The 107,564-nt window shown below is 39.3% G+C and overlaps 2 protein-coding genes and 2 pseudogenes across 3 annotated transcripts in view; 3 read left to right on the top strand and 1 right to left on the bottom strand.

The window, feature by feature from the left end:
* Positions 1-211: 211 nt before the first annotated feature.
* TMEM45A (transmembrane protein 45A) lies at positions 212-69,343 on the top strand. Of its 2 annotated transcripts, XM_035015240.1 has the most exons (7): positions 212-631; positions 46,621-46,687; positions 52,244-52,435; positions 53,695-53,907; positions 55,692-55,876; positions 64,057-64,202; positions 68,830-69,343. In XM_035015240.1, exons 3-7 carry the CDS (start codon positions 52,246-52,248, stop codon positions 68,921-68,923), a joined length of 828 nt encoding a protein of 275 aa, XP_034871131.1. In that variant the 5' UTR covers positions 212-631; positions 46,621-46,687; positions 52,244-52,245; the 3' UTR covers positions 68,924-69,343. The 2 variants fall into 2 exon arrangements, with proteins under 2 accessions (XP_034871131.1, XP_034871130.1); XM_035015239.1 differs by lacking the exon at positions 46,621-46,687 and having other exon boundaries at positions 213-631.
* A 5,902-nt stretch (positions 69,344-75,245) lies between these two features.
* Positions 75,246-76,436, bottom strand: LOC118017317 (annotated as a pseudogene).
* Positions 76,437-86,125: 9,689 nt separating this feature from the next.
* ADGRG7 (adhesion G protein-coupled receptor G7) overlaps positions 86,126-107,564 on the top strand; it is a 69,025-nt gene continuing 47,586 nt past the window's right edge. The window contains exon 1 of the mRNA XM_035015324.1: positions 86,126-86,240. Coding sequence (XP_034871215.1) covers positions 86,126-86,240 — 115 coding nt within the window. The remainder of the gene's footprint in view (positions 86,241-107,564) is intronic.
* On the top strand, positions 93,092-94,755 carry LOC118017284 (annotated as a pseudogene).

The raw sequence follows: 107,564 nt of genomic DNA on the forward strand, positions 1-107,564 counted from the left end.
CCTAAAAGCATGGGCATAACGGGGGCCAGGGCAGGGGTAAATCCTGGGTACGCAGGACCCCCTCTCGATCCCGGGCCCCTCCCGGGCCCGCTGCCGCTGCCGCTGCTGAGTGCCACATCAGCGCCCGCGCTGCACTTCCAGGTTCCTCTCGAGGATGGAGCGAGCTAGCCCGGCGGGCGGGGGCGGGCCGAAACCCTCGAGAGTGGCGGGCTGGCTGGCCAATAGGAGGCAAGCGAGGAGTCGCGGCCACCAATGAGCTGGAGCTCCGGGTAGTCGGCCCGCCGAGGTTCGTGCCCTGCGGGGGAACCAGATGAAGCACATCTGGACAGCTGCGCCGAGGAACTGTGTGGCCCCTTCGCGGGCCCGACGTCAGCTGGGCACGTCTCCCACGTTCTCTCCTGCTAGCCACTTATTATTCATATTCCCAAAGAAGCAACCGAGGATCCAAGCTTAAAACTTCCCCCCCTCCCCGCTAATTGAGACGGGGCCAGATCCCATCCAGCACACAGTTTAATTTTCATGGGGCTCTGGGATCAAAAGAACAGAAACAGCAACAACAAAAGCCCAGCCGCTGTCTGATTTAAAACTGGCAAAGTGAGAAAAATAGTGTTGAGTAAACAGACCAAGTTGGGTAAGTTTTGGAGACGTGCTGGATATCTTATTTCTCCCGCTGTGATCTCTCTCCTGCGTCTTTTTGCTGTTCTCATTATCTGCTCTTCATCAGAGAGATGAAAATATCGCTTGCTGCCACAAACTGCACAGACCCCCGGCTTCCTTTCCTTCTGCTTTGCTAACAATTTAGTTTTTTGGTTACGTGTGTGTTATTTTAAAATTTCCTGGGAACAGAAATTTAACTGGCATCCCGTTGTAAGCCTCTCCAAACCTAAGAGTTGAATCTACTGATGAATTTATTTTCCTATTTTCTTTCTGTGGGAACAGAGTGTACATTTGTAAAGCTGAAATCTTTATCCATCCCCCCTTCCCTGAATGTTTGGATAGAATATTGAGAAAGTTATCAGACTTATTCTAAATTAATAGAACTTCTGCTTCTGTTAATAGGATGCTTAATATTAACTTACATTCTGAATTCTATAGGTAACTGCTGTTTCACTTAACATGTATTCACATGTTTGTAACCCAAATATATCTTCTCTATGTTCTCCTGTCCATAGTGGGAGATCAAATTCCTTTATGATTGTTAAAAAGCTCATTAAATATGTGACAGACAATTGTATGCATCGATGACCTTATAATTGTATGTTAATCCCATAATTCTATCAAAATAATATTTAGAGTGATAGTAGATGTGTATACTTGCAGATAATTGTGTCACATATTTCAGGACTTAGAAAGGGAAATGATGGCAAATACTGAGCTAGGTGAATGGCCTAAGGCCCATTCCATTCAAAATATCTATAATTTTGTTTAAGCAATGTTTTGGATTTGAGACTTTGTCATATATTATTTACTGTCATAGCAGATCTGGCCAGAATTGATGTGTAATTTCTGGCTCAGAAAGGAATAGGTGGGGGTTTGGTGCCATAATTGCAAGTTGCAGAGTGTTTTTGAATCAGAATGGTAGTGCGAACAGTGGATGGAACAGCTGAAGTGGTTTTCAGGGATGCAGGGTTAGAAGAACAGTGCTGCAGAGAAATAATAGAAAGAGCCCGTGGGATGGTTCAACTCACAACCCCACTGTTTGAACCTTGGATCAGTTAGTCAGACCATCTGTGCCTGATGGAGATTTTTTTTTTTTTAAGATTTTATTTATTTATTTGACAGAGAGAGACACAGCGAGAGAGGGAACACAAGCAGGGGGAGTGGGAGAGGAGAAGCAGGCTTCCCATGGAGCAGAGAGCCCGATGCGGGGCTCGATCCCAGGACCCTGGGATCATGACCTGAGCCGAAGGCAGACGCTTAACCATCTGAGCCACCCAGGCGCCCTGTAATGTGGAGATATTAATAGTACCTACCTCATGGGTTGTCTTGAGGACTAAGTGAGTTAACATAGGTTAAACAATAGTTCTGGCACATAGTACGTCTTTGCTGTTGTCCTCACTCTTTATTTCCTCCCTTCTCAGCTTCCTCCACTGCATGTCAGTTTCCCAGCCACCATTCGGACCTCTGAATTAGCAACTAGCATTTACTGAATGCTGACCTCTTGTTAATGATGCACTATATAAGTCTGTAAAGGAGAGAGAGTCTTGAGAGGAGAGTAGAATTTATCAGGTGCCAGAGAAAGAGCTAAAAGTTTCTGGGAGTGCAGAGAATGGAAGGAGGACTTCTTGTTGTAGGATGGATTCATAGAAGGGTTGGTTTTCTGGGAAAGGACTTTGCCGAACAGGTCAGGTTGAGAGGAAAGGGATCATGGAAGAGCGGGTGGCAGGGATTCTAGGAGAAAGGGAAAACATGGGCAAAGCACTGAGGCTGGAAAATGTGGATCTATCTTTGGGGACAATGGGTTGTGATGCAGGATAATCTGTGGGAGGTGCATGGGTGGAAGGGTTGAACAGGTAGGAGAGGTAGGAGAGAGGATGGTATGGAAAGCCTGGTGGGGAAGGGGAGGCTTGGGACATAGATGGGTGGGAGATGGTGGGCTGAAATGGCAGCAGTTATATGGTGGAGGTGTTTCTGGAACAATCTCTTTCTGGGGTCCAGGCTCCACCTCTTGCCCAGCATACGCTCCCTGGCTCTCCATCCACTCCACTACTTCTGTGACCTCCCTTCAGGGCCTGCAGGCTGTGTGGGTAGGACTGAGCGGTGAGCCTGGGCCATACCTTTTAGACTGCGTGATGTCTGTCTGGGAGCTCTGCTGAAGTGGTCTGGCATTCTGAGCTATTATCCCTCATACTTTTTAGAAATAGGCCTTCCCCTAAAGTCTTTGACATGGATGTGATTGTTCCAACTCTCCCTTCCTCCCATACACACAGTGTCTGCAGAGTAGCTCTTTCTCCCCATGCTGAGAGAATCATCTCTTCACACGTTAATACTTGTAACTTTGTAGTTCACAATTATGGAAGTAGATGAGACCTGTAATGTATATATAAGTGGAGAGTCAGGTTGGAGCTCTCCTGCTTTCTCTTCCTTGAGGGCATTGTGCTGGGGCAGAGAGAACCTGAATTCTGGCCCTGGCACTGCTGCTGACCACCTGTGTGACCGTGGGCAAGACAGGGAGCCATTATGCCCTTCTTTGTGCTGTCATCTGTAAAATTATCTCTAAGTTTCCTTGGATGATCTTTTTTTCTTCTGTCCTCATCTCTGGGACAGTCTGTTGCTTGCAGATGACTCTTTGAGACACTATGGCTAACATTTCCTGACCACTTAATACATGGCAAACATTATTCTGAGTGTTTAGCATATTTTAGCTCATGTAATCCTCTTACCAACCTAGGTTTGGTACCTATTGCCGGAGGAGACAGAGACACAGGCATATTAAGAGACTGGCCCAAGGTCACACAGTGAACAAATGGCAGATGCACACCCAGTCTAACCCTAGAGCCCAAGCCTTAACCACTAGGCTACACTCTGCTCCTGCTTTTCATGATGATAGTCAAGAAGTCCATGGGAGCAGGATCATTGGAGGGGGAGGGCCCATTTGAAGAATCGAGATGGTAAAATTTTCCTGGAGGGTCCAGAATATTGACATGAGTCATGTCTATGGCATGTGCTGTGCGTGGAGGCAGAAGACATTTTATGTGTTTATTAGATGGGGCTCATTGCAGGCAAACACTCTGTCATTTCATCTTGTTTGAACAAAACCCACCATAATACCTGGATATATAGTAGACATTCAGTAAATATTAGCTGAATTATTATCCTTTTTGAACAACTGAAAGTGTTTAAGAGTTAGGAGCAATGGTTTCCCCTTTATTTACCTGCTTTCTTCTCATTCTACTACTCTGCCCAGAGGGAGCCTTTGTTACTGGTTTGGTCTATATCCTTTCAGTCCTTCTGTAAGGATCTACTCACAGGTATAGATCTAAATATAATGTGAAAATATAAATGGGACCACAATTTTTTAAATTGAAATATAATTCACACACAGTATTATATTAGTTTCAGTTGTAAAATAATTCAACAATTCTATACATTACTCAGTGCTAATCACAGTCAGTGTACTCTTAGTTCTCTTTATCTATTTCACCCCTCCCCCATTCACATCCCTTCAGGCAACCACCAATTTGTTTTCTGTATTTAAGAGTCTATTCTTGGGCGCCTGGGTGGCTCAGTCGGTTGAGTGACTGCCTTCGGCTCAGGTCATGATCCCGGAGTCCCGGGATCGAGTCCCGCATCGGGCTCCCTGCTTGGCGGGGAGTCTGCTTCTTCCTCTGACCCTCCCCCCTCTCATATGCTCTCTCTCTCTCATTCTCTCTGTCAAATAATAAATAAAATCTTTAAAAAAAAAAAAAGAGTCTATTCTTTGTTGAAGATTATTTAACCATAGAGTTGAGGGTCCATATCTGGGCTCTTTATTCTGTTCCATTGGTCTATATGTCTGTTTTTGTGCCAGTACCATTCTGTCTTGGTGATCACTGCTTTGTAATATAGCTTGAAATCAAGCAATGTGATGCCCCCGGCTTTGTTTTTCTTTTTCAACATTTCCTTGCCATCCGGGGTCTTTTCTGATTCCATACAAATTTTAGGTTTGTTTGTTCCAGCACTTTGAAAAATGTCATTGGAATTTTTATCAGGATGGCGTTGAAGGTAGAGATTGCTCTGTGCAGCACAATGTTTATTATTCCGATCCATGAGCATGGAATGTTTTTTCATCTTTTTGTGTCTTCTTCAATTCTTTCATGAGTGTTCTGTAGTTCCTGGAGTATAGATCCTTTACCTCTTTGGTTAGGTTTATTCTGAGGTATCTTACGGTTTTTGGTGCTATTGTAAATGGAATCGATTCTCTAATTTCTCTTTTTACAGTTGCATTGTTAGTGTATAAGAAAGCAACTGATTTCTCTCATTATTTTGTATTCTGCCACATTACTGTATGAGTTCTAGTAATTTGGGGGTGGGGTCTTTTGGATTTTCCACATAAATTATCATGTCATCTGCAAAGAGAGAGAGTTTGACTTCTTCTTTGCCAGTTTGAATACCTTTTATTTCTTTTTGTTGTCTGATTGCTGTTGCTAGGACTTCTAGTACTATGTTGAACAATAGTGGTGAGAGTGGGCATCCTTGTAGTGTTCCTGATCTTAAGGGAAAGGCTCTCATCTTTTCCCCATTGAGGATGATATTCAACAAAGCAGGAAAAAATACACAATGGAAAAAAGACAGTCTCTTCAATAAATGGTGCTGGGAAAATTGGACAGCTATATACAGAAGAATAAAATTTGACCATTCTCTAACACCATACACAAATATAAACTCAAAATGGATGAAAGACCTCAGTGTCAGACAGGAATCCATCAAAATCCTAGAGGAGTACATAGGCAATAAACTCTTCAACATTGGCCACAGCAACTTCTTTCAAGATACATCTCCAAAGGCAAGTGAAACAAAAGTGAAAATGAACTTTTGGGACTTCATCAAGATAAAGAGTTTCTGCACAGCAAAGGACACAGCCAACAAAACAAAGAGGCAACCCGCAGAATAGGAGAAGATATTTGCAAATGACACTACAAAGGGCTGATATCCAAGATCTATAAAGAACTTCTCAAACTCAACACCCAAAAAACAAATAATCAAGTCAAAAAATGGGCAGAAGACATGAACAGACACTTCTTAAAAGAAGACATTCAAATGGCTAATAGACACATGAAAAAATGTTCATCATCATTAGCCATCAGAGAAATTCAAGTCAAAATCACACTGAGATACCACCTTAGACCAGTTAGAATGGCAACAATTGACAAGGCAAGAAACAACAAATGTTGGAGAGGTTGTGGAGAAAGGGAAACCCTTTTCACTGTTGGTGGGAATGCAAGTTGGTACAGCCACTTTGGAAAACAGTGTGGAGGTTCCTCAAAAAATTAAAAATAGAGCTATTCTGTGTCCCAGCAATTGCACTACTGGGTAATTACCCCAAAGACACAGATGTAGAGAAAAGAAGAGCCATATGCACCCCAATGTTCATAGCAGCAATGTCCACAATAGCCAAACTGTGGAAAGAGCCGAGATGCCCTTCAACAGATGAATGGATAAAGAAGATGTGGTCCATATATACAATGAAATATTACTCAGCCATCAGAAAGGATGAATACCCAACTTTACATCAACCTGGATGGGACTGGAAGAGATTATGCTAAGTGAAATAAGTCAAGCAGAGAAAGTCAATTATCATATGTTCCACTTATTTGAAGAACATAAGGAATAGCATGGAAGACATTAGGAGAAGGAAGGGAAAAATGAAGGGGAGGAAATCGGAGGGGGAGACGAACCATGAGAAACTATGAAAACAAACTGAGGGTTTTAGAGGGGAGGGGGTGGGGGGATGGGTTAACCCAGTGATGGGTATTAAGGAGGGCACATATTGCATGGAGAACTGGGTGTTATACGCAAACAATGAATCATGGAACACTACATCAAAACTAATGATGTACTATATGGTGACTAACATAACATAATAAAATAAAATAAAATAAAACATAAATAAAAGTTCACTAACCTCAGGGGAAAAAAAAGAGTCTATTCTTTTGTTTGACTTTTTATTTTGTTCATTTGTTTTGTTTTTTAAATTCCAGTATGAGGGGTGCCTGGGTGTCTCAGTCATTAAGCATCTACCTTCGGCTTAGGTCATGATCCCAGGGTCCTGGGATTGAGCCCTGCATGGGGCTCCCTGCTCTGTGGGAAATCTGCTTCTCCCTCTCCCACTCCCCCTGCTTGTGTTCCCTCTCTTGCTGTGTCTCTGTCAAATAAATGAATAAAATCTTTAAAAAAATTCCACATATGAGTGAAATTATATGGTATTTGTCTTTCTTAGTTTGACTTATTTCACTTAGCATTATACCCTTTGGGTCCATCCATGTTGGTGCAAATGGCAAGATTTCATTCTTTCTTTTTTATGGTTGAGTAATCTTCCATTGTGTATATATAGAACATCTTTATTTATTCATCTGTCAAAGAACACTTGGGTTGCTTCCATAATTTGGCTATTGTAAATAATGCTGCAATAACATAGGGATATATATATATATATATATTTGTGTTAGTATTTTCATTTGTTTTGTGTAAATACCCAGTAGTGAAATTACTGAATCATGTGATAATTTTATTTTTAATTTTTTGTGGAACCTCCATACTGTTTTCCACAGTGGCTGCACCAGTTTGCATTCCCACCGATACTGCAGAGGGTTCCTTTTTCTCCAAATCCCTGCCATCAGTTGTTGTTTCTTGCCTTTTTTATTCTAGCCTTTCTGACAGGTGGAAGTGATATCTTATTGTGGTTTCAGTTGTCATTTCCCTGATGATTAGTGATGTTGAGCATCTGTCTTCTTTAGAAAAAAAATGTCTCTTCAGGTCCTCTGCCTATTTTTAAATTGGATTATTTCTTTGTTTTTTTTTTTGAGGGGGTTGAGTTGTATAAACTCTTCATATACTTTGGATATTAACCCCTTATTGGATATATCATTTGCAAATATATTCTCCCATTCAGTAGGTTACCTTTTTGTTTTGTTCATAGTTTCCTTCGCTGTGCAAAATCTTTTTATTTTGATGTAGTCCCAATAGTTTAATTTTGCTTTTGTTTCCCTTGCCTTAGGAGACAGATCCAGAAAAATGTTTCTATGGCCGATGTCAAAGAAATTACTGCCTATGTTTTCTTCTGAGAGTTTTATGGTTTCAGGTCCCACATTTAGGTCTTTAATCTGTTTTTAATTTTGAGTATGGTGTATGAAAGTTGTCCAGTTTCATTCTTTGCATGTAACTGTCGAGTTTTCCCAGCATTATTTATTTATTTATTTATTTATTTATTTATTTATTTATTTATATTTTAATTTTTTTTTAAAGATTTTATTTATTTATTTATTTGAGAGAGAGAGAGAAACAGCATGAGAGGGGATAGGGTCAGAGGGAGAAGCAGGCTCCCCGCCGAGCCGGGAGCCCGATGCGGGACTCAATCCCAGGACTCCAGGATCATGACCTGAGCCGAAGGCAGTCGCTTAACCAACTGAGCCACCCAGGCGCCCCCCAGCATCATTTATTGAAGACCGTCTTTCCCTATTGTATATTCTTGCCTCATTTGTCATAGATTAATTGACCATAAAAGTGTGGATTTATTTTTGGGCTCTCTATTCTCTTCTATTGATCTGTGTATCTGTTTTTGTGCCAGTACCATACTGTTTTGATTACTACAGCTTTGTCATATAATTTGAAATCTGGGATTGTGATAACTCCACCTTTGTTCTTCTTTTTCAAGATTTCTTTGGCTATTCCAAGTCCCATACAAATTTTAGGGTTATTTGTTCTAGTTCTGTGAAAAATATTATTGGTGTTTTTTTTAAAAGATTTTATTTATTTATTTATTTATTTATTTATTTATTTATTTATTTATTTGACAGAGAGAGAGAGAGAGCACAAGCAGGGGGGATGGCAGGCAGAGGGAGAAGCAAGCTCTCTGCTGAGGAAGGAGCCCAATGTGGGGCTCTATCGCAGGACCCTGGGATCATGACCTGAGCCGAAGGCAGACGCTTAACCGACTAAGCCACACAGGCGCCCCTGCCGTTGGTATTTTGATAGAGATTGCATTAAATACGTAGATTGTTTTGGGTAGAATGGACATTGTAACAGTTTGGTTCTTCCAATCCATGAGCATGGAATATTTTTCTATTTGTTTGTGTCTTCTTCAATTTCTTTCAGCAGTGTTTGATATTTTGGAGTATAGATCTTTCACCTCTTTGGTTAAGTTTATTCCTTTTTATTTTATTTTATTCTATTATATTTATTTTATTCTTTTTAATGCAATTATAAATGGAATTGTTTTCTTAATTTCTCTTTCTGCTGCTTCATTATTAGTATATAGAAATGCAACAGGTTTCTGTATATTAATTTTATATCATGCAACTTTACTGAATTCCTTTATAAATTCTAGTATTTTTTTGGTGGAGTCTTCAGGGTTTTCTCTATATAGTATCATGTCATCTGTAAATAGTGAAAGTTTTACTTCTTCCTTACCAATTTGGATGCCTTTTATTTCTTTCTCTTGTCTGATTGCTGTGGCTAGGACTTCTGGTTGAATAAAAGTAGCAAGAGTGGACAACCTTATCTTATTCATGAAAATGGTGGAAAAGCTCTGTTTTTCATATTGAAAATATTGTGGTTTGGAACCACAACATATTTATTTAAAAAAAATAGAGAAACTGAAATGTTCCAAGGCTTGTGGAAAAATGGGGCCGGTGTCAGGTAAATATTCTACTTCTATTTCTTGGGCATTAAAGTTTCTTGTCTTATTCCTGGAGATGGTATGGTTTTGGGATAAGAACTTCTTATGATGAAGGTCGATGCAGGGTTATTTTAGGTGCCCCATTATTATTTATACCTAGTCTGGATTTTACATCTTTTTGGTACTTCATTCTTCAAGTCTTTTATATTCTTTAAGTCTTGTATCAACTCTAAAATAGTATTTGAAAAATATTTTAATCTGCTTTTTACTTCATTATGTTAATGTACTCAGTCTTTTCAGTATAGCACTCTGACTGAGCACGTAGACTTTGGAGTCAGACTGTGAGGGTTTCAATCCCAGATCTGCTTCTTACTAGTATACCTTGAATAAGTCACTTTCTCTAGGAGGCTTTATTATATTGTATTTATTATTATAAAGTAGGGGATAGCAATAGTCATAAAATGAGAAAAATCCATATAAAGAATTTAGCATAGTATCTGGCTCATAGTAAAGCCTATACATATAAGCAATTCATTGTTTATTGTGGTAAAAAGCTTAACATAAAATTTGCCATTCTAACCATGTGTAAGTGTGTAGTTCAGTGGCATTAAATACATTCACACTGTTGTGCAGCAATCACAACTAACTATCTCCAGAACTTTTTCACCAAAATGAAGCTCCATGGTCATTAAACAATAACTGTTACCCTCCCTGACTGGCAACCACCATTGTACTGTCTCTAGGAATTTGATTACTCTATGTACCTCATATAAGTGGAATTATACAATATTTGTCCTTTGATGACTGGCTTATTTCACAGCATAATGTCTCCAAGGTTCATCTATGTTATAGCATGTATTTTTAAGGTTGAATAATACTCCGTTGTATGTGTATATCACATTTAGTTTATCCATTCGTTTGTTGAAGACATTTGGGTTGTTCCCATCTGTGATGGCTAATTTTTTGTGCCAACTTGGCTAGGCCACACTAACCAAATAAGGAAAAGCTTATTCTTGATGTTTCCGAGAAGGTATTTTTTAGACGAGATTAACATTTAAATCAGTAGACTTGAGTAAGGCAAATAGGTCTCCATTATGTGGATGGGCCTTGTCTAATCAGTTGAAGGCCTTTATAGAAAAAGACGGACCTCCCTTTGACAAGAGAGAATTTTGCCGGCAGACTGACTGCCTTTGGACTTAAATTGCAGCATCATCTCTTTCCTGAATCTCTAACCTGCTGGCTTATCCTGAAGGTTTTGGACTTGCCAGCCTCTATAATCATGTTAGCCAATTCCTAAAATAAGTCTCTTTCTCTATATAATATATAGCTATAGATTTAGCTATATATAGATAGTAGATACAGACATATAGATGTGTAAATATAGATAGATACCATATTCATTCTATTTCTTTGGAGAATCTTAACTAATACACCATCTTTTAATTATTGTGAATAGTGCTGCTATGAACATTGGTGTACAATTATCTGTTGGAATTTCTGCTTTCAGTTCTTTTGGGTATAAACCTAGAAGTGGAATTGAAGGATTGAAAAAAGTAATTCTTATAGGAATAAAAAAATGCCCAGTGCCCAGCAAGGTAAAATTCACAATATTGGCACCCTAAAATAGTGAAGCAGTTATGTTTAAAATGGAAATAAATACACTCTCCCTGACTGTCCTGGAGGTGTACTTACATGCACATATTTGTATTATTAAAAAGTCAAACAGTTGAGGTGTTCTCTATGGTAACATTTTGTACATAATAAGCCAGAGTTTACCAAACCGTGGTCTGTGTTGATTTTACCTTGGCTTCTGAGATAGAAGTTTTTCTTCAATGACTATTACGGTTTTTTAAAATTCTTTTTCTGTGTTTGATAACTCCAACCTCCCCATTGGATTATGGTGAGGTAAACTCAGCTAAGAGTAATACTGGCTAAACGCATCATGCATCCTAGGGTTGGAGTTAGGAGTAGGGGGCACTGGGTGGGGGGTGAGGTGAAGCTAATTTGTTGAGGCTAATGGATGACTCAGAATCAAAGGCCTTATGGAGAGCAGCAAGGGCCAAAGCAGGGCTGCCAAGATCTGCTGACAGGTCTAAGGGGCTTGACTAAGCCAGAGTCTAGAACCAGAAGCCTTTGAAACCCAAGAGAAGCAGATGGAGGGAATTCAGCCAAGTCCAGTTGGGACTGTGACTGAAGTTGAAGAGTCAGGGCTTGATTTCACTACTAGAGGTATGAGGCTGGGTCAGAGAAGGATGCCCTAGAGTCAGGCTTGGGGTTAAAGCTCTGGAGGTTCATACCTTAGTCCCAGGCTTTGAGCCTGGGCTGTCTCTTCTCCCTCTGAGAATTGGACATTTTCTCTGTTTCTCTGCTCCACTGCTTCCTAGAAGTCCAGTCTGACACCCTATCTTCTGATATCTCTGCATAGATACTTTGCAGCTAGAACAAACAAGTTTTCCTTTTTTAAAAAATTTGACTATAGTTGACACGGAATGTTACATTAGTTTCAGGTGTACAACTTAGTGACTTGACAAGTTTATAGACTAAATGAGTTTTCTTCAGTTTGGCTGTTGCTTAGCATCTTGTCATTCCTTCCCACTTTGTGCAGATATATTGCTGTTCCTCATACAACTTATACATTTCTCAGGTGCTGGAAAACTCTGTTTTTTTAAACATGTTGTAGCCCAGATCAATTATTGGGAAAACTCCTACTTAAGATGACAACAAGATATTATTACTATCATTTGATAGAGATTTTACTTTCTTTGAAGGTAAGGACTAAATGCTCAGTCTTTGGGAAAATTGGAAGTCAGTTTGTCTTTTAAAGGAGAAGTACTAAGTCACTTTTTCATCTAGAAAGGAAGCTTTCAGTCAGAAGTCTTAAAAAAACTTTACTTTTATTTCAGCGATGACCATACTATGGATTGGGATGTAGGGATGGATGCTGGTCAGTATTCCCCTGTCACTGTAATGGTTCTGAGAGCAGAAATGATTCATTTGCAGTATTTAATAATAATAACAGCAGTAAGAACAGCCACACTAGATGACAGATGGAGTCCATTTATCACTTTAATTTCCTCTAAATCAGCATTGTTTGAAGGGGGTTCTGTTCCTCTCATGTTTTCCACTGAGAGAGAGAGAGATGCAGGAAATATTAAGAGAGCATGGGTAAGAGCCTTCTGCTTCTATCTGATGAGCTCAGGACTGCCTTCTGTACTCCTTTGCATATCAGGGGCCATTAGTCTACCAGGAAGATGCAATTCAGGACAAAGATTATGGTTTCTGGAGAGAAATGTGTAAAAAACTTGGTTATATCTAATTGTTGTCTTATTAATTGTGATAAGGATTGTTGGTTTTGCTCTTGGCATTATTTTTAATTGTTTATGTTTCATGGTGGTAATGAGTAAGAGAGGGTAGGGTGAGTGGATGAAACTGGTTCTGCACCCTGACAGGTGGTGACATTATGATTGTTTCTCGGATGGGAGTTGAGTTTTTTACAAGACAATAAACAAACAAAAAGCATAGTCAGACCTGTAAATACAGAGAACAAACTGATGGTTGCCTAAGGGGTGGGGGTGGGGGAGTGGGCAAAATGGGTGAAAGGGAGTGGGTGATACAGGGTTCCAGTTATGGAATGAATAAATCATGGGAGTAAAAGGCACAGAATTAGGAATATAGTGAATGATACTGTAATAGTATTGTCTGGTGACAGATGGTGACTACACTTGTGGTGAGCATCGCGTAACGTATAAACTTGTCAAATAACTGTGTTGTACACCTGAAGCTAATGTAACACTGTGTGTTAACTACACTCAAATAAAAATAATTTTAAAAAAAGATTGGGGCTATCACTCCTACCTTCAGAGAGCACAGTCCTACATTTTATGGAAAACAGCTTTGACTCTTACTGAGCCCACTTACGCTTCTGAATTTTCCTTTTGGTATATTATCTATCACTGCTTGTGCTGAATCAAAAGCATATTGCCAGATTTGGAAATGGACTGTTGTTAATGAGGAACTTGGTAAGGCCTGAAGATTTCTTACTGGGTCCACTCCTGCAAGATTTATCTTTTCGGATCAATCCAGTTGGTTAGGTTAATTGGGCCCAGTCAATCTTTAAAAAAAAAAAAAATGTACCAGTTACGGGGTAGAAAGCTTGTGAATCTCCCAAGGAAACAGACATATTTGCACAAGTCCAGTTCAGGATTACATCTTACAGGAGAAATTGCTCTTTTCCTCTCTAAGCAATACCAGAATAGAATAACACTTTGTGGGATCTTGGAGCTTTCTAGGACACTCTGCCCAGGAGGAATGATGCCTGAGAGCATGTAATTCAGCCACAGTTTCTCTCAGGTCTCTTTCCATTACTCAGAGGACAAGTTCTCTGTCTGCAGGACCCACTTTGTGGGTGTGCAACCTTGTAGTTGTACAGGGTTACAGTTTTAGAAGGGCCCATGCTTGTTTTAATGTTCTGTTGTCACTATTTTGAAGTTTTCAGCAATTTATAAATAAGGGACTCTGCATTTTCCTTTTGCTCTGGGCCCTACAAATCATATAGCTGGTTCTCCCTCTAAGCTTTCAGGGTCACTCAGGTGTAACAAGAGTGACAACGTAAAATCAAGGGCTTGTTTCATCACTTTCCTCCAAGTTTATGTATCCAGATGAGCACTTAATGAAACTGTTGCTCATTCTCTTGTCTTTGTTGATTTAATGTTTAATCTCCTTTAACAGGAGGTTTTCAGAGGATCTTTTCCCTTTCTGGAATACTTTCTGTACTAATTTAGAGCCTGAAGTTAAAAGGGTGAGTCAGGTCTTGGCAACATGTGGTACTTCCATCCTTTGAAAAGAAGTTTTCTAAATCTCCTTGTGCTACTTTGTTTTATGGGCTCTTGATAGCACAACTTCAATTTCACAGGTGCATTGTACACACACTCCAGTAGGTCTTATTTTTAGAGCAAGAACCAGGAAATATTCTTGTTGGTAGGTGGGTCCAAATGCTGAAACCAGCAGCAACGATTGTGAATATTCATACCTGAGTTTTCTTAGTCTTCATAAATACCCTTGGGTAGGAGTGGGTGTGAGCTAGTTGGCTTGGTAAGTTGGCCCAAGTAAGGGAAACAAAGCCATGGGTGGACCTAATTCCTGTAGGAACCTTCTACTTTTGCTGTGCTTACACACTGAACACCTAAGCTGGCTGGTTGAACAATTTCATAGAAATGATTAATCTAGAAGTAGACTCGGTGAGAGTGGGAATAAATGAAGGTAAATACCTCACGGGTTTTGGAGAAATACTTTCTGACAGTGAGTCAGTAGTGCCTCCCTGACTGCGAAGGACAAGTGTCTTCTGGTAAGTGAGAACATGCCCAGTAGGTTGACAATCAGACTTGCATGTCTGATGATATTAATTGCAGGGTGTAATGGGCCAGGTTTCTGTCAGTAGGATGGAGGTGGAGGCCACTGGCAGGGAGAAACGTGAGTGGGAGGAAGAAAAGAGATTTCTCTGGGGCTGTTGCAAGGCTGATGCTGTGAAATATGCTTGTCTTTCTTGAGTATTAAGCAGCATCTGGCAGGATTGTTAGCTACTAAGCGGCACATCTTTGGTACTTACAACCCATGAGAGATTTGGGTGAAGATAGTGTGGTAAGTTTAAATATTGTGTTTTCTTATTAGTTGTCTTTGGTGTGCATATGGGTGTTTGAAAGTGTGTAAAACTGACTGAAAGGTGTCTGGTTTCAGCCTACTGATTTTTTTATTCTGTTGGAAAATTTTCAGCATTAATTAAGAAACAAAGACTTAGTTTTAACTTCTTTCTGCTCCAATTCTAAGATGTTTGCTATACTGAGACTAAGTATGATGAAGGACTAGGAAGGGAGAATTGATCTGAAACAGTCAAAGGTTAGTTCACCATTTCTAGAGTAACCTTTAGTATGTAAATAATAAGAACTTTTGGTGCATATAGATCTTGTTTGAATCCCGACTTTCCGTGTGTATTTGGGAGATTGTGAAAATAACTTAACCTCTCTGAACTTCAGTTTCCTGATTTGTAAAATGGGGGTAATAATACCTTCTTCCCAGCGTGGCAAGGAGCTAATGAGATAATGATGGCCAAGAGCCTTGTGTTGTATCTGTCAATAGAACCTGGTACCTTTAGTGTATCAACTCCTCCTCTAGCCACCTTCCCTATCATTGGAGCCATGGCTTGCCATTCTCAACTCCTGTACTTATGAGTGTTTTCCCAGCCAGCTTATTGTGGGCTATGGCTGATTGAGACAAAGCTAAGCCTAGCCTAATTCTGATGATTCCATCGACATTTCATTTCATTTTATGTTAAGATCTAGCATTGCAGTTACATAGGCAGAGTAGATGTGGGGAGATCTGTGTCTTAAATGCTGAATTCTACTTGATTTGTAATATTTACCCCCTCTTGGATATTCAGGAATCTGCCAGCTGAAATACAAGTCCTGCCATCCACTCTTTCCATCCACCAATCCATCCATCCATCCACCCATTCATTTATTCATCAATTTATGCCTCTGTTCATCCATCCAACACTTACATACTGAGCCACTTACTATATGCCAGGAACCGTTCTAAGCAGCAAAGAAAAATAGAAAAGAATCCTATATTCATGGAGCTTTCATTCTAATTGCAATAAACAAAGTAAGTCAGTAAATTATGCAGTATGTTAGAAAGGGATGTGTGATGGGGAAAATAAAGCAGGAAAAGGGGATGGGGAAGTTGTAAATAGAGTCATCAGGGAAGGCCTCATTGAGAAGGTATTTGAGCAAAGGCTTAGATGAGATGAGGGGGAAGGGTATTTCAAGCAGGAGGAACAGCCAATACAAAGACCTGAAGGTAAAGGAGAGCCTGGTGTGTTCAAGGAGAAGCAGGGAGGCCAGGGTGGCTGGTAGGGAATAGAGGAGAGGAGAGGAGCCTGGAGAAGTGTTGGGGGGCTAAATCATATGGAACCATTTAGGCCATTGTGAGGACTTGGGCATAACTTACATCTCAACAAGATAACACTGACTTCTGTGTTAAGAATAGTCTGAAAGGGGTAAAGGTGGAAGCAGAATCCAGTTAGGAGACCATTTTAATAACCCAGGCCTGTACCCGAGTGGTCTCAGGGGAGGTGGTGAGAAGTGGTCAGATCCCGGGCATATTTTGGAGATAGAGCCAACAGGCTTTTCCAGCAGATTGGATGTGAGAAATGAGAGAAAGAGAGGAGTCAAGGATGACTGTAAAAATTTGGTGACACTGGGAGAATGAAGTTGTCACTGAGTGAGGAAAACTGTAGGTAGGCAGATCTGGTTGGGGTGTCAGGAGATCTGCTTTGGACAGTTTTGAGTTTGAGATGTATTCTGGACAGCCGAGTGGGTAGGTGGATATAAGGAGTCTAGGGTTCTGGGGAGATGTCCCGGCTACAAATAAAAATCTGGGAGTTGTGAGCATGTGGCATACTGTTGAATGCTGTGAAAAGAGATGAGATTCCCCAATACTGAGGAGATAGAACAGAATTCTAAAAACTGAGCCCTAGGACATTCTAATTTTAAGAAGGTAGGGATTAGGAGAAACCAGAAAAGAAGGAGGAGCTAGTAAAGAAGAAAAATATGGGAAGAATATTTTCCAAGGAGCAGGCAGTGATCAGCTCTGTGAAATTCTGCTAGTGGCTCAGGTAAGTTGAGAATTGGCCGTTGAATTTAGCAATGTGGGGGTCTTTGGTGATCTTGATAAGAAAGCTAGAATCATGCAGGACCGGTAAAGAAGGGACAGAATGAGGTGGGGAACTGTGAAGTTAGAGATCATTCAATTGTAGCCTATTTATTCTCACTCCCAATCCAGAGATTCCAAGCCCCTCAACTTCCCATTTTTCTCATTCCTCTTTATTATATGTTGCCAATCTTCGTAAGCAAACTTAAATTCTTTTGGAATGGGCTGGCAAACAAGCATGGTGGGATACTCCCCCAGGTAGGTTCTCTTCGGCTTCTGTTGGGGTACCATTATACCAACAGGGCCCATTATTACTTCCCTTCACATCTGGTGGTAGAGATGTGGATACATCCTGAGCTGAGGTGCTCCCAGCACAGCTGTGCACATTGCGTTCACATGGAAACACAGGCCCTTCTAGGAGGATGCATTTGGGGTATGATCATGGGGAGATGGTTGATGCTTGTTATTTTCTCCTCTTGGTGAGGTCCAAGCAATAACTGTGTTTTAGCACTTGTCTTGTTATAGGTATAGAGCAGGAAAAATAGAACTTTTGAAATTGGGTTAAACTAAAGGGATTTCAGAGGAAGGCAACAGAGTGAGCAACATGGTAGTGAAAGAGGAAAAAACTGAGGACACATGAAGAAGCTTCTCCAGCTGTGACTGTGGCCCTTTAGGGCTCTGATCATACCTATAGGCCTGCAGAAGCTGAAAGTGACTGTGGAATCTGGCAGTTATTTCGGGGAGGCTCTTTCCTGGGTCAAGGCCAGAGGATGACTCGGCTGGCTGGGACATAGCTGGTTTCTGTTGAGGTCCCAAGAGAGCTCCCCTGCAGTGTACTAGACACAATTTCCAGTCATTAGGAGTGCTTGCTGACTCCTCCACTCCCTCCTGTTGATTCAAGGAGACCTCACCAGCTTTGGGTCATGAAAACAAAAATTTTTTGGAAGCACAGAATATGACTTTTGGCTTTTCCTTAGGGGCTGTGTTAAGTTGCTGGTTAGATGCCAGATACAGAATATATTAGTGGGCTCTCCCTTTTTTGCTGTCCCTGCTGGGTTCTGAAAAGTGATAGTTTGTTTCACTGTTCACATGACTTTATACATTGGGCATCTACCTGCAGTGCCTTTTTTTGGAAAATAGGCTTTATTTTTTAGAAGAGTTTTGCATTCACAGCAAGATTCAGCAGAAGTATAGAGTTCCCATATATCCCCTACCCCACGAGTACACAGACTTCCCCACAATCTGCATCTCTCAGTGGAGAGATACGTTTTGATGAACCTTTACTGACATATTATTATCACTCAAAGTTAGTTTACATTATGGTTTACTTTTAGTGTTGCACATTCTATGGGTTGACAAATGTATAATGACATGTATCCACCATTATAGTACCATATAGAATAGTTTCATGGCCTTAAAAATCCTTGATGCTTTGCCCATTCATCTCTCCCTCCCTGCTAACCTCTGGCAACCACTGATATTTTTACTGTCCCCATGGTTATTGCCTTTTCTAGAATGTCATGTAATTGGAATCATATAGTATTGTAGATTTTTCAGAGTGGCTTCTTTCACTTAGTCATATGCATTTAAGTTTCTTCCAGTCTTTTTGTAGCTTGATAGCTCATTTCCTTTTACCACTGAATAATATCCCATTTTAAGGATGTATTACATTTTATATATCCATCCATCTACTGAAGGACATCTTGGTTGCTTCCAAGTTTTGGCAATTGTAAATAAAGCTGGTATGGATATCCATATGCAGGTCTTTGAGTGTGTATGCATTTCAACTTTGGCTAAATATCAAAGTTTGATTGCTGGGTCATATGGTAAGAATAGTAGTTTTGTGAGAAGCTGCCAAACTGTCTTCCAAAGTTGCTGTCCAATTTTACATTCCCATCAACAATGAATGAGAGTTCCTGTTGCTCCACATTGTCACCAACATTTGGTACTGTCAGTGTTCTGGATTTTATCCATTTTAATATGTGTGTAGTGGTATCTCACTGTTGTTTTAATTTATAATTCCCTAATGACATACTATACTGAGCATCTTTTCATATGCTTATTTGCAATCTGTATATCTTCTTTGGGGAGGTGTCTGTTCAGGTCTTTGAACCACTTTTTAATTGGGGCAATTGATTGTTTTCTTTTCTATTGAAATATAATTGACAGATAACATTGTATTAATTTTAGGTATACAACATAATGATTTCATATGTGTATATATTGCATAATGATTACCATAGTAAGTCTGGGTAACATCCATCACCACACACAGTTACAATTTTTTGTGTGTGTGAGGAGAAACTTTAAGATCTACTTTCTTAGCAACTTTCAAATATATAGTACAGTATTACTAATTATAGTTCCATGTTGAACATTTTATCCCCAGGTCTTATTTATCTTATAACTGGAAGTTTGTACCTTTTGACCACTTGTACCCATTTTATACCCTCTTCCTTGCCCACCTCTGGCAACCACTAATCTATTCCTTATATCTACAAGTTTGGTTGTTGTTTTTTATTTGTTTTTGTTTTTTGTTTTATTTTTAGATTCCATACATAAGTGAGATCATACAGTACTTGTCTTTCTCTGACTTATTTTGCTTAGCATAATGCTCTCAAATTCCATCCATGTTGTCCCAAGTGGCAGGATTTCTTTCATACACACACACATATATATATATACACACACACACATATATATACACACACACACTACATTTTTTACACTACTATATATACACTACATTTTCTTTATCCATTCATCTCTTGATGGACACTTAAGTTGTTACCATGTTTTGGCTTGTAAATAATGCTGCAATAAACATGGGGATGCAGATATCTTTTTGAGAGAATGATTTTGTTATTTTTAGAAAAATGCCAAGTAGTATAATTGTTGGATCATACGGTATTTCTATTTTCAATTTCTTGAGGAAACTTCATACTGTTTTTCATAGTGGCTGCACCAATTCCATTTCCACCAACAGTGGTTCCCTTTTCTCTACATCCTTCACAGACTTATTATTTCTTGTCTTTTTGACAATAGCCATTCTAACAGGTGTGAGGTGATATCTTATTGTGGTTTTGATTTGCACTTCCCTGATGATAGTGATGTTGAACATCTTTTTACATACCCACTGACCATTTGTATGTCTTTCTTGGAAAAATATTTATTCAATTTCTTTGCCTATTTTTAAATTGGATTAATTTTTTTGTTATTGAGTTGTATGAGTTTTTTATATATTTTGGATATTAACTCTATATTGGATATATGATTTGCTGATATTTTTCTCCCATTCTATAGGTTGCCTTTTCATTCTGCTGATGGTTTCCTTTGCCTTAGAGAGGCAGTCCCACTTACTTTTGTATATTAACTTTGTATCTCAATTTTGTTACAGTTGCTTATTCTAGTTTCTTGTCAATTCTTTTGGATTTTCTACATAGATTGTCAGGTCATCTGTGAACAAAGACAGTTTTATTTCTTCCTTCCCAATGAATACCTCTTATTTCCCTTTCTTCTCTTATTGCATTAGCTAAGACTTCTAGTACAATGGTGTCTATTCCTGGTTTTAGCAAGAAAACTTCTAGTTTCTCACCATCAAGTATGATGTTAGCTGTAGATTTTTGTAGATATTCTTTATTAAGTTAAAGAAGTTCCCCTTTACTTCAGATTGTTGAGAGGTTTTTTAAAGAAATTAATTAATTAATTAATTATGAATTGGTGTAGGATTTTGTCAAATGCTTTTTCTGCATCTATTGGTATGATTATGTGATTTTTCTTCTTTAGCCTATTGTTGTGATATATTAATTTAGTTAATTTTTACCAACATTCAAAAATGTTGACAACATTCAAAAACCATGCTGGGATATGTTTCACTTGGTTGTAATGTGTAATGATTTTTATACATTGTTGTGATTTGTTTTGCTAATGTTTTGCTGAAGAGTTTTACATCTATGTTCATGAGATATATGGTCTGTAGTTTTGTTTTCCTGTAATGTTTTGTCTGGTTTTAGTGATAAGGTAATGTTGGCCTCATAGAATAAGTTAAGAAGTATTCATTCCCTTTACTTCTATCTTCTGAAAGAGATTATGCAGAATCGATATAATTTTTTCCTTAAATTTTTGGTAGAATTCACCAGTGAACCCATCTGGGCCTGGTTCTTTCTATTTTGGAAGGTCATTAATTACTTATTCAGTTTCTTTAATAGATATAGGCCAATCAGATTATCTATATCTTTTCTTACGTGAGTTTGGTAAATTGTATCTTTCAAGGAATTGGTCCATTTCATCTAGGTTATCCAATTTGTGGGTATAGAGTTGTTTATAGTGTTCCTTTATTATCCTTATTATGTTCATGATGCCCCCTCTTTCATTTCTGGTGTTAGTAATGTGTGTCTTTCTTTTTCTTTTTTATCTTAGCCTGGCTAGAGGCCTATTAATTTTATTGATCTTCTCAAAGAACCAGCTTTTGTTTTTTTGCTATTCTCTATTGATTTCCTGTTTTCAATGTCATTAATTTCTGTCTGATTCTTATTTTTTTCTTCTGCTTATTTTGATCTTAATTTGTTCTTCTTATAGTTTTCTAAGGTAGGAGCTTGGATTATTCATTTTAGATATTTTTTTCTTTTTTAATATGCATTTGATGCTATAAGTTTCCCACTAAGCACTACTTTTGCTGCATCCCATAAATTTTGATAAGTTGGTTTTTCCATTTTCATTTACCCAAAATATTTAAAAATTTCTCTTGAGATTTTTTTCTTTTCTCATGTGTTATTGAGAAATGTGTTGTTTAATCTCCATGCATTTTGGGATTTTCTAGCTATCTTTCTGTTATTGATTTGTAATTAAATTTCATTATGGTCTAAGAGGATATATTGTATTATTTCTATTCTTTTAAATATGTTAAGGTGTGTTTTATGGCCCAGAATGTGATCTACCTTAGTGACTGTTTCATTTGAGCTTGAGAATTGTTGTTGGATGAAGTAGCTTATTGATGTCAGTTATATCCATTTGATTAATGGTGCTTTTGAGTTCAGTTATATCCCTACTGATTTTCTGCCTGTTGGATCTGTCCATTTCTTTTTCCTTTAAAAAAAAAAAGATTTTATTTATTTATTTGTTAGAGAGAGGCACAGCGAGAGAGGGAACACAAGCAGGGGGAGTGGGAGAGGGAGAAGCAGGCTTCCCGTGGAGCAGGAAGCCTGATGTGGGGCTCGATCCCAGGACCCTGGGATCACGACCTGAGCCGAAGGCAGATGCTTAACCAACTGAGCCACCCAGGTACCCTGGTCTTTTTTTTTTTTTTTTGGATCCACTCTGACAATCTTGTTTTTTAATTGGTACACTTAGACCATTGATGTTTAATTATTAGTATAGTTTAATATCTACCATATTTGTTCCTGTTTTCTATTCATTGTCCTTGTTCTTTGTTCCTATTTTGTCTTCTGCTCTTTTCTGTTTGTGTGTGTGTGTGATTTTAACCTGCAATGCCTTTTTATATAATCCTGTTCCCTCCCTACCCTGCCCCAAAAAACACTCACTTCACAAGAACCTCCAACTCTGTGTAGCTTAAAGTGAACCATGGTAGGGCTGGGCTTCTGGTTCTAGTGTTTCTTCTTACCTCCCTTGGAGAAGCAAGCAGACACAGGTTGCCAGCCTGGCTTCAACACTTTGGACAACAGCAGCCTCTGCCTTCATCATTTCCTTTCCCTAGGACAATGAGAGCAAGAGTATCTCATCACTAAGAAAGACCTGTCACTTTTTCTGTCTTGCTCTAGGAACTGGGGGAGTAAGCCGAAGTAAAAAAGTTGAGATTATCATGGTATTATTGCTAGGCTGGGACCTGGATGCTACTTTGAAGTGACAAAGTGGGATTCACATCAAGGAGACTCTAATTGTTCTTTGGCCCATGGTAGATGATAAGTGAGTGAACATTTTATTAGCCTTCAAGAAGGAAGATATTTGCTTTCTAGTCATTTCTAATTGTTGAAGAACCTCTTTAGAAGCTGGGAGCAAAATTTAGAGAGTGGAGCTCTGTAAATGCCTTGGATACTTTTAGTTTGCTGTTTAGTAGAGCTTAAATTCCTCTGGCATGTGCTCAGCTCCCCACTGACAGAGTTGAACAGATGGAGTCTAGGTGACATTTGCATCTCTGGTGGAGGTTGGGTGTGGTGGAGATTAAATTTAGTTTCCTCTTTGGTGTCTGCCCTACCTTGGCAGGGCTGATTTAAATCTCAGATGTTAACTTTTCCTTGGCTCAGGCTCTTGAAGTGCCACGGTAGCTTCAGCACGTACACACACACACGCACACACCCTTGGGGCCATTTACTCCATATGACTTGGTGCCAGATGGGTCTGGCCTTCTGCTGCCCACTCAGATCCATGGGCGTGTGATGCCAACCAGAGTCATGCTGAGAAGTGGGACTGGTCTGCCACCTGCTCAGAGTGAAGAGGGCCTCCTTGCCACATTCAGCTCTTGCCTTTCTCCTGTACCCTGGTCCTATTACAGCTCTAGGCCCATTTGCTGTGACTGTGAAGTATATTTCTGACGAGCTTAGTAGTGTGGGGAGAGGTGTTTTCTGGTTAAGGAAGAGTTCAATAGAAGCCATGCTTTCCTGATATCTTTAATTGTCTTTTAGGTATTATTGGTGTTCTCTGGTTATGTGCCTTCCCAGCTCTAGCCCACCTTGAGTTCAGATCTATGCTTGAAAGGACAAGCAAACAGAGGCAGGAGAATAAATTTGGGGGATGGGGGTAATGAGCCCAGCTTCACTAATAATGACATCCTCTTTCTCCTCATTTTCCAGCTTGTTTATGAGGCTTTAATGATAGTATGCATGAGAAATTCCTTGAGTGTTTCTAATTTCTAAGGACTAATTTTTCCGTGGGCCATACCCTGCTAGGAGGAGAGGTGGGGAGGTGCCAGGCAGGGGTTGTAGGGCTGACTCTGGCCCCTGACCTGCCTCTTTCAATTAGGAAATATGGGCTATTAGGGGATGAAGTGTCACTCACCTTGATATGTTTGTTTCTCAGGAGTGTGCCTTTGTTGAGGACCTGTGCCTTATTCTTGTGGGTTATTATTATTAATTTACTTTCAATGGTGCCATGTGCTAGTGTCCCATCTTCCACCTGAATTCTCAAAAACACCCACACAAATAGGCTGGTCTTGGTTTGTACCTACATTTGAGAACTCATAATCTTGCAAAGCTATTGGGCCAGATCCTGGCCACTATCATATCTACTATCCTCTACCCACTTGGCCCTGTCAAAATGAAATACTTTCTAAAAGTCCTGAGTCTCTGAAGCTTGCTCATTCATCTCATATAGTCTAACTCAATGCTTTCCAACATTTTTCATGGCAGAGTTTACATAGAACATGAAATCATGTAGATGAGAAGGCTCATTTCTAGGCAATAGGCCAGGGTTGGGGGGTAGGTTTTGGCTTCCACAAGTGTTGCCCTCCCTTACACTCACCTGGCTGTTCTTAGGACTGAAGGAATTTGTATTTTCCTCTAACACAACTATACCCACCAGGAGCATACCAATGTGGTGCATCAAAGGTTAGAAGCTTTGACCCAACACTTAGTACAGACCACAATCTCAGGTGCAGCCAAGAGTTCCAAACTATAAACATCTTGCAAGATATTCCCAGAAAATACTTGTCCAGGGTGTTGTGAGTTAGGGAGAACTGAGTTCCTGAGGTTTGGCCCTTTGCTCAGTGCAGTCTGCTACCATCTGTCCTTCTGATGGGTATATGGATACCAACACTGCATGTCCCCTCTCCCCTCCAGGTCAGCATGCCTAGGGTCTTTGGCTCTGTGGCCCACATTCTGATGCTTAGAATGCTTCTTCCTACCCACCATATTCCTATTTGATGACTTCCATATATCCCTAACTTCTCAGGAGCTATCAGTGGAACAAGTCCCAATTTTGTTACATCTTCTTCACAGCTTAAAACAATGCTTCTTATGACTTGGTTGGAAGCATCACAGGGTGCTCTGCTGATGTCATCTGCTCATGTCACTGTGACCCACACCTTGACAACTAGCTTGAGTGTGATGCAGATATTGCAAGAGTACTTTCATCCTCTTTTAACTCTTTGGACTCTGTGGTACCAGGTATTGCTTCTTATACTTAAACAGGGTTATGAGTGTGCTCATTGATACATCCATTCCTTTATCAACTTGTTTAACAACCCATTCAATAAATGCTGTCCAATGGGTATATAAAGATAAAAGATATGGTTCTTGCTTTCCAGAAGCTCACAGTCTGGTGAGGGAGACTGTAAGTGTATAATGATGGTTTGCATGAAAAATTCCATAAGAGTATCTTAGGAACACAGTAAAGGGGGCCCTCACACTTGGAGAGCAGGTTAGGGAGATTCCTTAGCTGAGATGAGATGACTGATGAGTTGCATTTTTTTTCCATTTCTTTGTTCCTTCTTTTTTTCTTCAACTGAGTCATGTAGGATGCATGTTAATCAGGTGAAGGAGGGAAGCGTTCTAGGTAGCAGGAAAACTATATAGAGCTAGGAGGCATGTTATCGAGCTTGGCATATTTGAGGTACTTCAGATGCCTCCATTTTGTTTGGCCATAGTGGTGTCCTAATGGACAGCAGCAAATGCGATAAGGATCCCTCTAAAACATTTCTGGAGGAGGAAGGGGAGACTCCCATGTTAGCCTGCAATAATCAGATCATACTTTTGAAATGAGTGTATGTGGGATTCAAAACAGTATATTATAGGAGCCCTGGGATGTTTTATCTGGATGAGAGAGATTTAGATGGCAGTCTGGGCCTGACTAGACTTGTTATGTATGGCTTCCGTGAGTGTAGACAGTAAGGGAAATTGCATTCTGAATCTTGGTTCTTTCACTCATAAGACAATGTGATGCTGGGCAAGTTACATGACATCTCCAAACCAGTGTCCCATTTATAAAGATGGTTCTCGTTATGCCTACCTCACCAGGGTTGATGTTAGAATTAAATCACATAATTTATTGAAATATGAAAGAATTTAACATAAAATAGCCAACAAATATTAGTTTCTCTCTCTTTTTCTCTCTCTGTCTTTTCTTCTTGTTTCCCTTCCCACCTTCCCTTTCTCATGAATCAACTTTTTATCAAGTAAGTTAAACATGGCAAGCATCTTGCAAGGATCTGTGTTATCCATTATGATAGCCACTAGCCACATGTGACTTGATGTGTGGCTAGTCCCAACTGAGATGTGCTATGAGTGTAAAATACAGAAGATAAAGACTTAGTACAAAAAAAAAAAAAAAAGGAATGTGAACTATCTCATCAATTTTTTCAATAGATCGCACATTTAAATGATAACATTTTGGATCTATTTGGTTAAATAAAATCAAATATATCCTTAAAATTAATTTCACCTGCTTCTTCTTACTTTAAAAAATATGACTGCTGGAAATGTAAAATTGCACTTTATCTCTGTGGGACACCACTGTGCTGGCTGTTGGGGACTCAATGGTGATAAGAAATACCGATTTTGCAGAGCTTGCAGTGTGCTGGGGGAAGGTGGAAAACCACCACCAAGAACAAAAGGAAATACAAAAATAAAATCTAAAACAAGTATAAAATTCTGCATTGTAACAAGTACTGTGAAGAAAAGTTTCTGTGGGGAGGAAAACTGGAGGACCTAATTGAGATGAACTTGTCATGGAGGCCTCTCTGAGGAAGACATGTTTTTGCTGGTCCTTCAGGGAGGCCTTCCCACATGGAGTTGCCAGGCAGAAGCGGGAACAGAATTCCAGGCAGAGGAAACAGACTGCCAGTCAATATTTATGAAGTCTACCCAACGCCTGGCCTCTGGTAGGCAACAGGGACAAGCTGTGGGGCTGCCAGGCACAGGAAGTGTCCCTGTGTTCTCGGAACTTGTGGTCTGGTGTGGAGACAGAAGAGGCGGGTTCCTGAGTGTGCAGGGGTGAAGCTATGGCCAGCTCTGGTAGTGTCTTTCCTCCTCTTTTCCGGCTGCCTCAGATCTTCAGGGACCACAGCTTTGGCTCTGCAGCTCCCGTGCAGCCCTTCCTTCACCGCAGGTAATTCTCACATTTGTCCCTTTCCCCTGTTCTCACTGCCCTGTTCTGACTCAGACTCATCATCTCAGAAACGAGTGCCAGCAACAACCTCTTAACCAGTTTCCTCGCCTCCAGCCTCTTGCTCCCTTTAATATCCCCTGTGCATGGCTGGCAGATGAATCTTCCTGAAATATCATTTACAGCACCTTACCGCTTTTCTTCAAAGCTTTTACAAGCTTGCTGATACTGGCAGAGAAACACTGGGCCAGGTGCCCTGCCCTTCTCTCACTTTGCACCCTTAACCTTTTCCTTCCCTGGATAATGACAGCTGGGAGGAAGCGCGGCTTACAGCAGGGAGGGCCACCTCTTCAGCTGGCGTTGAGCAGCCTTTGAAGCCTCACCTCTAGCCACCTTCCTGTATTTCCACTTCTGCCGTACATTGCTCTCTGGGCCAGGCACGCTGGAGCCCTAATTGTCCCCAAAGCACTCAGTTGCTCTGTGTCTCAGGGAGGGGCAGGAACGTATTAGTAAGAGCATGGGGTCTAGAGTCAGTCACACCAGGTTCCAATCCCAGCTCTGCCCCTGAACTAGCTGTGAGAACGCTTTCAATAAGTTACTTATCTTTTTTAAGCCTTAGTTTGCTCCTCTGTTAATACCAGGAGGCTAACAGTAATTTGTAGCCCTTGGAGAGACATGGGCGGATAAGATAAGACACTGTAGGTGGAGTATTCTGCAGGTGCCTACTCAATCTAAAGCCCTTAATCCATGCATTGTTTAAAGCAATGATAAGCCATATACGTGCTGATTAACAGGGATGCCTTCAGAAATCTCTGGCCTTGCTTTCTTTTTGCATCCCTAATGCCAGTTAGCAGCCTCCTTGTATCGGGTGATGGGCTGTGGTCAGACTTCTGTGTAGCTGTGATGCTGGCCGGACATTGAGTAGCGGTGTCTAGGAGCTAGATGGGACCTCAAGAGACCATCCCATGTAAAAGCCTGAGGCCCCTCACTGTGTCCAAGTAGATTCTAAGGAGTTACTAAAAAAAATCCCGTCAGCACTCCTGGGGCTTCTTACTTTTCTTGCACAGCAGTCTCTAGTTGGCTTTCCCTCCCCAAAGTCCTGTTATTGCTGGTTTACATTTGCTTTTGGCCACTTTTAATTAGATGTCTTTTTTGACTTCTGTCACTGAGAAACAGTGAAAAAAAGGCTCAAAGCTGGGAATATAAGAGACTTGTGGTTTAGTTACACCTCAGCTATGAACCTTCAGGCCAGCCTCTCTTCTTCCTGTGTTCCTGATCATATTTCGTAAGGTCCTTCACAGAATTAACCAGATCATGGACTTGGAAGTGTTAAAAGTTTCACAAAATTTAAGGTGCTATCATTAGCCAGTCTTTCCTCATTTGTTTTGTTATTTCTGGACTTGGTATAAGACTCATTGTTAAAACGAGGCAACGAGGAGTCTCATAGACTCATTTGTCTCATTGTCTTCAGTTTAGACAATATTGCAGGTAGACTTAAGGGAAACTAGCCATTAAGAGTTCTTCTCATTTTATTTTATTTTATTTTTTTCTATATCTTCAAAGATTTTATTTACTTATTTGAGAGAGAGAGAGAAAGAGCACAGAGGGAGAGGGATAGGGACAAACAGACTCCCTGCCGAGCGCAGAGCCTGATGTGAGGCTTGATCCCAGGACCCTTGGATCATGACCTGAGCCGAAGGCAAACGCTTAACCGACTGAGCCACCCAGGCATCCTAGCACAGGATGTTTAAATATAGATTTGGAAATATTCAAAAGTCACAGCCTGTGACCCTGTGGTTTGATGGTAGTACATCTGACTCTAGAAGTCACAGCCAAATCAACTTGAGATTTCTTACTCAGAGAAACATGCTAGTCTCTTCTAATAGATTTCATGCTTGGGGAAACAGAAATATTCTTGGGTTCTTTCCTCTTATTTTCATGGGGCACTTCAGTGTCAGTTTCTTCCCCAGCTTCAAGGGTATTGCCTGAGAAACCTCTACCCCAAGCTGTTGCAGTATTCTTTACCCAATGGAAATCCTTTCATGGGTTGCCAGATAAAACACAGGGTGTCCAGTGAAATTTGAATGTCAAATAACACATGAAATATATGGGACATACTTAGCCCCCCCAAATTTTTTGTTGCTTCTCTGGGATTCCAATGTCACTAGGTATTCTGTACTTTTGCTGTTGCTGCTGAATGTGGCATATCTACCTCCACATGTCCAAAGGGGTACCAAGTGTTGAAGGGTGGGAACTGAAAATGTGGGTGATGTTCCTGCACAGCTGTCAACACTGCCAACAATTACTGACATGTTTTCTGAGGACCTTTCAGATCTCTGTCAAAGGCTATGAGGCTTGTGTATAGTTTTCTCCGGAAGCCTTGATGTTCTTCATGGACATGAAACCCAACTGTGATGCTGGCAGCCCAGGCAGCATTTACTCATTCCTCTCTATTCTCTTTGTTCATTCTAATTTACCTTCAGGTTTTGTCATGAACTTGGGCCCCGCCCCTCTGTAAAGTGAGCACAAAAGCAAAGGTGGCTATTTCTTTGGGTTAAAGTAAGCATCAAATCAAGGGACAGAGAAAGGGGCAGGAGGGAAGGAGACCTCAACCCACTTGACCCCTCATATTCCTGTACAGGAGTCAGAGCATTTTCCATGGAGCATGGTGAGCTATAAAACTCTCCACTTTTTGTTGTCTGAATGTGAATTTAGAGGAGCCTGGAGTTTAGATGCCTATGTGGAATTTAAGAAACAAGGCAGAGGATCATAGGGGAAGAGAGGAAAAAATGAAACAAGATGAAACCAGAGAGGGACACAAACCATAAGAGACTCTTAATCTTAGGAAACAAACTGAGGGTTGCTGGAGGGGAGGGAGGTGGCAGGGACGGGGAGGCTGGGTGATGGACATTGGGGAGAGTATGTGTTGTAATGAGCACTGGGTATTATATAAGACTGATGAATCACTGACCTCTACCTCTGAAACCAATAATACATTATATGTTACTTAAAAAAAAAAAAGAAATGTATTAACTTTTTGATCATTTTAACCTATTACCAAATGTGTTGGCAAATTGAATTTTTAGAAATGTTAAAAACATTCTAATCAAATTTTCAAATTAAAATATTCATTTCACTGAAGGAAAAGAGAAATGCCTATTTCTGTCTCTTTTTTTCTTAGTTTCTCTCTCCTATACACTAGATTCAAAATAAAACCTGGCATTGGGCCAATTGTTTTCACTTCTTTAATTTGTAAAATGGGATATCCTGGGATTTGTCTTCACTCCAATTGTAGAATCAATTATTGTATTCCCAAACCTTGCAGAATACAATGACAAAACCAAAGAAACAGCCCATTTGAATGAATATCCACATTGAAATTCTGCCACCTCACGGCAGACCTGTGTAAAAGAATGACTTTCATAGCAGGTCCTAAGAGTCAGAGAATTTTTCTCTTCTTTTCTTTTCTTTTTTAAAAGATTTTTTAAACTTATTTGACAGAGAGAGAGACAGCGAGAGAGGGAACACAAGCAGGGGGAGTGGGAGAGGGAGAAGTAGGCTTCCTGCCAAGCAGGGAGCCAGAGGCGGGACTCGATCCCAGGACCCTGGGATTATGACCTGAGCCTAAAGCAGATGCTTAACGACTGAGCCAAACTGGGATTTTGAAGGTTCATTTTACAAAATTCTCTGATGGTGAATGCCAAAGCCCACTGCCCCACCACCACCTCAAAGTGAGACCTCAAATGTTTGTTTGTAAGGGAGGAATATTAAGAATCAGAACATATGCAGAAATTAAAAATGGAGCACTTAGTGGTAGGCTCTAACAATTAGAAGAAAATACGAACTAGAAAGGAGTAGCATGAGTTGACTTAAGAGTAGGCACTGCTTTTCATTCATTCATCCAACGTTGCTGAATGCAAGCTTGGTGCTTGGATGAGTAAGGAGCTCTTGGTTAGTGAGAAGAGACTGAGAGTAGAAGTGTGAGAAAATGCTGTAGTAAAGGGATGAGCAGGTGCAGAGAGGGTGCAGTGTAAATTAGACTAGAAGTTCAAGATCAAGAGAAGAGTCACCTCCAAGGCCAGGCCCTTCCAGCTTTAATTTCTCCTTTGTGAGTATTGGAGTCATAGCCATGGATTTCTCAGGACAGCCTTGATTTCTAATACTCTGTTCTGTTGTCAGGTCCAGTGACAAAAAAACTGGGTCTCTGTTTGACTCTTCCATTTATTTTCATCCTTCCCAAGTTTTTAAATGGAAAATTTCAAGAAGATCCAAAAATAGAGAGAAGAGTATAATGTACTTGTTAGCCAGTTTCAGCAATTACTAATTTATGGCCAATTTTTTTTTTTATCTATTTCCTCATCTGCATTTTCTTCCCCCAGATCATTTTTTGTGCTAGAATTCTCCAGAGAGACAGAACCAGAAGGATGTGTGTGTACGTGTATATAAATATATGGGGAGGGGGCGGGGAGAGAGAGGAAGAGATTGAGAGGAGATTTAAGGAATTGACTCTTGCAATTATGGGGGCCACCTAGTGTGAGATCTCTAACGCAAGCTAGCAGGGTGGAGACCCAGGGAAGAGTTGATGTTGCATTTTCTATTGGGAAGACAATCTGGAGGCAGAATTACTTCTTCCCTCTTAAGGCCTTCAGATGATTAAATGAGCTCTCCCTCCCCTTCCCCCACCAGTGTACAGGGTAATCTACTTTTCTCAATGTCTATGATTTAAATGTTGAACGTTGATTGTATTTAAAAAATACCTTCACAGTAACATCTAGAGGGTGTTTGACCAGAAACTGGGTACCATGGGCTTAGCCAGTTTGACATAAAATCAACCATCACGATTTTGAAGCGAATCCAAGTCATATTATTTGGTCCATAATATTTCAGTATATATCTCTAAAAATTAAAGATTCTTTTAAAAAAAACTTAGACACAATGCTATTACCACCCCTACAAAATTTAAAATCCTGAATTATTATTGTTTGAATTAAGATCCAAATAAAGTCCATACATCACAGTTGTAGATACTGTTCAGAAGTCTCTATTGGTATACAGGTTCTCCCTTTATCTCTGTTTTTCTTAAATTTATCTGTTGAAGAAACTAGCTTGTCCTGTAGAATTTTGCATCATCTGGATTTTACTTGTATTCGCATGTCATTTAACTATGCTCTTCTGCCTCTGAATTTCCTATCGGTTGGTAATTATATAGAGAGGTTGAACCACACCCGAGTTGAATTTTTTTTTTTTTTTTCAAGAATACTTCAGGCACATCTTGTTGGGTTATTGCTTCTGGGTGTCAGCCATCTTTGTTTATTATTGGCTGAATTTATTAATTCACTAGGGTTTATGAAATTCTAAATTCTATCATTTCTTCTGCATTTTCTAGCTGAAATATTTATATAAAGAGTTTCCCCTCATTAACTATTGAGGTATAGTTCTTCCTAATTCTTTATCTCAGCATTTCCCAAATTGAAGTTGATAATTCCTAGACCTCAGCTGACATGTTCTTCTGAGCAGGGAAAGAGGTCTGTAAACTTTGTATTATAATAATCTAACGCTGCACTTTCATCTCAACAAGAACTGAGTAATATAAGCATATTCTAGATCACCTGGATGAGCCTCTTGTATTGGAGTTCAACCTATGATATCTGTACTGGGGCTCACATTTATATTCAGGATTGTGACAGGCAGGAAGCACTGCTTTAATTTTCAAGGGTTGATGTGTAGAGAACATGGACTTAAAATGCTGAACAACATTTTGCTGGAATTTATTTGAATAGAAATTGAGTCAATTTGGGGACAAAATAATATACATATTCTGGACCAAAAACAGTAGGCACTGTAGTTGTCAATGTAATAGTCATACTGTGAAAGGCCGTTTATTTTAGCAGAAGTAATTGTTATATTCAATTTGCATTAGTTTATTTGACTTTTGTTGGTTTTGTAGTTTTGCTTATATTTAATTTGTAAATTGGTTTTATTTTTATAGTTGTCCAAATATATCTTTTTACTGTTTAAGAAAGTTCACAATAAAAACAACTTAACTCAGGGCACCTGGGTGGCTCGGTATGTTGAGCATGGGACTCTTGATTTCAGCTCAGGCTGAATGCCCTCAGGGGCGTGAGGTTGAGCTACCCATGTCAGGCTCCACACTCGGAATGGAGTCTGCTTGAGATCCTCTCCCTTGGCCCCCGCCCGCTCCGTGCACACATGCGCACTCTCTCTCAAACAAACAACCCAATTTAAGTCAATGTAACGGTTTTGAGGTAAATTTTTTCCTTTTAAAATGTCTGCATATTACTCAAGTTTGAGAAACACTGCTTTATCCCATTCTGGTTTTCAGAGGCTATTAGCAAATCTCACTTTCAGCGTAACTTGTCTTGTTGAGGAGTGACGCTGCTGCTGAGGGTATTTGCAGTCCACGGTGTGTATCTGGAGACCAACAGTCTGGCACACTCAAAAAGAGGTGCACTGGGGAGAGGGTGCTTTGGGGCTTCTGCCCTCCCTGACAGCATTTTAAAGCACAGAGCAGCAGCACCAGCTTCCTTGTACATTGTTCGCTGGAGCCTTGTGAGGTCTGGTAAATGGAGAATCTTAGGCTGAGCCTGCACATTACCAAAACAACTCTCTGGAAAGATAAAAAGTAGAACCCAAACCATCTAAAGCAGTCTTCTCCAACTTGACTGTGCTGATGAATTACCTGGGGATTTTGTTAAAATGCAGATTCTGACTCAGCAGGTCAGGGGTGGGGCTGGAGAAGCTACAGTTAAACCCTCCCAGGTGGTAACTGCTAGCCTTTATCCAGTACAGTAACTGTTTTGCTTCTATGTCATGGCCATTTAACTTGATTTTTCCATGAGGGAGTGCATATGAGGTTCTCAGTACAGTATTTGAGATAGAGCCCAGCATTCAGTAAATGATTCTTGTTATGGTTGGTACCATTAGCTTTTGAGGCCTGGAGGGCAGAAATAATGGGAAAGAGGATGGGGATTAGAGGTGGACAGGCTTGAGTCAAGATTCCAGTTCTTCTGTTGACAAGCTTTTTGACTTGGGCAGGTTAGCTTTTCAAGTCTCTGTCCCATTAAACGTGAAATGGGGAGGAAAAGGCTACCTCATGGAATTGAGAGGACTTTAAATGGCTCTGAAAGGGGTGGATGCTCTAAATGGTCATTTTTCTTCCTTTGTCCCTTTTGGACATAAACTTGGGGTTGAGTCTTGGGTCCGGTCATGACATTGTTGTGAGTCTCATTACAATTCTTGTGAAATGCACCGCTTTATTATTATCTCTAACATGAGGATAATAATTATGGGGGTTAAATTAATTGGTGCGTGTCAGGAGTGTTGGCACATAATAGGAACCCAGTCACTGTGAGCCCTTCCCTCCCCTCCCTTCACGTTGCAGTTGGTGAGACTGACTAACCTAGGACAGTCAGCGTAAGAGAAGGAAGGGCCCGGTGCTTTCAACTCTGGCAACTAGAATCATCTGGAGAGTTTACAAAAGAAAAAAAAAAAGAAAAGAAGGAAGGAAAGAAAGAAAGATTCTCAGGCCTCGCTCCCAGAGATTCTGATTTAATTGGTCTGGTTGGGGGCAGGGAACCAGACACTCTAAGTGTTCTTATGGCTCCCAGATATTTTGCAATGTTAGCCATACGGAGAACCACTGCCCTAGTAGACAGTGAAACCTTGATCACTATCACACAGCCCTTAGCATTCCTCCTATTTATCAAGGCCTGCCACACCTCAGACACCCCCCCCCCCCTCCAGCTTTTCTGGTTGTTTCTTCTTATTCACTTGTCTAATTTGCATGCATTCCTGCAACTCAACTCCTCACTCCCACTTGATCTTTCAGCTCAGCTCAGCCCAGCCTAGCTTAGAACTTCAGCAGTGGAACCCCTGTCCCCACTGTCCCAAGCTGAGCCTGAGCACTCTCTCATTGCTCTGTGTTATTTTATCAGTAGCTGATTCTTTCTTAATTTTTTTTTTAATGTATTTAATTGACAGAGAGAGAGAGAGAGACACCAAGAGAGGGAACACAAGCAGGGGAAGTGGGAGAGGAAGAAGCAGCCTTCTCCCTTGGCACACTGGGGTTAGCACTTCCAGAGCCCATTACAATCAGGCAGGGCAGGGGAGATTGGGCCCGCAGTGCCTCCCAATTCCACTCTTCACATCCTAGGCACACACACAAGTCACACCGGTGCTAGCCTGAGGAGTTCCCAGAGGGCCCTCTGGAGAGCTTTGAGATATTTATGCAATGCCTACTATGTGGCAGGAATTTTACTAGTACAATGTCAGTTTATCCTCAGCTTTATAAGGTGGTTCTATGAATAACATCATTCCCATTTTATAGAAACTGAGGCAAAGTTAAATAATATGCTTCAGGTCAAGCACACAGTTGTGGATCTGGCCTTTGGATGCAAGCAGTCTGATTCTAGAATTTGGGTTCTTAATCCGTTAGGGGGAATTTTATTTTTATTTATTTATTTTTTAAAGATCTTTTTATTTATTTTAGGAATAGGGGGAGGGACAGAGGGAGAAGGAGAGAGAAACCCAAGCAGACTGCGTGGAGCCTCATGATGCCAAGATCAGAGTCCGACCCTCAACGCACTATGCCAGCCAGGTGCTCTGCCCTACGGGGAATTTTAAGATGTTGATGCCTGTGTTTACCCAGACTAACTGAAGCAGAATCTCTAGGGGTTGTAGCCCAGGCACTGGTTGTTTTTTCAAGGGATTCTATGTATAGCCAGGATCAGAAGTAGACAGCACTACGCTCTTGAGCCTCCCTCAATGACATGGAACCTGAGAGTCTGTTGAAGGCTCCTTCTATTCCTGTTCTCTTCTTCCCCACTGTCAGTGATTTTTAAAAATTTTTATTTTTATGATTGTCAGAGGCCCTTCTTGTGACTGGCATTCCTAAGGGGGTGTGGTAAGCTTTGGCCTCCCAGAGAGGTCCACGCCCTAATCTCCAGAAACCTGGAAGATATTACCTTACGTGTGTCAGGATCAGCAAAAGTTGACCTCTACCCATGTTAGGTTTTCAGCTGGGACTCTTTAACAGAAAGATAACAAGAGAAAAAACAGTTTTTTTAACATGTGCAGTGCACATCACTCAGGAGAAACCTTAATGAAAAGTAACTCCAAGCAGCAGCTTAAGAATTCTGGCTTCTAGAGCATTTTTAGCAAAGAACGAGAAATTTGTAGAGAAAGGACAGGACAAAGTCCAGCAGTTTTAAGCTTCCAAGGACAGCAAACTGTAGGAAGATAAATATATGGGAGGGAGCTAATGGAGTAAGGTTTTTTTTTTTTTTTAAAGATTTTATTTATTTATTTGAGACAGAGAGGAATGAGAGAGAGAGAGCACATGAGAGGGGGGAGGGTCAGAGGGAGAAGCAGGCTCCCCGCCAAGCAGGGAGCCCAATGCGGGACTCGATCCAGGGACTCCAGGATCATGACCTGAGCTGAAGGCAGTTGCTTAACCAACTGAGCCACCCAGGCGCCCTGGAGTAAGGTTTGTTTGCAGATTTCTCTGGTGCCATCTCTGGGCTGATAAGGATCTGCCTCCATTGAAAGGGGAATTTATTTCCTGTGTTTAGTCAGTAAAAGGGAGGTTAAAGAGAGCTTTTCCTGCATTCCTAATTGCCTTCAGCTCAAACTAATTTTTATGTCAAAGATACATATTTTGAGGTGACATATTCTGGTTTCCTTCCCATGGTAAAAGATGCTTAGAGGATTTGATTAAGTTAAAGATTTGGGAATGAGGAGACAACTATGGATTATCCAGGCCAGCCCAATGTAATCACAAGGGTCCTTGTAACGGTGAGGCAGGGGAAGCTGAGTCAGAAGGATGAGTGGCAACAGAAGAATGGGGTCCTCGTCAGCAAGAGAGAATGAGATCTGAGTGACACCCATTTCAGACTTCAGATCTCTAGGACTCTAAGATGTTAAATTTGATTGTAGCTTGCAGTAATTTGTTAAAGCAACAACAGGAAGTGAAAACAGGGGTATTTAGTGTTTAAGAAAGACAATTGCCAACCTGTATCCCAGAGATCTGGGTTCCTTTTTTGCCTTCTACCACTTACTGGCGGTAGACGTTCAGTCAAGCTGCCGAATATCTAATGCCTCTTCTGTGAAATGGAACCAGTAAAAATGGATGTGTTTGAGGGCAGGCCTGGGCCAATGGCCTCATCCACTTCACATGCGTTCCTGCTGTAGCCTTGCTCTTTCAGCTCAGCTCAGCCCAGCCTAGCTCAGAACTTCAGCAGTGGAACCCCTGTCCCCACCGTCCCAAGCTGAGCCTGAGCACTCTCTCATTGCTCTGTGTTATTTTATCAGTAGCTGAAATGATCTTGTTCCTTTTATTTATTTATTTATTTATTTATTTATTTATTTATTTATTTATTTATTTATTTAATTGACAGAGAGAGAGAGAGAGACACCCAGAGAGGGAACACAAGCAGGGGAAGTGGGAGAGGGAGAAGCAGGCTTCCTGCCGAGCAGGGAGCCCGATGCGGGGCTCGATCCCAGGACCCTGGGATCATGACCTGAGCTGAAGGCAGTCGCTTAACCAACTGAGCTACCCAGGTGCCCCTTGTTTCTTTCTTTACTTGTCAGAGGCACTTGCCAAAATCAGGAGTCATTATTTCCTAGATTGGGCCTATTTAAACAAAAAAAAAATTAAACAGTGAGGCATAAATTTCCTGACACCAAGAGATGGAAAGACCAGAGTGATTCTGCTGACATTTCCTCCCCTAGGCCAACTAAAATTGTACAACATTCAGATAGCGCCATACTGGTTTCAGCTTCGGCTTATTTTATTCATTTATTTTTCCTTAAACTGGATTTGAACATAACTTCTCCTCCCTTGCCACCATTTCCGTTATTTGAGGGTGGACACAGAGCATTATGACCACAATAACTGTTTTTTTCAAGATGGGAAGGTGTTCTATATAGACCTTTATTTGTTTGTACCTGATCCACATATAATTGGCAGTGATGACATCCAATGCCAAGTCCTTGACCTCATAGATATCATATTTAATGTCAGGCTCCTCTTTCTGCTTAATAGTAATATTAAACAGCAAACTTGAAAGATTTTTGTCTAAAAAGTCATGGGAATCTTGCAAACATTATTTTTTCCAAATGATGGTTTTTTGTTTTATTAGTTACAATAAAGTGCACTTTATCTTTCTGAAAAAGGTATACATAATCTTGGTTGGACTTATTTTGGTACAATAATTAACAGTTAAATTTGTTATTTAATCTTAATTTAAAATTTAAATTTAAAAATTTCTCTTTTTCCTAAGAGAGAAGGAAAAAAATACTTTTTATGTTTAAGGGGATTTGACCCAGGGTCTTCTAAACCAGTACTTCTTAATTGGGGAAGGGGATATGATTTTGCCCCTCAGGGGACCTTTATTAAAACCTGTAGATATTTTTGACTATCACAACTGGGGGAAAAGTACCGCCAGGATCTAGTAGGCAGAGGCCAGGAATGTTGCTAAATAAACATCCTACACAGCACAAGATGGTTCCACACACAAAGAATTATCTGGCCTGGGATGTCAGTTAGTGCTGTTGTTGAGAAACACTGCCCTAGACCAGTGATTCTCAAACTTTAATGTGCATGTGAATCACCCGGGGATCTGATTAACATGAGGGTTCTGATTCCATCACATGTCCCCAGTAGATAGAGCTGGACCTGGCACACTGTAGTTGTTCAATAAATATTTGTTTAAAGGATGAATGAAAAGATGGAGAACTAAGGGAATGAATGGATAAGCAGGCAGCCAAGAGCACTAGTGATCATTCTCATACATATGTCTGAGCATCCTTAGAGGCACTTATTCCAAAGAAAACTGAATTTCTTTTTTTCACAAAGCCAGCAATTTATCAAAAGCTCAGGGCATGACAGATTTCCTCAGATTAAAAACTTCTTTTCTCCGGTGTCTCACACTGTCCCTTCTGACACACAGTGAAGGTTACTTGGGTGGTTGCCAAGGCTGAATGGGTGTTGGCTACAGTGGAAAAAAACTGGAGGCCCCAGCCCTGGCCCCACACCTGAACTTGCCCCAAGGGAAAAGGATCCAGATCAAATCATATTTATGTGTGTGTTCGCAGCAGGGAGAAAGGAGGAAGTGGATAACTAAAATAAGTCTTTAGAGGAAAATCAGGTTAGAATGAATTTCATAGAATTGCCTGGTGAGGAATGGACATCCACCAGGGGGCAACTCATGGTTGAGGTGTGGAGAATGGGATGATTGTGTAGTTTGTAAGCCTGTGAACTTCAAGAACTCAGAGATTCATTAGCCCGAACTGGCAAATCATTTCGTTTTTACATATTCTTGGCTCTCTGGGCTCCTATTGATTACCTTCTGTCTGCTACCCCTCCACACACAGAAATCCAAACCAAGCCAAAATTTGGAATCTGATCCTGGAGTGCCTCTCCTTCTCAAGATGGTTCCCATGCCCTGGAAGGCAATTTGCTTAGAATCCAGACACATCTCTGCTGCCCTTCTGAGAATTGGTTGTGATAGGCAGAAGGGAGAAAAGGGGGTGTGGGGGGCGGGATGCAGGAAGGTGGGTAAAGAAGAAGTGAGGCAGCCAAGGCCATGAGAATTGGGCAACAAAGATGTTCTCTGTAGATAGGCCAAAGATTCATCCAGATGTCGTTATCAATAGAGCCCCTGACAACAGTGACTCCCCTGGTAGAAAGTGTGATGCAAAGGAATATGTCAACATTGTTGATTCAGGTGTGGTCATTACATTTTGTCCATACATGCTTGATACTGAGTCTGGGCCACTGGGTGCCTCTGCCTCTACCCTGAACCACAGTGTCATGGCTTTCTTTTGTGGGTGGGGGGTGGGTGGCCGAATACTGGGGTTGGGAGTCATGTCTTTGCTGAAACAGTTCATCAAGATTGATAAATGTTCTGCATCCTCCTTGGACTCCAAGAGATTCAAGTTTGTTATGTAGCAGATTTGTACTGAGATTGTATTTCACCAGAATGGGTTAGAGAAAGAGTTGGAGGAGTCACCTTTTCTGGACATCTTTAAATAAAACTAGAACATCTTTAAATAAAACCTCTAAACCGTTTAATAGTTTTAAGTTCTGATGCTCAAAACATATAAAAGTTTAAAAGCTCTGATGCTCAAAACATTCAGTTGCTTCTTATTGCCCATAGAATAAAGTTTAAACTTTTTAACCTGGCATTTAAAGTCTTCTTTATCTGGCTCTAAACCACCTTCTCAGGTTTTTTGTTGTTATTGTTTTTTTTAAGGAAAAAAAATTAAATATGGAAAGCAGCAAAGTAGGAATAGAGGGGAGCATCCACAATTTGATACAGAATACCTACATAAAACTTACAGTTAACATCATGCTTAATGGTGAGACCTTGGGTAGGATGGTGAGTTTTTAAATGCGATATCAAGTACACAATTATTCTTTTTTTTATTATTTTTTAAAAAGATTTTTATTTATTTATTTGACATAGAGAGATACAGCAAGAGAGGAAACACAAGCAGGGGGAGTGGGAGAGGGAGAAGCAGGCTTCCCGCAGAGCAGGGAGCCCGATGCAGGGCTCGATCCCAGGACCCTGGGATCATGACCTGAGCTGAAGGCAGACGCTTAACAACTGAGCCACCCAGGCATCCACACAATTATTCTTGAAAGAAATTATGTGTTAGGTCACATGAAAATTAAAAATTTCCACTCTGTGAAAGGCACTTAAAAAAAATTTATTTATTTATTTTAGAGAGAGAGAGAGAGGCATAAGCATAAGGGGCAGAGGTAGAAGGAGAGAGAATCTCAAGCAGACTCTGTGCTGACCACAGAGCCTAACACGGGACTGGATCTCATGACCCTGAGATCAAGACCTGAGCTGAGATTAAGAGTTCAGTGCTTCACTGACTAAGCCACCCAGGCACCCCTGAAAGGCACTTTTAAAAGAAGAAAAAGGCAAGTGACAGACTGGGAGAAAATATTTGCAAACCATACATCTGGCATCTGGTGAAGAACTAATACCTGAAGTATATAAAGAACCCTTAAAAGTCAACAATGAATAAATGAACAACTCGATTAAAAAGTGAGCAAAAGATCTGAACGGATTACTCATCAAATAAGATATCCAGATGGCACATTATCATATGAAAATCTCCTCAATATCATATATCATTAGGGAACTGCAAATTAAAACAACAATAACACTACACACCTATTGGAATGGTCAGAATCCAGAACACTGACAATAGCAAATGCTAGAGGCAATATGGAAAAATAAGAACTCTGTCATTCATTGCTGGTGTCTCTCTTGCTGTGTCTCTCTCTGTCAAATAAATAAATAAAAATCTTTAAAAAAATAATAGAAAAAGAATAATTGTGTACTTGATTTTGCATTTAGAAGACAATTTGGCAGGGGTGCCTGGGTGACTCAGTCGGTTAAGCATCTGACTCTTGATTTTGGGTCAGGTCAAAAAAAAGACAATTTGGCGGTTTCTTACAAAGCTAAACATAGTCTTACCATATAATCCAGGATTATGGTCCTAGATATTTACTCAAATGAATTGTGACTACTCAGTGTTTATCAGTTATCTTTATTACAAATAGCTTCTATGTCTGCCATGTGTAGTTTAACTTTATTTATGGTACATTGTGGTAGAGGCACTATAGACCCAGGGCTGAATATCGATCCCAGCTCCATTACTTATCATCTCCATGACCTTGGACATTTTAGTTCATCTCTAACTTTGTCGCAGTTTCTTCCTCTGTAAAATTTAGAGGTGAATTTTACTGCATTTAATCATACTTCAATAAAACTCATTGAAAAGCAGACACAGAGACTCCTTCTGCCCTTTCTTCTCTCCTGCAGCCTGGAACATGATTGTGATGGCTGGAACTTTGGCAGCTATCTTAGATTATTAGGATAAAGCCCATATTGAAGGGGAGGAGCAGGGAAACTGAAAGAGGCCTTTACACATGATAGAATTTCATTTCCATATCACATAAAACAGTTATGAAAATGGAGTATTCAGGGATGGGACAGTAGATCCACAAAGTTGTCAGCAAAAAATATTTAAATCTATTTTGTGTAACAACAGAAGAATCTTAAAACTTCCAGATGTCAAAATAATAGCTAACATTTATTAATTGATTTTTGTTTACCAGTTTCTATTCAAGTACTTTGCATTATACTTACTTAATCTTCACAAAAGCCTCTTAAATAGATACTTTTATCACTCTGATTTTACAGATGAAGAAATTTAGTTAGGGATGTATCAGTTTGTTCATGCATTCACTAGTTGCTGGGCATTTGGGCTGTTTCTGGGTTTTTGGTTATTATGAATAAAGCTACTATGAGCATCCATGTACAAATCTTTGTGTAGGCATAATTTTAATTTCTGTTGGGTAAATACCTAGGAGTGGAATTGCTGGGTCAAATGATAAGTGCATGTTTAACTTTATAAAAAGTGACAAACTTCTTTTGAATGGGGCTGTACAATTTTGTGTTCCCACTTAGAGTGCATAAGAGGTCCAGTTGGTCCACATCCTTGCCAATATCATCAGTATTGTCAGTCTTTTTAAATTTAGCCATTCTGGTGGATGAGTATTGGTATTTGTTATTTTAATTAACATTATCCAATTGACTAGTGATATCGAGCATCTTTTCCTATGCTTCTTTGCCATTCACATATAAAAGATTTACTTTTTTTAAAAAAATATTTTATTTATTTATTTGTCAGAGAGAGAGGGGGAGAGAAAGAGCATAAGCAGGGGGAGTGTCAGGCAGAGGGAGAAGCAGGCCCCCCCCACTGAGCAAGAAGCCCGATGCAGGACTCAATTCTAGGACCATGGAATCATGACCTGAGCTAAAGGCAGACACTTAACCGACTGAGCCACCCTAAAAGCTTTACTTTTTGAAGAGGTCAAATTTATCAGTTCTGTCCTTCATTACTTTACTTTTTTGTATTTTGCTTAAAAAATTCTTTCCTATCCCAAGGTCATGGGGATATTTTCAAATATTTTCTACTAAAAATTTTATTTTCACAATTAGGTCTTCAATCCACCTGGAATTTATTATTTATTTATTTATTTATTTATTTATTTATTTATTTATTTTAAAGATTTTATTTATTTGAGAGAGAGAGAGAAGAGAGACAGTGAGAGAGTACAAGCAGGAAGGAGAGGGAGAAGCAGGTTCCCTGCAGAGCAAGGAGCCCGATGTGGGGCTCGATCTCAGGACGCTGGGATCATGACCTGAGCCGAAGGCAGATGCTTAATGACTGAGCCACCCAGACGCCCCTGGAATTTATTTTTTAATCTGGTGTGAGGTAGGGATCTAGTTTGATTTTTATTCATTACTAGAGACTCAATTGTAAAAACATTATTAATTTTTTTTACTGATTGGTAATTTGTATTGTTACTTTTGCCACTTACCAACTTCCCATATATGTAGGTGTTTCAGGTGCATTTTCTGTTGTGTTCTACTCCTATGGTAGAAGTGGCTTCAATATCTCCTGTAAGTTTCTGCCACCAAGAGTTTATTCATGCTGTTTGTTTCTTATGTCTAGAGTGCTCTTCTCTTGCAGCTCCCCCTTTCTTTCTTTTTTCTTTTTATTAACATATAATGTGTTATTTGTTTCAGGGGTACAGGTCTGTGATTCATCAGTCTTAGACAATTCACAGTGCTCACCATAGCACATACCCTCCCCAATTCAGCTCCCCTTTCAAAATCCTAATCAGTCTTCAAAGTCCAGCTCAAATGGTCCTTATAGTCTTACAGGATCCTGCCGTATGCCTTTCTTACTCCTCTAAATCAAATGAAGGGACTCAGCATACCTTTAGTAGTTTATTCCTTTACCATGAATCTTGGCTCATCTCCTTGGTATCATAGTCACATGTTTTTGCCTTCTTTGTTCTGCCAAACTGTAAACATGTATGTGTTGCTGTTGTAGACAGAATAATGTCCTTATACCACCACCTTCTGATTCCTGGAACATGTGAATAAATTACTTTACATGGCAAAAAAGGATTTTTTTAATGACCTTGAAATGAAGAGATTATTCTGGCAGGCCCAGTCTAATCATCTGGGTCTTTAAAATTGGAGAACATTTGCCAGCTGAGCTGTAGCAGCAATGAAAAATAGGTATATTTGCTTACCATGGAGTTCCCAATAACCTGAAGCAGATTGTTAATTATGTATGTAGTAATCAGAAATTGTTCATTGACTTGAATTGTGAAGCAGCATGCAGCTGGGAACCATGGAATGATTTCTTTAGGTTCTTACCACATCACTGATACTTATCTCTAGCATCTTCATTTTGTCAAGTGAAGTCATTGTAGATTACTCAGACCAGCTTTCTTTTGGTTGGCATCCCTCTGCCTGCTGACTCTGACTATAAACAGTGGTAAATAAATATTCAGATTACGTGCAGAGCTTCACTTCCTTTACATGCACAGACAACTCAATGGTAGAAAGTCCCAGAAGAAGGAACTCTTTCCTTATGGTGTTTAACCTAGTCAAAGAACTTGATGAGTACTGTTGGGTTCATCCGCAAACCTCTTCTGGTCTTTGCCCTTTTCTAGGGGAATAGTCTGAGATTTGGAATCATATATAAGGACCTTGAAACCCTGGCTCTGGTCTTAACTAACTCTGTGACTTAGAGTAGGTCAGTAAATCTCTTGGAGTCGCAGTTTCCTCATACCTGTGGTGGAAATAATAATATTCCTTGAGTTGTCTCAAAAATAGAATAAACAGATGCATGAGAAGTTATTAGCATGAAGTGAAGTGGATGTTCCACTACTAACAAAAACAGTCCAGGCCTCTATTTACTTTGAAGAGTTCGTTACAGCAGGTGATTCAACATGACATTTGTTCTTATTTTCTGTTTGTTGGTTTTATGTTTTTAATACATACATCTTTGGATTGGCTCATCCTGTGTCTTTTTTTTTTTTTAAATGTAGAGTTCTATTTGTCATTCTGGATGTTTGGTTAAGAATAGCCCATGTGACATGGGTGGTTCTAGTATTTAAAGATTGATAGGGGTATGGGTGTAAGAGGCTGGGGTATAAAAGAGATCAAAACAAAATAAAATATCTTAATAATGTATGATAAAATAAAACAGAACAGAATGTCAGGGCTCTAGTATTGTTATTGTCTTCTTCTGGAGCCAGATTATCATTCTGGTCTCAGGAGCAGCTGTTGAGCCACCACCTCTGCCCCATATGAAGCCTGATGTGAACAAGCCCATCAGAGTTTATGACACTGATGGGAGACAAATGGCCTCTGGGGTATAGTGATAAGGAAGTCACATTTAAATCTCAGTGTCTTGGTGTCATTCTGCTTGTCTCCACATAGCCTAAGCCTTTGGTTCACAAAATTTAAGAATATAAAAAAATAACTGATGAGCACTTATTAAAAATGCAGATTCATGGGTCTCCCCCCTGATGATTGATTCAGTAGATCTGAAGTGGGTGCCAAGAATCTGCATTTAATTAGCCACGTCCGCTGTTTCTGATACTGGTTGTCACCCAGCTCAGTGTTTCAGGGGGATGGGGTTCCAGAAAGAAACCCATCATTCATTGGTGATTTATTGAGTGCTAATTGGGTGCAAAGCATGATAGAGGATATGGCCCTTGCTCACCATGTTTATAATTGAGAGGGGAAATAAGACTTGTATACAGACAGGATAACAGCTGCTAGCTCTTCAGGTTAGAGTCAAACTGCTGCTTCTTCTTCCCATTTCACTCTGTGTACACCTCATGTTGGTTTAGAATGCACTTGTCTCTCTACTAGTTTGTGTATTCCTTGAGGGCAGGTGAGCTTCATTGATGATCTGCAGCAATTTTGTTCCATCATCTTTTCTTATTCTTGTAATTTTGGTTTTGGCTATGACTCCAACCCTAGCCCCTGTGACGATCTCTCCTGAGGCACTGCATATTAGGAAATGGTTTGCCTTCATAGGACTTATTGGACCTGCTCTGGTATGTTACTGCTAACATACCATTCTGCTTGTCTTCTGTCCATCTTGATGACCTGGAAGAGATAGCAAAGATCACACATGCTCTACTGGGCTTTGGTTCTCACAGCAGGGACACATGTCTGAGCCTAGTGGTCATGTGGGTGGGTGGCAAGGTGAGGCTTCTTGGGAGCTATGGCACAATGTTTGGACATGAAGTAGGATTTCAAAAGGGTGTGGCCCCAAGATTTACATTTATGAAGGCATTGTGACATATTCTGAAAGTTTACCTGCTGCCTTCATGCTGGAAAAACATAAGCACATTGGTTTAGTCTCTAAGAAAGAGAGTAGTTAGGGTGCCTGGGTGGCTCAGTTGGTTAAGCGAGTGCCTTCGGCTCAGATCATGATCCTGGAGTCCCAGGATCGAGTCCCACATCAGGGTCCCTGCTCAGCAGGGAGTCTGCTTCTCCCTCTGACCCTCCTCCCTCTCATGCTCTCTGTCTCTCATTCTCTCTCTCGCAAATAAATAAAATCTTAAAAAAAAAAGAGAGAGAGTAATTAGATTTAGACCAGTCAGTATCTGCTTTTCCTTCTTGAAGCTGGAATCATTATAAGTTCTTGGAAGAAGAGAATTGAGTTGGACTTGACATTGAAGAAAGTGTGAAGGTAAGGATAATTTAACTAAGAAAACTTTTTTGAAATAGTTGAAATTTGGGAGATAATGACTGGTATGGAATGATGGAGAACTTTAAAGCTACAAATGCTTGTATATATTTTGCTTTGAGTGTTCAAGCAAATGGTAAAGTGAAGTTCAAGAAATAGTTAAAATTTGTTTAGTGTATGGGAATTTATAAATGTGCCTTGAAAGGAGTCTCTAAGATTTAGGAATACTTTATTTTGGTGGTGGCTCAAGATGAAATTTTAATTTAAGTTTCCCCCATGGCATTCATTTTATATTGAAATTAGTATTTGGTTGAGATTCCACCAAGAAAACTGTAGGATCTCTTTCTGTGAGATATTTTAAGTTCTCTCCTCTTTTTGTGCGCAGGTCTGGTCTGTGGTTTATGTGACTGTAACACTGGGAATTAACACTTGACACCTAAGTTAGATCTTGGGATTTGTCCAATATTATCTCTAAGTATTAGAGTTTAAAAATATTTCCCTTTAGGGTGAGTGTGTAAATTTGGAGGACAGTGAGAAAAAAAGAGGCCAACAAGGGTATCAGGAGTCATTGTTTGTCATTAGCCCAGAGGATGATGTTTGGTGTCATTAGGAGTAGAGGGTTTATTTATGGATTTGTTTGGATTGGGGAGGAGTATGAATTTTTAGGATAAATTGCAGCTGGAAGCTGGTGACTGAATCTTGCAGCCCACCATTTCAGGCTTGAATGAACCACTTTCCCCATGAGATTATTTTAAGTGGCAAGATCAGGCAAGGAAGATATTGAAGAAGGACTTTTTTGTGTCCTATTCTGGTGATTTTTCTGAGGTTTCTGCTGGTTGTCTGGCAAGTATGATTTGCTTTGTGGGTGAGAAAAGCCCGGTGTTGTTCTTCCAAGGGGAATGTGTCTGCTCTTTGGATTTGGATTGAATCAAACTCTGGACTACTTGGCTTTTAAGAGCAGTAAATTGCAACCTCAGGTAATAGTAAAGCAGGAAACAAAAGATAGATTTATGGATAATGGTGTTCTAGGAGATCACAGTGAAGTGTTATTTGAGGATCTGAGCAGTTCTTTCTTTCCACAATGGAAGTGAAAAAAAAAAAAATGAATACCATTTTCATTGCCAGGAGCAACTGGGTCTGTTCGGTTGCTTAGCCAGGCAAATATAGCAAGCCTGCTTTGACTTCGTTTTGTTTGAGTTTTTTAAAACAGAGAACAATTGAGCCATCACGTTGTTTCAGATTAAAAGGCTAAAGATGCAGAAGTTCTGTAACTGATGTAGGAGCAATGCCTCATTTCTTTCCCTACTCCGTTCACCTCATATCCCTCTTCAAAAACTTTCATCTACTCCCCATTGCCTCCCTATCACATCCCAATGGCTATGCTGAGGTATATTGGTTCACTCAGCTTTTGGGGCAGCAGGAACCTATTATAATGTTCGTCATGGAGGTGGATCAGGAAGATTATTCGGCCAGAACCACACATTTCGGAAGGGCCCCAAATTTAAATTTTCATGTTAGCTCCAACATAGCCAATATGTTTTGCATCTGTGGTGAAGGTATTTATTAGGTAAACCTAAACATTGAAAAGGAACCATGGTTTCTGTAACTCTGTTTTGGCATTTTCTTCCTTTTTTAAATTTATCAGGGCATAAAAAAATGGAGGATAGCCCAGGCTCCTAACCTCTGAGGCCCTAAATGACCACTACACAGGCTCTCAATAGTGATGGACATAGAGGCTAATGAAGAGGACAGACCTTCAATAACTAATCACACAAAGAATTCATTAAAATAAGAACTGGGTACCTTGAGAAGGTATAAGGGGGCCTTCTCTTTGGGCCATCAGGGAGGATTTCCCTAGGCAGTTGAAATTGAAAGAGCAAGGGGAGTCAGCCAGATTTGGGGTAGGGGAGTGTTGATATAAGGTCTTAATAATCAATTAGTTTTCAGAGACAAGGTGGCCTCTACGATGATTTTCATATTTTGAGTTTGGGCAAGTAAGTGAATGGTGGTGGTGTTAACAAAATCAATGACTAGGGGAAAATTATTTTCTGGTAGTGGGTGGGTAGATAACATGATTAGTTCAATTTGTGGGCATGTTGAGTATGAGTGAGCTTTGAGACATCAGAGTAGAGATGTTTTCTAACTATATGATCTTTTAAGAAGGGCTTAGTTATTCTTGTTAATTTAGAACTTCACAGTGTATAAGATGCTATCCAGGTTCAAAGGGGGGGGGGGGTAGAAAGAATAGATTTATGGCCCCTGCTTTCAAGAAGCTTATTCTTTAAATGCAGTCAAAGAATTAAATAACTACAGAAGATTCCAGTAACCCTCTAAGACAATAGCAGGAGAAATGTTACAAGCAGTACGTGAATGATTGCCAAGGGAAGTATATAGATGTTTGTTGCTTTTCAGCAGTAATTGTCCAAGTAGAATTTCTCATTTGATTTTACTTTTGTTCTACTTTGGTAGTTTGAGGTGGGTTGAGGATAATATGAGCTTGCTTAAAACTACTGTGGGTTATTTGCTTTGGAGGAAACGTGTTTTGATTTTAGGAGGTAGGTATTTTTCTTTGTCTCATTTTACAGAAGAGGAAACAGAGGCACTGAGAAGTGAAATAATTTGCCCAAGTCACATAGCTAGTAAATAGTAGAGTTGGGATTCAGATCTAGTCCAGCTGAATCCAAAGCCCCTTCTCAGGTTTGAAAAATGCTGTTCTTTTCACTAAATACATCCCCTATCTCTTAAGTTATTTGAAAACTTTATTTTAAGTGGCTGCAAAAAATTTTAAATCGTTCTTCTGATTTAGACAATGTATTTTTTTAATTTGGTGCTTGTATTTCCAGTTATAACTTTAGGATAGCTTCCTGGAAATGGGTTTCCTGTACCAAGGAATATAAAACCGTCAAGGCTTCTTAAAACATATCAAATTCTTCTCCAGAAACGTACAAATAATTTACAGTCTGGATGTATTTTTCAATCCCACATAAAAGCATTTTCCAATACTATGTGGCTTCTTAAGCCAAGACAAACAGGAGAACTCAGTAACACTACTACAGATGGTGATTAGGATGACGAATCACAGAATGTTTGAGCAGAAAAGAACTTCAGGTGTCACCTAAGCCACCTCCTTCTTCTATTAAGAACTAAGGCTCAGAGAGGTTAAGGGACATGCCCCAAACCACAGCACTAATTAGGGTCAGAGTTAGGACAAGAATGGTCACTTAGTACTATGTGATATACAATTGACCCTTGAACAACATGGGAGTTAGGGGCGCCAACCCCCTGCACAGTCGAAAACCCATGTATTACCCTTGACTCCCCCCAAACTGAACAACCAGTAACCTACTGTTGACTGGAAGCCTTACTGATCACTTAACACATATTTGTATGCTACATATATTATATACAGTATTATTACGACAAAGTAAGCTAGAGGAAAGAATATGTTATGAAGAAAATAGTAAGGAAGAGAAAATACATTTCCAGTATGTACTACAAAAAAATCTGCATCTAAGTGGACCCGAGCAGTTCAACCTTGTGTTGTTCAAGAGTCAACTGTATTGAGTCAGATTCTATTTGAAGGTTTGGATGATTCAGGGGTGTGCCAAAATGTCCACCTGGGGGCTTGACTGAAAATTTAAGAGACTCTTACTGTTTGAGTTAACTTTACAGTTCCCCCTTGAAATTTCACAGTTGTGAAGGATGTGGAAGTCACCCAAAGGGGTCTCCCCTGAACTGAAATGCCCAGTACCCACTCAAGGAGATAAAGTCCTCTGCTGGGCCAGGGGAAACCTGAAATCTCCTTTCATCAGTGCTCTTACATCTGGCCTACTGTGAGATTCATAAAGAGGATTCTGCATTCTCTTTTCATTATTCTGTTGATGGTACAGGACATTTGAACAAAGGGCTGCTCACATAATTCAAGACTGATTTTCTATAGCACTGGCCAAAAATGGAAGCTATATCTTTTTATTATTTGTCTCACTGTGTAAATGTAACAATTGTGTAAACAATTTACAGTTTGATTTGGCTTGGCATCAATCTGAAAAGACTAGGTTAAGCTCTTTAAGCCTTAAAGGTTCAATAACTTAGCACAATTGATCTGAAGCAGACTGGTTGGCCATCCACTATGTTCTGGATAAGCCATGCCAAGGTTGCCACGGCAGGGGAAAGGTGAATTAAAGGAGTCATGTAGGCTCTTAACTCATTCAGCCTGGAAATGACAAATGCCATAGTCCATTGACCAGAACTAGAAACATGGTTTTTGTTTGTTTGTTTGTTTAGGTAGGATAAAATATTTTTTTCATAAGTTTCTATTTAAATTGAAGTTAGTTAACATATAGTGTAGATTGGTCTCAGGAGTAGAATTTAGTGATTTATCACTTACATACAGCACCCAGTGGTCATCACAAGTGCCCTCTTTAATGCCCATCACCCATTTAGCCCATCCCCCCACCCACCTCCCCTCCAGCAACCCTCAGTTTGTTCTCTATAGTTGAATCTCTTATGGTTTGCCTCCCTCTGTGTTTTTATCTCATTTTATTTTTCCTTCCCTTCCCCTGTGTTTATCTGTTTTGTTTCTTAAATTCTACATATGAGTGAAATCATATGGTATTTGTCTTTCTGTGACTGACTTATTTAACTTACCCTCTAGTTCCATCCACATCATTGCAAATGGCAAGATTTCATTCTCTTTGATATCTGAGTAATACTCCATTATAAAAAAAAATGCCACATCTTCATTATCCATTCACTAGTTGAGGTACACTTGGGCTCTTTTCATAGTTTGGCTAGTGTTGATAATGCTGCTATAAACATCGGGGTGCATTGACCCCTTTGAATCTGTATTTTTGTATCCTTTCAGTAAATACCTAGTAGTGCAATTGCAGGGTTGTAGGGTAGTTCTATTTTTAACTTTCTGAGGCACCTCCATACTGTTTAGAAACATGGTTTTGAATCACCTGGAGAAGAGGCTGGGAAAAGTCTGTGGAGAAGCACTTGAATATTTGATGAGCACTAATGGTCTCTTTTATATACTCGATGCTTGATACTTTGAAATTACTTACTTAAAAAATTGTAGGCAATTTTATATCATTTCAAGTTTTAAACATGCAGGTAAAACTTTCATATTACTTTTCCTCCAAATATCCTTAAAGTGTAACTATATGGTGTTGCACATGCTATCATTTTAAGAAATCCTTGAGCTCCCTATTAAAAACAACAGAACTCTTGCTTAATAGTTGTGAGATTTGGGCAAGTCACTTAACTCTCTAACCCTGTTTCCCAACTGAAAATGGGTATGTTGTAAAAATTAGGGTAGAGATTGTGTGTAAAACATTTGACATAGTGCCTAGCACAAGGTAAGTTTTCAATGAATATGAATTTTTTTCTTCTTGGTGTTGTTAATATTGCAGTGATTGACAGTAACATCGACTCCTCTTAAATCAATGGTATATCCATAATCATCAGAAAATAGTGTATTTTATGAGAATGAGTGATGTTTCGGCTAAGTTCTGGAAACAAAATGTCTTCATCCTCTGTATGTTCTAATCTTGGTAGACATGGGGAATTTCAAAGGTCATGCCCTCCCCGGAACCTTCTTCATTATCATGGGTATCTGGTGGACCACCAGGTGCGTTCTGAAATATGCCTGCAAAAAGCACAAGCGGACTTCCTACATTGGCTCCAAAGCATTATTCCATCGAATAGAAATTTTTGAGGGAATCGCGTTAGTCAGCATGGCTATCACTGGTGAGTGGACCACTTCTGTGTTCTGTTTTCTCCTTTTGGGTATTTCTACATGCAAAGAGAAAATTAAATACCAAATCAAGAAATCACTAAAATGAATTTTTATTAAAAAATATCTCTGAACACATATTCTAATTGTAATTTCTATCTGATATAATTTGTTAGAAGGTGACACTTCATGTTTATACAAAGGCCTATTCCTTAATGAGTCAGTGATGGATATTAACTTGCCTGCCCACTCAAGGTGAATTTCCTTTATTGAATTAGTTGGAACCTTGAAATAATTTTATGTCATTTATTCTGATGCCTGAAAGAGGAAACTCTATCAGAAGCCATTTCTCAAAATGATGCCAAAATAATCAAGTTATTGTGGGAAAGCCTCAGTCATAAGTTGTTGCTGATGGACTGTACAGAGGGGTCAGGCTGAAGAAGACCTTGCTTTATGCACTCATCCTTTTTGTGTGATTCCTAAATTGAAAAGGGAAGTTAGGCCAGATGACTTCTAAGGCCTTTTCATTGACTATAAGATTCTGTGAAAATTTTCTGTGGTTTTAGAATTCCACTGTAGCCTCTCCTTTGTGAAAGGCAGAACTTTCTCATTTCCCTTTGGATTTACTCCTGCTTTATTCATGGCAATTGGTCTTTGCTGTGGACATGAAATTACAGAGCAACCATTTCCAAAAAGAGGGATTGCCTTGCCAAATTCCATAGATTGACACATAAAGCAGAATTTTAAAGAAGGTTTTACTGTTTCTATAACTGACTAGACCAGGTGCTGTAATCTGTGTTTTCTGTAAACTTGACTTGGGGAAAAGCTGAACTCTAGTATTTTGATTCTGAATCAAGCACAACTCGCTACTTCTTGGCAGCCAACCAGAGATGCAGGATGTGTCAGAAGGAAGTAAACAGCCTCTGTAGGATTTATCTAGTCATTAGATGAAAATGGGAACTAAGACCATCAGTGGAACTGATCAGGGAACTATGAAGAACTGAAATGATCAGCTTTGATGATCTGAAATAACTAGATGTTTGACTAAATTGGCTTATCTTTGACTAAAAGTTGATCATCCAAGCCAGTATTTGAACCTCTAAAACCAGCCTAAAGCCCCAGTACTTAGCTGTTAGGCAACAGCCCAGAGAGAAGAATCAGCATCGCAGAAGGACATTAGATTAGACTAAGGCCTGGGTTAATCCTGTGTCTTCCTGCTTTCTTCACGAAGTTGTGGGGAGGGTTATTAAAACTGTGATATGTTCCTTTGCAGGCATGCTTGGGGAGCAATTTATCACTGGAGGGCCCCATTTGGCCTTATATGACTATAAAGAGGGCCAGTGGGTCGACCTCCTGAACTGGCACCATTTCACCATGTATTTCTTCTTTGGGCTGCTGGGTGTGACAAACATCTTATGCTTTCTCATCAGTTCGCTTCCTGCCTCCTTAACCAAGTTAATGTTGTCAAATGCCTTATTTGTGGAGGGTAAGTATAAGTGAGTATGTTCCCGTACCTTTCACTATCCTTGCACACTTGTCTAGCCCTGTGCAATAATATTCCTTTAGTGTCCTGGTGCCGCCTTGATCAGTTGGGCCATTTGTTTGGGCCACGGGGAGATAATCAGATGTCCTGCATAGGACACCAAGGATTTTCCCTCCCTACTGACTTATACAGTAAACCGGGACAAGCACCATCCTTTGATGTGCTTTATTCACATTTCACATCATTCTTTTTTTTTTTTTTTAAAGATTTTATTTATTTATTTGACAGAGAGATAGCGAGAGCAGGAACACAAGCAGGGGGAGTGGGAGAGGGAGAAGCAGGCTTCCCGTGGAGCAGGGAGCCCGATGCGGGGCTCGATCCCAGGACCCTGGGATCATGACCTGAGCCGAAGGCAGACGCTTAACGACTGAGCCACCCAGGCGCCCTCACATCATTCTTAAATAACCACCTACCATGGTTATTTATCTCTAGGTTATCCTGGAGAGAATCATGATTTCCATTTTTAACAAGTGAAACTGAGCTCAGGGTAGTGAAGCATGAGTATCCTGAAACAAGGAGACCGCTCACAGCAACCTACTAACCTGCTAACTAGCTTTTTTCATATTGATATAGTGGAACTGCACCATTACATGAGAAGTAGGGTCAAAAAATCAGTCACTAAAAAGAGGAGGTCCTATTTTTGAGAGGTTAATGAAAAACACTTTTTGTTCAGCTGATGTCCCTGTTACTATGTAGGGAAAACAGGTGTTTAGTAATTTGTTTTCATTTATTGTATTTGTAAGGATTAGATTGATGATAGAACTAAAAAAACCCCAAAGGATCAGGAGGCAGTAATTTCCTAACTGTCCACCTTCCTTCCCCCATCTGAAGATAAGGACTTTTGCCAACCCCTTTCTGAGAACAAAGGCTAGCTAAAAGATGGACGTCAACAACCATGAGCAAGATTCTCAGTATCTCAGGGTGTTACCATATTTTGAGTGAACATCTTTTCCTCCTCATCTACATGAAAAGGTTGAAGATAAAGCTGGAATCTGCTCATGGGATTAAATAACATAGGTAGTTACTATTTTTTGGGAGCTTCCAGAGCATCTTGTCATACCCATCAAAGTCCACTCTTATGATTTGTATATATATATTTGCTTACTCCAATGGACCGAATTCCTTAAAGCAAGGATTTGTCTCATTCATCTGTGTATTCTTGCTCCCCTGCCCCCATCACACTTATTATTCATCCTCCTTTATAGAAGATGCTTTGAAATATAGTTAGTTGAAAGTGTCATGATATGTTAGACAAGAAAATAAAGGTTGGGAAAGGGAAAAGGAGAGATAGATCTCTATTCTTAAGAGGTAGTGATGATGGGACGCCTGGGTGGCTCAGTCGTTTAAGCATCTGCTTTTGGCTCAGGTCATGATCCCAGGGTGCTGGGATGGAGTTCTGCATTGGGTTCCTTGCTCAGCAGGGAGCCTACTTCTCCCTCTGCTTGTGCTCACTCTCTCTCTCTCTCTCTGACAAATAAATAAATAAAATCTTAAAAATAAAAGAGGTAGTGATGACTCCAAAAATGCTAGAAGTTTCCATTATTGTGGGAAGCAGAGAGCACTTGATATTTTGGACAAATTGGTGTGTGTGCATGTGTGTGTGTGAGTATAAAATTATGTGGGGTGGGGAAGAGAGAGAGAGAGAGGGAGGAGGAGAGAGGGAGGGAGAAAAATGGTGGATGCCCCTTGGTTTCACTGAAAAAGAGAAACTATTTTTTCCCTCTCAGCTTTTATCATGTATAATCACACTCATGGCCGGGAAATGCTGGACATCTTTGTGCACAAGCTGTTGGTCTTGGCCATCTTTGTGACAGGCCTGATTGCCTTCTTGGAGCTCTTCGTACGGACCAGTATCACTGTGGAACTTACTCGGACAAGCTTTATCCTGCTTCAGGGGAGCTGGTTTTGGCAGGTGAGTCGAGGCCTCCTGTGAAGGGATCTGGTGTCTCCATCTGTACTCGTCTCTCTTTGGTGGGGTATTTTGATCCAGAATCGGACACTTCCTTCTGAAGTGCTGCCTGTAGAGAGAATGTGGGTCTTTGAGAGGTGATGTTGCTTTGAGTAGCCCAGAGGCCCTGGGGGGAGTACTGACAGAGCAGCTGGGAAGGAAATGGGGTGTGTTCATCTTCCTCACACACCTGAATCTCCGTAATGTAGGAATTCTGAGCCATTGCTTTTGCTAAAGCAGCTTACATCCTTATGAGTGATGAGCTTGAGATATATGAAAGGCAGGAAGGAGAGGAAATGATTAATTACTGAGAAACAACAATGTGCCAGCCACTCTACAGGACTATTACATACATGTTGTTTCATTATATCCCCACAGTAACTTGGAAGTTAGGTATTATCATCCCAAATTTACTGATAGGACTCAGCGAGACCCCATGACTATCCCAGACTCACACAGTAATGGAACTAGAATCTAAATGTGGGTCTGTCTGACCCCAAGTCCCAGGCTCTTTCCATTTTACTCTGTTGACTACCTAACCTTGGCATGTTGTCAAAAACATGTATTCCAATTAGTGAACTTATATTTTATAGAGACTGGTAAATCATACTCTAATATACACATAGAGATGTAAGGAAAGTCTGAGATGAAAGGTGAATGTGGTTTAATAGGGGATGACCTCTTAGAGGAGATGTTTCATCACCAGAAAGCAGGAACTTGGGATGAGGTTATTGCAGGGATTTTCAAACTAATTAGTGTTCCATTAATAATTAATGATTAAGAATCTGAGGGAAGAAACATGGGCTGTCACAACTGAGAATATGTTGACCTAATGTTGTCCGCTTTGGCAGAGAAATAATGTTTTTATATTTTACCAAAAGCTTTTCTAGGAAAGAGCTATGAGGTTAAAAATCTTTGGGCATTGGGGCACCTGGGTGGCTCAGTCATTAAGTGTCTGCCTTTGGCTCAGGTCATGATCCTAGGGGCCTGGGATCGAGCCCCGCATCGGGCTCCCTGCTCTGTGGGAAGCCTGCTTCTCCCTCTCCCACTCTCCCTGCTTGTGTTCCCTCTCTCTCTGTGTCTCTCTCTGTCAAATAAATAAATAAAATCTAAAAAAAAAAACAAAAAAAATCTTTGGGCATAAATCTGTGACTATTTAAAAATCTTTTCCATCTATCAGTATGTCTAGACTAGTTTCTTTTTTTACCTGGTGGCTAGACTAAATAACGTTAGGAGGCTTAAAGAAAAATGAGCATTTAATACCAATGCAAACACACACACTGGCAGGAAATGAAGGTTTAACTGTAGTACGTCTCTCCACCCTCAGATTCCTCTGAAACAAAAATGTCTAGAGATGTAGGTGAATTTATTCCACTTTTATTTTGGTGCTATGTGTGGTATATGAACGTTTATGGTCAAAACTCTGTCTTAAGTTGATAATATGACATTGTGATTTGCTTTTCACCATATTTTTTCTCTCTTTACTTGCCCATAGGTGGTTAATACTCGTGCATAAACAATATGTAGACAGATTAGCACACCCAGACTCTTGGAACTATAAATAAGAAGATGCAAAATGAATGAGGCAAATGTTCAGATTGGCCTTTTTTTTATAACTCATATGTAAATGATGGGGAATGAGTGGGGGAAGGGGCAGATGGAGAGGGAGAGAGAGAATCTCAAGCAGATTCCCCACTGAGCACAGAGCCCCCACCAGGAGTGGTAGGGGGATGGAAGGCTCAGTCTTACAGCCCTGGGATCATGACCTGAGCTGAAATCAAGAGTCAGATGCTTAACCGACTGAGCCACCCAGTCACCCCTGTGGGAGAATATTTCTAAAGCTCACTTTCACACTTTGTCATTTCCAAGTTCCCTCCTATCATTGTCAGAGTTGAGGCAGAGACCATCAGGGGAGGAAGAAGACACTTCTGCTGTCTTTGTTTCCCATTACTTTGAACAGTAATTTCTGCTTCATCACCCTCCCCCACTAATTGCTCCGGGGACAACTCCCATGGCTCCCCAGATTGTTGAGCCCGAAGTAAAGTGCAGCCTTATTTTGTCTTTATGAAAGACAAAAGTTCATTCAAAGATGTCAAAAAGACCCAACTAAGCAGTAGTGGTCTGAGTCTGATATGGTAGATCAAACACTTGTTTAAGGCTGATAGTGTTGAAATAAGTGATTGGAAAATAAGACTTAAAACACTAGGAAATTCAAACTCTAACCTATAGGAAATGAGCCCCTGGCTTGCTGTATATTAGAGAAGATAATTATTTACATTTTAAATGTGATATTAATGAGGCTTAAACTATTCAAAAACAGACGTTCAGGAGTGGCATAGACGATACAGCAAGAAAAATTCTTTTTCAGACCTTTTGTTTGGCTGGAATTTTACATTAGGAAGCAAATTAGAATAACTAATGAGAGAGTAGTGGCTTATTCTATATATCAAGGAAGATTTAATGAGTTGTGGCATTTTCTGGCCCTTGGTTTTTCAGCTTTCCGAATTCACTTGCTTTTATCCTGAAATGACTTGGAATGTTTCTACGACTTTCACAATAATCACATCAGTTAACACTGTTCATAGGCTTCACAGTGGCCTTCAGTTAAGTCTTTAGCTTTCAGTGTCAGGCTCTGAGGGTCTCAAGGAGATGAGTAGTAAGAGGTGCTCAAAGTTTCTCTTTTCTTGGTATAAAACAGTAAACATTTGGCTGGTAGAATTGGTAACGACCAATGAAGGTGACTTAAGAGGTATTTTATTTTGGAAGCTCCAGAAAACGATTGTGACTATGGCATGGAGGGAGAAGTCCACGAGACTCTAGGTCAGGCAGACCTGGATCTGAAGTCTGGTTCTACCATATTAATCACATGAGTGTACACTATTTATTCTATGCTTTACCAGGAGAAGGTAAAGTTAAGTTGGGATTTGAAAGATGGATAAGAGCCACCAAAGTATCCAGACTTGAGGTTTAGGATAAGTGATATTCCTTGCTTATTTTGGTCTTAGCTCTTGTGTTAGTATCCTAGGGCTCCAATAACAAAGTCCCACAAGTTGGATGACTTAAAACAACAGAAATTTATTCTTTCACTGTTTTGGAGGCCAGAAGTCCAGAAATCAAGGGGTCAGCATGTTGGTTCCTTCCTGGGGGCCCAAAGGGAGGATCTGTCTTATGCCACTCTCCTAGAGAGCTGCCAGCAATCCTTGACATTACTTGGCTTATGGCAGCATAACCACAACCTCTGCCTCCATAGGTACACCTGTGGGTTTCTGTGTACCTGTGTCTTCACATGGCCTTCCATAATAAGGACACTAGTCATTGGATTTGGGCCAATTCTAATCCACTATGACCTCATCTCAAGTTGATGACATCAGCAAAGACATTATTTCCAAATAAGGTCACATTCATGGGCACCAAGTGTTAGGACATCAACATATCCTTTTGGAGGTACACATTATAAGCCACAACTGCTAACCCTTACCTCAGGGAGCTGTAGCAAAACACTGCCCAAGCAAGGATAGATGGGTGGATGGCATTGGAAGGACATTGATGGGACCAATAGGTAGGAACTGGGGAGCTGGTCCATAATTTATTACACTCAACTCTCCCTAAAAGATACTCACTTGACACAATTTTTTTTGTCATCTTTCATGAGTTGCTGCAAAAGTAGGGCATGAGAAGAATGGGGATAATGGCTTATTCTTGCGGTTATTATGAGGACTTAGAATTATGGTGAAGTTTATGTGCATGAATGAAGTTAAGGTGCCCCACACCTAGTGATACATCTACTGGGTGGTACAAATGGTAGTTCTCTTTCCAACCAAAGGGAATTCTTTAGAATGGGAAATGGGAACAAGTGATTAAGGCCCAAGTCTTGTTTTTTCCTAATTTACTCAGGTTATTAGAAATTTCAAACAAATGTTATTAAAGTTTCACTCAGTACTATGGACTAAATGCTTTTTTTTTGTTCCTGTTAGATTTCATTTATTAGATGTGCGATTCCAGGCAAATTATGAAACCACCCAATTTTCTCATCCAGAGATGAAGACAATATGTTAAAATGGGATAATAATACATTAAAATGGGATAATAATACATCATTTAAGGGCCATTGTAAGGAACACTCCCAAGCACTGTAACTGACATATAATTAGCTAATATATGGTGGACATTCATACATTGTCCATGTAATTATCTTGGTATTATATTTCATTTAGTTCTAGAGACCTGACATATGTCCATCCCCCATCCCCCCATCTGTCCATCATTCATCCATCTCTCTCTCTCTCTCTCGTTCTCTTTTTGTTTTTTGTTAGGATAAAATTTACATAACACAATTAACTGTTTTAGAGTATATAATTCAGTGCCATTTAAGTACATTCACTATATTATGCAACTATCACTGCTATTCAGTTCTGAAACCTTTTCATCACCCCAGAAGGAAACCCTGGAACCCTGATGCAATCATTCTCTTTTACTCTCCTCTTAGCCCCTGATAACCACTAATTTGTTTTTTGTTTCTATGAATTTAGTTATTCTGAATATTTCATGTAAACAGAATCAGACAGTATGGGACCTTTTGTGTCTGCCCTCTTTCCCTTAACATAATGTTTATAAGATTCATCTATATTGTGTCATGCATTAGTGCATCATGACTTTATGGTTCAATAGTCCATTGTATTGGTATACCACATTTTGTTTATTCATCATCAGTTGACAGACATTTGGGTTGTTTTCAACTTTTGACTATTGTGAATAATGCTTCTATGAACATTTGTTTACAAGTTTTTGTTTGAATACTTGTTTTCAGTTCTTTTGGGTATATACTTAGGAATGACATTGCCAGGTCATGTGATAATTAAAGCTGCATTTAACTTTTTGAAGAACTGTCCAATTGTTTTCCACAGTGACTGCACCATCTTATATTCCTACCAGCAATTTACAAGGATTCCAATTTCTCTTTATTCTTACTAACACTTGTTATTTATTATTTTTACCATCCTAGTGGGTGTGAAGTTGTATCTCCTATGGTTTGGATTTGCATTTCTCTAATAAGTAACAATGTTCTTCATCTTTTCATGAGTTTATTTACCATTTGTATACCATCTTTGGAGGAATATCTCTTCAACTCCGTTGTTCATTTAAAAATAGTTATTTTTTGTCTTTTAGTTGTTGAGTTTTAGGAGGTCTTTGTACATGCTAGATATTAATTCCTTATCAGATATATGATACAGCAAGTATTTTATCCCATGCTGTGGGCTCCTTTTTCATTTTCTTGATAGTGTCCTTTGATGTACAAAAGTTTTTAATTTTGGTGAAGTCCAATTTACCTTTTTTTTTTTTTTGGTTGATTGTACTTTTGGTGTAGTATTTAAGAAGTCATCCCCAATGCCAGGACATGAAACTTTCCCCCTATGTTTTCTTCTAAGAGTATTATGGTTTTAGTTCTTATATTTAGTTTTTGATCCCTTTTTTCTTTTTTTTTTTGCTTTAACTATTTTTTAATAGTCTTACAAAACTTCTCTGAACTCAAAGGAGCAACAACTGTCCAAAGAATCACCATGTAGATAGTCTCATCAATTAGCATTTTAAACATTTCAAGGGTATTGGCAAGATACATCTAAGATCTATGATCATTCATTGACTTAGCCTAGTTGTTCTCAGGTCTTTGTTTTGGAATTTACTTCCCCAGAAGATAAGTCATTTTTATTTTTACACAACTGTACTAAAGTATAATTTCTATACCATAAAATTCACCAGCTTAAATGTATAATTCACTGATTTTTAGTAAATATACAGAGTTGTACACCATCATCCCAAAAAGATCACTCATGCCAGTTACAGTCACTCCCTGTTCCCACCTCCATCCCCTAGCAACTACTTGTCCCTTTTCTATGTCTAGTGATTTGCTTTTTCTGAACATTTCACATAAATGGAGTGGTGCAAAAGTAATCTTGTACATCTGACTTGTTTCATTTAGCACAATGATTCTGAGTCCATGCCACAGAATGTGTCAGTAGTGTCTTCTTTTTATTGTTGTAGCATTCCAGTGTATGGATATGGCACATTTTCATTTTCCACTTGCCAGGTTATAAACAGTTGGGTTATTTCCATTTGGGAGGTATCATGGATAATGCTGCTTTAAATGAGCATTCACGTTACAAGGCTTTATGTGGGTGTATGTTTTCATTTCTTCTGGGTGGTAACTAGGGAGTAGAAGTGTTGAGTAATATTTTTTTCTTTTTCTTTTTTTTTAAATTAACATATAATGTATTATTTGTTTCAGGGGTATAGTTCTGTGATTCATCAGTCTTACACAATTCACAGCACTCGCCATATTATATACCCTCCCCAATGTCCATCACCCAGCCACCCCATCCCTCCCACTCCCCTCCACTCCAGCAACCCTCAGTTGTTAATTTTTTTGAGTTAATTTTTGTATGGGGTGTAAGGTAAGGGTCCAAAATCATTCTTTTGCATGTGGATATCCAATTGTACCAGCACCATTTGTTGATGAGACTACTATTTACCCATTGAATGGCCATGGCACTCTTGTCAAAAATGAATTTTTTACAGACATACAGATTTATTTCTGGACTCTCAATTCTATTTCATCAATCCATATTTCTATCATTATGTCAATACCACACTATTTTGATTACTGCAATTTTTGTAGTAAGTTTTGAAATCAGTAAGCATGCATCTTAAAACTTTGTTTTTATTTTTTAAAGTTGTTTTGGCTATTCTTGGTTCCTGGTAATTCCATATGATTTTTAGGGTCAGCTTTCCATTTCTGTAAAAAAAAGACCATTGGGATTTTTTTTTTTATTTAAATTCAATTAGCCAGCATATACTACATCATTAGTTTTTTATTTATTATTTATTTATTATTTTAATTTTTTAAAGGTTTTATTTATTTATTTGACAGAGACACAGTGAGAGAGGGAACACAAGCAGGGGAAGTGGGAGAGGGAGAAGCAGGCTTCCCGCAGAGCATGGAGCCGGATGTGGGGCTTGATCCCAGGACCCTGGGATCATGACCTGAGCCGAAGGCAGACGCTTAACGCCTGAGCCACCCAGGCGCCCCATACATCATTAGTTTTTGATGTAGTGTTCAATGATTCATCAGTTGCATATAACACCTAGTGCTCATCACATCATGTGCCTTCTGAGGGTTGTGGAAGGGGAGGTGGGTGGGGGGGTGGGGTAACTGGGTGATGGGCATTAAGGAGACCATTGGGATTTTGATAGAGATTGCACTGAATTTGTAGATTTCTTTGGGTGTTATTGCCATCTTAACAATATTAAATCATCCAGTCCATGAACATGAGATGTATTTCCATTTATTTAGGTCTTTGATTTCTTTCAACAATGTTTTGTAGTTTTCAGTGTACAAGTCTTGAACCTCTTTGATTAAATTTATTTCTAAGTATTTTATTTTTTTCAGTGTTATTGTAAGTAACATTGTTTTCTTAATTCAATTTTTGGGTTGTTCATTGCATGTGTATAGAAATACAACTGAATTTGTTTGTTAATTTTGTGTCCTGCAAGTATGCTGAATTCATTGATTAGCTCTAATAGTTTTTTTGTGTGTGGATTCTTTAGGATTTTCTATATATAAGATTATATAATCTGTGAATATAGATAGTTTCACTTCTTCCTTTAGAATCTGGATACCTTTTATTTATTTTACTTGACTAATTTTTGGCTAGAAATTCCTAGTGAATAGAAGTGGTGAATCCAACACCCTCCTCTTGTTGCTGATCTTAGGGGCAAAGCTTTCAGTCTTTGATCATTGAATATAATGTTAGCTGTGAACATTTATTTATTTTAAAACCTCTTTATACTCTAATTTTGAAATAACTGTGTGAAACTGCACAACTTAGAAACCTGACACATTCTCTGAAAGTCCACTAAACCACAGAGATGATTCCTATTCATATTTTGAAAATTTCTCTTCAATGTCCTTAACATTTTTTTTAAAAAAATATGACCTGGTAGATACTATCTGATGTCTTATCTGTAGCATTTCAGATAATTGGAGTTACTTTAGTTAAGATTAATCTTTGAACCAAACATTTTGAAATGTACTATCTTTGGGAATGTGGCTGATTATTTTAATATGTGCTTTTTGTTTTAAATTACAGATTGGTTTTGTCCTTTATCCCCCCAGTGGAGGTCCTGCATGGGATGCAATGGATCATGACAACATAATGTTTCTTACCATATGCTTTTGTTGGCATTATGCATTAAGCATTATCATCGTTGGAATGATTTATGCCTTTGTCACTTGGTAAGTTAGTGATTTTTTGTTCACATAAGTTCTCTTCCTTGGTATCTGATCATCAAGACTCGAAAGTATTGAACTTTAAATTCAAAGAGGAACTTCATTCCTTAGTATTCCACAAGACAGGGTAATGTAGCAGAAAATTATCTGCAAACCCAGAAAGTCCCCCTCGAAAGGATAAATGCTGGCTTAAAGTTAGACTCCCTCAACAGTGTCTCAGCTGTGTCTCTAACCTATGTGTCACCCTTCAACACCCTTTTCTGTGCCTTCATGTCTTTGCATATGCTGTCTCCTTTTCCAGATGGTCCTCTCCATACTTGCAATGAGCCCTTCATTTGCCCACATGTACATCAATCATAGCAATTCACAAGCTTGGTGTCATTTTTTGACCAATATTTATGTCTCCCATTAAATTTGAGTATATGATTAATTTGACATTTACTCTAATATTTCTAAAAGTAAGATTCAGTTGAAAAATCATGTTTTTAGAGCCTGATACAATGTTTCACAGTAGATGAAGAGCAATATAACAGATTGATAAAACACATATTCCTAATTCTGCTACCTATCAGCTGTATGTCTTTGGGCAAATTATGTAACCACATTAAGTCTCAGTTTTATTGTTTACAAAAAGGGAATAATAATAGTACCTAAATGAGATATGTATTTAAACTGTTTAGGACATAATAAAGGCACAGCGGAAGTTCTTCTTCTTCTTCTTCTTGTTCTTGTTAGTTTTCTTGTTCTCCTCCTCCTCCTCCTTCTTCTGTATCACAAAATGCATAAGGTATAGACCCTAAGGGGGAGAGATAAACAATTGAAATACAATGCAATAGTTGGAAATAGTAGAACAAAGCACTATTGGAGCCCAGAGGAGGCTTCCTCGCAGTTGAGAATTAAGCTTCAGCTTGAAGGATCAAAAGGAATAGAAAGAGCTGAACATGGTTCCTGTCTTTAAGGTAGCTAATACCAAACCACAGTGGGTCTGGCTGGTCCCAACTACTAGGCATGCAGGCTCCACACTTAATTCTTCAGACTTCAGTATTTACCTAAATGTTCTATATCTGCAGGCTTCATTTTGGTGGCCATGAGCTACTTGACTATATGGTTATTGAGCACTTGACATGTGCCTAGTGCCACATTAATTTTAATTAATTTAAATATCTGTAAATGTATAGTGACTACCATATTGGGCAGTATGCATCTAGTAGGTTCTCTAGACTTCTAAAATATGGTAGCTGCTTCTAGGCCCAGTGGGGTCTCATCCTCTTCAAAAACTAGCTTTCTACTCTTCTCTCTTGCTTTGTGCTTCTCTGAGCTTCACTGCTGAAGCAGCTTTGGTGCTGGGTCTCTGAGTAAGAGAACGATTTCCTTGTCTAGCTCCTGATGTCTCTGCTAGGCTTTGGGTCAGCTTACTTTGATCTGTAGTTACCTCCTTCTAGGGGTCTAAGTGCTTTGGGTACTGGGAGATTCTAGCTTCTCATTGATTTCTATTAGTCCTATTTCATTCCTCCAAAGCATGCAGATGGCTGTTAAGACTGGCTCTGCCACTGAGTGAAACTTGGTTTCTTCCTCTGTTGTTCTAGGCTGACATCTGGGCCTCACCTCCTTAGGGGCTGGGCAACCTCCGAGAATAATGGCAACATTCAAGGAGCCTCTCTAGCTCACATCAGCTCCCTTCCAGAGCCAAAAGAAGACTACTGTCTCTTCCTGTTTCAAAAAGCTTCAGACCTCTCTTATCCACTTACAGTTTTCTAGATGTCTTTTTCAACCTTTACCTTTTGGGCCACTTAGTCCACTCTACTTGGCATATCCAAATTAAATGCCCATCTCCTCTATGAAAACTTCTGTGACAATTCTAGCCCTCATCTCCCTTCAGGAGTTTGTATAGTACTTTAGTCACTACTACCCATTTTAGCAATTGCAATCTATCTTTACTCTTAGCTTACGTCAGCCTGATCTGCTAGCTAGATTGTATCACCCTTAGGAAAATACCCTTTTTATATTTGCACAGCTCCTGGCATGCCATCAGGTGTGTTTTAATAGATCTGCTTCAGAGTTACATGAATATGCGCTTTGTTTGTTTGGAAATCATATTTCAGATGCTTTCCAGTCTTGCTCTCATAGTGCTCTTGGAAGTATAAGAACAAGAGCTCATGATGTGAGGTATGTTGATATAAACTTAAGCAATAGCTTAAAAAATGTCATGAAGATTCAGTACTGACTTTCAGTGAGGTCACATGGCAGGCTAATTCAGTTCTATAATCATAAGGAGTTTTGACAATCTATTTTTCAGGGTTTGACTGGAGTAGTTTGTAATTCAGTCACAGGTGATGGATTTTCAGGACATTATGTCAGAATATGTTTGACAAAGTGCAAAGATCACCATGGAAACAAAACTAGGTTATGGAACCACAACCCCCCAAATCTCAGAAAAGTGAAGTTCTACTTCCCAGCTTTCCAGAATAATGGTGCAAAGATTGCCTCAATCAGCCTTATAAATTTCCAGAATAATGGTTCAAAGATTGCCTCATTCAGACCCATACCTGCAGTTCTGAAATGACATTCATAGGAGAGACTTATCTGTTTGGAAATTTTATTAGATATTCTACTGTATTTCATATTTAAATACCACTATTTATAGAATTATTTCAAAAGCCCCTCTCTATGGGTCGAGAAATATGCCCACTTTCAGGTTGGTTTCCTAAGCAATAATTCAGGTGACTCATTTTGAAGAACAAAATAGAGATGACCAAATTCCAGGAAAATGAGGTTTGCCTTCTGGAAGTTTGATTTCCAGATGGACTGTGGAAGTACACCCAGAGTCTCAGTTCTGCTCTTTTTCTTATTAATCGAAGAAAACCTATGAGAGCAAAACCTCAGACACATCCTAACCTTAGTATCCTGGACAAACATCATTCCAGGAACTAGCAATTATTTGCACTTCTTTATCATTCCAGCCTTTAATCTGTCTCCAGCGCCCATTTATGCATGTGCCAATACCTAGGGCTATCTACCTGTGCAGATAGAGCCTGAACATGCCTCAGCTGGGTAGCTTGTAGAAACAGCAGACACAGCCCAGGAAAGAGGAGTGGGAAACAGGAAGAGTCACTAGGGTCTGGGTTAATAATTAATTTATAATAAGTAGCCATGTGTTTGTTTTATTCTCCACACGAGCCATCAGAAATGAATCTAAATAATGAATTAACAGTTAATCCATTTCATTTAGCATGTATTGAGGTTGTGCAATGTAGAGATAACTGTGTGGATCTAAAATATGACACAAACACTGTCCCAGGCTTTAAATTATTTAAGCCTATTAGCCTTTTGCAAGAATAATGCCTTGAAGAGCTGAGGACATTGGGATCAACATCAATAGTCAATAATCAAGGCAAATTATTTTGATTGGTTTCCTTGATCTTGATGAGTCAGTAGTTGTTATTGGTACTACTCAGTTGTTGTATATTGGAGGAGTTAATGCTGAGTTGAAAGTGACTGAAGAATTAACCTCTACAAATAAGTGAGTGATATGGGCTCCTGGCAGATTGCTCTGAAGGACATTGATTCATCAGATGTGTGTTGAGCCACTGTTATGCACCAGATGCTGTTCTAGACTCTGGCTAGCATTAAGGCACTAAATAAGATAAGGTCTTTGCTCTTATGAAGCTTTTATTCTAGTGGGATCCAGAGCACAAGTAAAGTCATTGCATATTTATGGGGGCAAGCCTTCACTGGAAGAAGAGAGGCAGAAAATAGGGGATGCAGATAGACTGGTGAAGTTTTTCACAAAATGAAAATGATTTTGATGATTTGGTGTATCAAATTTGTTTGTGTATTCCTATGTACTTTTGGAATTTAACTATATTTTATCAATATAGTCATAGTACAATGTCTTTATGAATAATCATGCACAGGAAAAGCTTTGCTTAGTTTTTATTACATCGGGGAAGTGGAGAGTCTGCTGAGTTTCTGCCACTAAGAATCTTCATATCTTCCAGCATCAAAAATTATATTGCTGCTTATCCCTAGACCTACAGATCTCTTAATCTATGAAAATAATCACAAAGGTGGAGGGCACTTCTTCCAACTTCTTATTTCATCATGGATCATTACATGGACCATCACATGCAGTTGAGCAGTTCATGGCCTGCACAAAAGCACCCCTCTGAAGGCACAAGTTGGGACAGGCTTGACATGGGGCTTGACACGGGGAAGGAGATGCCTTTATGCACTTCCTTTACAAGAGAGGGCTCCTTTTTGCAATACATAGCTAGGTGTGGACTTGATGGAAAAGCTCTAGGCTGAGCTCGGTTTCATCTGGGCTTGCTGCAGCCCAGAGATTCTCTTGTTTGTTTTAGAAATGATCAAAGCTATGAATAATTAGGCATTCTCTGATGCCTAATTAAACAATCATGTTATACATTTAAAAATTGTATTGTATCTGTATACTTATACTCTGCTTTAATCCACAAAAATTTTTCAGGTAGTTCCAAAGCCAAATAAAAGTGATTTTCTTTTTTTGGATTGCCTCTCCCATTTGCACAGATAATTCGGAGTTTGTTGAATTATAGATACACGTTGTTCTGGGTTTTTATTAAACAGCATAACGCGAGATGCCTTTCATTCTCCTCAGGTTGGTTAAATCTCGACTTCAGAGGTTCTGCCCTTCAGAAGTTGGACTCCTGAAAAATGTTGAACGAGAACAAGAATCAGAAGAAGAGATGTGATTTTGATGGGCATTTAGTCTTTCTGGATGAACTTCTCTTTTTTGGATTATTTTTGTTCATGGTTTTGTTTTTTGACCTTTTGCTTGGAGAACAGGCGGCTGAGGATGATTCTTGGTATATTGTTTGTATTTCCAATTTGGTTTAAGTATTTGAATTCAAATATTTTATTTTTAGGTTTGTAAGTACTTTGGGTGATAAATGCATTTTGCACATCAGTCATGGTATTTGGGGCCTGGAGCAACTATTCCCAGATCATTTAAAGTTAACATCCATGCTAAGAAAAATGTTTTATTTGCCTTATACATATGCTCAAGGTGTCTGGGCTTACTACCATTTGTAACTCATTAAACATCGAATTACACTTGTTTATCTTGTTGCTGCAATGAGAAATAAATGAATGCAAAAACCTTGGTACAGACACCTCAAGTTTTTTTGTTGTTGTTGTTTTGTTTTGTTTTACATTTTCATTATTTGTTTTCTTTCTTTATTTACATTCAATTAGCCAACATATAGTACATCATTCGTTTCAGATGTAGAGTTCAATAATTCATCAATTGCATGTAACACCCAGTGCTCATCACATCACATGCCCTCCTTAATGCTCATCACCCAGTTATCCCATCCCCCCACCTACCTCCCCTCCAGCAACCCTCAGTTTGTTTCCTGTAGTTAAGAGTCTCTCATGGTGGGGCGCCTGGGTGGCTCAGTCATTAAGCGTCTGCCTTCGGCTCAGGTCATGGTCCCAGAGTCCTGGGATCGAGCCCCACATCAGGCTCCCTGCTCCGCGGGAAGGCTGCTTCTCCCTCTCCCACTCCCGCTTCTTGTGTTCCCTCTCTCGCTGTATCTCTCTCTGTCAAATAAATAAAATCTTTAAAAAAAAAAAAAAAAAGAGTCTCTCATGGTTTGTCTTTCTCTCTGATGACTTCCCATTCGGTTTTCCCTCCCTTCCTCTATGATCTTCTGTGCTGTTTTTAGCAGCAATGTCCACAATAGCCAAACTGTGGAAAGAGCCAAGATGTCCATCGACAGATGAATGGATAAAGATGTGGTACATATATACAATGGAATATTAGCCATCAGGAAGGATGAATACTTACCGTTTACATCAATGTGGTTGGAACTGGAGGGTATTATGCTAAGTGAAATAAGTCAATCAGAGAAAGACAATTATCATATGGTTTCACTCATATGTTTTTTTTAATTCAACTGCACCTCACCCTTGCATCATGAAGAAGGAGCAGTGTGACAAATTCCTTTTTGTGAGACATCTCCTTCTGAGTTGTACCTGAGTTGTCCCCTGAGAAAAGTACCTGAGTTGTCCCCTGAGTTGTCCCCTGAGAAAAGTAAGCCAGCAGTCGTCCTGAGTTGTGCAGTCTTTTAGAGAAGACAAAGAAATGATCCCTAGGACACATGGATGCAAAGCCATGAGAGATTGGGAAGGGGGAGTTATGATGTCATCTATAGAGTAAAAAGTCATCACCACAGCATAGGATGGCCACCATACTGTCCCCTCTGCTGAAATAATGGAGGGGTTAAAATAAGGAAAAGTATTTTATGGATTACCTGGGTAAAAAGTGAGAGCTCTTACCTAGTCTCACACTAAGTAACACTTAGTGGAGAGTCAAGAAATCTTATTTCTAATTCTGGCTCTACAATTAACCATCCTCCAGGACTTTAGCAATCACCATGTCCTCTCTAAAGTAAGGGAATTGAACTGGATGAGGCACTCTCTGGCTGTCACATTTTATGAATCTAGAATCTCTGAGACAAAGTGAAGCCAATGACAGCTGATTTAGTACCATGTTAGTCGGAAGGGCCTTTCTCTGTTGTGACAGCAAGGGTAAGGAGGGCTTCAGGAATCCTCGAGGGCTGATTGACTATAGAAGAAAGGAAGCAGCCTCATGGGCAGCTGGAGGTGAAATGTGGGCAATTAAATCCTGAAGCTCCATGGCATTGCAGAAGCGCTCACAAATCCAGAAGCCTAACCCAGTCTGGTATTATCACAGTGATACTGGAGAGGGAAGTGAGTAGATTTTTTAGGCCAAAGAACTAGACACATTCTTTTTTTTTTTTTTTTATATAAGGGTTGGAAAAAACTGATGTGGGTGCCTAAAGCCACCTATTTGAATAATATAGGCCTCTATTTGAATAATATGATAAACCTGAGTGCACTTCTGGCATATGAAATGCCCCCATGCCTGTGATGTCGGCATGTGATTATGGCATTCTGCCCCATGCATGTCCCATATCTTTTCTAGTCCAGCAAGCTTCTATAACTTTGGCAAGTTGTGTTTCAAAAGACTGAGCTGTCAGCTGCAGTTCATGAAAATGGCATTGCTGGTATGTAGGCCTGAGTAGGGACTCAGAATAATAAGCCGAAACCAGATCAGGGCTGGAATTTTGAAAACTGATATAAGTGCAAATATTCTAGCAGTCTTTATGAGAAAGCAGAAACATCCGTTCCTCCAGTCTCTGGATGGAAAGAATGCAAGTGAGATGCAACTCAGTGAGTTCTCAGTGAAGGAACATTTGGTTCAGGTCTAAAGCCACAGTCTGAGGCTGTCTGCCTCTAGTCCCTGAAATGAACAATAAATTTGAATAGCATTGTTGTAATTTATGGAAGCCTTCACCAAGGAAGGAGTGGGAGAGGGTGCCCTTCCTTATTTTTATTTGTATTTTATCTCAACTCTTCCAAAACCCTGGGGTCTCAATTCCTGAGTTTTTGCCAAACTTCCTTTTGTGGGTATCTCATGCTTCATTTGCCATAAACAAAGTAAAGAAACTCTTACATAACTCAGCCCAGTATCAACATTGGCTGTTGATAGGACACCAACTCTTCAGTGATTTCTGTAACTTCCAGTCTCCTTTGCTTGGGAAATGCTCAGTGCAGCCTCAACTACATTACCTTCCAGCTCATTGTTGAAATGGGAGGTTGGGTCATGACCATTATCCCTGAGATCATGACCTGAGCTGAAATCAAGAGTTAGAGGCCTACCTGACTGAGCCACGCAGTGGTCCCAAAGCGTAAGTGCTCTTAAATGTTTTGCTACAGTGTGTAAACTTAGTGAGATTTCAACTTAAAATCACAAGCCTAAATCTGTTACTCAATTAAACATTTATAAATTAGACCTACAAGACTAATCAACATAGACAAAATTATTTTCAAAATTATAGATAGCTAAAATGCTACACATGTATAATTTCTTAACACAAAAATATCATTATGAGTTTGATTCTCTTAAACATTACTGTACTTAATTGTAACTCTTCCCACGATAAAATAGGCTTACTGTTAAGGAAGTGATTTATTTATGACCGGCAATGTTGGGAAATACCTAGTCTGCTCCTTGAGCTCTTGGACCCAGATACTGAATGGAACAGGATTCTTGACGGTGAGCCTAATGGCACATGCTGAATCCTGTTATTTATGGTCACTCTATCAGACTCTCCACACAAGCTGTCTCTTGGCCTTTTAAAGCACAGGGAAGGCACCATCCTGAGCTGGAGTCCCCCTTAAAATTATCTGTCTTTTCCACCTACTCATGAAAATCTGCCGCCCTCAGCTAGGCTGTTATGCCACTTGATGGACTTTCATTATTCTTTAGCTCCAAAGATATTTAAATATATTTCCTTCTAAGTATAAAGACTTCTGAACTTGATGTTATCCTGCACTTTTTTTCCCCATATATTTCCTATTGGATAAGACTCCACAATTTTTACAGATATTAAGGTGATAGTTTAATGAATTCTAGGTCACTTTCTTTTAAAGGTAATTCCAACCAACAGCTCTGAGATTAGATGTCAGTATTTTTGTGTGTCTGAAGCTAAAATACATACAGATTCCAAAATATATAGACATAAGCTCGTCTGAGTATACAAGAGGCTTAGCAATTTAAAATGAAACTCTCTCCTCTGGTGAGAAACTGCCCCGGGTTCCTTTGCCTCTTAGATCCATTCTAAGTTAATTAGCATCATGTTTTAATTAAATTAATGACTATTTAATCATTTCACTTGAGCGTAATTCACTATGCAGTTATGCTGTCATACTGTCCAATAAAACCCTTGGACCGTCAGGTTGACTTGTTTTCTGTTCCCCCAAATATGTTTCATTTCCATATCTATGTTGTATTTATTAACTACGCTACCTCCCTGGCTCCTTGAAGCCTAACTTCTGGAGATTCTTTAAGGCTCAGTTCAAAACCTTTTCTACTGCTTCATCCCACTCTTCTCTGCCTGTGAACTCACACAGCACTAAATCCAGAGTGACATCGGATCATATTCCATCCAGTCCTGTAGTTATCTTTTTTTTTAAGATTTTATTTATTTATTTGACACACAGAGAGAGAGAGAGAGAGAGGGAGAGCGCAAGAAGGGGGAGCAGCAGAGGGAGAAGCAGGCTTCCTCCCGAGCAGGGATCCTGATGCAGGGTTCGATTCCAGGTCCTTGGGATCATGACCTGAGCCGAAGGCAGATGCTTAACTGACTGAGCCACCCAGGTGCCCCAGCTGTAGTTATCTTTATACATAAATTCTTCCTTCTTAGTATTTTACAATCCCCTAAAGACAGTTTTTTGTGTGTGTGTTTAAAAACATGGACATTTATTATTATAAAATCAACTGGCTTAATTAAAAAAGCATTATATTTCTATTGGGATTTCAAGATAAAAAGCTTTTGCACAGCAAAAGAAACAGTCAACAAAACCAAAAGACAACCGACAGAATGGGAGAAGATATTTGCAAATGACATATCAGATAAAGGGCTAGTATCCAAAATCTATAAAGAACTTATCAAACTCAACACCCAAGGAACAAATGATCCAATCAAGAAATGGGCAGAAGACATGAACAGACATTTTTCCAAAGAAGACATCCAAATGGCCAACAGACTCATGAAAAAGTGCTCAACATCACTTGGCATCAGGGAAATCCAAATCAAAACCTCAATGAGATACCACCCACACCAGTTAGAATGGCTAAAATTAACAAGTCAGGAAATGACAGATGTTGGCGGGGATGCGGAGAAAGGGGAACCCTCCTACACTGTTGGTGGGAATGCAAGCTGGTGCAGCCATTCTGGAAAACAGTATGGAGGTTCCTCAAAAAGTTGAAAATAGAGCTACCATACGACCCAGCAATTGCACTACTGGGTATTTACCCCAAAGATACAAATGTAGGGATCTGAAGGGGTACATGCACCCCGATGTTTATAGCAGCAATGTCCACAATAGCCAAACTATGGAAAGAGCCAAGGTGTCCATCGACAGATGAATGGATAAAGAAGGTGTGGTATATATATATAAATAATGGAATATTATGCAGCCATCAAAAGGAATGAAATCTTGCCATTTGCAATGATGTGGATGGAATTGGAGGGTATTACGCTGAGTGAAATAAGTCAGTCAGAGAAAGACATGTATCATATGATCTCACTGATATGAGGAATTCTTAATCTCAGGAAACAAACTGAGGGTTGCTGGAGTGGTGAGGGGTGGGAGGCATGGGGTGGCTGGGTGATAGACATTGGGGAGGGTATGTGCTATGGTGAGCGCTGTGAATTGTGTAAGACTGTTGAATCACAGAACTGTACCTCTGAAACAATACATTATATGTTAAAAAAAAAAAGGTAGTAGGAAGGGAAAAATGAAGGGGGGGAAATCGGAGGGTAGACGAACCATGAGAGACGATGGACTCTGAGAAACAAACTGAGGGTTCTAGAGGGGAGGGGGTGGGGGGATGTGTTAGCCTGGTGATGGGTATTAAAGAGGGCACGTACTGAATGGAGCACTGGGTGTTATACGCAAACAATGAATCATGGAACACTACATCAAAAACTAATGATGTAATGTATGGTGATTAACATAACATAATAAAATAAAAAAAATAAAGTAAAAAAACACATTATATTTAAGGATAATTTAATACACATGCATGCTAAAATAAACATAAATTATGATTCTTTTGAGTGCAAACAAGTGGTTACCCAAAGGAGAAACAAGACCTCCTTAATAGTTGTAATAAAACCTATCCCTGCAAAGTTAGGAGGTATTACACAAAAGTATTTATATTGTGTTCTTCTACTACTCCTCCTGCTTGCTTTTAAAGAATCAGAATTTAAACAGAATATGAAAAAATCAATTATAAATAAATATAAAAATATGCCTGTATAAGATTTTTATTGAAGACATGATTATCATCGTATAAATGCCTAAATGTGAGACCATAAATAAAGTAAAATGTTGAAGGACTCCGTTTTCTCAATTTTAGAAAAAGGGAATTTTCTGAAGACAAATGTTTGAAGTTAAAGTACAAAGACGTCACTGATTTCACACACTGGTATCATCAACAGATCGTGATGATTTCATCACAAGAATCCAGCTTTCTTGATTCCAGGAGACTAACCATACAGAAGGTTTTACTCGTTCAATATGTCTGTGAAGATCTGAAACCCTGAAACTGGTACATTTCTTCTAACCATAAAGGCGCAGGCAAGGTAGAGATTATGGAGTCAGCCTGAATGAGTTGGTGATCTTTACTAAAGGCATCTGAAAACATCTGATGGAGGCTTCAGGTAGGAATGTGAACATTTGCTAGTGTATATAGAGGTGTTAGGCTTGACACAAGATAAGGCACTTCAGGAAAAGTAACTAAGTTTAGGCTGATTTCATTAAGGTCCAAAGGGACCCTTCAAGTCTTGCAGAGCTTCTTAGGTTCGGCAGCAAATTTGCCACAATGGGGTTCATTGCATCCAAGGGCTCCTGGTGCCACTTTTCAAAAAGCCCTGGTACTTGAAGTAAGCAGACTCTTTGGCTTTATTGTTGTACTCAGCTTTCCAGAATTCACCATGAGGTCAATCTTGCTAATGATGTCAAATAAAGATTAGTTGTCAGTGGGCACCACACAGTCTGCATGCTCATTAAGTCCCTTCATTGCCGAGATGCTATTATAAGGCAAGGTTATGACATCATCCTCTTCAGAAGGATAAATTGAAGTCATGAATCTGTATAGTTCCGGGAATTCACCCTCAAGCACCTTCAAGAGAAATGTGCCAAGTCCAGATCCTGTTCCTCCTCCCGTGGAATGTATAATAAAAAAACACTGTAAACAATCACAGGGCTCTGCCAACTTTCTGAGCTTCTCTAGAATCTGTTCTTCATAAAGACTGCCAAAAACTTGGTGACCCACAGCCCAATTATTCCTTGAGCCAGAAATATCAGTGATGAGCTCCTTGCTATCAAACACATCTCTCAATGGGCCCTGCAGAATTTCATTTACTACTCTTTGCTCCATGTCAATCAAGATAGCTGATGCATTCAAAGAACAAATTTTCCCTTTGGAAATACTGTCACTGTCACCAGCACTCTGGTATCCACATTTCTAAGGAAGCTGTTTATTGCCTCATTATAAATTCCTTTCTGGCTGGCCTTGGCATGCTCCCTTAGTGCCAGATCCCGGAAGCAGCAGCCCATCTGGTGTCCACACCAGCTGACCAGTATGACCACCACCGACTGGATCATGCTGCGGCATGGCGAGATCAGGGCACTGGGGAACCCGTGCCTGGTTTCCTACTTCCAGCCTGGCCCAGCCCACCAGCAGCAACCATACTTCTTTTGTCTCTGCTGTAATGCCTAAGGAATCCTTCTCAACTTGTAGCATTGGAAAGTGAGCCATAGGAACAGAATAATGAGAGAAAAATCAAAGGAAGATATTATTTAGAGAAAAGAGGTCTTAAAAGATTGTCTATAGGTGAAGACTTGGAGACCAGAGAGTTAGTGATTTGTCCAAGATCATGCAGTCAATTAGTGGCTGAGCCCATGCTGGAATATAAATCTTCTGACACCAAAATTTGGGGCTCTTTCCACTTTAGAGGTGACACGACTGCATAATGAATAGGTCAGTTCTTTCTTAGATGGACCTGACTCATTCTAAAGACCATCTGCCCCCATCCCTTCTCCCCACACAGCTTCTGTTCAAGTATCTGGCCAGACATTGTCTTAGTCAGTTTGGGCTGCTATAACAGAGCACCATAGACTGCGTGGTGTGAACAACAAACATTTATTTCTTATGGTTCTGGAGGGTGGGAAGTCCAAGATCAAGAAACCAGCAGACCTGGTGTTTGGTGAAGGCCCTTCTGGTTTGCAGACTGTCTTGTATCCTCATGTGCAGAGACAGATTGTCTCCCTCCAGTATCTTCTTTATAAGGAAATTAATCCCAGCATGAGAGCCCCTCTCTGATTATCTGATTACCTTCCAAAGGCCTCACTTCCAAATACAATCACACTGGGGATTAGACTGGATGAATGGCCAAGTACTGAATATACCTTACAATAAACAGCAGAAATGACAATAGCAACGATGCTACCCTCTAGTGGCAGAGCATGGCAACACAACTCATAAGACAAAGTACCAGGGTCACATCCTAAAAGAATGAGTCAGACCACAAACATTGTTAGAGGTAGAGTTTGGGTTATTTTTTAAAATCTTAATTTTTAAAAACTTTAAAATTTTTAAAAAACTAATACATCTATGACCTTAACTGGCACTTAAACTTAACATCAGTTTGAAGCTTAATGTTTTAGTCTTCAAAATAAGGCATGTATTTGAACTGGAAAATGTACGCTGAGCATAATATGGCAAATGCCAGGGATGAAAATATTATCTCTCCCAAGTTCTATTACCAGCTCTAAAATATAGTCACCTTATTGAGAAACCTGCTGATAACTTGGCTTAGTTAATACATTTATGCTGTTTTATGGTGCCACACAGATTGGCAAGTTTCCTTAACTGGTCTTTTTGTCATTCATTCCAATATTCCTCAGATAGGAATGTAGAGTAAACACTTGTGGAGTAAATCATTTACCAACTAGTGACTTCTGCATTATTATCTTTGATGTGCTTTAACATCTTATGTACCTGTTCTTTAACTAGATCACAAACTCCTTGAGTATCATACGCTATTATTAAGCTTTCCGGGGATTATGGGTCTTATCTAGAAAATGCATGGTGTCTGTTGCAAAGTGGTTCCTGTATTATTCAGAATTCTCCAGAAACAAAACCAAAAAAAGTTATATAGGCCAATTAATTTAACAATTAATTAATAATCATTAATTAAATATTAATAATAAAAATAATTATACTAAATGGAGAGATTTAGGATCCAGAATACTATCTTTTTTTTTTTTAAGATTTTATTTATTTATTTGAGAGAGAGAGAATGAGAGACAGAGAGCATGAGAGCGAGGAGGGTCAGAGGGAGAAGCAGACTCCCTGTCAAGCAGGGAGCCCGATGCGGGACTCGATCCTGGGACTCCAGGATCATGACCTGAGCCGAAGGCAGTCGCTTAACCAACTGAGCCACCCAGGTGCCCCAGAATACTATCTTGTCAAGATAAAAATAGTGGGATTTGGGTGCCTGGGTGGCTCAGTCAGTTAAGCGTTTGCCTTCAGCTCAGGTCATGATCCCAGGGTCCTGGGACTGAGTCCCACATCGGGCCCCCTGCTCAGCGGTGAGTCTGCTCTTCCCTCTGCCCCTCCCTTGTGCTTTCTCTCTCCCCTCCCTCTCAAATAAATAAATAAATTTTTTTTTAAAAATAAAAATATTATACGCAATGAATCATGGAACACTATATCAAAATCTAATGATGTAATGTATGGTGATTAACATAACATAATAAAATTAAAAAAAATAAAAATAAAAATAAAAATAGTGGGATTTTATGCACGACATCGAAAATACCAAGTCATCTCACCTCAGATAAGCTTATGATTTCATACTGCTATTTTCAGAAGGACTAGTGTTCACATGGGACTAGCGTTTCTTGGCTGAGGCTCTTTTTTACTTATTGTAAATTTTGGGTCTGCATTTCACCTGAATGAGGCTTTTTAGAAAGGAAAGAAGAAAATTAAACTATTTCCTACACTACGTCTCTCAAATGACCCATACTTGACCAATTCTTTCCTCTTTCAATCTGAACCACACACCTGTGGCTAACAGCTCAGATTTGGGGGATACAAAAGGGAAGGAATAAAAGAGGGGAAAATGGGAAAAGAAACATAAGGGAACAAGTCAGAAGAGATGAGGAGAGGAATTGAAGTTCTCTGGAGCATGATGCAGAAGTAAACTTCAAACGAAAAAAGAATTTGAGGGCTCCTTTTCTTTCATCTCTTGTAGCACAGAGAGATTAATTCAGAGTTACATTAATCAGAGTCCAGCATCTTCTGTGGACACATACTTTAGTTTCATAGGCACCAAACTTCTGCTAGTGTTAAGTGAATTACTTTCACAAAATGATGCTGGTTTTTCCTCTATGGAGCAATCAGTCCTCAAGACCCTCAAGAGCCTCAAGATCTAGAACACCTGGGTCTGGAGAACATAGGAGGCACCTGAAGAACCAAGGCATCTAGAGGAGAGGAAAGTGGAAAGGCACAAAGAAAGGCCAGTGAGCGAGTGACTTCCCCTTGGCCCAGGAAAGCTTTTTCGGTACCTCCCTCCCTGCCCTCCATTGAACACCAGGTAGAAACAGAGGTGGGGAGGGTTGTATAGATAAATAAAGAGGTGAACTCAAGGGTTTCTCTGTTAGCAGTGGCTCAGAGCTTCCACTAACGAAGGGGCGGCAAACGCCATTGGGAGGTTTTCCAATGGAGAAACTCAGGCTCATCTCTAAGGAATGACAGGTGGGGAAGTTGAGATTGGCCTTTGTCATTAGTGTCATGGGAGGTAAGGTAAGCAGGTTTCTGTGTAATTAATGCTGTCTTGGGGTCACAGTTCAGATGGTAGGGAAAGAAAAGGGGATCCAGAACTTTTTTTTTTTAAAGATTTTATTTATTTGGCAGAGAGAGACACAGCGAGAGAGGGAACACAAGCAGGGGGAGTAGGAGAGGGAGAAGCAGGCTTCCTGCAGAGCAGGGAGCCCGATGTGGGGCTCGATCCCAGGACCCTGGGATCATGACCTGAGCAGACGCTTAACGACTGAGCCACACAGGCGCCCCGGGATTTCAGAACTTCTTGATGCTTCTGGGTATAAGCTCATTAAGAGTCTGGTTAAATAAATGAATAAGATAAAATGAAGAATAGTGGTTTCACAGATGACAGAAATACAGGCTCCTTGTGAATTTGAGCAGGCTTATTTGAAAATCTAGCAAGACTTCCATAAACATTAACAAAGGAATGTTCTAGGACACAAAAAGGCCATTTAAACTCTTGCCATTTGCTGGTTTACTGCAAGCTTGATTCACTTCCTTTGGGAAAATTACCACTGAACAGTGATTATAAACTTCAGCGGGCATCAAGATGGAGGACTAGTTAAAACACAGATTGCTGGCCCCACCCCCAGAGTTTCGGATTCAGTAATTTCCTATTTTATTTAATGGGTTATAATTAGAACATATTTTGATGCTCAGATGCTAGAGGTGTTGGAAGAAAGCTGTCCTCACTTTGGGGGCAAGAGAAAACGGAACTAGACACCTGATTCTCATTTTTATTTTTTTAATTCAATTAGCCAACATATAGTATACTAATTTTTGATGTAGTATTCAAGGATTCATTAGTTGCATATAACACCCAGTGCCCATCACATCATGTGCCCTTCTTATGCCCATCACCTGGTTACCCCCCTACCCCCACCCACCTCCCTTTCTGCAACCCTCAGTTTGTTTCCCGGAGTCAAGAGTCTCTCATGGTTTGTCTCCCGCTCTGATTTTTTCCCATTTAGTTTTCCCTCCCTTCCCCTATGATCCTCTGCGCTATTCCTTATATTCCACATATGAGTGAAAACATATGATAATTATTTTTCTCTGATTGACTTATTTCACTTAGCATAATACCCTCCAGTTCCATCCACGTCAATGTAAATGGTAGGTATTCATCCTTTCTGATGGCTGAGTAATATTCCATTTGTAAATATGAACCACATCTTCTTTATCCATTCATCTGTTGAAGGGCATCTCGGCTCTTTCCACAGTTTGGCTATTGTGGACACTGCTGCCATGAACATTGGGGTGCATATGGCCCTTCTTTTCACTACATCTGTATCTTTGGGGTAAACATCCAGTAGTGCAATTGCTGGGTCATAGGGTAGCTCTATTTTTAACTTTTTGAAGAACCTCCATACTGTTTTCCAGAGTGGCTGCACCAGCTTGCAGTCCCACCAACAGTGTAAGAGGGTTCCCCTTTCCCCACAACCTCTCCAACATTTGTTGTTCCCTGACTTGTCAATTCTGGCCATCTAACTGGTGTAAGGTGGTATCTCAATGTGGTTTTGATTTGTATTTCCCTGATGGCAAGTGATGTGGAACATTTTTTCATGTGTCTGTTGGCCATTTGTATGTCTTCTTTGGAGAAGTGTCTGTTCATGTCTTCTGCCCATTTATTGACTGGATTATTAGTTTTTTGGGTGTTGAGTTTGAGAAGTTCTTTATAGATTCTGGATACCAGACCTTTACCTATTATGACATTTGCAAATATCTTCTCCCATTCCATAGGTTGTCTTTTAGTTTTGTTGACTGTTTTCTTGATACTCAGTTTTATCCAGTTCTCATGTGGAGTGAAAAACTTTGGCCTTCAGTGTAGCCATTCCCATCCCCCTGCTGTATTTCTAATTATTTCCAGAGTCCCAGAAAGGGGAGATGGGGTTCTCATTCACACAGAGAATACCCAGGGATAGGTGGGGAGCTCTCACGATGGTCCTGTGTTAACCTAGAACCAACAGGTTCTGTTATACCAAAGGAAAGACTGCAGCCCTGCCACTGAGGGCTTGGTGCTTGGCTTGCTGGAGTAAGCACTGTAATGGTTGGCTAGCTTGCCTCCCTCCCCTGGCTGATTGAGAGACCTTCATTCCGAAGAGCAGACGCTCGCGCATGCGCAGTATGCTCCAGGAGCTGGCCTCTGTCCAAAGACTACTGCACAACAGCCCTGTTCCAAACACTTGAGCATCAGCCCTGAGGCTGTACCAGCTACACCTGAATCACTGCTGCTTCTATCCACTGATGGGAAAGAAGGAAAAAGAGTCCAAACCAGCACCTTTCGCTCTCTTCCTAAAGGAAGAATTCTAGCTTCTCCCCCCTTCCCCGCCCCGGTTTTTAAAAATTTTAATTCCATTACGGTTAACACACAGTACTATGTTTGTTTCAGGTGTACAATATATGTGCTTAAGATTAATGGGATGTCATTTTTCAGGGCCTATGAGTGGCCAGAACTAAAGAATATATGTATGTTAATGTATGATATATATCATAAACATGCACACATATATATTTGTGTATATATACACAGTTTTGCATCTATTTATTTTTATATAAAATGTATTTATTACATATATATTGAAATATATATTATTATTAATATATATATAGAAAACCATGAGTTTGTATTGATACCTACATCCATTTCCAATCCAACACCATAAGTTTCTCTATTTTTTTAAGTCACACTGGAAGTTATTTAGTTCAAATGTTAGAAATAAGAAGTAATATCACACCCCTTCCTTCCCTTGAAATACTTGACTTTGTTGCAGTCATCAGTTTTCCTCTTTTGGATAAGAAGTTCATGACTGCATTCATGCATTTATCTGATAGCCATTTCCTTTAAAGGATATTGCTTCCTCCAGAATTAGCTCCCTGTAGCTTTTCTTTCTCCATGTTTCTCATGACCTGTTTTGAAATTCTTATTGAATTCAAGTTTTGTTCCTTTCCAAATTTGTAATTCCCTTCTCTTAGAGTAAGGAACTTGGTTCTCATTATTCTTATATGTTTACCCATTTGACTGATCATCCTATATATAACTAATCTCTGATCTTCAGCCCCACCTTACCTATGCGTGGACACTCTTCTTTCTTTGCTTGGGGTCTGACTCTTTATGCTAGGCTGCCACTCCATGTGGACACCCTCTTCACTTAACTCTGGCTCTGAATTCCCACACCAACCAGCCCACGCATGCAGATGCCCTGTGACCCTTCTTGGTCTCTAAAGGAATGCACTCCTCTCCCTGCTCTGGCTTTGATTTCCCACAATTGGGCTGCCTCTTGCCTGAAGGCCTTCCTTACCCCTTGGTTGTGAGGCTGTCCCTCCCCATCACAGGAATGCCTTATTCACTCTGCTTGGAACCTGACATCTCATGCCAGGCTCTCTTGCACCCTTTGCCCTCCCCTATTGGGCTCTGACATCTGCTCTGGTCTATTGCTCATCTCTACCCCCACTATAGACACCTGCCTTGTTCTTCTTCAACTAATGACTTTAGGACTAAAATTTTCAGGAACGGAGGGCCTCCACTAGGTTGTTTAAAATATGAAAAAATGGAGTTTCAGATGCTTATGTGGCTTGTCCAGGATCACCAAGCAAACTAGAGACATTGTCAGTACAAATTCAGGTATCCCTGAGTATAAGCTGTGTGAGGGCAGGGACTTTGCCTCTCTTGTTTACTCTATCATCCTCAGCACCTAGCACAATGTTTGCTTTGGAGTAGAACAAATGAATAAATGAATTATTCCCTGTTTAGTTTTTTTCCTTTTCCTGTTCCTTTTTGTGATCTTGATATATATGTGTGTGTGTGTGTATAAAATTGATGTCTATATATTTGTCTATAACCAATAGAAAGTCATGCTCTAATATCAGTGTCAACATCTAAATATCTGTGCTTAGAAATTTCTTCTATTCCATAAATTTCTAGAGTTCCTAGCTGGATAGATGGCATATAAATGAAAATATGAAAGTACTAAGAAGCTACAGCCATTATAACATCCCAGGATTCCAGCATTTCCATCGAGTGTGGAGAAGAAAATGTCTGAGAACCACCCAAGTCAGTTTTTCAGTCACCAGACTACAGCCCCTTCAAAATGTTTGAAATACAACAAGGGAAAACGTCCATCACCCTATAGCAAACATGGGCCCCATGATCAGTTCCTTTAGTCACTCTGCTCAACCAAGTAAGACCTTTCTGCAGATGATCATGCAGGGCAATGTCTCCAAAGCACATTCTGAAAGACCACTATCTCTGAGAAATTCTTCTTGAGAAGAGGATTCTGTGGTCAACCCTGGGAACCTGACAATTCACAATATATGTGAGCATATTAGAAGCTCTAAGAGGGGTGCCTGGGTGGCTCAGTCGGTTGGGCGTCTGCCTTCAGCTTGGGTCATGGTCCCAGGGTCCTGGGATCTAGCCCTGCGTCGGGCTTCCCGCTCAGCAGGGAGTTTGCTTCTCCCTCCCCCGCCCACTCATGATTGTGCTTTCTCTCTCTCTCTGAAATAAACCAATGAAATCTTTTTTAAAAAATAAAGGCTCTAAGAAATCCTAGAGTTGAAGAAAACTATTACCTTTGTGTAACCTAATGTCACTCAAAGTTCCTTAACCAGAGAGTTTCTGTTTAGAGTAATACCCACCCAAGTCTCATTTCCTCATTCATACAATGGGCAAAAAATACCTGTTACAGAATAAATGAGATAAAGATACATAAAGTGCATAGCACAATGCTTGGTATATTCTAGGCACTTCGTAAGCGCTACTTCCTTTTCTTAGACATTATTTATTTAAAATGATCCCTTTTATTATTGAAAGAATAATAGATGTATTCATTATTGTTATAATTGAAAAAATATTAAATGAGAAAGTTAAAAACTTCAAATCACAAAGGGTGTAAAATGAAAAATGAGTTTCTTAGATCTCTCAGGTTCCCAAGAAGAATTATTTTTAATGTACCCTTCCCGACATTTTCTGTGCATGTACATGCAGACATCTGAGAAACAGATTTTTAAAAATCTATTCACAGCAAATGAAACAGTGGGTTCACATTCATTTATGTTGTGCCGCCGCAGCATTACTTCTAGGTTCTTCCATTTTGGGGTACCTCGATGTGTTTTTCTGAAATCCTTGGGTGGGGTGAAGGTTAGAGCCCTATGTTCATGTCCCCTAAAGCTGTATTTTGATAAAATGAGTATTAGAGAGAATAGGGGAAACATATAGTTGTATGGGGGGTTGAAAAAATCAGCTTCAGTGTGTCCTCTTTTGTAAAATCTTTCTTAATCCCCCAGGAACAGGACTCTGATTGAGGTGGCTATTCATTCCTCCAGTCTTTCAGTTGGTGATGGAGTGGGGATGGGGGGAAAGAGCATGAGAGCCTGGGCAGGAGAGGGTCAGAGCTGCAGCTGCAGCTGCAGAGACAAGCTTACATTGATCCAGATGGTGAATTCGTCTGCTAGGGTTGCTGCAACAAAGTACTACAACTGAGTGGCTTAAGCAAAAAAAATTTATTGTCTCACAGTTCTGGAGGCTAGAAGTCCAAACTCAAGGTGCCAGCAGTGTTGGTTCCTTCTGAGGGCTCAGAGGGAAGGCTCTGTCCCAGGTCTCTTTCCTTGGTCTGTGGACAACCACTTTCTCCCTGTGTTTCTTCCTCAATTCTTGCCTCTGCATATCTCTGTGCAAATTTCCTCTTATAAGGATACCAGTTTTACTGGTTTAGAGCCTGCTCCAATGACCTCATTTAAGCTTGCTTACCTCTGTGATGACCCTATCTCCAAATAAGGTCACATTCTGAGGTACTGGGGGTTAGAATTTCAACATAGGAATTTTTAGGGAGACGCAATTCAGCACATAACAAGTGGGTTGTAGTACTGGGATTTTGTGCTTTGCAAAACTCACCCCATGCTAATAAAGCCACTCACCCACTGCAGCTTTCAATATGTGGGCTCCTTTAAAAAAGTGCAAGGACTAGAATTGTGTGTGTGTGTCACTCACTCCCCCTTGTTGACAAGAGGGAGTCCGTGTGGCCTGAAGCACCTGTTAGTCTACCTCAGCTAGATCCCCCTAAAACTAAAGTGTAAGAAGATGACTTGGTTTCTTTTTTATTTTTTGCTCCCTTCCCCACCTTCTTGCTTATCTGGACATTTATACTTTGACCCTGTTAACTATTCCCTCCCTTTCTTCTTTATGACCCTCAGTTTTCTTCTCTTCCCATAATTCCAACCTCTTTTTCATGCTCTCATTCAGTGAAGGAGGAGGAAATCACAGTGAGAGCATGTACCTTTCATTAGATGATTCAAACTGCATCCTGCCGATTAACCCAAAAAGTCCTAAAAAATGAGGACTTCTGCCTGATAGATCACTGAAAGGGGGAATTATTTTTATTTTTTAGAATAGTTTCTGATTAAGCTTCTTGGCTCAAGAAGAAAGACACTAGTTGTTTTTCAGCCAGGAGTGGATTTGTGGCTTGGCTTCTCCATGGCTTCCTGCCGTGCATGTGACCTCAGGGTGCTGACAGCCGTTGTGTGTGGACTGCTGACGATCATCGTTTTGGGACTGGGCATCTGGACGACTGTGCTTAACAGCCAGAGAGGTAATATTGTTTATGGTTAACTATGTTATGTTTATCTTTAACTTTCTACATTTAACTCAAATCAGGAGAAGGTGTTGAGCCTCGGTCCCTGACACCTAACACACCATACTGCAAATAGCCATGTCTGGGCTGAGGTTGCCCACCAAGGTGTCATGTGTGAAATGCAACAGGCAAGGGTCAGTCAATGGCTAGCATATGGCTGCACACACATGAATATGAATGAGTGTGAGTGGGCATGGTGATGAATTACCTGGCTTGATTAGCCTCTTCTTGCTCTTTTTAACTCCTGACTGGGTAACAGCTTAATTAAAATCATTACTAACACATGTTTGGGTCTGTTTAGCTAAATCCACGAAAGATAAATACGTATGGACACACACACATACACACGCACATAATCAAACATGTGCAGAATGGAATTTCATCTCAAGAAGAAAGTCTAGGGATGTTCTCACTAGGATTGTAAATAAAATCTTATGGTTTGTGTACAAAGTTCTCACTTTCCCAGTGTTAACTACTCAAAAATGAAGATTACCTAGAAAACGATTTTTCTGGTTGTTCAGCAAACGTTTGTTAGTAAACTGTTGTGTGCTAAGGCCGACACTGGAAGGTGGGAGGGGGAGCAATGGTGTGTAAAACGATGATGTTAGAGGAAACCCCCCAAAAACTCACAACGAAGACTTTCTATAACCCCAGCGCTGGTTCCCTTGGGCTGCCAGAGGTTCTCCATAAAGGGATTCAAAGCTGGATGTACTGAGTATTCCCTTTTGTAACAAACAGAGAAAGATTCTAATAAAACTGAGTAAATAAGTGTAAATAAAACCCATCAAAAGAGCAGAAGGAGGGGTGATCTGCCCTCTGAGAAAATAGTTAACTGAGGAGGATAGAAGGTTTGGGGAACCGGCAGAAGCACAATGCATGGCTGCAAAGATCCACTGTTGGGGACAAAAGAAATCAAATATATTAGCTGTTGATGGAGTGGTAGCTGAGAAGGGGTCTGATCGCCCTCCCCTCCCCCCACCCCTCAGAACATTACCTAGAAAACATGGTACTAACAGGATTTGGATAATTAGCATGAGAAAATTTGCCAGAACAAGAACAATAGAATTTAAACTTGAGAAAAATGTGTTTTTATTTGTTTTGTTTATTTATTTGTTGGTTTAAGTTTTGTTTAAAGTTAGAAAAATTATGAACTATAGGTTTCACCCTATTAAGGCTTCTAAATTTATAAGACTTTATTTAAAGAGTGTACTTTTAAAGTATCGTTCTTTCCTTCCTCCCTCCGTCTTTTCCTTCTTTCCATTATATGACATCTACTTTGAAAGGGAAACTTGTGGTGAGTTAAAAGGACACAGGTACAATAGAACCATTAAAATAAGGACCAAAGTATAAAACATTATAAGGAAGAAAACAGGGAGTTGCTAAAAATAAATACAAAACATAATCCCTGAGACATATCCCGGAACTTCCTGAGGGCTAAGACCCCAAATGAAGCATACTAGGCAACAAAAAACCCTTGTTCAACAGTAAAAGCATACCAGCTCCTCAAAAATAAGAGACAAATGTGTCCTTGCTCTGAATTTTTCTTTAAAAAAATGTTTTAATTGAATGCAGTTGACATACAATGTTATATTATGACATTAGCTTCAGGTGTACAAATGATTTGACAAGTTTATGATTTATGCTTATCTCATTTAACCCAAACGACTACCTCTGAGGCAGTTATTATTATATCCATGATACTGATGGGGAAACTCAGGCTCAGAAAATGTTGTCAAGCTTACTTACTTAGCTAGGGAGTGTTGGGTCTGGATTTAAATCTAGATTACTCTGACTTTAGTTTCTTTCTCTTCACTCCCACATATTCTGCCTTCTAGAGGGAAGACAAGGTTAACTCAATCAATTAATTCCTCTCTCTCTTTTTTTTTTTTTTGAGGCAACTATGCCCCAAATCCCTAATTCACAAAGATAAGCAGTAACCAGTAGAATGTTTTGCTAGGCAAGGTTAGGCACTTTGGTAAGTCACGTTGTTTGTGAGATCTACAATTATTAATTAATTGAGATCTACATTATTAATGCTGCTTATAGAGTGTAGATTAGTGTGTTCACTTTTAAGGTTTTCTGAGTCTTCAAGTGGTGTTTACAGACTTTTGGAGTAACTGCTAGAGCTTTGCCACATTCTTCTAGGTCTTGCCAAAGTATTTCCTTCAGTTTCGCAAAGTTATGTGATTGTCTGCTGTTAAACTTCTAGTCTAGAACAGCTAAAGAGATTATATTCAGAGTGCATTGCCTGGAAAACTGCTCATGTTCTAGCAGCTTTCCTCCTGGTGACTGCCTTTAATGAAAAGATTTCTCACATTCACATAAGCCCCAATATCTACTGGCCATCAAACAAACCATGAATGAGCTTATCTCTAATTATTCTAAGTATAATTATTCATTTTTTTTCAGTGAATCATTGGTTTAAATATCAAACAAGTGCTTCAAGGTATGGCCTCTAGAATGCCAGTGATCTGTGTTGTATAGAAAACTTTTCATTCTGCTCCTACTGCTTAATAAGACCTCTTGTAAAAGATCATGGTTTAAAGCCCTAGTCCAGATGAAGTTGATAGCATTTCATGGAAGTACACACGACTTCTTTCAGAATTACTAGAATAGTCTTTGGCATATTTATGCCACTGATGAAAACACTAAATAATAATAATATTTTTTTTCCCACCAACGCAACACAGTGAGATACATTGTTAAGTGTAACATTTTCTCCATCTAGGCTTTCAGGAATAAGATATCCTATGCTTTTGAAGTTTTGTTTGGTAAAGAAATTTTTCAAAACTATTGATGACTCTTGCAATTTCCAAAAGGAGCTCAAGACTTGGAGATCTCTTATGATGATGTCAGTTTACTGGAACACTCTTTATCCAGAGTTTCACATGGCTGTCTCTTTGATGATTTAGACCTTTTCTGTCCACTCAGTCTAAGGTTATCATTCTATTTGCTCTCTTTCACATGTATTTTGCTCATGGCTTTTATCATCTGATAATCTCTCACTTATTGCTGTCTCCCCATTCCAAGAATGAAAGCCCCAAGAAAGCAGGGAACTAACTTATTAATCTGCATTCCCTGCACCTAGAAGAGTACTTGGAATATAGTTGCCAACATAGCTGATGAGCAAATGAAAGAATCACATGAAAACCAGAAACTGGACTAAAAGTTGTCAAATAGTTGTATTTGGAGATAAAAGAATATAGCTACCAATTCTTTGTAATTTGCCTCAAAATATTAAGATAAATGATATTATGTATTTATTTTCAGCAGTTAAGCAGACACCATTTTAGTTTTCTTCCTCTGCTCCAAGCCATGCAACACTCCAACCATTTCCAGAACTTTGGCTTCATTAAGATCTCTCCAGTTGTGTATGGCCTCTTTTGTTTGGCTGTGTGATCAGCAATCTTAAGTGCTTTCATGTTGGAGCAAATCAAAGTTTTGTCAGACCTCTAACCTTTTCACATTAGGAATTTTATCAAATAATATGCACCCTATTGAATGTGTTTTCAGAATGAACAACAATAAGGTGTTCTATCTCTCTTGGATTTGTGCTCCCAGTAGCAATGAATCTTGTAATACAAGAAGCAGCGTAGCTTTTTGGTCCAGTCACATTTGATGAAAGTAAAATGAAATATAATTAAGTTTTATTGTGCATCTTTCCCTTGACATTTTCCAACTTGAGCTAGGCCTGATGTAAACATAGACAGATGTCCATAATCATAATAGTAGGGGATGTTTTCCTGAACTCTTAGGGAGAATATCTTAACCTTATAACATATTAGCATCGATGATAATGCCTTATTGAACCTTCTTGAATCTTCTAGATTATAAAATTCCTCCTCTCTGCCATCCTGAGTGCCTTTCCCACCCATCTCTAGGTGCTCTGACCTTCATTTCCTATCATAGGATTCACTGATGCCTCTGGCCAGCAAGAGACTTTAGTAGGTTGCAATATTCCCAAACCCTGAGGTCAAACTTCATAGAATTGAAATTCTTGCACAGTAAGAAATGTGGATTGTGGGGAAAGGTCAATGAGAGTTTATTGATTCTCAGAAAATAATTTGTACACGATGCTTGACTTTCATTTTACTCAATTACAGTACTTCCTCAAGAGGCAAACTTGATAATAAATCAAATTCATGGGACTGCTCCTGGAGGACAGGTTGCATTTGGGGGTTCAAAAAAAGGTCCAGATGGAAAAGGTTGGGTTTTAGATAGCTATAGTGTTATTTAGTCTTAATCTCTATTCTGCTCCTTTACCAGTCTCCCTTCCTACTTCCTCATGTACCCACTCTCTAAATCAAGAAAACAATTATTATGAAAGGGAAGGGATTTGTTTGGGAGGAATAAATTTTGTTATGTAATTGGCTGAGGGGCATGAATTATTTTAACATCAGTGATGTTTAAATTGCTGATCCCATTTTCAAAGTCAGTTTCTTAAATTAAGAAGCTAGAACCTTGGCTTAGTGGATTTTTCCTTGATCTCCAGGTATTAGTTTTACTTAAAATTCTGAATACAACCACTATCCATAGATCTTTTGATACCATATGTTACTGAAGAACGTCGAGTATAAAATATGGTGGTTAGGAGTGTGCACATGAGAATAAGGGGGTGGGGGAAAGTACATGAGTAGAAAAAAAGAAAAAGTCCTGGAGCCTGACTGCCTTGTTGAAATGCCAATGTCACCACTGACTAACTGAGTAAACTTGAGCAAGTTATTCAACATTTCTGTGCCTCAGTTTTCCTATTACGGGAGTAATAATATACCTACCTTACAGAGCTGTCATTAAATGATTAAATGAGTTTTAATACACTTACAGGTTTAAGATGACATCTAGGACACTATAAGCATTCAACAAATGTTAAATCCTATTTTTAACTTATGAATTTTTAGATAATTTAGTGCATAGTTTTCTCCACTCCCTGAATTATACCTTGAATAGATGCCATTGGCCTAGATTGGATCTTCGGATTGAAATTCAGCTTTTCAAACTGAAGGTCTACTATAGGTATAATCATTAAGTTCCACTGATTAATTTATTTAAAAATTTTTTTAAAGATTTATTTATTTTTATTTGAGAGAGAGAGAGGGAGAGGGAAAGGGAGAGGGGAAGCAGACTCCCCTTTTAGCACACCCAGTGTGGAGTCTGATGTGGGGCTGGATCTCTCCACCCTGAGATCATGACCTGAGCCGACCTGACCTGAGCCGAAACCAAGAGTCAGACACTCCACCGAGTGATCCACCCAGGTGCCCCTCAACAGATTAGTTTAAAACAGAAACAGAGGGGCGCCTGGTGGCTCAGTCGTTAAGCCCCTGCCTTCGGCTCAGGTCATGGTCCCAGCGTCCTGGGATTGAGTCCTCTGTCGGGCTCCCTGCTCGGCGGGAAGTCTGCTCCTCCCTCTCCCACTCCCCTTGCTTGTGTTCCCTCTCTCACTGTGTCTCTCTCTGTCAAATAAATAAATAAATCTTAAAAAAGAAAAATAAAACAGAAACAGAAACCGTTCTAAGAGTTGCTATATCTTCCTGCATTTAAAAAAAATATTTGTACTATGCTACACCATCAGGGAAAATTTTATTAAAATATGCAACCAGTTTATTGAAATATGCAACCTGGTAGTTCTTTCTGAGTAACTTTTACCTTAAGGAAAAACTATACCTTATGTATTTTATTTGTTTAAATTTTTTAGGGTTTCTTTTCACAATGGAATAAACTTTTCTCATTTAAAAGGAATCTTCATCCTCATCCAAATATTTCAAATTCCTGGTCTGGGACAAATGACAGATGCCAAGATGTTAAAACCATAAGAATTGGAGCCAGACACTAGAGGCTTCTGATGGAATTTCTTTGACTAAGGAAAGATATTTTTATTCCCGCACTTAATTAAACTAGACTTTTCAAAACAGATTCTAATTTTGTCTAGTTTAGGAGAGGAAATGAAATTCATGTTTTCCATTTGGAAGTTTTAATATTTTATGCTAGTTTCTCAGGCAGCATGAAGTGTTTTACATATGCTTTGCCTTTAATTATCCATGTTGTGTGGTAAAGATATTGAAAATAGGGCTAATATTTCTGGAAATATTACTTATTATAATTTAAGAAAATGTAGGGAAATATACTGGTGTTATTTTTTTTTAAAGATTTTATTTATTTATTTATTTATTTGACAGAGAGAGAGAAAGAAAGAGAGATCACAAGCGGGCTGGAGCAGAAGGAGAGGGAGAAGCAGGCTTCCCGCGGAGCAAGGAGCCCGATGTGGGGCTCGATCCCAGGACCTGGGATCATGACCCGAGCCGAAAGCAGATGCTTAACCGACTAAGCCACCCAGGTGCCCCTTATACTGGTGTTGTAAAAGAAAACTACTACTATTAAACATTTTCCAGTATATTAATCCTCAAGTAACTTGAAGCTGATGCTTACCCTCCCTGTTTTCCCTGTGGTAAAGGCAGCACTGTTAGGAGAGGGCAGGAGAACTTGATTAGTAACCAAGAGATCTGAGTTAACTCCACTCAGCTATCAATAAATTACTAATCTGGAACAAGTTACTCTTTATATAGGAGGTACTCTTTATGTAGAATGGGGATGTTGGGTTAATGAATAGCTAATGTCATTTTTATGAGTCCATAGGTTTAAAAACTAGTTAAATGAAAGAAACAGCACTTAATCTTTCTGGGTCTGATTTTCTTTAATTAAAATATGGAGGTTTAAAAATACCATTACTACCTTTATTATATTTTGTGGGTAATTTAGGACAGGGTCTTGAACTGTGGAGCAAAAGGTGTTAAAATTGTGATTATGACAGAGGAATGGTAGCTCAGCTTCAGCTTGATTTCCTCAACCAAAATGCAAATGCCAAAGAGGCCGGTCAGCAAACATTTGTTGAGTACCATCTATGCATTTGTCATTGAGCTGGACCTGGAGATAAAAGAAATTAAAAAAATATAAATATAAAAAATGGGGCGCCTGGGTGGCTCAGTTGTTAAGCCTCTGCCTTCAGCTCAGATCATGATCCCAGGGTCCTGGGATCGAGCCCCACATCGGGCTCCCTGCTCGGCAGGAAGCCTGCTTCTCCCTCTCCCACTCCCCCTGCTCATGTTCCCTCTCTTGCTGTGTCTCTCTTCAAATAAACAAATAAAATCTTTAAAAATAAATAAATAAATAAATAAATATAAAAGAAAGTCAATTCTAAGGATGGCTGTTTGGCAGTAATGAAAAGAACAAAGCAATGGAACGGAAATTAAAAACAAAACAAAACAGGAGCAGACTAGGGACGCCTAGTTGGCTCAGCTGGTTAAGTGTTTACCTTCAGCTCAGGTCATGGTCCCAGGATCCTGGGATCGAGCCCTGCATCTGGCTTCCTGCTCAGTGAGGAGTCTGCTTCTCCCTCTCCCTCTGACTCTCCCCCTGCTTGTGCTCTTTTTCTCTCTCTGACAAATAAGTAAAATCTTAAAAAAAAAGGAAAAGAAACCAAAAGCTAGTTTTTTGAAAAGATGAATTTAAATAGATAAATATCTGGTGAGATTTGTCAAGACAAAAAGGCATAATTAAGAAATACGTACAAAAATAAAGGGGGTCACAACACAAGTAGGATAGCAGACGAGATTTAAGCAAAAGTCAAGTGGGAATGCCAGCTCCATGTTTTTATTTTCCAACCTGTGAATGTATTACCTATTAAAATATATAATAAAGCAGTGATTATAAAAATGTAATAAAATCATAACACATACCATAGAAAACCTTATCCTGGCTAATATAAAAACTTTGGCCAGGTGACAATTTTCTAAAAAAATACAAACGACCAAATTTACCCCCAAAGGAAGGAAAAAAACCCAAATAGAACTATAGCCATTAAAATAGTTGAATTAACTGTAACAAAACAAAAAACAGAACAAAACGAAAACGGCATGCAAATGCTATGTATTGATTACCTTACATATAATAAGAGTATAAAATAGGTCGCCAGTGTCCCACCTCCAGGCGGCCCCGGGAACCTGTTTTTCCCGGGAGCAGCTGTGAGCAAGCGGAGCCAGGCTTCGAACGTGCGGCCCGCCGAGCCTGCCTTCGCGGCTCGCTTCAAGGGACGGGTCGGCTCCAGGGAAGCGCCTACCGCGGACACCGAGAGAATCCAGCCTCGGCTCCCAGATGAAGATGGTGATCGCAGTGGCAAAGAAGATGAACAGCCCCAAGTGGTGGTTTTTAAAAAGGGAGACCCGTCGGTTGAAGAAGTCACGAAAACTAAAGCAGAAATAAAGGCTGCCGAAGCGGATGAAGAGTTGATGGGAGCATCATGTATGGAAAACCGGTCAAACGTCCCTCAGATGAAATATATTCAGGTTCAACAGCAAGCTCAAAAAAGAGGAAGGCAAATGAAGATGAAATAAATAAGCAGGACTCAGTTAAAAAGAACTCACAAAAGCCCATCAGAAACAGTTGCCTCCTTTCTTTTGACAAGGAAGATGAAACTGAGTAAGTAAATACTTTGGACTTGGTTTTCCTTAAGAGTATATGGGGTGTTTTTTAAAGTGACACTTCTTTTTTTCTATTTAAAGATAATACAAGTTCATTATAGAAAATTCAGAAAAAATTTAGTATGATGAAAATTTTGTCTATCAATAACCCTTTGACATGAGGCTAACTCTATAGATATTAACTACTATTAACATTTTGAAACTCCCACGTGTGGGGTGTGTATGTATGTAAATTATTTTTTTTTAAACAAAATTGAGATTATATTGTATATGTTTTCTGTCCTGCTTTTCACATGACATTATATTCTGAGCATTTTTCCAGATCAATAAAATTAAACATTTAACATAATTGCTACAGAGGATTTTGTCATTAAACAGATCGCCTATTGCATCTTCATTAGCAGAAGCCCAATTTGGAGGAAGATGATAATGTGCCTATTTAAGAATACTTCCCCAGCTCCTGCTAAAGGTAGCCATATAACAGCTCTGGCAATTTTAGAGATAAAAGTGGATCTTGTGCAAGTGAGCTTCTAATAGAAGAGATCTTGATAGAAGAGAGGATCTAATGTATAACATGGAGACTGTAGTTAATAACAATACTATAAAAGACAGAGATACAAATAGAAGTCTGCTTAATAAAGCTACCAGGTGTTTGATACAAGAAAGCAGATCTGGCAAGCACGAACCTATGTCCTCGTTACATCCTGCTACATCCAGGAGAACAGACATGAAACCTGGGAGTGTTGGAGCCATTTTTTGGCCTCAGGAAGGCAGATCCTTTCTCTGGGTGGTAGCGTAGAAAGACTCAAGGCACTTGGATCCTGATAGCATGGCTCGAGGAGCTGCTGGACCAGCCACGGACTGCCAACCTCTGGACTTCTTGTTACATGAGAAGAATAAACCGAAAGTTGTTGGTCAGTAGCACCACTTGCTGACACCTGAGAATTCAATATCTCCTGCCCTCCTTTTCCTTTAAGAGGTCCCCTTTAGTGTTGTGCTCCTAGAATTTGTCAACCTTAAAAATAAAAGTCAATTGTTTTACCAGCAAAAAAAAAAAAAATAGTATAAAATAAGATGCAAAAGATAAATGACAATTTCAATATAGAGTTACCTCTGGGTATGGAGGGAAAGGAATGTTGCTAGAAAGGAGTACAAAGAGTTTCGATTCTTTCTGTAAAGTTTTATTATTTTTAAAAAACTCTGAAGCAAATCTGAGAGAGAGTTACTATCTTTTAAAACTGGCTTTGGGTAGTGGGGGATGTTTTATCCTCTGTATCTTGAATATTTGAAGCATTCTACAATTTAAAAAGATTTAGGTATTCCCTTGGTTACACAGAGAACTTTGTCACATAACAATTACGATTAAATCTCTCTTGGTAGAACTTCGCTCTTTGAGGTCTAGATCTGTTTCTTATTTTTTTATACTAATAGATTTTATTTATTTATTTATTTATTAAAGATTTTTATTTATTTATTTATTTATTTGACAGAGAGAGACAGCGAGAGAGGGAACACAAGCAGCAAGGCAGAGGGAGAGGGAGAAGCAGGCTTCCCACTGAGCAGGGACCCCGATGCGGGGCTCGATCCCAGGACCCTGGGATCATGACCTGAGCCAAAGGCAGACGCTTAATGATTGAGCCACCCAGGCGCCACCATACTAATAGATTTTATTTTTCAAGAAGTTTCAGGCTACAGTAAAATTAAGCAGAAAGTATAGAGTTCCCATTAATTCCTTCTTATCATCCCTTTTTTTGATATCCTCAAAATAATTTGCTGGGATTTTGATTGGAATTTCATTAAGTCTATAAATCAAGCTGTGAAAAATTGATAATCTAAGCAATAATAAGTTTTCCTATCTATGAGCATGGAATATCTCTCTACTTATTTAGAATTTCTTTGATTTCTTTTATTAGAAGTTTGTGGTTTTCCTCATATAGACTCTGTACATATTTTGATATATTTATATTCATGTATTTCTTTTTTTTTGGTGCTAATGTAAATGGTATTGTGCTTTAAAATCCAAATCCAATTTACTTTTGCATATTAACCTTTTATCTCAAAATCTTGCTATAATTGTTTATTAGTTCCAGAAGTTTTTTTGGTGAATCTTCGGGATTTCTGACATAGATAATCATTATCTTTGATATGTGTGTACCTAACAATATGGTGTCAAATAAGTGAGGCAAAAACTGAGAGAGCTTCAAGAAAAAGAAATAAATCTGCTATGATAGTTGGAGACTTAAACATCCCTTATTAGTAATTGACAGATCCAGGAAACAGAAAATCAGTAAAGATAAAGTTGAACTGAAAACCCCATCAACTAACTAGATCTATTTGACAATAATTTATAGTATACTTCATCCAATGATGTTAGAATACACATTCTTCTCAAGCACCCATGGAGTATTCACTGAGATAAACTTCACTCTGGGCCATAAAATACACCTAAACAAATTTAAAAGAATAGAAATCATTCAAAGTATGTTTTTAAACCAAGATGGAATTAAACTAGAAATCAATAACAGAAAGATAGCTGGAAAATCCCCCAAATATTTGGAGATTAAAATGGCAAGTGGGTTAAAGAAGTCTCAAGAGAGTTTTTAAAATATTTTAAACTAAATTATTATCTATGTAAGAAATCATAGAAGATTGTTAGTTCTTAGAGAATGGGTCCATTTATCATTATGAAACGTCCTTTATCTCTAATGACTTTTGTTGCTCTGAAATCTGCTTTGTGTGAAGTTAATATAGCTTCTTTAACTTTCCCTTAATTAGTGTTGTCATGGTATATCTTTCTCCATCACTTTACTTTTAATTTGATTTGAGGTGAGTTTCATATAGACAACATATAGTTGGGTCTTGTTTTTTATCCACTCTTAATAGTATCTGTCTTATAATTGGTGTAGTTACAGAATTGCCATTTAAAGTGATTATTGATATATTGGAATAATATCTACCATAGTTGTGTTTTTATTATTCTTTTCTTTGTTTCTTCCATTGCTATTGTATTTTTCTGCCTTATCAGGTTTTAATTGAGCATTTTATATGATTCTGCTTTCTCTCTTCTCTTAGCATATCATTTATACTTAAAAAAACATTTTGGTGGTTAACCTAGAGTTTGCAATATACATTTACAACTAATCTAAGTCTGGGGTGCCTGGAAGGCTTAGTCGGTTAGGCTTCCAACTCTTGATTTCAGTTCAGGTCATGATCTCAGGGTCGTGAGGTTGAGCCCTGCACTGGCCCGCACTCAGCATGGAGTCTGCTTGAGATTCTCTCTCTTCCTCTGTCCCTCCCCTCACTTCCGTGCTCTCTCTCTTTCAGTAAATAAATAAACAAATTTTTTAAAAGACCCAGCTAATCTAAATCCACTTTTTAGTAACAATGTACGGCTTAATGAATAGTGCCAGAACATCATTACACAGTATTCCCAATTCCTCCTTCTCTTCCCTTACATTTTTTGGTCATTTATTTCATTTTTCCATAAGCTATAATCACCTCATACATCATTGCTATTATTATTTTGAATAAACTTATCTGTTAGGTCAATTAAGAATGAAAAAGATTTTATTTTACTTTCATTTATTCCTTCTCTAATGCTCTTCTTTTCTTATGTAGGTTCAAGTTTCTAGCCTATATCATTTCCTTCTCTTTGAAGAATTTTAAAATTTCTTACAAACTGTCTCAATTTTTGTTTGTCTCTGTGTCTGTATTTCTCATTTACTTTTAAAGGATAATTCTTTGGATACAAAATTCTTTATTGGTGGTTTTTTCTTTCAACACTAAATATTTCACTATACTCTTTTATTGCTTGCATGGCTTCTGAGGAGAATTCCAATGTAATTCTTATACTTGTTTTTCTACAGATAAGCTTTCTCCCCCATCACTCTTTTGAAATTTTCTTTTTGTCTTTGATTTTCTGAAGTTTGAATAGAATGTGCCTAAGTGTAGTTTTTATTTGGTTTGGTTTGGTTTTGACATTTATACTGGTTGGTGTTCTCTGAGATTCCTAGATCTGTGATTTGGTGTCTGCCATTTATTTTGGAATATTTTCAGACATTAAAACTTCAAATATTTCAGGGCACCTGGGTGTATGTGGCTGCTTTTGGCTCAGGTCATGATCTCAGGGTCCTGAGATTGAGCCCCACATCGGGCTCCCTGCTCAGTAAGGAGTCTGCTTCTCCATCTCCCTGGGCTGCTCCCCCCTGCTTGTGGTGTCTCGCTCACGTTCACACACTCTCTCTCTCAAATAACTAAATAAAATCTTAAAAGAAAAAAAAAAAAACCAACCAACCAACCAAACAAACAAAACTTCAAATATTTCTTCTATTCTTTCTTCCCTTTCCTGTCCTTCTGGTATTCCCATTAGATGTATGTTACAATTTTTGTCCCATAGTTCTTAGATATTCTGTTATAATTTTCATTCTTGTTTTCTCCTTGTTTTTATTTTTAAAATTTTATTTATTTAAATTTAATTAGTTAACATATAATGTATTATTAGTTTCAGATGTAGAGTTCAGTGATTCATCAGTCTTATATAATACCCAGTGCTCATTACATCACATGCCCTCCTTAATGTCCATCACCCAGTTACCCCTTTCCCCCACCCTTTCTCCCCTCCAGCAACCTTCAGTTTGTTTCCTGTGATTAAGAATCTCTTATGGGGGCGCCTGGGTGGCTCAGTCGGTTGAGCGACTGCCTTCGGCTCAGGTCATGATCCTGGAGTCCCGGGATCGAGTCCCACATGGGGCTCCCTGCTCAGCGGGGAGTCTGCTTCTCCCTCTGACCCTCCCCCCCTCATGAGCTCTCTCTCTCTCTCATTCTGTCTCAAATAAATAAATAAATAAATCTTAAAAAAAAAAAAAAGAAGAATCTCTTATGGTTTGTCTCCCTCTCTGATTTTGTCTTTGTTTTTAGTTTAGAAAGTTTCTACCGACATTTTTTTCAAGCTCAGCGATTCTTTTCTTGGATCTGTCCAGTCTACTGATGAACCTGTCAAAGACAATCTTCACTTCTGTTACAGTGTGTTTTGTTTCTAGCATTTCTTTTGATTCTTTCTTAGAGTTTCCGTCTCTTGTCTTACATTACTCACTTGTTCTTGCATGTTATCTACTTTTTTCATTAAAGCTCTTAGCATATTAGCCATCATTATTTCAAATTCCTCGTCTGATAATTCCAAAATATCTGTCATATTTAAGTTTGTTCTGATGCTTGGTTTGTCTATTCAGGCTGTGTTTTTGCCTTTTAGCATGCTTTGTACTTTTCGGTTGAAAGTCAGACATTATGTATCAGGTAAAAGGAACTGAGGTACAGGACTTTAGTGTGAGGTTTTATGTTTATCTGGCTAAAAGTTAGGCTGTATTCACTGTTTGCTGTAGCTGCAGGTGTTCTTTGCCAATCTCCCCACCTCTACTTCCTCCCCCTTGGGCAAACACTGTTCTGATTTTATCACCATAGATTAGTTTGCTATTCTTGAACCTTATATTAAAAATATTATATAGTATTTACTCTCGTATGTCTGAATACTTTTGTTAATGTAATGTTTTCCAGATTCATTTATTGTTGTATCTTTTGCTTTTTATTGCTAAATAATCAATAATCCATTATATGAATACACATAATTTCTTTATTCAGTTGATGGACTATTTTTTTAAAGATTTATTTATTTTTAGAGAGAGAGCGTGTGAAGAGGGTGGTGTCAAAGGGAGAGGGAGAGAGAGGGAGGGAGAGAAGCAGACTCCCCACTGAGTGCAGAGCCCAATGTTGGGCTCAATCCCACGACCCTGAGATCATAACCGGAGCCAAAATCAAGAGTTGGACACTTAACCGACTAAGCCACTGAGGTGCCCCCACCCCCTTTTTCTGCTAACATGAATAAAACTGCCAGGATTGGGTTCCCTGGAAGACAAATTCTGAATTGAAGATTTATCTGCATGGAAGTTTCAACAAGTGCTCTTAGGTTCAATACTTGTGGAGTGGTGTGGGTGGTTAAGGAGTCAGAACTGCGTAGAAGGAGAAATTGAACTACAAGACAGCTGAAGTTGGGATAGCCCTCCAGAGTTGATGTCTGTATTAGTTATCTATTGCTGCAGAACAAATTACCCCAAAGCTTACTGAGTTAAATGATAATTGTTTATTATCTTTCATGGTTTTTCTGGGCCCAGAATTTGGAAGCACCATGCCTGGGTGGTTCTGGATTAGGGTCTCTCATAAAGTTGCCCTCAGACTGTAGCTGGAGCTCGGGTCATCTTGAAGTTTTCTTCAGTCATATGTGGTGTCTGGGCAAAGGAGTCTCAAAAACTTGGAACAGCTGAAACTCCTTAGTCTTCTCTCTCCCTTTGATGTCTCTAGCATAGAGACTTCAGAGTAGCCGGATTTCTTGCATGTTACCTGTAGGTTTAGGTCTCCCAAGGCATATATCCTGAGTGAGAGTTAGGTAGAAGACAAATCATCTTTTGTGCTCTAGCCTGGAAGTCACATAATTTCTGCCACTCTATTAGTCAAGGCAGATACAAAAGTCCACTCAAGTCAAGGAGAGGGACATAAACTCCATCTTGCCGTGGAGAAGTGTCATCATATTATAAGAAGAGTAAGAGAGATGGGATGTCTAGTGTAGCTGTCTTTAGAAAATATACTCTTTGAGGTCTTGAGTCTGAGGGATGAAACTTTATTCCCTGGCTTTGACTGGTCGTGGCACATGTCACCAGTACCTTGGATGAACTGATTCTCTTTAGTTGAGAGCAATTCTAGAAAAGGACTCAGCTAAGTGTTCTCAGTTTCCAACACTCACAAAAGCTAGAGGAATGAGTGCTTCAAACCTGAAGGATCCAAGTGACATACAATAGCAATGTTTCTGACATCTGCATTCTTGTATGAATCCCTTTGTGGACATGTATTTCCATTTATTTTGCATATTTATCTAGAAGTAGAATTTCTGTGTCATAGGTAGGTTTATCTTTAGCTTTCTTTTCCAATTGAATTGCCTTGGCATTTGTTTGTTTGTTTTTTTGAAGCTTTTATTTATTTATTTATTTGACAGAAAGAGAAAGAGAGAGAGAGAGGGAGAGAGCACAAGCAGGGGGAGCGGCAGGCAGAAGGAGAAGCAGGCTTCCTGCTGTGCAGGGAGCTGATGCAGGGCTGGATCCCAGGACCTTTGGGATCATGACCTGAGCTGAAGGCAGACGCTTAACCTTCTGAGCCAGCCAGGTGCCCCGGCCTTGGCGTTTTTAAAAATCAACTGACTAGATATGTTCTATCTATAGTTAAGCCTTGAACCACATGAGGGTGGGAGGTGCCAACCCATTGAACTGTTAAAAATCTGTGAATAACTTTTGACTCCTCCCAAACTTAACTGCTAATAGCATACTGCAGGCCAGAACCCTTACTAATAACAAATGCAAAGGTTAACACACATTTTATGTGTTATATGCATTATATACTGTATTCTTACCATAAAGTAATCTAGAGAAAAGAAAATCTTAAGAAAATCATTAGGAAAAGATTAGTTTGTTCTTTATAGTTAAGTCTGTTTCTTGGTTTGCGTTTCTTTTTTTCCCCACTTTTCTCATTTGTTTTGTTTCTTTTTTTTTTTTTTTAAGATTTTATTTATTTATTTGACAGAGAGAGACACAGTGAGAGCAGGATCACAAGCAGGGGGAGTGGGAGAGGGAGAAACAGGCTTCCCGTGGAGCAGGGAGCCTGATGCGGGGCTCGATCCCAGGACCCTGGGATCATGACCTGAGCCGAAGGCAGATGCCTTAACGACTGAGCTACCCAGGCGCCCCTGTTTCTTTCCTTTTTTTTTTTTTTTAAGATTTTATTTATTTATTTGAGAGAGAGCAAGAGAGCACAAGCAGGGGGAGTGGCAGAGGGAGCGGCACAAGGAGAAGGAGAAGCAGACTCCCTGCTGAGCAGGGAGCCTGATGTGGGGCTTGATCCCAGGACCCTGGGATCATGACCTGAGCCGAAGGCAGATGCTTAACCGATTGGGCCACCCAGGTGCCCCTTGTTCATCTTGTTTCTTAAATTCCCTATATGAGTAAAAAGTCTTAAGCGGAGATTAAGGAGGGCACTTGTTGTGATGAGCACCGGGTGTTGTATGGAAGTGCTAAATCAATATATTTTACACCCGAAAACTAATATCATACTTTATGTTACATAACTGGACTTTAAATAAAAACTTAAAAAAACACAAAAACAACAATGAAAAACTATAATATGTATAAACCAAAAAAAAGAAAAAGAAGAAAATCATTAGGAAAAGGAAATATATTTGCTGTGTGTACTGTATTTATTGACAAAAATCCGTGTGTAAATGAATGTGCACAACAACCTGTGTTATTCGAGGGTCCACTGTATTTCTAAACTCTTTTTTCTACTTCACTGATCTATTTGTGTGTCATTATGCAGAGGTCATACTGTCTTGACTGCTCTGGCTATATAGTAAGTCATAACATTAGTGATATGAATTAGCCAAGTCTCTTCTTTTAAAACTCTGTTTGGGCTTTTCCAGGTCTTTTATTTTTCCATAAAAATTTTAAGCCAGGGATCGAGTCCCGCATCGGGCTCCCTGCTCGGCGGGGAGTCTGCTTCTCCCTCTGAGCCTCCTCCCTCTCATGCTCTCTGTCTCTCATTCTCTCTCTCCCAAATAAATAAATAAAATCTTTTAAAAAAAAATTTTTAAGCCAGTTTGTCAATTTCTACAAAAAAATGGTCTTTTGTTTTAGGATTTTGGCTGTATCAATTTGGGGAAAATAGATACCTTAACAACTTTGAGCCTTCCATACATATGTGGTATATATCTCCACTTATTTAGGTCTTTTAAATTTTCTCTTAATAACGGGCACTTGGACATATTTTCTTAAATTTATTTGCAAAAATTTTATGATTTTTTTTCTAATTTAATGGAAATGATTTTCAAATTATTTGCTGCTAATATGTGGAAATGAATTTCATTTTGCGTATCTATTTTGTATCATTCAGTCTTGCTAAATTCACTTTTTTTGAGACATTAAGATTTTCAAAGTCTTTGGTGATGTCATCTGCAACAAAAAATGAACATTGTATTTCTTCCTTTCTTAACTTTATGCTTTTGTTTTGTTTTGCCTTTAGCACTAGCTAGCCTCTTCTGTACAATGTTGAATAAAAGTGGTTACAGAAATTAAACATTTTTTCTATCAATCTTAGGGGGAAAGCATTCAATATTACACTATTAAGTATAATGTTATTGGTAGGTTCTTCATAGAAGATTTTTATTAGCTTGAGGGAGTTTCCTTTTATTTCTTATTTGCTGAGAGTTAAAAAAAAAATGTCAGTTGCTTTTTGGCCCCTGCACTTGTTGAAATAATCATATGGTCTTCCCCCATTTTTCTGTCATATGGTGAATTAAATTAATTGATTTTCTATTGTTAAACCAACTTTGCACTCCTGGTGTAAATCTCACTTGGTCATGATATATTATCAGTTCTATATATTGCTGGATTTGGTATGCTACTTTTAAAGAATTTTTACATCTGTGTAATTGAGGTTTATTGGTCTGTGCTTTTCTGTTTTTGTAATGTTTTTGTCAGATTCTAGTATCAGGGTTATCCTGGCCTTGTGTAATATATAAGAAGCTTCTCTCTTTCTCTATTTTCTGAAAGAATTTATATGAGTCTGGTATTATTTCTTCCCTAATTCACCAGTAAAAGCGTCTGGGCTAGTAGCTGGTTGCTGTCAAGATTTTTTCCTGATCTTTGAGATTTAGCAGTTTGACCATGATATTATGTCTAAGTGTGATTTTCCTTGTATTTATTTTGCTTGGGTTTTATTGAACTTCTTGGATCTATAGGTTAAAGTTTGTAAGCAGATTTGAGAAATTTTGACCATAATTTCTTCTGATATATTATATGTCCTATTCCTTCTCTCTTTCTGGGACTCCAGTTGCATACATATTAGACTGCTCTATATTTTCTCACATACCCCTCAAACTCTATTTTTTTTTCTATCTTATTTTTCTCCCCAGATTTGAGGGGAATTTACGCATAGACTTTGAGCCACCTTTCTATATGGCATCTCTTCTTGGATAGCTCCCTTCAATTTCCAGCTGTTGTGGTAGCCCCAAACAAGTTACTTCATACCTTAATCCATTAAGACTGTGGCTTTCTGCTGGAGTTCCAGTCTCTCCTGCCATACAGACTAGGTAGTGCCCTTAGGGAAATACTGTGTAAACCTGGAATAGCCTTCAGCTTCCATCTGCTTTTCATTGCTGCCCAAGGTCCCCAAGTAGTTTCCTTTCTTCGTTTTCTTCTTCGTCTTCTTTTTAACGTTTGTCCAGAATTTAAAAGTGTTATCTGTGGGAGGGTTAAGTTATATAATCTACTCTATCATTATTGGAGCAGGAGCTCTGCCTTCTGTATTCTTTTTTGTTTTGTTTTTATTTATTTTTTTAAAGATTTTATTTATTTATTTGACAGAGAGAGACAGTGAGAGAGGGAACACAAGCAGGCGGAGTGGGAGAGGGAGAAGCAGGCTTCCCACCGAGCAGGGAGCCCGATGCGGGGCTTGATCCCAGGACCCTGGGATCATGACCTGAGTGAGAGGCAGTTGCTTAACAACTGAGCCACCCAGACCCCCCTTTTGTTTTGTTTTTAGGTAAGTAATCAGGTACTTTATTTCTCCAGGAAGTTCAAGTGTTTGCAAATTACATCAGGTGGTGGCAGGTTATAAGAAACAAAACGAAACAAAACAAAACAAACAAAAACAAACAAAAAGAATAAAAAAAATAAAGAAAACAGCTTTTCTCAGCCTTTAATGTAAAAGGCCCTCTCATAATCTTTGCATAAATTTAGAATTACCGTATCTAAGCTCAGCTGAGGAGGATTTTGTGAATATCCAGAGCCACATAGCTGATGGCTCTGTATTCAGAGTCCCACATTTTACTGCCCGGGGATTTTGCAGATGTTGGCCCTGACAATGATTCACAAAGAATAATTGCTTCTGGGATCCCTTAGTGTTTGAGTTCCAAAATGGCCCTCTTCCTCTAATGCTCACAGCTCATGGAGATACAATAGGAGAAGCTGGCATTGTAGTAAGTCAGGAAGAGTAAGTCTTTAGCTAGTTCAGCCATGTATCAGCTGAACCTTTCCTTTATTTATTTATTTTTTTCACTTTTTTTTTTTTTTAAAGATTTTATTTATTTATTTGAGAGAGAGAGAGAGAGAAAGCACATGAGAGGGGGGAGGGTCAGAGGGAGAAGCAGACTCCCTGCCCAGCAGGGAGCCCGATGCGGGACTCTATCCGGGGACTCCGGGATCATGACCTGAGCCGAAGGCAGTTGCTTAACCAACTGAGCCACCCAGGTGCCCCTTTCACTTTTTTTTTTAATTATGTTATTAAAGAGTGCACATACTGCATGGAGCACTGGGTGTTATACGCAAACAATGAATCATGGAACACTACCTCAAAAACTAATGACGTAATGTATGGTGATTAACATAACATAATAAAAAAAAGTGAAAAAAAAATGCCTTCTGTATTCTTAAGCTTAGTTAATTTGTTCACCATCCACCCTATCTTCAATGTGGAGACCCCATGTGCCCAGCTCAAAGTAACTAGTCGTGAGATCCTTACAGTCCTATTTCAAGCATGCTTCCTGAATCTGTTGACACCTATCTTCCTTAGAGCTACTGCTCTAGATTTGATCCCATTTAACTGGCCTTCCTTGTCTCCTAGCCTCAGTCACTTCCCGTATCCCTTGAGGTATCTTTTTAAAACACACACCTTAACGCGTAACTCCCTTGTTTTAATATCTCTCTAGACTCTTGCAGGATTAAATCTCCTTGGCTTGGTCTATAAACCCACTCACAATCCAGTTTGTATCCTGCTGTTCTACATAGAACCATATTCCTGATTTGTTAAACTTTGCTATGTTCCTCGGACCCCTCAGAACTTTCCATGTTTCTGTGGTTTTGCACTTTGTATCCTGCCTATTTGGGGCCATCCTTTTTTATCTGGCTTTTCTAGATTTAGTCTTAAAATCTGATTCAAATACCACCTCTTCTGGAAAGTCCTCCCTGAAGAAATTACCTCTGTCCTCAACATCTCTCTTCTATGTTCTTATCGCGCTTACAAATCTGCATGTTGACTTAGTTGGCCAGCCTATCTATCTATCTATCATCTATCTATCTATCTATCTATCTATCTATCTATCTATCTATCTATCTATCTATCATCTATCTATCTATCTATCTATCTATCATCTATCATCTATCTATCTATCTATCTATCTATCTATCTATCTATCATCTATCTATCTATCTATCTATCATCTATCTATCTATCTATCTATCATCTATCTATCTATCTATCATCTATCATCTATCTATCTATCTATCTATCTATCTATCATCTATCATCTATCTATCATCTATCTATCTATCTATCATCTATCATCTATCTATCATCTATCTATCTATCTATCTATCATCTATCTATCTATCATCTATCTATCTATCTATCATCTATCATCTATCTATCATCTATCTATCTATCTATCTATCATCTATCATCTATCTATCATCTATCTATCTATCTATCATCTATCATCTATCTATCATCTATCTATCTATCTATCTATCTATCATCTATCATCTATCTATCATCTATCTATCTATCTATCTATCATCTATCATCTATCTATCATCTATCTATCTATCTATCATCTATCATCTATCTATCATCTATCTATCTATCTATCTATCTATCTATCTATCTATCTATCATCTATCTATCTATCTATCTATCTATCTATCATCTATCATCTATCTATCAT

This window comes from Mirounga leonina, unplaced genomic scaffold (genome assembly GCF_011800145.1).
Source record: "Mirounga leonina isolate KUSES-001 unplaced genomic scaffold, KU_Mleo_1.0 Mir_169, whole genome shotgun sequence".
In the NCBI taxonomy this organism is placed as follows: domain Eukaryota; kingdom Metazoa; phylum Chordata; class Mammalia; order Carnivora; family Phocidae; genus Mirounga; species Mirounga leonina.

Excerpts from the sequence above, each read along its gene's own strand:
- TMEM45A (XM_035015240.1), top strand. The coding sequence starts at position 52,246 with ATGGGGAATTTCAAAGGTCATGCCCTCCCCGGAACCTTCTTCATTATC. Across the intron at positions 53,908-55,691 it reads AAATGCCTTATTTGTGGAGG|CTTTTATCATGTATAATCAC; the intron begins GTAAGTATAAGT and ends TTTCCCTCTCAG. Across the intron at positions 64,203-68,829 it reads ATTTATGCCTTTGTCACTTG|GTTGGTTAAATCTCGACTTC; the intron begins GTAAGTTAGTGA and ends CATTCTCCTCAG.